The 140,239-nt window shown below is 51.2% G+C and overlaps 3 protein-coding genes and 1 long non-coding RNA gene across 4 annotated transcripts; all 4 read left to right on the forward strand.

Moving 5' to 3' along the window:
• The first annotated feature begins 5,008 nt into the window (after nucleotides 1-5,008).
• LOC139034823 (uncharacterized) lies at nucleotides 5,009-10,687 on the forward strand. Its single transcript, XR_011487400.1, has 2 exons — nucleotides 5,009-5,174; nucleotides 7,378-10,687. It is a non-coding gene; the product is annotated as an uncharacterized lncRNA (long non-coding RNA).
• A 2,282-nt stretch (nucleotides 10,688-12,969) lies between these two features.
• On the forward strand, nucleotides 12,970-87,521 carry TRAPPC10 (trafficking protein particle complex subunit 10). Its single transcript, XM_020883575.2, has 23 exons — nucleotides 12,970-13,205; nucleotides 31,981-32,062; nucleotides 35,855-35,990; nucleotides 43,338-43,534; nucleotides 45,771-45,966; nucleotides 47,730-47,841; nucleotides 50,262-50,509; nucleotides 57,002-57,148; nucleotides 57,716-57,830; nucleotides 58,660-58,736; nucleotides 59,492-59,583; nucleotides 61,578-61,718; nucleotides 62,015-62,127; nucleotides 64,686-65,200; nucleotides 66,013-66,154; nucleotides 67,899-68,057; nucleotides 68,849-69,078; nucleotides 76,372-76,472; nucleotides 77,947-78,073; nucleotides 79,059-79,229; nucleotides 81,405-81,582; nucleotides 83,814-84,008; nucleotides 84,320-87,521. The coding sequence occupies exons 1-23, from the start codon at nucleotides 13,139-13,141 to the stop codon at nucleotides 84,556-84,558; spliced, it is 3,780 nt and encodes a 1,259-aa protein (XP_020739234.2). The 5' UTR covers nucleotides 12,970-13,138; the 3' UTR covers nucleotides 84,559-87,521.
• A 1,260-nt stretch (nucleotides 87,522-88,781) lies between these two features.
• PWP2 (PWP2 small subunit processome component) lies at nucleotides 88,782-102,240 on the forward strand. Its single transcript, XM_020883595.2, has 21 exons — nucleotides 88,782-88,858; nucleotides 90,120-90,232; nucleotides 91,156-91,250; nucleotides 91,512-91,611; nucleotides 92,242-92,385; nucleotides 93,237-93,372; nucleotides 93,547-93,773; nucleotides 93,981-94,124; nucleotides 95,132-95,202; nucleotides 95,521-95,657; nucleotides 95,977-96,125; nucleotides 96,272-96,419; nucleotides 96,680-96,830; nucleotides 97,419-97,599; nucleotides 98,485-98,632; nucleotides 99,161-99,269; nucleotides 99,740-99,805; nucleotides 100,289-100,507; nucleotides 100,652-100,802; nucleotides 100,945-101,019; nucleotides 101,169-102,240. Exons 1-21 carry the CDS (start codon nucleotides 88,841-88,843, stop codon nucleotides 101,344-101,346), a joined length of 2,760 nt encoding a protein of 919 aa, XP_020739254.2. The 5' UTR covers nucleotides 88,782-88,840; the 3' UTR covers nucleotides 101,347-102,240.
• Nucleotides 102,241-106,071: 3,831 nt separating this feature from the next.
• On the forward strand, nucleotides 106,072-114,680 carry GATD3 (glutamine amidotransferase class 1 domain containing 3). Its single transcript, XM_070466858.1, has 7 exons — nucleotides 106,072-106,272; nucleotides 106,502-106,554; nucleotides 107,821-107,934; nucleotides 108,770-108,889; nucleotides 110,903-110,995; nucleotides 113,469-113,624; nucleotides 114,137-114,680. The coding sequence occupies exons 1-7, from the start codon at nucleotides 106,114-106,116 to the stop codon at nucleotides 114,264-114,266; spliced, it is 825 nt and encodes a 274-aa protein (XP_070322959.1). The 5' UTR covers nucleotides 106,072-106,113; the 3' UTR covers nucleotides 114,267-114,680.
• The last annotated feature ends 25,559 nt before the right edge of the window (nucleotides 114,681-140,239 follow it).

Raw genomic sequence — 140,239 nt, forward strand, 5'->3', positions numbered from 1 at the left:
ACTGGAACCATGGTCATTTAATTCAGGGAACTATCTCATAACTAATACTGGGTTCAGTCAAGGGGAATTGAGGACCCCAAGACTAAGCAATAGGTGGTTTCATTTACTTCAAAAATGCAGAATTAAGAATGAACAAATGTAACAATTGTACAGGAAGCGAGACTAGTTAGTTCAGGGACTGAATTCATCTGAGGGACTCAACTGGCCCAGCGCTCCTCTCAGACTTTCCAGCGAAGATTGAGGGGTCGTCTGGGGACATAGCCAGAGCAAGGATGAGAACAGTAGTCAGCTCTTGGTGGGCACGCCAGGACCCTGCCTGCAGGCTTTCGTGGGTGGAGGGGTCACCACCTTCTGCAGCCACCCCAGGGCCTCTCTGCCATCTGGCTGGAGCCTCTGTGGCCACACAACTCACTTAGAGAGTGGCCTAGACTAATGGCCACTTAAAAATGCATGACCTCGGCTCCGGCCAGGTCCTGGGTAGTATTGGGAAGATTGATCCTGAGTCTCTCCCCCAGGGCCCCAGGGGCCCTGGAACCAGCATCAGCTTCACCTCCCGCCCACCTTCCCTTTGACCCCCATTCACCCCTCCTGGGGCAAATACTGCTGCCCCAAGCTTTGTCACCAGCTTCTCTTGTCTCATGGTTGTCTGCCCACCGGGTTCAGAGACTACACGTGTTCACGGCACCAGGACGGACCTCAGGTTGTGAGGGCCGAGGCTGCTGTGTGGCCCATTTCCCACGCAAAGGCACCAGAGCATCAATAACCCCCATGGGTGGGTTTCCCGTCCCCCATCCCCCACGGCTCCCAGCGTGTCCCAGCCTTGCTCAGGCTGCAGGATCTGGTACTGGCACCCCAGCAAGGCACCAGATTATGGATTTGGGCTGCAGCTCCCTGGCCAGGAGGGAGGATCCTCCCAGGAAGTGCTGTCTCTGCCTTCAGATCTGAAGGCCCCTCTGATCTGAGTCCAGCCTCTCTTGCAGGACTTTGCAGTGACCAGCATGGCCTGGAGTGCCCTTTTGTCACCTCGGGGCACCGGTGAGCCAGGCTCTGCACTCAAGCCCAGTGGGTAGCACTTTGTCTGAGTACTTAGTTATCCCTCTCCAGGGTCCGTGACTTGTGGCATTAGCTGCAAGTGATCAGGACCCTGCTAACAGTGCCCTAAAGCAGAGTCAGTTGTTTACCCATACCCATGCCGTGCTGACTGGCTCTGCAGCTTGATGAGGTCAGTGCCAGTACATTGTCTGTGCAGCCAGCCCAGGCTGGAGGGCGGCTGGGCCTGAGCACGCCTGTCCTGGCAGCATCCATGGCAGAGGCCGTGACAGGCCCTGGGGTGTCAGTTGGCTGTCTTCCCAACGTGCACGGCCTCCCAGCACCTGTGTTCTCAGGATGGCTGTCCCGAGGGAGCTTTAAGAGCCCGGCGGCCCAGCGCTGAACCTCCACTTGTGGAAGTGAGTCCTGAGCAAACTGGCTGATGAAGAATTTGGAGAGACAGGCGCCCGTCAGCCCAGGACCCTCCAGGAAGTTACAGCAGTTAGCGACAGCTGCTGGAGAAAGGCTGGTATGCAGCAGTTGCTGTGGTTTCAGTTTCCTTATTTTATCAAATTCTGGTGCATGTATGCTAAGGTGCTTCAGCTATGTCTGACTCTTTGTGACCCCATGGACTGCAGCGCCCCCAGGCTCCTGTGTCCGTGGGATTTCCCAGGCAAGAATACTGGTGTGGGTAGCCATTTCCTCCTCCAGGGGATCTTCCCAACCCAGGGATCAGACTCATGTCTCTTAACGTCTCATGCATTGGCAGGCAGGTTCTTTACCACTAATGCCACCTCTGAAGCCCATCAATCTCTGGTATTATTGCATTATGATCAGAAAATCTCGTCTTTTCCTATAGTTTGGAAATTATTGAATCTCTCTGTGGCTCATCGTGTTGTCATGTCTAAGAATGTTCCAGGGCCACGTGGAGAGGCGGTGCCATCCCTGAGATAGCACCGGCAATGTCTCCCTCAGTTCCACTTTCTGGTCATCTTGTTGGGCTGTGAGTGCAATTTCTTTAGTGCTGGTTCTGCTGTGGATGCAGAGGAGAGTAAAGGCCCCTCTTACCAAAGGGCCAGCTTTCTCTCTGTGTCTCCCGGCGCGAGGCTGTGTCTTAAACAACGTCCATTCCTTTCCTCCACACAGTGGCCTCGAAGAAAACAGGCTCGGTCTGAGCTTTCTGGGAGGATGGCATATCTCGCCCCCACCCTTGCCATCTTGTCAGGCTGTCTGAGTCTGTAGAACTCTCTGTGAAGGGAGGGTAGGGGCAAGATGGAGCCTGGGGCCAGAGCGGGCCACTGGGCCTGGAGAAGAAGCAATGGGGGCCAGGCCAGAGACAGTGGTGAGCCCCTTACTCACCTGGGGCCTCTGTGCCAGCTGCGGCCAGAGCAGGGCAGAGAGATGCTGACAAGCTCACCACCCGCACCAGGTGGGCCCAGCTCGGTTGCTTCCTTCAGTTTTGGTCTGGGGCTCCTGGCCTGGCCAGTCAGTGACAGCTGGCTGAGGCCTTGGGGCAGCCAGGCCTCCTTCAGGGTCATGGTCCTCAAACCTTCATTAAAAGATTCAGGGAGAAAGTGGGTTTCCTATTTAGTAAGTAGAAAGTGAAAGAGAAGAGTGAAAAAGTTGGCTTAAAGCTCAACATTCAGAAAACTAAGATCATGGCATCCGGTCCCATCACTTCATGGCAAATAGATGGGGAAACAGTGGAAACAGTGACAGACTTTATTTTTCTGGGCTCCAAAATCACTGCATATGGTGATTGCAGCCATGAAATTAAAAGACAGTTGCTCCTTGGAAGGAAAGTTATGACCAACCTAGAGAGCATATTAAAAAGCAGAGACATTACTTTGCCATCAAAGGTCCATCTAGTCAAGGCTATGGTTTTTCCAGTAATCATGTATGGATGTGAGAGTTGGACTATAAGGAAAGCTGAGTGCCGAAGAATTGATCCTTTTGAACTGTAGTGTTGGAGAAGACTCTTGAGAGTCCCTTGGACTGCCAGGAGATCCAACCAGTCCATCCTAAAGGAGATCGGTTCTGGGTGTTCATTGGAGGGACTGCTGTTGAAGCTGAAACTTGAATCCTTTGGCTACCTGATGTGGAGAGCTGACTCATTTGAAAAGACCCTGATGCTGGGAAAGACTGAAGGCAGGAGAAGGAGATGACAGAGGATGAGATGGTTGGATGGCATCACCAACACAATGGACATGGGTTTGGGTGGACTCCGGGAGTTGGTGTTGGACAGGGAGGCCTGGCGTGCTGCAGTTCATGGGGTCACAAAGAGTCGGACACGACTGAGCGATTGAACTGACTGACTGACTCAAACACTCTTGATGTTCAAAACAAAGCATTCGGGGACTTCCTTGGCAGTCCAGTAGTTAGGAATCCTCGCTTCCACTGCAGGGGGCCTGGTAGGGGAACTAAGATCTGACTTGCCGCTTGGTATGACCGCCCCCTCCTCCCCCTGGAAAGTAAAGTTCAAAAAGAAAGCATTTACTATGTGTGATTTTCTGAGCTAGCCAAGTTCCTGGTCAGCGTACTAAACATATAGCATTTATGTAATCAGTGAGTCACTGACTTTTAGGGGCCAGGCTGTGGGTGTGTCTTGAGGGCAGCATACCTCCTTTGTGATATCGATCAGGCCGCGTCTTAGGATAGGTGTGTGCAAGACTTGGGTGCAGATGGGATTTTTTCTCGGTCTCAAAAAGGGGAGGAAGGATATGAGGGAGGGTGACGTGGGGGAGGACGAGGAGTGCGACAGTGACCGTCACTGAACTGGTTGTCTCCACGGACCCTCTGTGCATCCCACACTCTGGGGTGTGATCCCACCACTCACTGAGGGAGGGCCCAGTGGGGTCCATGCCCCACCACATCCTACTTGCCTGCTTCGGAGCCCCCAGCGGGTCCTGGAGGTGGGACCCTGCCAGTGCCTGGCCACCCAGCAGCAGCTGATCAGAGCGAACTGCCAGCATGGGGTCTGGGGTACCCTGCGTGTCTGCTGGAGTCTAGGGACCACGGAGGCCACTGTGGCCAGACAGGTGGGCGGAAGAGACATACAAGATCGGGGTTAGCTGACCACCCCACCTTCCCGTTTGTGCCCACGGAACTCTGGGGCCTTTGGAGGTCGGCATTCTGGGCGGCTCAGCCGATACCACTCTCTTCTGCCCCTGAATTGGATATCAGATGTGCCAGGTGCTGACATCAGAGGCACTAGGCCTGCCCTAGCTTCTGCCCCCCAGGGAAGGCGGTCTCTTGGGCTAGAAAGACAGCCCGAGCAGGTGGATGGAGGACATATGAGGGCCGCCGGCAGGGTGGTCGCTTCTGCCCCTGCCCCACCCCCAACCCATCTGGCAGGACCCCAGATGAAGGACAGGCGGTTTGGGCATAGAAATGCCTCTCGGGGGATAACTTCAGCTTGAAAGGGGAGAGCAAGAATCCAGGCTGTCAGAAAGCCAAGGAAAAAGGCAGCAGAGCTAAAAATAGGAGCGCTGAACAGAATGTCCGGAAATGCCAACCACAGCGCCAGGTTTGATTTCATTATTGCTAATTATTTAAGTCACAGTATGCAGAATAAAGCCCTGAGAGAGGATACTGTTTCTGTACAAACAAATGCGGAAACTAGTGCACTGAGATAGTAACGGTGAACGTTACTGAGACCAAGGGGGAGGCAGTCACCGCTAGTCCAAGACAGTCACCCCTGGCATTCTGATGCATTTCCTTCCAATCTCTTTTTTTTTCTTCCAATAGTTTATTGTCTCAAAAAAGCCAAATAACATATATGATAAATCTTGGTTCAGACAGGTTATTCTTCCATCATGTTATATTATCAATTATTATTATTATTGATGAATGGTTGTTTGGGAGTGAAGTATTTCATTGCCATAACTGACAATTTTTAAAATACTTCTTTATTTCTTTTACTTGGCTGCACCTGGTCTTAGTCGTGGCGTGCAGGATAGTGGATCTGTCAGGTGTGGCACTCATAGTTACAGGGTGTGGTATTGTGGGGTCCCTTACATGACTGAACAATGGTGCTGGGGAGGCTGTGAGGGTGGAGATGACCCAGGCCCTGGAGGAGGACTCACCTCATGAGAAATGAGAGGCCCCATCACCTTCTCTTCTGCACTCTTCAACCCAAGCAGCAGGTAACTTCCTTGTACTTTTATCATAAAAAATGGTCTCTATATCTTGTGATTTTGGTTCTGAGAAATAAAAGATGAAGATTCCTTCATGCTTTGAAGGCCCTGTTGTTTAGTCACTAAGTTGTGTCCGCCTAGACTGTGACCTGCCAGGCTCCTCTGTCCATGGGCAAGAATACTGGAGTGGGTTGCGATTTCCTTCTCCAGAGTCACTCTCTTTTAAAATAGTTTTTTTTTTTTTTTAACTTTGATGTAGTTGTGATCACATCACTCCTTCACGTTGATTCATTTTTAAACGCTCAGGGGAGACTTCCCTGGTGGTCCAGTGGTTAAGACTCTGTGCTTCCACTTCATGGGGCCTGGATTCAATCCCTGGCCAGGGAAGTAATATCCTGTATTCCATGTGGTATGGCCAAAAACAATAATAATAAATAAAATGCTTGAGAGACTTTGAAAAGATTCAAAGGCCTAAAGATAGCCAGGGTTCAGATTAGATGACAGGCAGGTCTAACTGTTAGTTTTCCTGTTGTTCAAGCCTCATCGCAACTAGCTCAGTTCTGTACTTCCATGATTCTTCCAGTTAGGGCGTGATGGATTCCTCTGACTTCAGCATACTTCATCAAAGGTACCGCTCCAACAAGGAGGAGAAAAACAGAGCAAGTAGCAACCCCCGTCATGGCAAGGGGGAAAGTTTTATGATCCGGGAATCCACTTTAACAATGAACATTTTAAGACTTTCCAGACTATCACAAACCCTTTCTAAACACTATTTTGATGGTGACCTAATAGTTCATCAATAAACATAGCATAATTGTTACATAAATTATATAACAGCCATTGATGTTTTTGCTGTTTTCAATTTTTGGCCGTCGATGCTGAAACATGAATTTTATCTATAAGGTTCTGGGAGAGGCTGTTTCTTTAAAGAGATCTAAAAGTGGAGTTGTTGCATCAGAGGATGAAAGGGTGTAACTGCTTTTTAAAAAGGTGGCATCTCAGAGAACCCACTGAAGCAGAGCAACCACCATGCAGGTGTGCTGAGCCGCTCACTTCCCCACACCCTCACCTCTCTCATTTCCCACTGCCCGTTTTTTTTTTTTAAATTATTAAGTTAGTTAAAAAAAAAGTTAATATGGCATTTCTTCTCTAACTCACGAGGGAGATTATTTCTCCACATAACTATTCAGTTCAGTCGCTAGGTTGTGTCCAACTCTTTGCGACCCATGGATTGCAGCACATCAGGCTCCCCTGTCCTTCACCATCTCCCGGAGGTTGCTCAAATTCATTTCCATTGAATTGATGATGCCATCCAACCATCTCATCCTCCATCATCCCCTCCTTCTCCTGCCTTCAATCTTTCCCAGCATCAGGGGTTTTTTCCAATGAGTCAGCTCTTCCCATCAGGTGGTCAAAGTACTGGAGCTTCAGCTTCAGCATCAGTCCTTCCAATGAATACTCAGGGTTGATCTCCTTTAGGATTGCCTGGTTTGACCTCCTTGCTGTCCAAGGGACTCTCAAGAGTCTTCTCCAGCACCATCATTCAAAAGCATCCATTCTTTGACACTTGGCCTTCTTTATGATCCGGCTCTCACATCTGTACATGACTACTGGGAAAACCAGAGCTTTGACTCTACAGACCTTTGTTGACAGAGGGATGTCTCTGCATTTTATCATGCTGTCTAGGGTTGTCATAACTTTTCTACTTCTATTGCCCTCTGTGGACCCTGTGCTCCCCTGAGGCTACCTTTCACGGAAGGCTGGATTAAGTACAAGGGAACACTTGCCCTGAGGTCAGGACCACCCTGCCTCGCTCCTCAGAGCGCTCCTGCGACAATGCTCCTGCACACCATGGGAGGGAAGCAAGAGCAGTGAGAAGTGCTGGAGTGCCACGAAATGGCACTGTTCACTGGCTGGGTTCTCTGTAGTGTTATGGCTTCAGAATCAGGTGAGCTGATTAAAATTCCACTTTGAGATCATGTTGACTCATATGTTGTAGACAGGCCCCACACACCCTTTATATAATAGGGAAAACCCAATCTGACTCTGTGCTGGATCTCTTTCTTTTACTTTAACCTGTGTGTTCTATTGCTTTTGCCACAAGTTAGTCACTAAAGGGATGCTGCCTATAGCTTGAAGTACACATAATAGCCCAACTCTAGGAGCCCTGCCTCCCATGCCTGAGGTTAAACTGAAATACCTTTTTTTTCAGCTCACAGGAAACACCCTGACCAGGACCACCTGTAAAAGGCTGCAGGAAAGAAGAAATGAACACATCCCCTCTGGGAGTCTGGCTGGAAGGAGGAAATAGTTGCTACAGCTTAGGGCTTTTTTTTTTTTTTTAAATCTTTTCTTCCCCACCTCCCCATTTTGCTCTGTGAAAGAAACTAGCATCTAAACCTGGGCAATGAGACTTCCCTGGTGGTCCAGTGGCTAGGAAGGACTTCATGCTTCCAATGCGGGTAGGGTGGGGGACAGGGTCAATCCTTGGTCAGGAAACTAGATCCTACATGCTGAAACTACAATCAAAGATCCCGAGTGCCCCAACTAAGACCTGGTGCAGTCAAATAAATAAGTAAATATTAAAAAAAAAAAAGATAAAGCTGGGCAAAATGGTTCCTTGGGACGCTAGTCCACCCTGTCCTCGGTCTGCCGGCTTTCTGCTGGTCTTTCGATTTACTGGCTTGTCGAGTGGTATGTAGTGCAAGCTTGGACTGGGTAAAATTTACCAAGTTTCCGCCAGTGGCAGTGTCTTGAAAACTCTAGCACAACATCACAGCAGGGTGCTCACACCAGTGCTGTCCAGATGCAGGACATTGCGTGCCCATAGGGTCCCACCTGCTGCCTTTCTGTAGCCATATCCTCTCCCTTTTTACCCCACCCCCCTCCTTAACCCTCAGCAGTCACTAAACTCTTCTCCGTGTCTATAATTTTTTCATTTCAAGAGTGTTCCAGAAATGGAATTATATGATATATAACCTTTGGGGAGTTCTTTCATTCAGCATAATTCTGTCAAGATCCATCCAGGTGGTTGTGTATATCAACATTTTAGTCTTTTTGTTGCATAGTCTTCCACGGTGCCAATGGACCACACATTGTTAGACCAGTCACCCATCAAAGGGCACCTGGGTGGTTTCCAGTTTTCAGCTACCAGGAATAAACCTGCTGTGGGCACCTGCTGCCTGGCCTTCGGTTATGGTGCAGCCCTTTGTGGTGAGGACCCGAGTGGTGGGGCAGAGCAAACTCTGTGAGGCCTCCCTTTAGATGAAGCATCTGTAATATCCCAATACATAATTGAACAGGCTCTCTGCAACCTGGAGACGGCATAATGGGCTACCAGGAAAGACTGTTTGGGCTCCAGTTCCAGCAACCTTTGAAAAAGCAAATGCTATCTCAGGAGAAAAGGATCCAGGGAAAAAACAAGAACATTCAGTGGACATCAATTAATAGGAATAGCATCATTTTCACCAGTACTAAAAGGGATCACCAGACCAGAATGTGTGCTAAATTCAAGCGTTCTCTAAATTCCCATGTGAAAAATAAAACCTGTGATAGGTCTGCTTAGGGGAAGAACAGCTCACTTACTGCCCGTGAGCTGGAGTGCTGCCTGATAGAGTTTGGAAGAACTTTGATCTCCCCTTCCCTTTGCCCAGAAAGAAAATTCTTCCAAACAAGGGTTGGCCAGTGAGGCCAGGATACAGCATTGCAATGAAGGAAGAATTTTTAGTGTCTGTCTTTTCAGAGTCTCGGCACTTACTTCTCTGTTAGAATAGATTAAGACATGGAGACCTGACCTTGGTGTCTACATTTGGTATCATTCGTTTCATTTTATTTTTATGTTTGTTATTTGAGTAGATGTGAAGTGAGATGTTGTCACTTTAATTTGCATTTCCCTGATAACTAATGGATGTTGAGCATCTTTTCATGTGATAACTGGCTGTCTGTGTTGAATCTCTTTCATTTTTTTGAAGTTTAGGTCATGCTGCAAGACTTGCAGGATCTCAGTTCCCTGACCAGGCACTGAATGTGGGCCCCAGCAGTGAAAGCACCGCGTCCTAACCCCTAGACCACTAGGGAGCTCCCTGAGTTGGTCTCTGATTTTTCTTCTGCTGCTGTTCCTTTTCTGCCTCCTTTTGGATTGGACAAATATTTTATATTATTCCATTTTACTTCCTCTGGAGAAGGAAATGGCAATCCACTCGAGTATTCTTGCCTGGGAAATCCCATGGACAGAGGAGCCTGGTGGGCTACAGTCCAGGGGGGTGTAAAGAGTCACGCAAGACAGGGCACACACAAACACACACACACACACATGCACATCTCTTCATATACACATTTTTCATCTCCCACTTATCACCTCACACCTGAAATTTCTCACTTCACAATGTAACACACTCACAGACATGTGATGTCCTTTATCCACCCCATCCTTTGTATTGTCATTGTCATATCGTTTACTTTTTAAAAATTTTTTAATTTTTATTATTTTTTTCCATTTATTTTTATTAGTTGGAGGCTAATTACTTTACATCATTGCAGTGGTTTTTGTCATACATAGAAATGAATTAGCCATGGATTACTTTTTTTTTTAAAGTATTTATTTATTTGGCTGTGCCAGATTTTAGTTGTGGCATGTGGGATCTAGCTTCCTGACCAGGGATCGAACCCATGCCCCCTTGCATTGGGAGCACAGAGTCTTAGCCACTGGACCATGAGGGAAGTCCCTCATTTACTTCTATATACACTTTAAAACCACTACATAAAGTTATTAAACATGCTTTATTTTATTTTTTTTCCATTTATTTTTATTAGTTGGAGGCTAATTACTTTACATCATTGCAGTGGTTTTTGTCATACATTGAAATGAATTAGCCATGGATTTACATGTATTCCCCATCCCAGTCCCCCCTCCCACCTCCCTCTCCACCCGATCCCTCTGGGTCTTCCCAGTGCACCAGACCCGAGCACTTGTCTCATGCACCCAACCTGGGCTGGTGATCTGTTTCACCCTAGATAATATACATGTTTCGATGCTGTTCTCTTGAAACATCCCACCCTCGCCTTCTCCCAGAGTCCACAAGTCTGTTCTATACATCTGAGTTAAGCATGCTTTAAACAGTCAGTTGTCTGTTAAGGAACCTATGGGAAGAAGAAAAAAAGTATAATTTATGTTTGTCCATTTGTTGATTATTTCCAGGGCTATCCTTTGCTTCCCATACATCCAAGTTTCCAATGTATTATTGATATATTATTTTTTTTCACCCTCAAGAGCATCCTAAAGTGGGAATTCCAACCCCTCCCCCCGCCAAATAATATCCTAAAGCATTTCTTGTAGTCTCTACCTGCCGGTCACAGATCCTCTCAACTTTATCAGGAAATAGCTTAATCTGTTCTCTTTTTTTAGAGTTTTTTTGTTTTTTTTTTTTTGCTGGACATATAGTTTTTGGCTGAGTTTTTAAAATTCAGCACTTTAAAAAAAATTAAAAAAATAAAATAAAATAAAATTCAGCACTTTAGGGGTTTATACAGTGGTTTTTTGTGTGGTGAAAAGTCAATGGAAATTCTTATCATTTTTCCCCTGAAAGTAACTTGTCTTTCTTGGCTGGATGCTTTCAAGACTTTTTTCTTTATGGTTTTCATCAGTTTAATCGTAGTGTGCCTAGGTATGATTTTGAGACCACTTGGTGTCATTTCAGGGGGTTTCTAAAGAGCTCCGGTACCACAGTCCTTTATGTCTCTGCAGAGAATACAGTGAGAGCAAAGTGGCAGATGAGAAGTGATTTATTAGACTAGGACATTGTGAGGCTTACAAGCAGGCAGACGAGAAATGCCATGACCTGATAACTTAGCGGACAGTTTTCTAAATAAAGGAAAAGTGGGGAGGAGAGGAGAACTCTGTCATTCTCAGCAGCCGTGTTTCTGTCATCAGTTCCTCCCTGGGTGGAGAAGGGGAGTTTACCTGTCCCTCCCTAGATGGTCAGGCCAGGACTGTCACAGCACTTTGGAAAAATATTTTCAGGTCTCAGTACGATGAGGGTCTTTCATTTTGAAGTCACCTTCCCATAAGTGTTTTCTGTGTGCACAGAGCTTGGTTTGGGGTCACTGTCTTGTTGACACCATTGGGCAGGGTGCAGGCCCCATTTTCTGCTGTTGTTTTCTTGTTTTGTGGGCATTGAGTAAAAAACTTGTCCTAGGGACCAAAGAACATGTTTCAGGGGCTACTAACTCACTCAGCTCACTGGGTAGGATGTGGGTCTCATGTCACCATTGTTTTGTTGTTTGGGGGCGTGTCTTGTGTTTCTGTTGCAAGAAATTGTTGTTAAGCAATCTTGCTTGGTTTTGTGGTTAAGCAAACCTGCTTTCTCCAGTAATCATTAACTTACAGGGGTCAACCATATTCTTTTTACTTACAATCTACTAGTGGGATTAACTATTTAATCACCTATTTTGTCTCTGCATTCTGTCCCTATCAACTTTATTTGCAGGTATTCTACTGAAGTCCTGAGTTTCTCAATCTGTAAGTCAACATTTATCATCAAGTTTGTGGACTTCCGCCCTCCTCTCACTCTCTTCTTGGTGGGTCTCTTGGAATTTCACCCAGCAAGTGCTGAGGCCAGCTGGCATGGGGCACGCACAGGGGACCCCCCAACAGACTTCTCATTCCCCATCCTGAGATTGGTGCTCTGCCTCACAGGTTCCAGCTGTCCTGGATTCTGCCTCCTGCCTGCTCACCCAGCCACAGATCACGCACTATGCACACACGTTTAGCAACTGTGTTCACACTCAAACTGTTCCACATACATTTGCTGCTTTTGTAAAAGGTACCCCAAACCTACTTTCCTTTCATAAGAAATGTACATGCAGTTAAAGTAAGGTTTTATTTTGTGCATTCCCCAAAGATGCACAAGCCACAGAAGGCCCTCGTGGGTATGAAGAGTGGAGGGGGTTGGGGACGAAAGTAAAAGGCAACCCCTGCTCCAAGAACTTTTCAGTGCCATGGAGACAGGAAACCAGAGTTGTGGAAATTCAGAGATGGTTGCTTCCAACCAGAGGGAGAGGATTTGGGGGGGTCGACCTCCCAGGGGAACCTTGAGGAGGTGCTGGAGGGTTCAGGTTGTACTGAGAAGGTTTATCATCGTGTTCTACTTCACGGCAGCAATATTACTTCATAAAAGCAGAATAACAAGAAACACAAGACCAAGAGTTTTGCAAGGGGTAACTACCATTTGCTCAGTGGTGGAAATTAACCTGGTGTCTTAACTCATGCCCCCAGGCATCAGATCTTTGGTAAAGATAACAATGCTTGGTTACGGGCGACAGTCCCACACCGGTGAGAAACTGACATGCCCATGTCCACCTGCCGTTCTTGGTGACTCCCGGGTCCATGTGTCAGTGTTAGTGACCCCAGGTGGTTTCCATGTCCGCACGCCGCTGTCAGCGATCCCCGAGTCCGTCCTCAGGGTCGGGTACGCGGCGTGGGGGCAGGGTGGGGACGATATTCCTGGGCGCCCCACCGCGAGTTTGGGCTGCCCTCTCCAGGTCAACTCAGCCTAACGGAGGGTCCCGGCTTGGGAAGGGGGCTCTCGGCCGTCCAGCCTCTACGGTAGAGGCTCAAGCGGGACGCACAGCTGCCCACGGCGGGTTCACGGGTGCTTCGGCCCCCAAAGTGCAGAGTAGAGCTCCACCAAAGCTCGCGCAGGACAAGCGACCTTTCCGTCGGAGGAATGAGCCCGCCCGGCGGAAATGCCTCCCCTTTAAAGCGCGCGCCCCGGAAGCGGTACCCGCCGCGCGCCGGCACCGGAAGTGGATGCGGCCGGCGGGCGGCGGCGGCGGGCGGCCGGCTCTGGAGCTGCTTAGCGCTGCCGGGCGGGTGTCGCTGTGGGGGTTGCGGCGCCGCTCAGGCTTGGGCTGGCCCGGCGCGCCTCCGGCTGCCCATGGGGCGCGAGGGGCCGGGCCGGTGACGCCGGACGCTCATGGACGCCCCTGAGGAGCCGCTGCCTCCGGTGATCTACACCATGGAGAACAAGCCTATCGTCACCTGTGAGTGCCCGGCGGCGCGGGAGGGGGCGGCGGCCGCGGCGGGTAGCGCGGCCCAGGTCGCCGGCTCCTGGGCCCCCGCGCTCCGGCCCGGCCACTTCCTGGAATAGAGGTGTGGTCGGGGCGGCGGCTGCGGCGGGGCTCTGACCCCGCGGGCGACCTCCGACCTTCCCGGGGCCGACCTCCTAGCTCTCTTGGAGGCGACCTCTGACCTCCCTGGGGACGCCCTCCCGGTTGTCCGGCTGCAGTTGATAGCGCCTGGGACGCGGGGCGGCCCGTACCGAGGTGCGCCCCGACGGGCCCCCGCCGTGAGCCCCGTCCGGCCACAGAGTCGGCCGCTTGCCCCTCGCGGCCCGTCCTTCCCGGCGGAGACGGTCTCCTCCGGGCACACTGTTCCTTCCGACCCCGCAGCGGGTCTCCCGGCGCTCGGTCGCGACCGTGGACGAAGTTTGCGTGCGGCTGTGATGTTAGGAGACGGGGGTGTGCACTTCAGGAATGTGTTAAGTGGTGAGACTCAGGGTGCCCGGCAGAGTCGTGCACAGCCGGCCCTGCCTGGCTGGGACCGCGGGCCAGGACTTATCCCCGCCCGCGACGCGGGCACAGAGCAGAGACCCATTTCACAGATGGCGTGTAAAGGTTCGGCGAGCTTTCCGCGCTCTGGACGGAGACTGGTGTCTCGATGTTTTTTGCCGGGTTTTTTTTTTTTTTTTTTTGGTGTCACATTTACGCACCCACAAAGGAACTGTTTTTCTGTTACAAAATTCCTTCTAATATTTACAGTTATGACTTCAGAATTCAATACTTTCAAAAGCACTGAGTTTATGGAAAGTGTTGAAATGTTGGCTGACGTTTTGCTGACTTGCAGAGAGATATTTCAGACTATTAGGAGTTTTGACTTTTGGCAATGCTTTTGTCGTCAGTTAATTTTTTTCAGATGGTCTTCTGTACTTGAAAGGAAGCACTCTTTCTATAGCAACATCCGGGGGCAGTCACTTAGGCCATAGTCGATGGTTCTGTAGGTAGAAGATCCTTTTGAAAGTTTAAGTTTCTCTCATTCTTTTTCACTTTTTTTTTTCTGATTAATGGATACTCTTCTTGTGTGTTTCCTCTTGTCATATCCCTGAGAAACTGTATATTTAAAGTCGAATTTTGTTACTTTATGTTTAGCTGATAAACTTTCTTAGGAAAATGGACTGTGTCACATCTGAATTTAGGCACTTGCATAATTCAGCCAAGTTTTCTCTTTTCACCAGGACACTTAGCAACTGAAAGTCTTACTCAGGAGGGCACTTTCAGTCTGAGAGAGCAGGTGGATGCAGTGGTTATCTGGAGGCCCTGCAGTTAATCCCCAGGTGCTATCTGTATCCTCAGGGAAGAGGAGCCAAATTTGGGTGGTGCTCGTGTTTGGGGTCAGTGTCTCCCAGATCCTGGAGACTTCTCCCCAAGTGCCCTCCATGCTCTGAGTGCTGGATCAATATTACTTGTGGAGGCATCCAGACGTCTCATTATATGTTATGGCCTTTAGCTTCCATTTTCCTAGCAGTGTTTCTGTAGGCATTGTGTAAATACATACCTGAAGAGAAGGTTCCTAAAGCTCTGTTGGTCCAGCCTTGACTCAGTGGCGAGATTGTTATCCTCATGGTGTTAGAGATACGTGTGACATATTTAGTTTCATTTCACGTACATGACAGACAACTCTGAGAAAGTTTCCTTTCCTACAGATTTATTGTAAAAGCTACACTGGTGGAGGTTTTTCCGGTGTTTAAAGCTGTTGTCTGTACTGATGGTATCTCTGTTTTCAGAGGCACAACCGTTCAATTCATTGGCGCCTCAGAGAAGAAAGTGGCTTCCGTAAACTTTCAGAGAAAGTTAGCTTGAAAGATAAAACAGATCCTTTTAAATTGAAAGATTTTTTAACTTTTAGAAGAGCTGACTTCATATTCACACTTGAAATTCCATTTTTTTGCGTCTGGACTGGAGCTCCAGTAAGCACTTGCTGTCCTGGTTTTGTGTCATACTTTCTTTGTTTTGTTCCATTCCTTCTGCGGCACATGTTTGATGGGAGCCCCTAGTCTAAGCAGTGTAGATAAAGGTGGTAGAAAAACTGCTTTAAAAGTCCATCTGAAGGCTTGGCTGTTGTGTCCATAGCCCCCTAGCAGCATTTTAATTTTCAAAAATCTGTTTAATACTTTTTCCAGCCATTGCTCCCTCAGGAAGTCTGTGTTTGTTCATTGTAAAAATGACAGCAGAGTTGATAATTTGTTTTCAGGTTTTTTTTTTCATAGAATTTAGAACATTTTACTTTGAATGAATTGTGTATCAGCCTTTCTGAGAAGAATGTAGAATGTTACTGGTTCAGATAAATTTAAGAACTGTTTATTTGCAACTGTGAGAAGAGGGGAAAGTCCCCAGAGATTAGGGGTAAACAGGATACACCATTACTTGAAAACCTTGTTAAATTATTTTAATAATATTCTGAAGCTGCTTAGAAGTTTTAATTACTTTCAGTTCATAATTAAAATTTTCCAGTGCCACTGCCCAACTACCTCTGGTGCAGAGTGATCACCTTAGTGGAGGATCTGCTTAGACTTCCAGGGTTGGAGAAGCTTCTCAGTTGTTGGGAGATGTGTCTGAAATGCCCGGGGCTGTCTCCAAGCACTCAGTGGCGCTGCTGGTGTGATGACGTTGGGTGATGAGTCACCTGACCCTAGCAATTTGAACACCTATAGTATAATTTACTAATCATGAAAGATGTACCGTGAAACTGAAACTAATTCAGCAGATCCATTCGGTCTAAATTTAAGTTGGAGCTTCGATTTTTTTCTTTCAGCCACCGGATCAGTTCTCTGCTTTGGAATAAAGACTGGGGTTTCTGATCTAAGGATACATTAGGAAAGAGGTTTCCTTTCCAGCTGTCTTGTTTAGCAGGCAAAGCTATGGTAATTCCACTGATTTGTTGGTATCCTACCCAGAATTGTTGTTCAGTTGCTAACTGAACAGTTGTGTCCGACTCTGTGACTCCATGGACTGTGGTACGCCAGGCTCCTCTGTCCTCCACTATCTCCTGGAGTTTGCTCAGATTCATGTCCATTGAGTCAGTGATGCTATCTAACTATCTTATCCTCTGCCACCCCCCTTCTTTTCCAATGAGCCCACTCTTTGAAAAAGGTGGCCAAAATACTGGAGCTTCAGCATCAGTCCTTCCAATGAATATTCAGGGTTGATTTCTGTTAGGATTGACTGGTTGGCTCTCCTTGCAGTCCAAGGGGCTCCCAGGAGTCTTCTCCAGCCCTACAGTTCAAAAGCATCAACACGAGATTGTGTAGTGTCTGAAAAATAGCAGGCTCATCCAAACGATGATCTGTCCTCACCCAGTTGCACTGGATGTTGCAGCTTTAATTTTTCTCAGTCTCTATATTTAGAGTTCTGGATCTGACATTATGAATTTTCATAGTGGGGGAAAAGATAGAAGAAATGAGCAGATCTGTAACACTTTGTACCTGGCTGGAGTTTGTTTTTCTCTTCCTATGGGTTAAAGTTTTTAAATTCACACGTTGTGATTTTCTTCCAAGCATGAAACTGGCACTTGTGATTTAAGCACTTTCAGTTTCATTGTTGGAAAAGTAACTTAAAATGTCCTCTTTTTAAACTGATATGCAGGTGTTGGTCCACAGTGCATTCTTAAGTTGAGAAGAGGGGGGATCGTGTTTCCTTAGGAGACCTCAGTTCCTTGGGCCATGGCTGGAGGTCAGGACTGAGGAATTACTGCCTGTGTCCCCTGGCTTTAGAAGGTGCTGCCACCTGTGCGCAGGTAAAAGCAGGCACGGTTTACTGTGTGATGACTTCCTCACCTGTGACCCAGGGTCAGGGTGGTGCCAGTCGCAGAGAGTTGATAGGGGCTTGAATGAGTATGTGTAAACCGCTCAGAAGAATGATGAATGTGCAAAAAATGTTAGCTTCTCAGCTAAGATTCTTCAGTTTTCTCTCTCCATGGTGGCTTTAGTGTCTTCAGTAATTTTTTCATGGCACTTTTAGACTCAAAAGAATATTTAGTAATTCCATTTATTAAGTAAATTCATTTTATGTAGTAATTTATTTATTTAGTAAATTAATTTTATTAAGTATTATGTCTTAACAGAAGTTATTTGAAAAAAAATACACATAAGTTGGAAGAAAATTTTTTATTTCTTTCTTAGATAACCAGAGTAGCATACTATTGGGATGGTTGCATCTGTTGGGCACTGCACAACTTCTCTAACTAGAGGATCAGATTGGACGCAGTGGCTCGCTTTACTTGGGGTGGGGGTGGAGTGGTACTTGCCTTTCATCACAACAGCTACCCTGTTTTGTGATGATAATGATGTCACTGAAAGAAATACAGCCGATGTAGTATTGAAACTGACTCTCCTGGGGCCTGGGATGGCTTGGTATTGCTGTTCCCCTTGTAGATTTGGGACATCCTTTGGGCAGCTATGGGTTTGCTGCGGTATCCTGGGGTCCCTGGGTAAGTTTGGGGACCCATGTTACTAGTATGTTAGCCCAACTCCAGGGTGGATCTGAACCGATCATTTAGATGTGAAAAACTTCCTTTTCCATTTGAACTTCAGCTCATGGGCTTGATTTGTAAGATGTGTTCCTGAAGAGTTTCCAGTGAAGTTTGGTTTACGCAAATAAGACTCAAGGGTCTGAGTTTTTTTTAAGCTCTTTGAAATAAGCATGGCACACACCACGCAGCAGCCAGTCTTGGCCTGGAAGGGAGCTGACAGCCAGCTGGCTGGTCCACACAAGAGGTAGGAAGGGCCTTGGTCACCTCTTATGGAAAAGGCAAGTGACTTACCTGAGAATTTCTTGTCTCAAACCAGATTTTTGCCAGTTGACGGAGTGCTGGTGCCTTGCCTCCCAGGGCTTCCTGCTGATGCCCCCTCCCTCTGCTCTGGCCTGGGGTTCTGGATGACGGACATGGGCCCCCACAGATCCTCCCTGTCACCCCTTCCTGCTGGGGATTGCCCAGAGAGCCTCCTTGGCTTTCTCCTCCCTTCACCTCACCTTCCCTTCTGTCTTTGCTCCCTTCTGTCCCCACTTTCAATCAGGTCATCCCTGGGGGACTGCACTTAATGTGACTTTTAAGTGTATTCGCAGTATTTTGCTCTTTAAGAGTATAAATTTAAAATTGATAACCTTGTAGTCATTCTTACTTCTCTTTTTCTCTCACAACCAACATTGTCTACTAGCAAATACCATTTTATCTTTGAAATTGATCTAGAATTCAGCCCCTTTTCTCTGCCTTCACTTCTGCTCCCCCAAATCCCGGTTCCCATCATCTCTCCCTGGGACCCCTGCAGCCTTCCAGCTGGCCGACTCGTTTCTGGCCTTACCCTTGAAGCTGATTCTCTCTGGGGTTCGGGGCAGTCCCTCCAAGAGAGAAGTCAGCACATAATTCCTTGGTTTCCGCCTCTCCAGGGGCCGCCCACCTTCTTAGCATGGTATTCTCAGGGCTTCCTGTGGGCTCTGAGACCCTCTGTCCACGTCCCCCATCTCCACCCCAGCTGGCCTCCTGGCCGGGCCTTACACACCACACGGCCCAGCAGCCTCTGTCCTGTCGCTCTCCTGACCCCCTGGGTGTTTCCCTCTCGCACCGGGGCTGCTCATGTGCCACCTTCTGGGCCTGTGAGGGTTTGGCATCTCTTGGACTTTGCTCAGTCTTCTGGCTCAGCATCCCTGACAAATTTTTTTTTCCCCCATGGTTATTTCTCTCCACCACAACCCAGGCTGCTCTGGAATAGAATGTGAGGTTCAGAACTTTATCTGCTATGTTCACTGCTGTATTTGTGGCACCTGGATGGTGCTGGGCACATACTTGGTGCTCAGTAAATATTTGTAGAGGAAATTAATAAGTGAGTAAACATTACTCTAAAGGGGAAACTGTGTTATATGTAAGGTAGGAGCTTTTAATGGTGTAGTTATTTTCTTTTAAATACATGTCTTTGTCAGGATCAGGTAAGTTTGTAGAAAAATGTTTGGAGAATTTGAGTCCTGACCGTTCAGACTTGTTTTTAGGTAAACTACTAGGCACTTAGGTGGTTTTTTGATTTTTGGTACTGGAGCATTTTCTTTTTGGAGTTTTTGAATCGAGGAAATACGTGTTAATCCAGTAGAAGAAAAGTTCCGTGGCCCATCATCTTTGAAATAGTCCTTCTGAGTTGTGTTCAGATATGGTTCCTTTACTTCAAGTCTGTAGAAATGTATGAACAAACCGAAGGGTTCTCAGGTCTGTGATTCAGCTTCTGCTCTGGAGCATTTAAGATTAAGGGACTGTCAACCTGGCATTTGGGTGAAGCCTTTGAAAAAGATACAGCTGTAACTTTTAGAAATGAAACTTTAACTTTAAAATTATATAAATAAAGCAGGAGTACATTTTCATTATGAAGAATGGAATCTAGAAGTATAATTGTTGGGTCAGAAGGGGAGAGCCCGAATCGCCCTGTGAGAAAGCTGCCCTCCGAGTTATACTCTGCCCCGCTGGGTCGGAGATATCTTTTTAATTTTTGCCAGTCTAATGGACAGGTTATAGTTTTTTGTTTTTTCTTTTTCTGAGCAGCTTTATTGAGCTTTAGTCTACATACTATAAAATTAATATCCGTTGTATGTGTACACTTCTCAGACTGTTAGTAAATGTTCACAGTTGTGCAGCCGTCACCATAGTTCAGTTCTAGAACATTTCCATCACCCCAAGAACTTGTTAGCAGTTAATCTCTGCCCCTAGGCGTAGGCACCACTGATCTGCTTTCTGTCTCTATAGATTGGCGTTTTCTACACATTGCACAGAAGTGAGTCATGTAACATGCAGTCTTCTATTTGGCTTCTCTCACTCTGCAGTGTTGCTGAGGTTCGTTCGTGTTGCACCAACTACAATTTGCTCCTCTTCTTGCTGTCTAGTATTCCAGTGTGTGGACCGGAATACCTCCTTTATCAGATATGTGATTTGCAGATATTTTCTCCTATTCTTTGATTGTCTTTTAGTTTGTCTTTAGAAGTGCAAACATTTTAAATGTTAAGTCCAGTTACCCATTTTTTTTCTCTTCTACTTTGAATATCGTATCTAAGAACTCTTTGACCAGCCCAAGGCCATCTTCCATCATAGTTGTTTTGGTGTTACACACCTGATGATTAGTGAGGTTCTTTTTATGTGGTTCTTCGTGCTTGTACCTCTTGAGAATTGCCTGTTCATCTGTGTTTATTTCAACGTATAAGTGGTATGGCCAAAAACATATCTAAAAGATGAATTGGTAGAGCACTAGAGAAGATGTGCATTTGATTCTTGTATTTTACGCCACATGTATTAGTTTTCTAGGATAGCTGTAACAAATTATCAGAAACTGAGTGGCTTAAAACAACTGAAATTTATTTTTTCACAGTTCTGGAGACTAGGAAAAAGTATCAGCAAGGCTGTGCTTCTTCCTGAGGCCTTGGGAGTGGAGCTGGTCCTTTCTCGCCTCTTTCCAGCACCCAGAAATCCTTGCTGTTCCTTGACTTGTAGGCACATCACTCCAGTCTCTGCCTTGTCTTCACACGGCCTTCTCTCTCCCTGTGTTTTCCTTTCTGCCTCTTATCTGATCTGACAAGTGACCTCTTGTCATTGGGTGTAGGGCCCATCTATGTATATGATACGGAATGATCTTATTTGAGAGCTTGAACTTAATCATATCTATAAAGACCCCTTTTCCAAACAGGTTCATTCCCAGGTCCTGGGGCGGGGGCTCAGAATGTGGACAAATCTTCTAGGGCTCCTGGTCACCTCCTTGATTATGGTGTCCGCACTGGCATCCAGGTGCACGTTGGCAGCATCCATCATGTGTCTTTGGTTTTATAGCACTTCCTCTGTCTAGAGGCATGTCCTTACTGTGCTCCTGACCCCTGAGCAAGTCCATGGTATCTGCAATTTTGGGCTTGAGATGTTGACTCAAGGTGGGATGATCTCTTAAGAAAAGATTAATCTATTACACAACCTCTCTTTCCTTTTTTTCTCCCCAAGAAAATAAATGCTTTTATTTGGCTTTCTGCACATGTGTTACATGATGTTTCATTCCTCAAGTTGTGTTAGGCCCTCGTTTGCCAGATTTTGTAAAGAAGTGAGCAGGGAGGGCTTCCCTGTTGGCTCAGTGGTTAAGAATCTGCCTGCCAATGCAGGAGACATGGGTTCAATCCCTAGTCCAGGAAGATCCCGTGTGCCATGAAGTAGCTGAGCCCGTGGGCCACGACTTCTGAGCCTGTGCTCTGGAGCCCGTGAGCTGCGCCTGCTGGGCCCATGTGCCTCTACTGCTGGAGCCCGCGCACCCTGGAGCCTGTGCTCCACAGTAAGAGAAGCCCCCACAGTGAGAAGCCTGCTCTCTGCAGCTGGAGGAAAACCTGTGCAGCAGCGAAGACCCAGCACAGCCAGAAATAAAATAATGAGTGCATCAATAAATAAAATTAGTTTTTAAAAACAGTGAACAGAGAAATTATGAAGAAACTGGCAGCAGGCTTATACCTTGCTTTCACCAGGGAGTGTCATGTCATGTGTTTGGAAATTTTTCCTTTTTTCAACAGATCTGTTTAGTGTTTAGAAGTAGTTGCATGCGTTTCAGAGCTGTGATTTTAGATAGAGTCTTAGAACTAACAGTAACGCCTGTGGTAACAATTTTTACTGCATTCACAGCTCACCATTTGTAGGCACTCTTAGTCTGGCCAGGTCAGCTTGAAAGTGTCTTAAACACTGAGGTGAACTGCGGGAAGGGCCAACAGGTAGGGCATCTTGAGGCTGACGGCCTGAGGGCCAGTTTCTGTGCCTGCCCAAGGCCCCTCAGTGTTTGGTGACGCAGTGAGGACCAGGCCCAGGGTGGCCGACTCCTCGTCCTCCGCAACCTTGCCAAGTGGTCCAGGAGTCAGACACCGTCTGCCCACACAGAAAAGGGGTTGTGCCTCAAGTTATCCCTGAGAGAAGGCCTTTGCCACAGAGCTCAGTAGAATAGAAACATCACTTTCTTTAGTTTAGCAGTCGAAGAACTGAGTAGGGTAGCCGTACTGGCAGTTTTTAGTGTAATCTTCCTGAGTCTAAAGTTAAATTCATCTTTTGACAACTTGACAGCCAGTGCCATCACTCCATCTGCTGTAGGGTATCCTGGCCTTTGGGGGCCCTGCGTTGTTTAGTGAAGAACTGGGCCCTGGATTCAGCATCATCGCATGTCCTTAGCATTTGTTCCTGGCTGTCTTAGAGCTTACGTTCCAGCATAAGTGTAGATTGTGTGCATACAGGGTAAATTATATTATGTAATAGGTGATTCATGTTAGGAAGAAAGGAGAAAGAGAAAAGGGTAAGAGAAATGGGAGAATTGTTAACATCTCAAACGTTTTATTATAGAAACTTGCAAACTTGTATTAAAAAAAAAATAGTATGAAGAACCCCTGCAAGCCTATCACTCAGTTTCAACAACTAAGTGGTCACTCTTGCTTCTTTATACCCCCCGCCCATTTCTTCTAATCCTGTTGTTATTTTGAAGCAAATCTCAGGCATCGAACATTTATCAGTAAGTGTATGTGTTGTGGACTGAATATTTGTATGCCCCACCCAAATTCCTCCATTGAAGCCCAAACCAGTAATGTGGTCCTATTTGTAGATGGGACCTTCTGGGAGATAATTAGGATTGGCTTGGGTCACAAGGGTGGGGACCTCATGGTGGGGTCATTGGCCTCGTAAGAAGAGGAGGAGAGGGTGGGAGAGCAAGTTAGCAAGGGGAGCCCTCACTGGGAAGCCACGAGGAGGCACCTTGGTTTCAGCCTCCAGAACAAGGAGGAAAACAGTTGTATGTATTGTTTAAGCCACTCCATCTGGGGCATTCTGTCATGCAGCCTGAGCTAAGACAGCCTGTATCACTGAAAGATAAGGGCTTTAAAAAATACAACTGCAAAACCTTTATCATGTCTAAAAATACAGTTCCTTAGTATCAAATATTGAGTGTTTACATTTCCAGTGTGTCTTGAAATGTCCTTTTTAAGAAAATGCTTTAAATTATTTAGCGGCAGTAGGTTTTTAGATTAATGTTTTCATTCCCTCTAGAAGTCTTAGTTTCCCTTTCCCCTCTGTGGTTCCTTATCGCTTGCTGAAGAGTCTTGAGGCGGGGCGGGGAGGGGGGGGGGTTGCCTTGTGTCCCGTTTGCCAGCTGGCTTCTGAGGTGTAGGAATCCTTGTTGTAGGAATCTTTAGTTTCTTTGCTCTCTGGTGTAACATGATGTTCCAGACTCACTTTGTGCATTTCCTGCCCTGGCCCTGAAGTCAGCCGTTTAGGGAGCCCCGATTCCTTCTGGTGGGAGATGGTATTTCGTAGTTGCTGCTGGGCCTTTATAGGGGGAAGAGCTGGGCTCTAAAGTCACTCTGATCTTTTCAGCTCAGATTCAGGACTTCAGGGCTTTATTTAACTGCTCTGTCCTCTGTATGTGCTTTCTCCCTGCTCTCTCTCTCTCAGGTATTTTTTCTTCCAGTTTTCAGGCATGCTTGGGGATGATAGAACAAGGCCCTCAGACAGGATCAAAATCCCGTGGAGTGCTCGTAGGGGGCAGAGTTTCTGATGGAGCAGGATAGGGTGGGGCCTGGGCGTGAGGACCTCTCACAGATGCCCAGGTGATCCTGGTGCTGTGGGTCCAGGGCCCTCCTCAGTCTGCCTCACACAGCCTCTGATAGCCCTGTGACCTCCACCAGCAGTGCAACAATCCAGTGTGTAGCCCTGTCCTCTCTGCCCTGTCCCTCCCTGGCCTGAAGCGTCTCCTTCCATAGGAAGGAGTCCCTGTTGTATCGGTATTTCCCTTTCTTAGATAAGAGATCGCAGACCGCACACACCTTCCCCACATTGCCTTCCCCTCAACATTTCTGTTGAGGACGGAGTGTAGAGGTGGTGCCTCTCTTGTTTACAGTCCTCGCAGCCCTGTTACGTGTGTGCCGTGGTTTATTCTGGTCATCCATCAGTGGAATTTGAATGGTTTCATCTTTTGCTCTTTGACACAGTCTTGCAATCAAATATATTTTCCCCATGTATCTGTTGGGGTCTATCACTGTGAGGATTGCTGGGGCTCTGGTAAGCACAGTTTTGCTAGTTCAAATCCCCCTTCAAAACGGTGCTCCTTTTGAAAATCATAGACCCCATTGAGAAAGTGAGTGACCTTTGAACAGACTTTTAAGGAGGTGAGAGGGAAATCCAGGGAAGGAGCGTTTTGTGAGAAACCTCCAGTCCACATGTGCCTAAAGTGAGCAAGATGTCCTCCTGAATTGCAAATGCTGTGATTCAAACAGCTGTAGCTTGACTATATTCCCTGTATTTTATTAAACATACATAAACCTTCAAAGCCTGATTCTTTGGTCTTTTTATATATAGATGCACTTATCCAGTCTTTCTTTTTCTGTTAAATTCCTGAGTTTTGGGTCCAATGTGGTCTCTGAGTGCTAGAGAAGGCCATTACTATCTTGTCCTTCTTCTTAAAAAAGGGAGACTTTGGGACTTTCTGTCTCTTGAGTGGCCTCTGTGTATTGGTTGTAGTTTCTTTTCTGCAAACTCCCACATTATGGAACCCGATGAACCCTCACACATTGTACTTTGTCCCTTTGGTCACGCCTGCAGGCAGGGTGGTGCTGATTGCATAACTGGGTGCGGGAGTGAGGCAGCACCGGGGAGAGCGAGCAGGTGTCTGTCACCGGCAGGCTGGGGATACTGGTGGACCAGACCTGTCATGACAGCTAGCGCTAAGTTGGCAGAATGGGCTGAGATGTGATTTAAGAACACTGGAGTAGGTTGCCATCCCCTCCAGGGGATCCCCCCAACCCAGGGATCAAACCCACATCTCCTGCATTGCAGCCAGATTCTTTACCAGTGAACCACCCGGGAAGCCCAAGAAACAATAAAGTGAGAGAAAGAAGCATCTTGGAGCAGCAGTGCAGAATGCTGAGTCCAGAGTGGGCAGCTTTACCCTGAGGAGCGGCTTGACTCACCTGGGCGGGGAGCCGTGGGTGCCTGGGCTTCCCTGTGTGGGGTGGCCCTCGGGCTGCCGGGAGGACTCAGGGTGACTGAGCATGAGCAACTGCGCAGTAAACGGATGGTCCCTCCTCTGACTTCTGTCGGCCAGTTCTCCTCTGGGGCCAGACCCTCTAGTGCTTATAGCAAGTCCTCCCAGACCATCAGATTGGGAATAGTACACAGATTGGGGGAGGGGGTTGGCAAATCAAATGCTTTTCTTTGTTTTAAATCAGTCCCATGACTTCACTTCTCATGGTTGTGTCAGTTGCTTGTGACTGCTGTAACAAATTAGGTAGACTTTGTGTCTAAAAGTAACAGAGGTATTTTCTCTGAGTGGTGGAAGTCGGCAGTCTGACGTGGTTCTCTCTGGACTGAGATGTGGGCAGGGCTGGTCCTTCTGAGGGCTCCAGGGGAGAATCCCCTTTCCGGCATCTGGAGGCGCCCGCTCCCTTGGCTCTCTGGGCCCCAGTTCGGTCTTTCTCATGACGCCATCTCTCTGGTTGTGGCTCTTTGCCGTGTAAGGACCCTTGGGAGCACAGTGGGCCTGTCCGGATAAGCCAGGATCATCTCTTTATTTTAAGGTCAGCTGACTAGCAGCTTTAATCCACCTGCAACCTTGATTCTTCCTTGCCGCGTAATGTAGCATGTTCACAGGCCCCAGGGGAGCAGGACGATTTTGTCAGTTTCTGAATGCCCTTGACACGTGTCTGAAGCTATAAGTATGAAAGCCCTATGTCCTTCCCAACAAATAGATGACTTTTCTGTTTAACCTTTTGTTCCCCCCGAGGCATGATTGGTAACTTTGGAGCACTAGCATCACTTTTGTTAATTTATGCTACCCTTTCTGTAGGTGGTTTAGTGCTTAATGCAATCTTATGTCATCATCAAATCTTAAATTAAAAAAAAATGATTGCATAAATATTACATATACCCAAATACTGCATATAAATAACCATAAATATTGCAGCTACATTAGCAACAACAAACGTATAGCTTTTTGAACAGAGATACAAATATTTTCTTCTCAATTAAGAGAATTGATGCCTTTATGTTAGCCTAGTGTAGACACCCAGTGTTCCTGAGATGCAGATGGGGATCTCTTTCTAACCTCCACCCCAGACAGAGCCAGTTCACATGGTTTGGTTGGATGTTGATTCCAGCAGGGTTGAGCTTCGTGTGCCTTTCCTCTGCTGGAGGCACTTTCACACAGAACAGGACCGTGGACTCAGCTCTGCTCTTAAAGTATCAACATAAGACTGATTCTGTTCTGGTCGCAGTTGACTGTTAACTGAAGATCAGGATTTAAAAATGCTCTGACACTAAATAACCTTGTGAAAAATAAATGAAAATAAATAAATAAATAAATAACCTTGTGACATTGCAGTTCTAGTGGATCCTAAAATAAAAGTTTTGTGCAGAAAAATGATTGAAAGTGAAAGTTTCCATTGCTGTTTACATTGGTAGGGGGTGAAGCCAATGCTGTGCGACAGACCTCAGCTGTGAGTGGCCCTGAGTGCGGCTGGGCGGGTCTGCCACACCCTCCTGGGCTTGGTCTGGACTTGTTACTCGGCTTAGATTCTGATCTTAGTGATGGTGTTTTGGGTCTAAAAGACTGTCTGGCCTACAGGTTTCTATTTTTAGTTCTAATTGACTTCTTTGAAAATTAGAGTTGTTTCAAAAATAGCCAATTTCTTACCGTCTTTTTTTTGTTGTTCATTTGCTAAGTTGTTTATGACTCTTGGCTACCCCAGGGACACCAGGCTTGCCTGTCCTTCACCATCTCCCAGAGCTTGCTCAATGGACTCCTGTCCACTGAGTCAATGATGCCATCCAACCATCTCATCCTCTGCCCTCCTTCTCCTCCTGCCCTCAGTATTTCCCAGCGTCAGGGTCTTTTCCAATGAGTTGGCTCTTTGCATCAGGTGGCCAAAGTATTGGAGCTTCAGCTTCAGCATCAGTCTTTCCAACAATTCAGAATTGATTTCCTTTAGGATTGACTGGTTTGATCTTCTTACAGTCCATGAGAGTCCAGGGGACTCTCGGGAGTCTTCTCTGGCATCACAATTTGAAAGCATTAATTCTTCAGCACTCAGCCTTTTTTATGGTTCAACTCCCACATCTCTACATGACTATTGAAAAGACCATAGCTTTGACTATACAGACCTTTGTCGGCAAAGTGATATCTCTGCTTTTTAATACACTGCCTAGGTTTGTCATAGCTTTTCTTCCAGTATTCACTTAGTATTCTTGGGCTTCCACTGTGGCTCAGCTGGTTAAGAATCTGCCTGCAATGTGGGAGACCTGGGTTCGATCCCTGGGTTGGGAAGATCCCCTGGAGAAGGGAAAGGCTTACCCACTCCAGCATTCTGGCCTGGAGAGTTCCGTGGACTATAGTCCCTGGGGTCACAAAGAGTCGGACACCACTGAGCGACTTTCACTTTCACTTTTTTTTCCAGGGAGCAGTGTCTTCTGGTTTCATGGCTGCAGTCACTGTCCACACTGATTCTGGAGCCCAGGAAAGAAAAGCTGCCACTCTTTTCAATTTTTCCCCATCTATTTGCCAGGAAGTGATGGAACCAGATGCCATAATCTTAGTTTTTTGAATGTTGAGTTTTAAGCTGGTATTTTCACTCTCCTCTTTTACCCTCATCAAGAGGCTCTTTAGTTCTTTACTTTCTGCCATTGTGGTGGTATCATCCATGTATCTGAGGTTGTTGATATTTCTCCCTGATGTACTCCTTTCCCAGTTTTGATTCCAGCTTATGCTTCATCCAGACTGGCATTTCGCATGATGTACTCTGCATATAAGTTAAATAAGCAGAGTGACAGTATACAGCCTTGATGTACTCCTTTCCCAGTTTTGAACCTGTTCATTGTTCCATGTCTGGTTCTATTTGTTGCTTCTTGTCCTGTATATAGGTTTCTCAGGAGACAGGTAAGTCTCCTATTTGGTATTCCTATCTCTTTAAGAATTTTCCAGTTTGTTGTGATCCACACAATCAAAGGCTTTAGCTTAGTCAGTGAAGCAGAAGTAGATATTTTTTTGGATTCCCTTGCTTCTTCTTTTTTCTTTTTCCCTTGCTTTTTCTGTGATCCAGTGGATGTTGGCAATTTGATCTCTGGTTCCTCTGCCTTTTCTAAATCCAGCTTGTACATCTGGTACTGTTGAAGCCTAGCTTGAAGGATTTTGAGCATTACCTTGCTAGCATGTGAAAATCTAAATGACACATCTTTATCTATATTTATTTATATTCTGTTGGACATGTGTTAGTGTCTTCTCAATGTTGGTAAGAGTTAACTATTTTATAATTGAGTTCCCAAGTCCTTCTGTTTTTAAAATTTTAAGAAAATGTTCAGCTGAGTTTATTGAAATGTGACCCATATATACCTGTCACTGAAATCATCTTTTTTAACCCCCCCGCCATGTTTAATTAGTTCTTACCTGCTTTTAACATAAAAATTTTAAAATTATGTGATTAATGCATAAATATATGCTTCTAAAAATCTCAGAGAATGCAGTCCTAATGCAGAAAATAGTGAAGGTCTGCCTCATATAACTGAGTGCGTTGACCAGAGTCTGATCACAAATGGCAGACATAAGAAGAGAGTCATAGGTGGTCAGGAACCCAGGGCTCCACCTGCCTTTTTCTCAAACATCTCTTGTTGTGGAACATGGGGCTTAGTTGCTTTGCAGCGTGTGTGTGGCATCATAGTTCCATAACCAGGGATCACACCTGTGTCCCCTGCATTGGAAGCGGATTCTTAACTGCTGGACCACCAGGGAAGTCTGAGTGAATCTTAGTAGCCCTCTTGAGTAAGAAAAGTAAACACAGCAGTTATCTGAACAAAGTTCTCCCAACACATCATCTTAAGCCTCATTTTTGCTTCTAGTAGCTGTATTCTAACAGCCGATTCCCTGTTTCTCTCATGCCCCTGTGCAGCCCATGGGATCAAAATGAAGCTGCTCTTATAGTTCACACCTCAGCACTCCAGTAGCTTTTCTACTAACTGGTTGAGCTGTTTTGGGGTACTACAAAGTATTAATACAATTGTTAATTTAATTACCTATCAAGTGAATGGAGATTTTATTCTTCTGAGGTTTTACATATAAGCTCTTTCCTGTCTGTCTTTTATGGCTCTTTCTAGCCCATTTTCAAAGATACCTCCCTCTGTTTTCCATAATACTCAGTATAAAAACTTGAGAGTATTATCATTAATAATAGCCATGTGTTCTGAGAAAATCATGGTGGCTTTTCTTCATGTTAAGTCAACATACGGTTTCAGTGGGTGGGAATGAAAAGTAGGGTGCTGTGTCAGTTTGCTCCGGGTGCTCGGGGTAACAAAATACTCCAGGCTGGGGATGGCGGGGGGGGGGGGAGCTGAAACAGCAGAACTTTATTTCCTCACTGTCCTGGAGGCTGGAGGTCCAAGGTCAAGGTGTCAGCAGGGCTGGCTGTGAGACCTCCCTTGGTGGCTTGTCAGTGGCCATGTCTTCTTGCTGCATCCTAACATGGTCTTTCCCGCCCTGGTGACCGTGTGTACACATTTTCTCTTATAAGGATGCCTAAGGGATTTAATCAACTTCCCTGGTGGCTCAGATGGTAAAGTGTCTGGCTGCAATGCGGGAGACCCGGGTTCGATCCCTGGGTGGGGAAGATCCCCTGGAGAAGGAAATGGCAACCCACTCCAGTACTCTTGCCTGGAAAATTTCATGGATGGAGGAGCCTGGTAGGCTACAGTCCATGGGGTTGCAAAGAGTCAGACACAACTGAACGACTTCACTTTCCTTCTGAAGGGATTTAATCAGGGCCCATTCAAAAGCCCTTGTTCTTACCTAATCACCTCTTTCAGATACAGTCACATAACAGAGGTGCTGAGGGGTTAGGGTTTCAATGTATGAATTTTGCTGAGACACATTTCAGCTCTTTAACAGGGGCTGAGATCAAATGGTCACATGTTCAGTGCCCAGTTATCAGATGATGTCTCTGCCCTTGACAGATGTGTTAATTGACCTGTAATCTTTTAAAATTAAATTTAGGACACAGATTAAAGATTTATTTCATGATTGAATGTAAGAAAAATTGTTACTTTACAGCCTCCAGTTGGACAAGTTTTATATTGTTTAACAGGATTTCCTGCGGGAGACACTTGAGAAGAGGGTGTGTAGGAGGCACTTCATTTGTTTACCCTGTTGCAGAGGTTACTTGTACCTTTATGTGAGGCTTTATTGCAAGGAGCATATATCTAAAAAACCAAGTGAAAGAGGAGAAAGCTTCCCTGTGGTTGCCCTAATTTCTTTTCAGCAGAGAGTAGTCATTTTTTTTTATATGTTAATTCTAGAACCTTTTCAAGGGGCAGCAGGAGTTGGCACTCAAAGATAAGAAATTAGAAGCTAACTAAAGGTTTTCTTACTTTAATGATTTCTAAGACAATTACCAAATACATGAATGCAGTGAAAACTGATGAGTTAAAACCTAAAAGCTGTTTTTATAGCAACAATAAATTATTAATAGTAACCTTATTAACGATTTACTCTGTGCCGGGCCTTGTTCAAGGTTATTGTGTTGACTCAGTCTCAAAATAACCCTGTTAGGAGCTATTCTTATTTTCTTATTTCACATATGGTGCCTGAGGCACAGAAAGGATTCATGGTCTTCCCAAGCGTATTCAGCTAGTAGGTGGTGGAGCTCAGATGGACCCAGGTGGTCAACCTTCCAGCATCTGTGTCCAGTCCCCATGCCCCACTGCCTCTCTGAGGATCAGCTCAGTTGCCCAGAAACATCACTCCTCTCTGTACTGACTTGACATCCTTATGCGGTTTGGGAAAGGTTCCATTTTGTTTGTTTTGTTTTGTTTTTTTTGGTTCCTGGTGACAAAATAAGTATGTTAGTGGCCCACATCGCTTTCCAATGATTTCTTTAAGATCAGTATAAATGCAGTTTGGAAAAAGGTTTTGCTTAACGGTAGAGGATCTTGAGTGTAAGACTGAGCCATTGGTATTGAAAGGTTCTTCCTAGGCTGAAGTAGGATGTGGCTATACTCTCATTTTAGGAGAGCTAAGTGGATTTTTCAGTTCTGTTAAGGCTGGGATGAAATAGCTGAGTTAACAGCTGAGCTGTGAAGTCAGAGACTCCTGAGTTCCTCACTGGTCTCTGTCACCAGCAAGCTGGGTACTCTGAGCGCAGGGCCCTTGCAGCTCCTCTGTCCTCCGTGTGCGGTCGGATCTGCCTCCAGGACTTTCCGTGAGGATGAGTGAGAGCAGGTGTGTGTGGGGTCCTGGGTACTGTGTACACAGAGTAGCCTGTGTGTCTTGGCTCCTGCTGGAATGTGGTGAAGAAACTAGCATCCACTTGTCCTGGCTTCCTTTTCTGCCTGGAGTGTCACGGCTCTTCCATCCAAGTTGAAGAGGTGGCTGTAGGAGCCGACACAGGTGCGCGGCTGGGCAGGGTTGGTCCAGCTCCGCCCTCCTTAGCTGTCAGACCCAGGCTGGTGGCTCCACTTTCCTCCTCTTCCTCCTCCTCTTACACCTGGGGAGAATTTGTCTCCTCAGGGAGGCCAGTGGGGGCGAAGTTAGATCAAGTGCTGACTTTCCTAGAGACCACTTCTTTAAAGATACAAATCATCCTGTTTTGTGATGTCATTTTGCTAAATTATTAAATTGTCTAAAAATACCAATTAATACATTTTAGAGCCCATTTTCCCTATATTTACCTAACAGTGCCATGTTTCTTCCTGTTGTAGGTGCTGGAGATCAGAATTTATTTACCTCCATTTACCCGACACTTTCCCAACAGCTTCCAAGAGAACCGATGGAATGGAGAAGGTATGGCATCTCCCTCCTTGTTTTGTAGGCGTTTGAGTGAGTGAAGCAGTAAAAGTGAGAGCCTGAGTTCTAAGGAGACTGAGAAGAAGGGCCCATAATCTGTGGGCCTTTTTTTAAGGAACGTGTTGTTTTCTGAAGAAGACCTAGGATGATAGAAATGGGGCACGTCTTCGGAGTCACAGGCCCCTTGTATAGAGGTGACTTCTGACTCCTGGTGGCATTTTGTTAAGGAGATGTGCACTTATATTCCTCAGTAGAGCTGGTGCCTCTGTGTCTTAACCAAAAGGACTTTGTCACCCTGAGTGCCTGTGTCCTCTTAAGGATGAGAAAGTGGACAGAAGGATGGTCTTTAAAATTAGGAGTGCAATCAGATCAGTCTTCCCATTGGCCCTGTTGTTAGTAATTGTTCCTCTAACGACTTGTTCTGAGGAAATAATTGACTTTGAATTATTTTACTGAAAAACTAACTTCTGGTAAGATTAGATATTATTTATAGAAAATGTTTGGATTATTAATACTGTTTATTAATAATATTACTATTGTTAATACCTGTTAATACTGGCAATCTGATTTTAACCAAGATAAATGAAAAATTTCTTGTTGTTATTCATGCTCATGTAATTCTGATTCTTGCTACATTATTCCTTTCTGACCACTGGTTTTTACCCTCCTAACATGAAGAATTAACATTCTGGATGACTTTACCAGGCTATTTGTTGAATCTAGTCTAATCTTTGTGCCTGCTTAGTGTTACAAGGAATGTATTTATTTACCAAAATGTAATATAAAGAATGTACAGAACTGGGAGAATTCTCTTACAGAAAAATTATTCAACTATTGAGGAGGCCCAGTGTTGTGAATGAGAGAAAACAATTCAGCAAATGGAAGAATTTAATAATATATGAAGAAATGGAGTGATTGGAAAGGATTTCAAACAAGTGTACATTATTCAAACATTCAGAAAGATAAAAGAAATGAGAAATGGGGTTATGAGAAAAAAATGGAATAGAGACCCTGCATAGATTTAATAGGCACATTCTTTTCTTCACCTCCTTGAAAGCTAAATGAGAGAAGAGGACTAGAAAGGCCTCAGTGTTTAAGGACAGAGAGGCGCAGGTGGCAGCAGCGCAGACGTGGGTATCTTTCTGGGAGCAGAAGGACTGGCAGAGGAGTGGGGGGGAGAGCCCTCTGTGTGTCTGCAGAGGGGACACCCTCAGAAGCAGGCGGGTCCCTGACAGGTGACGGGGCCCAGGACCTTGGGAGACAAGGGCAAGACGGGTTGCAGAGGGGTGTGTGTGTATGTGTGGCTCTTTAGTATTGTTTGACATGTTAAAGGGTGTATATTTCACTTTGCAAAAATGTAATTGATTAGATCTTGGGAAACAAAATTAAAGCAGAAACGTGACTTCATGCACTGAACTTCTGTGTAGCTGAAGAACAGAGTGATGAGTTGGGAGATTGCACTTGAGAACTCCGGAGTTGAGAGCTGAGAGCCAGAGATGGAGGTCCGAGAGGAAAGCTGAGCCGTGAAGGCTGAGTCCATAGGTTTCCATGTCCGTGTAGTAGGTATTTCAGAAGTGACTGTGGAGTGGCTAGAGAGACGGGCCCTGTTTGAAGCACCGGTGTCCAGGCTTTCCCAGAAGTGAGTTCGGAGATTTCAGGGGCTGCTGGATGTCAAGCAGAATGAAAAAACCAAGCGAACAAAAAGCCACATCAGGAAATAGAAAAGAAAAACCGAGTCTACAGTCTCTTACAGCATTTAAAATGCAGCCTAAGATAGAGCATTTAAGAGGAGTACTTTGACTTAAGGGCTGTAACTTGACTCTCAGTTAGTTGTGTCCGACTCTTTGCTACCCCATACAGTCCATGGACTTCTCCAGGCCAGAATACTGGAGTGAGGAGCCTTTCCCTTCTCCAGGGGATCTTCCCAACCCAGAGGTCAAACCCAGGTCTTGCGCATTGTAGGCCGATTCTTTACCAGCTGAGCCACGAGGGAAGCCCCACCTTGACTTGAGTTCTAAGGAGACCGAGAGTTGAGTTCTAAGAAGCCCCACCTTGACTTGAGTTCTAAGGAGACTGAGAGTTGAGTTCTAAGAAGCCCCACCTTGACTCGAGAGCTGTGTGTTACTCACACAGCGGGAGGACTGTCTTCAGCCGCCCCCTGGCCTTGGAGAGACAGGGTACCGGCTGGGCCGGGTGTCCACACGCCACCACATGGTGCTGTCCAGAGCCCTGCTCCCCTCTTATACTTGCTGCCGCCGCAGCATGGAAATAGCTGGAAACATGCCGTCACCAGGAACACCTTCAGAGGTGTATGATCAGAAACTGTGCTACTGCCTCTGAAGTAATTAAGGAATGTGTCTCAAGGAAAACACATGTATCAGGAACATGAACCCTGAATTCACAGGGTGAAGGGAGCAGCTGCCTGAAAGCAAATCATAGCAAATATTTCACTATATTATGGTGTCAGTGCTTTTAAAAATTAAAAATCTAAAATTTCAGAATGTGAAAGAAAGCAGAAAGAAAACAGTGTAGTATCTTTGTCCTGTTCAAGGCGAGATAGACACTGTACTTTTTGAAAGGGAAATTTAAGTTTATGCATATTTAAAATTAAAATGTAAATAACAACAGAAAAGAAATAGAAGATTAAACTTTCAAGCTAATAGAGAAAAAGGATGGAAAAAGAAAAGTTGATTAATTTCACCAAGGACAGAAAAAAACTAGCGTGAAATAGAAAATCCACAAGTTAAAGCATAACAACATTCAGTATGGTTGTTTTCAGTTTATTCATCATGGAGATTCCTTAGGTTAGACAAAAGGAATAAAATCCATCTGTAGATATTTAAGAGACACAGCTCACTAGAGGTGGAAAATGAGGTATGGAAAAGAGATGTATGTAGCCTAATTTATTTTTAGAAGTATAATAAAATAGCGTCCATACTCTGTGATAGCCATCGATTAGATGCATGTAGCTTCTGGGATCTTTGTTCTTGGATTGAGGAAAGTTGGAGGATGGGACTTCCCTGGTGATGCAGTGGGTAAGAATCTGCCTTCCAGTGTAGGTTGATCCCTGTTCCAGGAAGATCCTACATGCCACGGAGCAACTAAGCCTGTGAGCCATAGCTACTGAGCCTGTGCCCTAGAACCCAGTAGCTACTGATCCCACGCACTGCAGCTGCGGAAGCCTGCATGCCTGGAACCCGTGCTCTACAACAAGAAAAGCCCAAGCACTGCGACGAAGAGCAGCCCCACTTGCCGCAACTGGAGAAAGCCCACAAAGAGCAGCAAGGAACCAGAGCAGTCAGAAATAAATTTAAAAATTATTTTAAAAATTTCCTTGAGATGTCCTTTAAAAAAAAATTGGAGGATGGTGGTTACCGCTGTTTATGCTGTGCAAACAGAAACCTGTACTTTTTCACCAGACAGTTCTCTCTTTTGGATAATGCAGTCTGTCGCAAAAATATTAGAGCAGTTTAAAGCTTTGGTAGTTTCAAACTGCACTTTTGACATTTGGGAAACTCTCTGCTTCTTTTATGGTGACTGTACACTGACATTTATTTTTCTCAGAAGTTTGTATTGTTGCAAATGGAATTATGAAGAGCTTTGACACATTAACTGTTTAAAATAATGTATAGCATCTTTTCAAATGGAACATATAATAATTAAAATTCAGGGTTAATATCACCTATGCACTTCTGAATGCATAGATATGATTTGATTGTTGTCTTTTTTCCTTTTCCTTCTGCTGAACTTTCTCATGTTTCTCAGTGACTTGTTTACAATTGTTGATAGGTCCTATGGCCGGGCTCCAAAGATGATTCACCTGGAGTCTAACTTTGTTCAGTTCAAAGAGGAGCTGCTGCCCAAAGAAGGGAACAAAGCTCTGCTGACCTTCCCCTTCCTGCACGTTTACTGGACGGAGTGCTGTGTGAGTATCCATTCAGGGAAGGTCATAATGGGTTGAGGACTCACAGGTCTGGGTTTCGCTGAGACAGCTCTACTTTTTGAAATTTACTGTTTTAATTTTCTTGTATTCTCTTTTCTCCATTCTTCACCCAAGTGTATGACTTTGCCATGGCTCATTTCTGCTCTGGCCCAGTGCAGAATACTCATCGTAATCCCCAAACACAGTCTCCAGATTACTTCCTATGTTTCCGGTTCTTATGGGCCATCTCGCTGTGTCCTGGTGGGCACTGGCTATTTCTAATATTTCCTTTCAGCTTTGTTTTCGTAACACCCTGTACTCACCACATGGCTGTTATTCTCCTTGAGAGTCCTTGTCTGTCTCTGGTACTGGTTGGCAGGCTCCCTGTAGGCAGGGAACTGTCTCCTAACTCACCACCTGAGTCTGGTGCAGGAGGTGCTCTGTGATGCCCATTGAGAGAGCGGACACTCCTGCTGTGGGCACCCTGGCCTTTACTTGTACTTGCCAGTTCTGTTCTCATGAACCTGAATCCTTCTTTCATTAACGAATAGAAAATTCTGTGAGTCATTTGTTCTATCTGTTTCAACTCTAATAAAATAAGCATTTAGGAGTGTATAGAATACATGAATCATTACACATTGTGACGTTTTAACCTGGATCTGAGGATACGGAGTAGTTTTTGTAGTTCTGATGAGAAAGGACTGGACACTCACACCTGGGCTTCCTTCACCCTGGGCTCCCTTCACCCCGTGTACTTTTGACTTTGCTGACTTTGTAGCCTTTCCCTTAGGCTAGCTTATGTGAGGCATTGTCCACTAGGGGGGCTTGTTAGAGATGCGACGCCTGGGGTTTTATTGGACCAGGCACATAGGCAACCTCTGCCTGGCACGTAGCAGTGCTCTGAGCTCTTGGGGAACACAGAGGTCAACACAAGCCATGTGATGGGTGCAGTTGTTGCAGGGAGGCACTCCTACGGCACAGTGACGGGAATCCTCCAACATCCAGGTTGGATTTAGCACCAGGCTGAATCTTCCTGACCCAGACATCACCACAGCCTGCACACACCTCTTCCCAACTTATCAGAAACCTGTGTCTGTTTCTCTTTTAGTGCTTTATAGTTCATTATCCTTATTTTGATGTTCAAGTTGTCTCAGGTTTGGCCAGTGAGAGTCAGTTCAAACTGGCTCCTGTGGCCTTCTGAGCTCTTTCTAACTTTCGACACAACAGGATATTCTGGGTTCTTGTCCCTTTGCTACCCCTGTGTTGGAATCGGGTGTTTTTTCCCAGGGCATTAGTCCCCCTGGCATGGTGGGAGTGGCTCTGCTGTTGTGCCAGTTGACTCCACAGGGCTCTGAAAGCACGTGTCTTAGAAATCATGACTTGATACTGATGCCTCTGATTTTAGCCTTACCCCAGGGCGCTGTCTTGCTTAACCTGTTCTGTGTGTTTATCCACCTTGGTCCTGACAACAGGGGCACATTCACTTACCTGCTCAGGGCTACAGTATGCATAGAATAGTTTCAGAGTTGCTATACCCACAGGACAGCCTGAAACAAGGCTGGCTGAGAAGAGTTCAGAGCTGGTGTGCAGTGTGTACTTTCTCTGGCCTGATAGTCCATGTTCAAACCTTGTTGGGCTGGTCACTCTCAGCGTCATTCTTTTCAGTGTTTGCCTAGTTGCTCTGGCTTGTTTATTTTTTTCATGTGAACCTTAGTATTAAATTCCTTTTCTAAATATTTTACCTTTTTTGTTGCTATTTTCAGTGGGATTTTTTTCTCACATCGTATCTTCCAGTTGGTGATTTTTTGTGTGTATGGAGACTGTTGGGTTTTTTTTTTCCATGTTAACCTTGCTGAATTGTTTTGTTGTTGTTTGAGTTTGTTTTGTCATTGATTCTCAAAACCAGTGTCTCCAGGCCCCAAAGTCTAGGGTTTTCCAATCATCCTGTGATGCCACGTGCAGAGTCTTACTGCTTCCTTTTCAGTTCTTATGTCTCAGATTACTTTCCTGGTCTAGGACATTGTCTGTTAGTGGTAGAGACCGTGGGTATCTTTTCCTTGTTCCTGATTGCTAATGCCTGTGATTGGTGCCTCCCCAATAAGTAGGGTGCTGGCTGTGGGAATCAGGTGAATTTGAATCAGTGTGTGAAGGAACTTCCATCCGTTCCTGTTTTCTTGAGAGTTTTTTTAATTAGGAATACACTGTAGAACTCTGTTAAAGGCTTTGTCATACCTGGTGGAGATAATCATGATTTTTCTCACTTAGGTCTACTAATACGTTGAATTATGTTACTGGTAATGGGTATTTTTTGAACCATACTTGTATTCCTGGTATATTCCACTTGGTCAGAGTATTATTTTCTTAATGTGACATTGGTGTCTGTTCTAATTTATTTAGGATTTTTTGCATCTGCATTCAGAAGTGGTTGGTCTTTAACTTTTTTGTGTATTGTGTTTATAAGGTTTAGCTATCAATGTTATGCTTGATTCATAAAAATAACTTGATAGAGTTCTCCTGAGAAATCATCTTGGCCTGACATTCTCATGGGATAGTTTCTTGATCCTGTTCTGTATTCCTTCCATGAAAGTTGGTCTGTTTTAACCATTTGTCTACTTTGATAAACTGTATTTTTCTTACAAATTTTACATTTCAGTTAAATTTTAAAATCTCTTTCCTTTGAGATGTATGAAGCAGTCTTGTTTTGACTTAAAATGTGCTGTGTGTCAATAGTTATTTCTCAATTGTTATTTCTTGTTTTGTATATTGGTGTTGTTTTTTTTTTTCTTTCTTGATGAAAATAGCTAGTTTGATTTTTTTCCCCCCTCCTCCAGAATCAGGATTTTCATTTGTTAGTCTGATATACTGTTAGTACATTTTCTATCTCATTAATTTCTGCTTTCATTTTTTTACTGTCTCCTCCTTTTTGTTTCCTTATAGTTTACTTTGTTCTTTTCCTAGTTGTTTTGAGTTGGAAGTACATTTATCTTCATTCTTAAATTTTTAGTGAAATAGGTCTTTAAAGATGTGAATTTAAATATATCCCAGGGCCACAGCTGACACCAGGTGGAGCAGACGAGCTGTAGACTTGATAACAGTCTTCTGGGCCGCTCTGTTCTGTAGTGGTTTGTTACAAAGTCATAGATAACTGTTTGAAAAGAAGAAAACCAGAAGACTGGAGGTGTTTTGATTGGGAATGCCTTGAAATTGTTAATACATTCATCTGAGAAGAATTTTAATGATGATGCATCTTCTCCTCTGGGAACCGTTCTTTATGGCTTTTTTGTGTTCTTTTGTAATGTGTTGTAACGTTTTTCATGAAAGTCTTACATTTTTGCTGCAAGATGTATTTAGTGTTTGTGGACATCATGTTGTTGTTCAGTAAATCAGTCATGTCCGACTCCTTGCGACCCCATGGACTATAGCACACCAGGCCTTTTCTGTCCTTCACTGTCACCCAGAGTTTGCTCAAACTCTTGTCAGTTGAGTCGGTGATGCCATCCAACCATCTCATCCTCTCTCGTCCCCTTTTCTTCTTGTCTTCAGTCTTTCCCAGCATCAGGGTCTTTTCCAAGGATTTGGCTCTTTGCATCAGGTGGACATTATAGATGTTTTTTTTCCTCCTTAAACTTACATTTCCTAGTAGGAATCCTGTGGAGTTTTGTTTTTTTTTTTCTGTTTTAGTTTTGGTTATCATCTATTAAGAAAATTTCCGTGGGTGGAGAATCCCACCATGGGATTCCCTGGTGGCTCAGATGGTAGAGTCTGCCCGCAATGTGGGAGACTTGAGTTCAGTCCCTGGGTTGGGAAGATCCCCTGGAGAAGGAAATGGCAACCCACTCCAGTATTCTTGCCTGGAAAATCCCGTGGTCAGAGGAGCCTGGTGGGCTACAAGTCTGTAGGGTCCCAAAGAGTCAGACATGACTGAGTGACTTCACTTTCACTTTTTCTTTTATTAAGAAAATTTCCTGGAGCAAGTTGACAACGTTTAGAATTTTAGATTTACAAGTAAAATTCTGTTGTGTTATTTTAGTGGTTGCTTTAGGGTTTATAGTCCCCACTGTAAGTTACACCTGCTTCCTTCAAGTCTGTTGTGCTGCTTGAGACAGTATACGGATATCACAGCACTGCCTTTCATTCCCCTGCCTCGTGTTACTGTGGCATACATTCAGTCTTACGTGTGTGGTAGACTGCACAGTACATCGTTGTTATTTCTGCTGTAAACCATCAAGCATGTGTTAAAGAAAATAAACCTGGGAAGGTGTGTCTTTCGTATTTGCCTGCCTGTTTACCGTTTCTGGGGCAGCCCCTTCCTTGTGTGGGTCCAGGTTTTCAGTTGGTGTTAATTTCTTTCTGCCTGAAGGACTTCTTTCAACTTCTGTATGGTGCAGGTCCATTGGTGATGAGTTCTTCTCAGCTGTTAAATATTTGAGGAGCTATTTATTTTGCCTTTATTTTTGGAAAATATTTCCCTGATAGAGAGTTCTTGTTTGAAGGTTCTCCCTGCCCCACCTTCACCCACTTTAAGCACCTAGAAGATGTTGCTTCACTGTCTTTTGGTTTCCATTGTTACTCATGAAAAATCTTTCATTTTTTACTGTTATTCTGTACATAAAATGTCTTTCCTTTGGTGTTTTTTCCCCCAAAATTGATTAATTAATTAATCAATGCCCGCACTGGGTCTTGGTTGCTGCCTTTGCGCTTTCTGTAGCTGTGGCAAGTGAGAGCTGCTCTCCAGTTGTGGCACGTGGGTTTCTTATTGTGGTGGCCTCGCTCGTGGAACACAGGCTCCGAGGCGCTCAGGTTCAGTAGCTGAGGCTCGTGGGCTCTAGAGCGCAGCCTTAGTAGTTGTGGTTCACAGGCCCAGTTGCCCCATGCCAGGTGGGATCTTCTCTTAGCAGGGGTGGGACTGGTGTTCCCTGCATTGGCAGGTGGGTTCTTAACCACTGGGCCACCAGAGAAGTCCTCCTCTGTTGTTTTAAGATTCTTTTTTTTTTTTCATTTATTTTTATTCATCGGAGGCTAATTACTTTACAATATTGTAGTGGTTTTTGCCATACATTGATGATTCTTTTTCTTTATCAGTGATTTTAAGCAGTTTGACTATGCTATGCCATGGTGGAGCTTCATTTCTTGTGCTTGAATTTTGGGTTTTTATTTTTGCTTTTTTACTTCCGTGATTGATAATTTTGATAAAATTTGGAACATTTTTGGTCATTATTTCTTCAAATATTTTTTCTGTTCCTCTTCTCTCCTTCGGGGACTCCAGTCACCTCTGTGTGAGGTCACTTGACATCTCCCAAGTCCTTGCATTGTGGACGTTTCATCAGTCTTTTTCTCTGTGTGTTTCATTTGGATAATTTCTGTTCTGGTGCCTTCACGTTAACTGATTGTTTCTTCTACAGTGTCTAATCTGCTCTTAGTCCTACCCAGTGTATTTTTCAGTTTAGACATTGTGGTTTTCATCTCTTTGAGTTCCTCAGGGGTCTTTTCCTTCTTTTAAAATATCTTTCCTGTCTTTGCTAGCATCAGTCTTTCTCTGCCTTCATGAACATGTGAAATATGGCAGCAATAGCTATTTTAATGGCCTTATCTACTAATTCTGTTATCCATATTTACTGAGTCTATTTCTTTTGAGTGATTTTTCTGCTTTTTATAGATCTTAGATTCTTATTTCTTTACCTGCCTGGCAGTTTTTTATTGGATGCTAGACATTGTGAATTTTATCTTGTTCGGTGCTGTTATTTTATATAATCCCAGAAATTTTCTTGTGCTTTATTTAAGTTACTTTTAAATTTGACTGCCACCCACAGTGTCCCCAGGAGAGGGGCTGGTGTCCTCTTGGGGTGTGACGACCCCCCCCCCCGCCCCCCGCTGTGGGTTGTGGAGAAGGGTGCCTGGGAAGACCTCCTTGGAGCTTGTCATGCTGCCTCACCTCTCCCTGTCCAGTGGGCCCTGGGATCTGTGTCTGTGCTTTGATTTTGAAACTGCTGGGTCCAGGGCTGCTGCCCCCTGTCCTTCCGGTTTCACTTTCCAGGTGTCAGGTATCTGGGTTCTGACAGAATACCAGCCCTGTAAAACTTCTGGTCCTAAGCAGTGCCATTGTGTGGAAAATAAGCAGTATGTGAGTGTGTTACTGTTGGATATTAATTCACAGAAATCAGAATTTTGTGGGATGGTTTTCCTTTTAACCAAAAGTTCTTTTTCAGATTGTAGTTGTTTCAGAGTTAAACTGAGGGCGTAGCAGTTTTTAACATTTTTAAGTACTGCCTTTTGGAACTTTTCACTTACTGATTAAATGAAAGGGAGGGACTTGATACAGAATTTGAGATTTAACTCATTCATAGATCAGTCACATGAGTATTATTCAAGAGAGACTAAAGAAATCCGGAGAAAATATGGGCAGGATAATAAGGAATCCTTCTCTTCAAAGAGGGAAAGAATATATTTAGACAGTAGACATTAATTATAGTTTCCAAAGATTTTTAAATACCTGATATTGAAATGAGTTAAGCATCTTGGTTTTGATTTTTGCTCTTTATCTGTTGAGTGGATTCATGGAGCATAAGGTCAGTTGTAAACAGTTACAAAGCAAGGAGAATTTGTGTCTCCCTGCTTCTCTCTGGAGGAGAGCCGAGGCTGGGCTTGTTGATGTCCAGGGTAGAAGGACTACTGTCTCCAGCAGGCTGGTGTTCAGGCCCCAAGTCAGGAGCAGCTTTGATTTCCAGGCCCATGTTGGCTCTCCTGTTGAGGCCATGTGAATGAGAAAAACTTCCAAAAGCCCTGGGTTGTCCGCTTTGTCTGGGTCACCTCTAAAGCTGCCTTGTCTCTGACATGGCCTGCGAGTGGCCTTGAGCTTGGAGTGGTTCTGGGGGCTCCTGGAGTGCCATGGGGCTGTGGAGGAAACCACGGGGAGGCCCCCGCCCCCAGATGGCAGTGGGCCTGCAGCGGGACCGGCCGCTCCCCTTTCCTGTCATGGAGGGGCCGTGACCGGAGGGGACCCTGCCGTGTTTGGGGCCAGGGCCCTAGCCCTGCAGACCTGGGTTTTAAAATCCCAGCCTCCTTAGCAGAGTGTATCTCAGTGGGCAGCATGCTTGGCCCTCTGTCTTTCCAACTCTCCCTCAGAGCGTTGGAGGATCTCCTTGGTGTCCCTGGTCTCAGGGATGACGCGCACCGGGACGTGGTGGGAGCCTGCCCTGGGCGCCCGCAGCTGGGACTGGCCACGGACTCTCCATGGAGCATCCCCGCCCCAGAGCAGGAAAGCGTGCTGCCATCTCTGTTATTAGGCTCCTTTGCTCTGTAAACTACAGAGTGTTGATAAATCTGCGTTCACGGTGACTCATTTATTTTCAGGATACTGAAGTTTATAAAGCTACTGTAAAGGATGACCTCACCAAGTGGCAGAATGTTCTGAAAGCATATAGCTCCGTGGACTGGTTAATTGTGGTGGTTGAAAATGATGCCAAGAAAAAAAACAAAACCAACATACTTCCTCGAACTTCCATTGTGGACAAAATAAGAAATGATTTCTGTAATAAACAGAGTGACAGGTACGTGTGTGTTTGCTGTTAACCTCATGGGGCTGACATTTAGGTGAGATAGTTTACTGGCTTCCGGGTGATCATAAGTATTTGCTCTGTGAGTGCCTGCCCTGTGCCTGAAGCTTGAGCATGTGGTGGATGCAGCAGAGGAGACCAGGCCCCTCCTTAATTGTCTCCTTAACCGATTCCCTAAAAGAAAAATTGGGTAAGAGTTTTAGTGCATTTCCAGGCTATTGGTGAGTATTGCTGACACAGGGTCATGCGTTGTCTTTGCAGCAGCATCCCAGTGACAGGGAGGCCCCTGCCCGGAGCTCCTTGCCACGCCTGTGGCGCTCCACGCCTGCTCTGTGGATGCCGCTCTGCTCAGGGCAGCCCCCACCAGCCCAGACTTCATCAGCTGCTCTGGGTTCTCCTTTTCTCAGTTAACAACGCTTGATGGGGATTTCCAAAGCTTTGTTTGTTGTTTTTATTAATGAGGAGAAGATCTGGAAATAGTAAATGTTGACGGTCTTAACGAGAGATGGAGAGTGTAAAGGATGTATTGTCTGGTTGATAAGCACCAGCTCACTGAGGGAAAATATTGTTTCCGTGGTTGCTGTTTGTGTAGGTTTCTTTTTTCATCCACCCCTGTAGTAGAGAACTCTGCATCTGCTCAGAAATAAACGTGGATGATTGCAATCCTTAAGAATGCCTTAATGAGAAACTGCTGAGCCAGTAGACCCTAGCAGCTCATACAGTAAACAAATACACTTTACTCCCATGGGGCAGGGGGCTTAGGCTGAGCTGCCTGGACCCCTTTATCTTTCAGGGGAAGAAACAGTATCTAATGGGGTAGAGTGTAGGGAGTGGGGTGACTGAATCAAGGCCAGTTACCAGTTTTAAAATTTCCCTCTTGGTACTCATTACTCATCTGGTGGGCTGTCTAGACCGTGGCTGTTTCACCCTTTGTCCTATGGTCGAGGATAATCCTCAGTCCTTCCTCCAGGGGGTATGATGGAGCCCAAAGGAAATGAAACTTAAAATCTGTTCATTTGCCATTTCTCCTCAAATATTTCTAGAGGAGAAATGTTCAAATTCACAGCATCAATATTTAGAAGTTATTTCTGAGTTCAGATTTACTCATCTCTCTAGATTATATTGTTTTCAAGGATAAAGTAAGTTACCTTTTCCAGCCTATTGGATGAACAGGTTAACTTTTCCAGATCCACTGGAAACACTTGTAACTTTTTGCCTGTGAGATTTGTACACCGTGGATACAAAGTTTTTTTGTAGTGAAATTGTATCATACCTTTGTTGTTGTTCAGTCACTCAGTCCTCTCTGAGTCTTTGCAACCCTGTGGTCTGTAGCCCACCAGTCTCCTCTGCCTGGGATTCTCCAGGCAAGAATACTGGAGCAGGCTGCCATTTCCTTCTCCAGGGGATCTTCCTGACCCAGGGATCAGACCTGAGTCTCTAGCATTGCAGGCAGATTCTTTTCTGTAAGAGCCATCAGCAAAGTCCCATAAGTTAAGCCCATCCTTCTAAGCCTTTATTTACTGTTTATTAAGGCTTCTCTTGAGCTCACAGTCCGGTGGGAGAGACAGACTAACAGTGCAGAGTGTTTCCAGGGTGCACTGACTACACTGGTCATGGAGTCGATGGGGCTGAGCTTGGAGCAGCTGGGGCGGGGGCTGAGGAGAGGGTCAGTGAGGATGTGTCAGCTGGGCAGGGTTGTGTGGGGTGAGTAGGAAGGTGTTGGGTAGAAAAGCAGGAATGCCTAAGAAACTGAGCGGGCTTGAACTAGAGAGAATTGGAATCAGAGCTGGACAACTGGGCTAGTCCATGTTGTCACGATCCGCAGGTACCATGTTAAACATCTGCATTTTAGTCTGTCAGTCACAGGGAACCCAAAGAGGCTTTTGAGTGGGCAGGGCACCTGGGGTTTGGGAACTGAGGCGCAGCCATCTTATTTCCCAGTGCACCCTGCAGACAGGGTCTGAGTCTTGTGACTCATCATAACCCCCCCAGCCATCCCACAGTACCCCTCTTGTAACAGCACTGACTGCTCACGTGGCCTTAGACCAGCTCACGATGAAACCATTTCTTCATCTCATGTCTCGTCACCTGCCTGATGTTTTTCACCAGTTACAGAAGGAAGAAAGGGAGAGGAGGGAGGAAGCCGGTTTGCGTCCAAAGCACTGGTCACCGTTGGGCAGTGGTTCTGTGCCTGGAGTGTTTTCTGCACAGTCTGTTCATGTCTTCACAGGTGTGTCGTGCTCTCTGATCCCTTGAAGGACTCCTCCCGAACTCAGGAATCCTGGAATGCCTTCCTGACCAAACTCAGGACATTGCTTCTTATGTCTTTTACAAAAAACCTAGGCAAGTTTGAGGATGATATGAGAACCTTGAGGGAGAAGAGGACGGAGCCAGGCTGGAGCTTCTGTGAATATTTCATGGTGCAGGTACCTGAGTACATAGAGTGAGACTGTCCTTCTCTTTCCCTCCCTCTTCATTCTTGTGAATAGGGCAGCTCTCTTAGGGTCATTCATATGGACATAGCTTATAAGACCAAATGACAGTGTAGTGGCCAGCTTCATTCTCTTGGCTTATTAAGGAGCATTGGAGAGTCTCCTGAGTAATTTCTGTGTCAGCTGCCTCGCTGCTTCAGAGCTTGGCATCTAGCCTTTTGTGAAATGACCTTATCCTCAGAGCAGTTCTGGTTTTGTTAGTGTCTCGGGCCTCCTGGATGTCTACCATGGACCTGGCTTAGGCTGTGGAGCCCAGCATTGGTGATGACCCTGATGATAAGATGTCTACTGCCTGCCTGGCACTGTGGTTAAACTGCTTGAGTCCCAAGTATGTTTCCTCCGTAGTTTTATAACTTTGGGTTCCAATGAAAGATTGTCTTAAGCTGGTTTCTTTACTCTGGCTTACAAAAGTGTTTAGGTTTCCAAAGATTGTGGTCTATAATCAGTTCTCTTGTTTTTTAAGAGGAAGAGTGTGTTAAGTGAACAAAGTGATGTGAAACAGAGGAGCTTGAGGGAGGAGACCCTCCTTGCACTGCAGAGGGTCCTTGTTCTTTGTTCACCATGTTTTGCCTGGAAAAGCATGAGTTTTATATTTTATAATTTTCATATTTAAATATCACTTGTATATTAATTACTGAAGAAATAATGCACCTTGAATAAATAACTCTAATTAGAAATTTTAAAGTTTGTCTCTTATTCTGATGCTTCTATCGTGGTGATATTTGGATGATTTGGGTAACATCAGGGAATTTGAACATGTTCATAATTCCCTGTATGACCGACTATGACAGAACTTTCAGATTACCCTGTCTCTTTACCCTTCAATCTTATTAAACTTATTTCCTAAGAGTAGTGACAAGGAAAGAGAAGAGTCCAAATGAATATAGTGGTATTGGTTTAGAATTAGTGAACTCGTGGTTGGATAACTGGATGGCTGGATAGATAGATTCAGAAATACTGATGTATGTGTAGGTGAGGGTTAATATGTGTGCATGTAAATATTGCTTTGCTGTCTCCTCTGATGGGATCTGGGAAAAAATGACACCTCAGTAGCAGTGAGCAGACTTAGTGCTAAGATCTTGGTTTCTAAACTGCATTCTCCAATAAAAGTTGCCACATCCTTGTGGATGTGATTGGTTCCAGGGCTAATGTAGGGAAAATAGCAATATTTTGTAAAAGCAGAAAGTAAGGAGGTGCTCAGGAAAAAGGTGGAGGTCTGTCAAAGGAGCACACACACCACCTCCAGGGGCCTCCTGACACCCAAAGCAGGAGCAGTGTGTGCAGCAAAATGAGTAATGACAGACCAGAGATTCACCCTGTGGGACAGAATTAGTATCCTTGTGTCTCCATAGATATAAATAAGTAGTTGGTTTAATAAGTAAATGAAGGAGAAGATTCCGCTGTTCCACAGAGCAGAATTCTAATTAAAGAGTGTGTGTCTGGGAAGGCAAGGAAGTACCAAGGACGAGAGGCTGAGCCGTCAGGCCTGGCAGGTCACAGAGAGACTCCAGGAGTCATGCTGGCCTTTTCCTGCTTCTGTCTGTGCACGGTCATTAACTTGATTTTCTTTTTCTTAGCATAAACATTATTCATGATGCTGCTTGCTTTTCTCTCTTGTGATCTTTCGTGGCTTCTTGTTTCAAAACATTGATTTATAATTTTGTGTTTTCTTTTATAAACTTTTTTTGGGTGACTAGGAGGAGCTTGCCTTCGTCTTTGAGATGCTGCAGCAGTTTGAAGATGCCCTGGTGCAGTACGATGAACTGGACGCCTTGTTTTCTCAGTATGTTGTCAACTTTGGTGCTGGGGGTGAGTAGTGAAGTTTTAGAAACAAGTTCTTTTCTCACCGTAGCTTTCCCCACTTTTAACTAGTATGGAAGCTGCTGTTATTTACCTAATGATTAAATCATCTTCTGTGTTTTTTAAAAAACAGATCATGCAGGATATATTCCCATGGTTGCTATAGGGAATGAATTGAGAGTTAGGTGTTAGTCACGCTTGTGGAAAGAATCTTGAGGAGTGAAAGTGTTGAAGGAGTTGTTTTCAGATATAAAGTGTCATTTCTACAGCTTGAGCTGTCTAGGGATGCTCCTGATTCTGTGCCTGCTTGTTAACATAGTGTGGGGATCTTTTTCTTCGGTTAAGAGGTTGTCTGTGTAATATTTGAGTGTTCACTACAGTGAGTCTTACATGACACCGTTGTAAACGGTGTTCATCTTTTTAACGATGTCTTAAAGTTTTCTAAAAATATGAAATTAGCACAGTGACCCATGTACAAAGAAAAAAGTTTGTGCTCACTGTTCTTTGCTTGGTATTTATTTTGGTAGAAATGGTGTCACATTATCATGACGTTTGTCTGTAGCTTGTTCTTACTAGCGGTCCATCACAGGCATCTCTTTAGGCTGACAGATGAGACACTAAGCTGTTTCTGCCAGTGGCTGCAGAGTGCTTCATGGTGTGGATTCCTGAGACTTGATTCAGCCACCCCGGCGCTGGACATTTGGGTTGTTTCTCTCTTGCTCCCACAAGCAGTGCTATAATAGATGTCTTTATCGCGGGTTCTTTTGGGAACCTTTGTCACAGTGTCTGAAGAAAGGCGTGATTTCCAGGAGCCATTGTCGTGTCTGCTAGGAGACCTGTAGGGAGTGAGGTGCAGGGGCCGCCCCCTGGCCTGTGGGCCCCGCCCTGGTTCTCAGAGTAATGTGGTGTCACCCACTGAGGCCCACTTCTGTCAGTTTTCTTGCAGTTCAGCTTTGGATTTCTTACTTTGCTGAGACACAGACAGAAACATATAACTAAAGCAATTTACTAATTAGATTTTGAAAACTTAAAGGGAGTAAAATTACATTTCTTATATCTTACATGCCCATATTATACATATATATATATGTGTGTGTGTATATATATATATATATATATGTATGTGTCTCAAATAGCTTACGTGTTTCTTACATTACATTTCACATAGTTTCTTTGTTCTCTCAGTTTTAAAATAAGCCTGGGGCAATTTAAAATCCAAAAGTAAGCCTGGACCAGCTTTTACAGTGAAGTGATAAGGGGGTTCATTTTTGTTCATTCAGACACATACTTCCCGAGACCCCTCTCGTGCAGGCCCTGTTCTAAACACAGTAGGGAACACAACAGACTTCCTTCTTTGATGGAGTTTACATGAAAGGGAGACATATGGAAACACAAGCATGTCACTCAGTCAGGTAGCGAGGGTAGCAAGTGCAGGCTGGGCAGAAGATGCAGGTGTGGGGGAGGGTGGCGGTATACTGTCAGAGGGGGGCCTAGGAGGCTCTCCGAGAGAGGCCTGACCAAACGTGGGGGGAGCCAGGAGAGTGCTGGGGGTGGGCCCCCAGCGGGGGGATCTGCTGAGGAAAGGCCTGACGGCTGGGGGGACACCTCACTGTATGGGCAGTGAGCCGCTGACTCTCAGCTCAGTTAGTGAGGGACGCTGTAGCCGTTGCTGGCCCTGCAGCCGTGAAACAATGCCACCGTGCCAGTGTAGATGTGGACATCCAAGGAGGTGGCTGTGAGAGAGGAAGGTAGATTAAAAAGTTTTTTTCCATTAGATTGAATGGCCCTGTTATTGTAGACTCTTGTGTTTAATTTAAAACCATATTTGAGTCTTTGAGCTATTAGAATCGGGGAGCCTTGTTGGAAATCTTTGACAGTTAGAGGATGTCCCCTCTGCTTCCCACTACTACATCTTCCTCATGCCTGCGGGCCCTTCCTCTGGGAGCTGGACTCAGGTGTTGACAGGGTTGAGTGGCAGACAGGCAGGAGGCTTAAGTACGTCAGGAAGAGTGTGGACATAAAAAGATAAAGACTGTCCTGTGGCCAGGCTGCTTCCCCGCACACGGTAGGGAGGAACCCCATAGCACACTCCCGCCTGGGCCTCATGCCTCCCCCCGGGTGACTGATTGTGGAGCCTGAGGTGTCCCCGACCCTCAGCCCGGCGGCCCGATCACATCCTGGCTTGTTCACAACCTTCGGGGCCCGGAACAGTGTTGTGCCTTGCAGCCTCCATCCTGTCCCCCGATGCCAGGTGCCGAGTGGGTGTCCCTGTAGTCACCACCATGTCCTATGTCCCTTGTCGGGTCCCCCACAGCCTCGAGGGGGGGCTGGTGCTTCGGGCCGCCCGTCAGTCCCCTAGGGCTCACGGTCCCACGCAGTGAGGTGAAGGAATCTGCAGTCAGCGCCTTTCACGATGTGTGTTTGTCTAGATGGTGCGAACTGGCTGACTTTTTTCTGCCAGCCGGTGAAGAGCTGGAATGGATTGATCCTCCGAAAGCCCATAGATATGGAGAAGCGCGAATTGATACAGAGGCAAGAAGCCACCCTGTTAGATCTGCGCAGTTACCTGTTCTCTCGCCAGTGCACCCTGCTCCTCTTCCTGCAGAGGCCGTGGGAGGTGGCTCAGCGCGCCCTAGCTCTGCTGCACAGCTGTGTGCAGGAGCTGAAGCTCCTGGAAGTGAGTCGTCTCCTTTCCCCGTCACCCGCGTCCCGACTGTCGGCGTAGCAACTGATTGAGTGACTGCTAGAAAGTGCACCTTCTGCCCTCAGCACAGTGCAGTGCACAGTGGCCCACAGCGAGGCTCCCAGATCAGTGTCTCAGTATAATTTTTAAGGTAACCCTGGCTTGTTCTGTGGGAGCTGGGCCTTATTGATGAAGATCACTCACCTGGGGGACACACAGAATCAGGTTTTGCAGGTAGTGTTTGTTTTCTTTCAGAGCTGTCTTTTCAGATACATGAATTTGCACATGAGCATGCCGGTAACAATGTGAGTGACACACAGCAAGCGGTGCACATTAATCAGTAGCACACAGTTTAATGGAGGTATGTTACAAACACATGTGTGCATGCGTGTATGAAAGAACACAGTTAGCTTGAAGGTGTTGGTTTGTAGTGAAACAAGTATTTTTCTAGATTAATATCCCCCAGGGCTCTGGACTCTCTTCCTGCCCGTAGTGTTGTAAACATTTTAGTGAGGTAGGGGAGCTCTAATGACTGTCTATTCTGGGGGTTCTCACCTTTTTTGTTTTAGTGACCTCTTTACATGGAAAAATGCACATATACACACTCCAAATGTTACATACACTTTCAGAGGATTCTTAGGTACCCACCCCTACTCCCCAGTTAAGAACTGAGTGGGTGGTCTAATTCCATTTTATAAAGGAGGAAAGTGGATGTGGAAGTGGTTAGGTGACTTACAGGTAACATAATTAACTTGTCACAGATCCTCCCGGCAGGCTGCAGTCCTCTCTGTTGGGCTCCACACCAGGGCTCTGGGGGCACAGTTAATGAAGACCCAGGGCACTGGCGGTAAGGGTAGTTTTCATATCATAGTCATTTCTGTTTTATGTTCCCTAAAAAGCTAAATAACAGACTCAATAAGATAAATTATTTTGCTAATTTCTAAAGAAGAGATGCCTAGCCTAGCTGAGCTACAAACTTGAGAATTTAGGACTTTTTATCAAATTATTTTTCTTCTTTGCACATCTAATCAAGCATATGAGAAAAAAGAACACTTTCCACCTTGAGGTGATGTTCTTGTGGCCACCTGTCACCGAGTAGGTTGAGATAATCTTCTTTGGCTATTCCACTCTAACTGTACAGACTCCAGGGCTGAGGGGATTGCTTCATTAATGGGACAGGGCTGCCTGTGTTCATGGGGCCTGGAGATTTACTGAGAGATTTTCTCTTGTTAGTGGATCACGGGCAAACATGGGAGTGTATTAAGAGCCCAAGCAGTTCAGCCTTTGCACTTTCAAATTGGGGTCACCCAGGAGGGCGCTTTAGGCCTCAGTGATGGTGTCCTCACTGGAGAGGGCATGTGGGGCGTCAGGCAGAGGACTCCTCTCTCTACTTTCTCATCTGAGATTCTCGCTCTAGGTTGTTGTTGGGCATTGGGGGTGGTCCTTATATCTTAAGGTAGTTTTGCGGTTGGCAATAAAGTGGATAAGTTTATTCTTAGAATTTCTTTAAATTTTATGGAGACAATCAAAATTGTTTATTTTTTTTGCATATTTGATTCCACTCTCAAAACTAGAACTCATTTCCTGTGTCTGCTAGCTTTCTTTCTGGTGATTGTTGTTGACAGTCATGTCCATGGCCAGAGGCCAGCGTAGAGCCTTGGGTTCCCCCAGACAGAGCTGGGCAGAGCCGCAGCTGCAGAGCCAGTCCTCAGGCAGCTTGCAGCTTGGGCCAGCATGTGGTGCTGGGTGGGGTTTGGTCATTTATCCTTTTTAAGCCAAAAGCATATGTACTGCAGCCACTTTGTACATTTCTTATTGTGATGTTTCTTTTGCAGAAAACGCCTGTGTTTGCTCTTTGTGGTTTGTGAAGCAAGTCCTGGTGACTTCCTTGTTGGTGCCTCAGTTGATTTATAGTATCTTCTCTGAGAGCAGGAGACACTGAGGTGGCCAGATGCCACCTCCGTGCTGCGGCCTGGGGTCATCACTCCCGGCGGTGCTTGCTGAGGCCAGGGGCCAGCTCCCGGCTTGGCAGTGTGTGAATGTGGAAAGGGTACCTGCCCACACCACTGCTGGAGTCAGGAGTAATAGCCCTAAGGTTGCATCAGGTCTGTGGGAGCTCAGATGACTCCGTCAACAAAGAGTATCTCTTTGTTGTCTACAACATTTAAACCACCCCCACCCGTTTACCAAAAGTCTAGTGTATTCCCTGCGTAAATTTGGAAAACAGACAGAGCTGCAGAAGAAAGTGTCATTGCTTTTTCTAAAGTAAGAGGTTCTCTTTTTGGTCTGTGGCCTTTCTGTGTGTAGAAGGACTGTTTGGACTTTGAGATTGTTCAGCAGTGTCTGCCGTTGCAGGAGTGTGTATCCTTGTCTGTCACCCTTGTTCAGTGCATTCACACGTAGGATGGCTAGTTCAAGGCTGCACTTGTCTTTAACACTTTTAGTGTACCTCATCAAATTGCCTTCTAGTAAGATCATCCCATTTTTAGTTACAGTAGTAATACTCTTCTCCTGCATCTTTGGTAAGAAAAAAAGTAATAAGTGTATATATTTTCATCTTTACCAGATTGGTAAGTGAGAACTATTTAAGGAAGATATTTTCTAGAATGTCGTTTTATGTTTGTTACAATGACTACCCAAAGGATTTCTCTGTTAATGCGTTTTTCTTGGTATCGGCTTGTCCTTTATCAGCATAGATTCTGATTATGTTCACAGACAGGGCTGGCCAAGAGGATCAGGACTCTTCAGGACCTAGAGACTGGCCAGTGCTGTGCGTGAGATGCCCACGCCCTGCTGGTGTGTGAGCAGGGCTGTGTCTGGGAGAAGCTGCAGGCTGACCAGGGTGGAGAAGGCCCGCCATCCAGACCTGCCAGCTGGCATTGGCATTCCTGGGTTCAGGCCCCACGGAGGACAGAGCAGAGGCTTTACTGAGGAGCGACCCTCTGGGTCATCGAGTACTTGCTCATCATGTGACCTTGAGCCCTGAGGGAGGACCTGAACTGTGAGAGGAGTGGGAGTGGACGGAGCAGGCGGCACCCGGGGAAGGTGTTGATGTTGATAAGAGCCAGTGAGCCTCAGGAAGAGGGAAAGAGGGTTAGAGCAGGAACTGCCCAGCACCATTCAGAGAGCAGCTGACTACACACAGTGGTGAGGGGAGAGAGGACCCGCAGATGAGGAAGAAACGAGTCCTGCTTGACCTCAGGAAACCCACAGTGTGTGCACAGAGCCAGCTGTGTGAGTGGGCTGTCAGAGCCCAGAGCTGCCGGGCCATCAGAGCAAGCTGTTCCCGGGTGGGGTGGGTGGGTCGGGTGGAATTGAGGAGAGGGGGCAGCTTGCATGGGCTCATGGACACTGCCTGACGTGTCCAGGGGTGGGGGTCAAGAGGTGGTCTTGTGTGAGCTGGATTTTAAAGTTTCATCCATTCAGCAGTTACTCGTTGAACACCTGTTTTGTGCGAGCCAAGCACTCACTCTGGGAACTGTTTTTAGCAGCAAGCACCACAGACTAACATCACCCCTCCTCACCCCGTGAGCTGAGTCAGGACCCATCAGGTGGACATGGCTTGGGTGGCGGGCAGAGAGAGTGAGTTTCAGGCAGAGAACTCACTGCTGAGAAAGAACTCTTGAGGAGCTTAGTCTTGGTAGACCTTAGGACTGAGGCAGGGCATGGAGGTGAGGCTCCAGAGTTCTTGGAAGCCAGGTTTGAAAGTGTACATCACCTTGAGAGTTGACTTTTATTCTACAGCTAGTGGGGAGCCACCCTTGGGTTGAAAGCTGGGGTGCTGTGAGAGGTGAGGGCAGAGAGAGGCTCCTGATTAGGAGGAGACGTGGAGAAGAGTTGGAGACTCGGCTGAGACCTGGGGAGAAACGTGAGGTCGGAGCAAAGGCACTGGGGTAGACTTTGAATAAATGGAATATAAATGGACTCAATGAATAAATGGGTCTGAGTCAACTGAATCTTATACCATCCACAAATAATTATTATTTTATGAAAAATAAAGCAAGAAAGCTTCTGGAAGATAATATGGGAGAGTATCTTTATGACCTTGAGATTAGCATATGTTTCTTAAACAGGACAGAAAGGCTTTGGCCAGGAGGGAAGAGTGTGGAAAACGGGCAGCCTGGAAATCAGGGCCTCTCGTCATCAATCAGCACCACGGAGAGGGGTGACAGGGCAGCCAGGAGGAGACAAAGGTCCATAGGCTGTATAGTCAAGAAGGACTCTTAACCCAGAGTATGGGAAGAACCCCTACAAATCAGCTTCAAAGACTGACAAATCAATAGAAAATAGGCAGCTGGCTAGTAAGCAGATGAAAAGGTGCTCAGTCTCATTCATTATAGAGAAATGCAAACTAAAATAACAGTGAAATCTACCTCCCCCCACCCCAAGTGGCTAAAGTAGAAGAGCTTGATAAGTGTTGGTGAGAACAGGGAGCACCTGGAGTTCTTACCTTGACAGGGAGAGAAGGAATGGGCACCCATCTTAGGAAAGCTGTTTGGCAGCCTCTGCTGGAGCCAAACCTGTGCTGCCCGTGAGCTGGTGATTTGTCCCTGCTCTGTCCAGGAGGCAGTGCAGGGACACTCGTGGTGGCCTTACTGTAACTGCAAGACCCTGAAAATAACCCAAATGTCCATCCTGTACAAGGGAAGCGGTCACTGCTGTCTGTGCGGACAGCAGACGGGGATGTGGCGGCAGAAATCAACGAGCTTGGAGTGGATGAGGCTGTGAACGCAGAGTCTGGCTGGAGGAGTCAGACACAAGACATGCCTGCATGTTGATTTTGTGTGCACGAGTTCATGAGGAGGCACCAGTGACGTGTTGGGAGGTGTGTGGCGGGCATGGCCCTGTTGTGGTCCATATAGGACACTGGGGTTTTCAGTATTTGCATTGTTTTAAAATATAGGTTTAGAAAAGACAAAAGAATGTCTTTAATTTTATACTTGGAAAATGGTCAGACAGCTCTTGCCATGACCAACAATACTGATATCAGAAAAGGAGAGAGGCTTGAAGAAAAGCTAAAGAATGTTTATGAAGAAATTAGTTTTAAAAAGTCTGTTGTTCACAAAGGAGTTTATCCAGAGGGCCCCGAAGTCTATGGAAAGGCACTCAGTGTCTTTCTCGTTAGGGTGTGTGAAGTGTCCAGATGCCGAGAGTGCCGCCGGGTTCCAGGTGGACTGGCAGAGCCTTGAGCTTGTCTAGGGCTTGTCCCTTGTGGGAGGCAGGCTTGCTCTTTGTCAGGTGTGATTGACGTGGGGCACTGGGGTGGGTGGCTGTCAGAAAAACTCAAGCCTGCCACCGTCTAAAGATACGTGGCTTTCAGGTGAGACCTCTGTGGGCTATTGGTACCTCTCAGCTTTGCCCCCGGTAGAGTGCCGCAGTTTGACGAGGGGGAGGCATATGCTCTGGACAGGGTCCCTGAGCTGCATCCCACCGGCCAGCTCTCCGCATCCCTTTGAGGTTGGTCCCTTGTCTGGACAAGAGAGTCATACCACTTTTATCACCGTATGAAAGTTGCTTCTGATCATGTCATTATTTTCTGTACTGATTTTTCATTTAAAGGACCTAAGTAGTTTGTCTGCTTTTTCAAAGACTGGGCAATTTAGCACGTATGGGAGCGTTTAATGGCATTCTCTGGGTCTTTCCGGTTGGTGCCGGGTCCTTCTGTTTGTGCTCAGGGTGTGTTGAAGAAGTCTTTCTTACAGGAGTTGATCTTGTTAGCTTGTGCAGCTCCTCCCCTGTCAACTGATGTGGGGTCACTTCTTAGTCCCCGTTGTGACTAGGACCAACTGGCGGGTCTCACCGGAGCTGGGGCCCCAGCTGTGAGACGCCCCATGACGTCAGTGCCCCCGAAAAGGTAGTCTGCACTGCCGGCTGTGGGCGTGAATGTGCTGTCAGTTGTGAGACATTCCTGTTTCAGAGACCCTGAAGTGTAGAGGAAAGTCCACCTTAGAACCCATCACATACAGTAGATACTTCTGAATATCTGACAGTATAGTGTTTATTATATCCCCAAGCAACAGGAGTCCATTTTTACAAATGTAATTACACCTAAAAAATCAATAGCAGTTCCCAAATACCATCAAATATCTACTTAATACTCAGATTGCTGTGTTGCTGTATGATCTGAAATGTGTTCCAGTGGTCATCTGAGGTCTAGCTTCCCACCTTCAGAGTGTGTGCTCTTTAAACTGAGAGGTGACCAGTTTCCAAACCTAGAGTAAGTGCTGACAGTCGGCCTTCTTGTAGGCATCTTTAATAAGCTTTTGAGTACACTGCTGAGATCACACCCCTGCCAAGGCCCTCCGTCTCATTGGGAGTGTGAGCCACTGAGTGCCTTTGGGCACAGGTGGCCCTTCCTCCTGTAGCTCAGCTGCTGCCCTTGTTTTTCTGCCCCTTTCTCTTCCCCGTGGTCATGCAGAGTCTGGGTGGCTGCCGGGAGGGGCTTCCCCGAGTGCCCTCCTCAGCGCCTGCGCCTGTGCCCCACAGGTCTCCGTGCCGCCCGGCGCCCTGGACTGCTGGGTGTTCCTGAGCTGCCTGGAGGTGCTGCAGAGGATAGAAGGGTGCTGTGACCGGGCGCAGATAGACTCGAACGTTGCCCACACCGTGGGCTTGTGGAGCTACGCCACGGAGAAGGTAGCTGCGAGTGCAGAGGGAGCCTGTCTGGGCTGTGCCCCCGGGGCAGGGATGGAGTTCGCTGTTGGGGAAGTGCTGCACATGCGGTCCCTCCTTGGGGGGCGCCGGCTACCTCAGGGGCGTCCGTAGCGACATGGACGTGGTGGGTCCCTGCCAGTGTCTCTGACTCCAGTGGACGTCAGATACTTGCTGTGCTCATGCTAAAGATGGACTTCTGCCCCGGGAATGAGGGTGCTGGAGACAAAGCAGGGTGAGCGTGAAGCCTGTGCAGAAATCAGGTGAGGACAGTGGTCCTGTGTGGGCAGCAGGAAAGCCCGGTGGCAGTGCAAACAGAGTGGGAGACCTTGCTGGTTGCGAGTGACCAGAGTCAGAGGTACTCCCAGGATGATCACGTAAAAGGTTTGAGTTTGAAAGGATCATAGCAAGATGTGTTTTTATATCCAGACAAGAATCTTTTGGGTAGGAAAGCTAAATTTTTTGTGCTTAGATGGATGTTAACTATAAATTAGTAAATTCTCTACTGGTTCTTATAGCAGATTAATTGAAATTTGGTATCTATCTAAACAGCTGAAGTCCCTGGGCTATCTGTGTGGACTTGTGTCAGAAAAGGGACCTGACTCAGAGGACCTCAATAGGACTGTGGATCTTTTGGCAGGTTTGGGAGCCGAGCGGCCTGAGACAGGTACTTTTTGAAATGTTCACAAAATCACCGAGAACGTGGGCTGTGGTTGGCACGTATAATTCAGATTCTGGCAATATAACTGCTCACTATTTGGGAAGTTACACTCATTATCAGCTGACCAGATTAAGACACAGGATATTTTACCCTTTAATCACATAAAGAGATGTCAGAAATAGTTTAAGAAAGTATAAGGGTTCTTAAAACTGTGTCTGAGTTTCTGACAGGCTTACATTGAGCTGGTCAAGACTTTGTACAGCCCTCATGAAGTTTAAATGCACCAATCTCCCCCAGTTACAGGTGATTTATTTTTCTGATAATATGGCCAGACAAGTCCTTTTATTGAGTAAATTGCTCCTAGGTGATAGAGCACTTTGAAAGGAGCATTACTGATTCTTTTAGCATAATGATAAGTGTGAGTTAGCAGGGCTATTGCTGACTAAATCACACCTAGTGACCTGAGAGGACTGCTGCTGACTCGGATCAGTTCATCAGGGAAAGTGTGTGATGTGTGTGTTGCTCTGTTTCAACCTGAGAGCACTTCACAGCATTCTGAAAGTAATTCAGTTTATTGTAGGATTTGTAACACATGCTTAAAGACTTCTAGCCTCAGTTAAAGATAAAAGCATTGCACAAAGTGTTTAGATTACATCATGAGTATGTTAACTGGACAAGAACGTGAGTAGTAGTGTGGTTTCAGCTGACATGGTTGTGTTGGTAGTTTCCACAAGCATCAGACAAAGTCCTGTACCTGTGACATTTGCGGCTGAACATAAAGTCATGACTGGATGTAATGAAGATGAATAAGGACTCTTATTTCTTTCTGTTTAAGCCAACACAGCTCAGAGTCCTTATAAGAAACTCAAAGAAGCATTATCATCAGTAGAAGCTTTTGAAAAGCACTACTTAGTAAGTATTTCAAGTGTTGCCTGTCCACCGGTGGCAGAAAGCCTGTCTCTGTGAGATTTTGCTGCATTTATAGTATTTGGGATTGGGAGTGAGCTGGTGTCTGGGACCTCCTTGCTGGGCTAAGTTCCCTCAGCCCTAGGGAGTTGTGGATGCACCTGAAGTAGTTGGTGGGTTGGTATCCACAGTGCCATAACTAGGCATAAAAGCATCCTTGGATATTTATCGTTCTGTTCCCCATGGGATTGCTCCTTCAGTGGAGCATAAATTGTAAGAAAGGCTAGTGAATGATTTTCTGTATATAGAGGAACAGTTTGAACCTGAACAGGGCTTATTGTACCTGATTTTAAAGGACTTAAATTCGGGCATTCTTAGAAAGCAGTGCAGTAGAAGTTCAGTGGACCACCTGCGTTCCCAAGTCACGGTTAATTGAAGAGCATCTGACAGTTGTCTCTGTTACTCAGAGAGTGAAAAAACACTAAAAATGTTACCTGCATGTGGAAAGTACACTGAAAAAAATTATTCTATCCCTGCTGAGTTCATGTTTCTTTGCTTATTATGTTCATAGTTTATATACAAGTTGATGACTTTGTATAAATCACTGTTTTGTAAAAACTCAAATAATACAGAAAGATCCTGAGTAAAAAATTGTTATATTAATAAGGAAGTCTTTTGCTTTAGCTTTGGGTAAATGAATGTCAGGTCTGTGTAGCATTAAATTTGAAGTACAGAATTACTCGGTCTTTGCTTTTCCACAGGACTTGTCCCATGCCACCATCGAAATGTTCACGAGTATCGGGAGGATTCGATCTGCTAAGCTTGTTGGAAAGGATCTGGCAGAGTTTTACATGTAATTGATTTTGAACTTTTCTCTGAATTTCAGACATCTCCCATGTGTAGTAATAGGTTTGTTATGTAGGAATTAATATGAAGTGTACCTAACTTGGTAGAATAAAAATGTAAATTGTTAACCAACCATCATCATTTTTTCAGAAGATTCCTTCTGAATACCAGAGTTTAGTTTATTAACCATAGTAATTGTTACTAATCTTTGTGTTTCTTTAATCACTTTAGTGAACTTTTGCATAAATGTTACACACATGTAGATAATGTGTGCCCTGTTTTATGCAGTATATGGTGTGTGTTCTACATCATTTTCTCTGGGTGCTCGTAAGTGTCCCCTCGAGGTCAGTGACGTGGAGTACGTGCATGTATCACCTCCAGGAGAGAGGGCTGAGCTCTGAGTGCCTGAGAGCCAGAGCGTACAGAAACATGAACGTTTCTCATCTGGCTCCAGCTTCCGAGTTGGATTCCAGAGAAAAGACTCAAAATGTGGTGTATTTCATATGTAGTTGGTAAATAGCCTGTCAAAGAGAAGAACCCTGGCTGGCAATGCAGCTGCTAATTCAAAGCACTGGAAAAGATACAAGTTATGAGGGAAAAGATGGTTATTTTCTCAAAAGAAATATGTGTTTGAAGTGGTATCTGGATATATACAGTTTGTAATTTTATTAGATGAAACAGGAAAGAATAATTTATTGTAACTGGTTGAGTAGGCAGGGAAGGGATTAGTAGATCATCTAAGTGAACATCCTGCTGTTTTGGTGTGGCTGGAGCAGCCAGCAGTCACAGAGCCAAGGTGGGGTCTCTTGAATCTCCATCTGGTGTACTGAGGACTGAGTTATTATTGTTTAGTGGAATAGAGAAGCCGTGCCCTCAGATGCTATGAGCTCAGCCCCCTGAGGCTGGCACTGCGGTGGGGTGATGCTGGCCTGCTAACGGGAGACTTGGGTCCTGGTTCTGGTGTCACCATGGACTAGCCAGCCGGGTGGCCTTCGGCCTGTGTCTCTGGGGGCTGGGTGGCAGTGATCTCCCATCCTGCACTACAGTGTACAAATCATTGGCTGGAGATACTAACTGAAGAAGGGTGGAAAGTTCTGGCCCCTTTAAATGACAGGATGAGAGAGGACCAGAAAAGTCTGGAAAAACTGGCACATGTAATTTGATAGGCTTGAAATTGAGAATTTGGGAACTCTCACTGTTTCAGAGTAAGGTCCTGAGGGCTAAGATTTTCTCCCAAGATGCCAGGAGAGCAGATGCTTGTTCATTGTTGGCCTTTATCCTGCAAGATCAGCAGTCCCAAGCCCTCTGGGAAAGGCCAGGGCATCCGTGTTGTCACTGAAGCTTGGGCAAGCTTCGTTAATTGTATTTTAAACTTTGGTTTGTTCTGAATATCTTGAAGGTTTAAATTGGGCCTGGGAAGATGTTCTTTTATGTGATATGTGTTGCTATTTAAATCCTTCATAGTTCTCTGTAAATCTTTGAAACCTGCTCAGTGCTTTGGCCTGAGTTTTGGAGTTGGCTCAAGCTCCCATTGGTTGGTCCATGGAAACCACTCTATTTTGGTGTGTCTCCAGGAGCTAGGGTGGGTCCAAGCCCAGGTTTCTAGCTTCCTCCATACCTGCTTCTGTGCTGGTGGGCAGATCCTTCCCCCTCCTTCATGCTTGGCGGCCTAGCAGCAGCTTGAAGTCATAAGTGATGCCCTCACACTCTTATCCAGAGACTGAACTTTGAAGGCCCTTCAGCTAGTGTAGGATGCTGGACAAAGAGCGTGTGTGGGGTTACCAGCCTGGCACGTTTCTTGGGTCCGGTTATGTGTTCCTGATTGTGTGTTCTTTCTCACCTCGGGGGCTGGGCGGGGGGCAGTGGTCAGAGGAGGACTCTGGATGGCACCAGTGTCGTGGTGTCGCCGAGATCACCAAGGGTGGGGAGCAAGCCATGAAAGGTCTGAGTTTGTTGATTATCATGACCCATTATGAAAGCTTCTGTTTGTTGATTTGCAAGGAGAAAGAAGTCTCCTCAGAAGGCAGAGATGTATCTTCAGGGAGCCTTGAAAAATTACCTGGCTGAGGGCTGGGCGCTGCCAATCACACACACAAGGAAGCAGCTCGCTGAATGTCAGAAACGCCTTGGACAGATTGAGAAGTATCCTTTTAAGTCGAGTACATTTGTGAAATAGGAAAATTGCTGTCTGTCTGTATAGCAGCAATGCCCACAGTCGCATGTCCATAGGTGCCTGGAAATTGGGAGAGGGAAGCCTGCCTTGACATGTGCCCCTGTTGGTAGAAGCTGGTCAGGTGTCTGCCTGCCTGCCTTCTGCGTGAGTCCCTAGGACCCTGGAGGAAGGGGCGCACCAGCCGGCTGCACCCCCTGGGACTGGGGCTGTGTGTGTGGCGCGCCCCCCCACGTGGCCCTCTCCGGCCCCTTGACTCTGCACTCAGCTACCTTCAGACCAGCAGCCTCCTGGCCAGCGACCAGCACCTGACCATGGATGAGCGGGAGTACTTCTGCAGAGAGATCCTCAGTTTCGCCAGCCAGCAGACGGACAGCCCAGGTGAGACTCATTTCTGAAACTTTGTTACAGGAACATTCCTGGTGGGCCAGTGGTAAAGACTTCACCTGCCAGTGCAGGGGCTTGGGGTTCAGTCTTGAGATGGGAAATAAGATTTCACATGGCCCTGGACCAGAAAACCCAAACCTTAAAACAGAAGGAATGCTGTGACAGATTCAATAAAGATTTAAAAAACTTTATTATGAAAAATGTCAGATGCCCTAGAAAAGCAAAAAGAATAACACTGTATATACCAGGTGATGTATACTGACTGCCTAGATTCTGCAGTTGCTAGCATTTTGTATAGCACCCGTGTGTCTATATCTTCCTACTTTTTTCTTTCTGCTGAACTTTAGAGCCGCTACAGACCACGAGGAACACTCCACTTTGGAATAGTGTAGCATCTTCTGAAAATAAGAGTGGTCCCCTAAACTCCCTGCCCACAGAAGGACAGTGTTCTGGCTCGGGCTTCCAACTTAGCCCTCTTCAGGTCTACCTCATTGTCTCAAACAGGGTTTTTACGATTATTTTATATTAGAAATCACTGGCCTGTAGTAGTCCAATCAGGGATCACATACTGCATTTGATTGTTACATCTCAATTCTTCTTGACCATCTTCCCATCTTTTTTTTCCAGACACCAACCTTTTAAAATGTCACGGTTTTACTGAGATAGAATTCACATATCGTGTCATCCCCCATTTGCAGTGTGTAGCCTAGTGGTTTTTAGCCTAGTCACAGGTATGTGCAGCCGTCACCACCGTGAAGTTTAGAGCACTTTTACCCCTCAAAAGCAGCCCGCACCCCATACTCATTTCCTCCCAACTTTCTCCCACCCCCACCTTCTCTCCCACCCCCACCCCGCCAGGTTCCTGGGAGTCACTAGCCTGCCTTCCGTCTCTGAGGATACGTGGTACGGGTATTTCATGTAAATGGAATCATACAGGTGTGGTTTTTTGTGACCAGCTTATTTCACACAGCACATTTTCAGGATCCGCCTGTGTTGTAGTGTGTGTCAGCGTCTCATTCCCTTCAGTGGCTGAATAACATTCCGTTGGTTGGAGGGACCGCACTCATCCCCTCAGCAGTTGCGGGTTGTGAGACACTGACTCCTGGAAGTCACTGGGTCAGGTGTCTTATAGACCATCTGACCTTCTGAAATGTGTTTCCTGTGGGCGTGTAGATCTGACAGGACAGTAGATCTGACAGACTTTCCTCCTGAGTGCTTTAGCGAATATACTTGATACGCGTTGCAGTGTGGTGAGATTAGGTTCATGGTGACTTTCAGCTTCTCGCATTCAGTTCATCAGGAGGAGGGTTTATCTTAAACAGTCACTGTCACCATCAGCTTGGCGGCCATGACAGAATGCCACAGTCTGAGTGAGTTCCTTCTGGAAGCTGACTGCCGAGGGCCACACGCCCTCAGGGCTGGTTCCTGATGAGGCCTCCTCTCCTCCTGACTTCTCCTTTTATGACCAGGGGTGCAGGAGGGGAGACAAGCCAGGAGAGAGATGGATAGATTCAGAGACAGACAGGGCTGTCTGGTGCATCCTTCTGTAAGGGCCCGACGGTCCCTGACCTCACCCAACCCTAATTAACTCCCCCCGGGGAACCACTTCCAGTCACCATCGCTCCGTGGAGTAGGGCTTCAGCCGGAGAGCTGGGGGGGCCACATGCTGGCCACAGCCGTTGCTGACTGCTGGGAAGTCAGTGTGCCCAGCGGTCTTGGCCTCCGGTCGACGTGGCCCGTGACTGCTGGGTGTGCCCCTCACACACAGCCCCCTGGAGGGGCTCTCAGGGCCAGCGTGGCACAGGGCTGTGTGCCGCGTCTGCTGTGTGTGAGACCGTGGACTTCCACTTGTCCCCCGCTCCGTGGCCTCTCCGTGAAGAAGCTCTCCTGTGCCCGTCCCTGCTTTCTTGTGATTTTATACCATTGCTCTCAGCACAGCCTTCAGTTACTGGGTGTTTATAAACACCTCCTGGTCAGTCCAGCGGCCTGGTGGGTCCTCTTGACACGGTGCTGGTGGAGGGTGCAGTGGATTTGCCCCTCTGGTGCCCGAGGGCTGGGACTCACTGCCATCCCGACTCGCCGCATCCTTGACTCAGCTCCCAGAGTGGCACACACCGGGGCTCACTTATTCCAGATGTAGGGGGAACTCAGGCGTCTTCACTAGAGAACTTTTTGTGTGGGTGGGAGGGTGGTGGACTTTCTGAAACGGCTCTAGGATTTGGACTTTACAAATCTCATTTTGAAATTGAGGAGTTAGTTGACCTGTATTTCTCTTGGGTTTGCGAAAGCAGGAGTTAGAGACCTTAAATTTCTTCAGGTTTTATGATTTCCAGGAGGTATCTGGGCATGTGTTTCTGTTCTGCTTTTTACAAATAACTGCTTTTGACAGAGTAACTCGTTTTGGTGTGTGAAGATGGCATGGGGTCAGGAAGGTCCAAACTGTCTCTGTCACACGTCACTGCTTCCGGCCGGCGTGACAGTGACTGTGTCCTGCTCTCTCTGAGCCTCTGACAGTGTGACTGGGGAGTGAAACGTGTACTGTGTGTCCACAGGTCACAGGGTTGCCCTCCCTATGCACTCCTTCGCACAGCTGCGCGACCTCCGCTTCACCCCTGCCAACGCCGTGGTCCACGTGGGTGGCGTCCTGTCTGTGGAGGTAACTGTGTGCAGTCAGATGCCCGTGCCCATCCCCGTGGAGCAGATCGCCATCCACGTCCACTTCAGCATCGAGAAGAACAATTACCGGAAGACCGCCGAGTGGCTCACCAAGCACAAGATGGCCAATGGGGTTGTCAGCTTCCCGGCAGAGGCCTCGCCCTTTCCCACATCCCAGAGCAGCCTCCCCGCGCTGGAGCTCTACGAGATGTTTGAGAGGAGTCCTTCCGACAACTCCCTGAACACCACAGGGATCATATGCAAGAACGTCCACATGCTCCTGCGGAGGCAGGAGAGCAGCACGTCCCTGGAGGCGTCCTCGGGCCTGGCTCTGGAGGACGGGGCCCACGTGCTGAGGTGTGCCGGCGTGACCCTGCAGCCGGGGTCCAACACCATCGTGTTCAGGACGCAGGTATGTGCTGAGCAGCAGCTGGCTTTGGGGCGGTCAGAACGGTGGTGCTTGCAAGCACCGTCTGGAGAAGCTGAGCGTCCAGTGGTGGCCTCTGCTCCATTAGCCTGGCTCTGGTTTATCCTTACAGAAAAATAGACTGGTGTTTTGAAAAAAATCTTCTATACTTGCATAGTTGTAAGGCAGTCAATAAGTTGTGCATAAAGTTCTTAACGTAGATAACTATTTGCATTCTCACTGGATTTAGACTTTTTCGCTTTGTATTAAAATGTATCCTCATTTGTTAAAATGAGGATGTTTCAAAGAGGCAGCACTCTCACGTGAAACTTTCTTTTCCTTTTGTGGCCGCTCAGATGGATGTTAGTATCTTCTGCCCACTCGATACAGATCTTCCCCCCACCCCCCCAGCGCAGCATGTTCTGTTAGTTCCTCTGAGCCTGCACAGAGGCTGGGTCAGTGGAACGTATGGCTATTCGCCACATGTGTTTTCAGTCTAGTCCTGGAGCAGGTCTTAAATTTCACGCTCCCTGTCTCCATTGAATACCTTTTCCAGAAGAGAATGCCACAGATAAAGTTAAATTGAGAAAGCACTGTTAGAAGCGTCAGGTCAAACTTAAGCATCAGTTACTCACCCAGATCTCTACTAAGAGATTCTGAGGGATCTTTTGAAGAGCCAGAATGTAGACGTGTTAGCACAGAGCAGCAGGATAAAGAGGGTGAGAACAGCGGTCCCTTCGGGGGCTATGGCTCAGCCTTCCCTTGAGAAGCTCGTTGTCAGGTGGGGACGATGGTGCCAACGCGTGTCTCGCCCGTAGGCCAGGGAGCCGGGAACGTACACGCTGCGGCAGTTGTGTGCCTCGCTGGGTCCCGTGTGGTTTGTGCTTCCTCACATCTACCCTCTGGTGCAGTACGACGTATACTCACAGGAGCCGCAGCTGCTTGTGGAGCCACTGGCCGGTAAGGGGGCCGGGGTGGGAGGGGCGATGTGCAGGTGTCTGAGGGCCTGGGGTGGGCGGGGTGTGGGACCCTGTACATGTGTCTGAGGGCCTGGAGTGGGCGAGGCGCGGGACCCCGTGCAGGTGTCTGAGGGCCCGGGATGGGCAGGGCATGGGGCACTGTGCAGGTGTCTGAGGGCCCGGGGTGGGTGGGGCATGGGACCCTGTACAGGTGTCTGAGGGTTGGGGTGGGGGTAGGCAGGGCGAGGGACCCCATGCAGGTGTCTGAGGGCCCGGGGTGGGCGGGGCGCGGGACCCTGTGCAGGTGTCTGAGGGCTGGGGTGGGCGGGGCACTGTGCAGGTGTCTGGGGTGGGCTTTGCTCCTTTACTGAAGGGAGTCACATAAGAGGAGGCTTTCTCCTGCATTGCACTCTGGCCCTCTGCGACCGTGTCCTCTATAGGTGACACTGTGGGGAGCATCATGGAGATTTTGCCTGGGACCTGTGGCTATTTTGTTCATCTGAATATTTGCTTCTCTGTAATTGCTACTTTAATGTTTACTAAACATTCCATATCAGAAAATACGAAAAATAAGAAAAATTTGGCTAAATCAGCTGATGTCTGCTGCAGAGAGTTTAATCAGTAAATATTACAGTTTCCTGCTTAGAATTCCAAAGCTAAATGCTAGATTTAGTTATGACCTATGCTGTGATCAAAAGTCTTCTCCATTGAAAGTGTTGATTAACCTTGACCCCTGGCATGGCATTTGAGAATTCAGTGCTGCTGTCCTTTTTGTTAAGTTCTCAAACTAGGAGGACTTGGTATAAACGAATTATTGAAGACGACATGGCACTTCAGTAAAACACTAATGATTAAGTGTCTCAGTTAATGGCTGGGAGCAGTGTATTTATTTGCTCATTTCTTCCATTTGTGGAAAAAAATCAAGGAAAGCTTTTTTGCTGTTTAATCTCTCCAAACTCCCCGTTTTTACGCTTTTAAACTACTCCCTTGACTTCCTGGAAAGGCGCTCAGATGTGGAGCACAGTCTCACAGATGACTGCTCATCAGAGACCCTTTTGTGAGAAAGGCTGGGCCGTGTGGCTGGGAGGTGCTGGCGTGCGCCTCCACGCTCCTCTGGGCCCTCGCTCCCTTACCACCTCTCACCTCCCCTCCCTGGTTCTTGTCGGCCGTTCCTCCTCCTTGTGTCTTGTCTCTTGCTTCTTCCTTCGGCCTTCCCTGGAGCCGATTCTCAGAAACCTCAGCCCATTCCCTCCCCTCCATTTCCATCCAGGAGAAAATGTAGCTGTATCTTCTGCCAAGCTGCTGCTGAACCAAAGATCTGGAAGAGGCCTGACCTGAAAAAGCCAGAGGAAAATCTGAATAGCAGCAGCACATGCGATTTCATTAGTTTTTTTCTCTAGTGTGGCTATTATCTGATTCTCTCTTAGTAACTGACAACAGGTACATTTTGAGACCCTCATAGACATGGTTGCCACCATGACCCCTAGCTTTCTGAACTGAGGTGGTGATGAGGTTCCCCCACGCTCACAGATTCTCTTATTCCAGGCAGGGGCCCCTCAGCTCTGCAGTCTGTGTAATTGAGATGAAAAGTGAGGGTGGACGGATAGACGCTGAGTGAATGGATGGAGTATTTAGAATGAACAGATCTTTTCTAGTAGAGAAAACACACTGGTCTAACTTACAGTAGGCCTTCCATTGGTCATCTTGGTTGATAGCAATGCTAATTGCCGTCTTTTTCCCTTTAGATAGCCTTTTGGCTGGCATTCCTCAGAAGGTCAAGTTCACTGTCACTACTGGCCATTATACAGTAAAAAATGGGGACAGCCTCCAGCTCAGCAACATAGACGCTATGCTTATCCTGTGTCCTGAGGAGAACAAAGCTGTGATCTATTCTAACACAAGAGGTAACGGGCGCTCACAGGTGGAGGTGGGCCTTTGGCCTTGTTGCATACCATCAGGCTCTAAGGCATTGTCATCTGTGCATCCTCAGGTGGCATCCAAGGACCTGTCTCCTTGCAGCTCTCTCCTAGCAGCGTTCCACCTGTAGGTGGACAGTAACCCTGCCCCTAGACGTGGCGTGACATTTGAGGGGATAGACATAGAACTGTGCAGTGCCCTTCGCCCAGGCGGTGTGTACCTTGCTATAGTCTGTGATGGAGCATTACCGCCTGGCTTGTGCTCCCTGGTGATGCCTTGGTGGCCTCCAGCCTCCTTCCACACCCCTCAACTTTCCTCTGCAAAAAGCAAAAACAAATCAATCTTTGAAGGCACTGGTTGGAAGCCCTAAAAAAATCCCATCTCCCACAGTCCCCAGCCTTGAGGTTGGGAGACGGAAGGATTCAACACTCTTCCTGAGTGGGGGTTGGTCTGGTGGTGGGATGGGGTGGGGCCACCTCACACTGGGACACAGGCCATCTCAGGTGTCTCTTTTCTGTCTTCAGACTGACCATAGTGACAATTCTTTGAGCCCAGCTCGACCAGACAGCTTTCATGCAGTGCTGCTTCGTATCAGGGGATTTTGTTCCTGATTTTCCTGTCTCCCTCCCTCTGTAATCCTTCCTGGTTACACCCTTGCAAGTGTGTACGCGCAGCAGGAGCTGGGCTGGAACTTCACTACGGGGCCGTGATCTACGAGAGGAGAAAGGAGCAAGGAAACGGAGGCACTGTGTTAAAGGTGACTTTTTCCTTTTCCTAGAAAAGGTTTCTGACGCGCTGCTCCGGGTTCAGTCATCCGACAAGGTCACCAGCATCAGTTTGCCGGCTGCACCCACGTACCACCTGATCGAATTTGAACTGGAAGTTCTCTCTTTACCTTCGGCTCCAGCAGCAGGAGGGGAGAGCACCCTGCTGGGGGTGACAGAGCCCCATGGAAAGCATAAGGACTCGCAGAAGACTGGCTACTGCATGGCTACCACGGACCACAAAGTAAGGAGGGGCTGGAGCTGTGCGGCCTATGGGGGGCAGCTTCTGCCTGTCCTTGATTTGAAGACAGCACATTCGAAATGGCTTCTGTTGAGGGGGCAGATTTCCCAGTTCCTAACACCACAGGTTCTGGTGGGGTTTAGCGTCTATATCTGTGAATCACCCCTCCTTAGATAAGGGGTACATATTGCAAAGACAGAGGCAAACAGGCTGTTAACTTTTCTGTCCCACCTTGAGGAAGGACAATTTACTGTGAGAGATACAGGTTTTGTTTAGAAGGTAGTAGGTTTGCCTCTGTGGTCCGTTTGTCCTGGTGATTAGGCTAGATGGCGTTCTGTGTCTTGGTGTGCTTCACTTTTTGTTCCCTGAAACATCACATCGTACTTAGCAAGGAAGACGTGCTGTCATTTTATCCTTTGCTATGGGTATCTATTGATAGTTATTTGAGAGATTCATAGCTTTAGTCCTAAGTCCACAGTCCCTCAGCCCACAGAACCTGCACTAGCATTATGCTTACTCTGATTTTGTCCATGTCTCGTAACACAGATATCTGTTCTGAGGGCTTTTGAACAACCCAAGGGTTGAAGTGTGTACTTGTGGTCCCACGGGACTGTCTTTCTGTCATACTTTTAAAAGCTGCTTGCTGCCTGAGGGTCTAGCTTCCAAACAGCCTGAAGGTAGTTGCTGAGATCCTCCCTTTGGGACATTGACAGGTCTTGGCACATCCTTAGCTTGTGGAGCCATTGAAAATATAATAGGCTGCTTGAGCAAGCACAGAGATAACCAAGAGCTGGGGCAAAGTGGAACGTTTATCTCCTACATGAGGCTTCTCTGTCAAGACTGGGAGAGGTGCCTGCTTCATCAACTGGGTAGAAACTGACACAAAGTCAGGCAAAACAGTGGAGCAGAGGAGTATGTTCCAAAATGAAAGAGCAAGATAAGACCTCAGCAAAAAACCTTAATGAAACAGAGATAAGTAATTCATCTGATAAAGAATTCAAAGTAATGGTCATAAATGCTCATTAACCTGGGAGGAAAATGGATGAAAACAGCAAGAACTTTAATAAAGAGAGAGAAGGCATAAAAACGTACCAAATAAAAGTCTCAGAGCTGAAGGGTACAATAGATGAACTGAAAAATACACTAGAGGGGTTCAGCAGCAAACTAGATGTCAGAAAGGAGTGGCACAATATATTAAAATGCTGGGGGGAAAAGACTTCCAACCAAGAATATGTGGCAAAGTTTTTATTCAGAATTGAAGGAAAGATAAGAGTTTTCCAGACAAGTAAAAATTAAAGGAGTTTATCACCACTAAACTGGCCGTGTAAGAAATGTTAAAGAGATTTCTTTAAGATGAAAAGATACTGTTAATTATAGTAACAGAAACACAATGGAAAGGTAATGGATTTGATAAAGGTAATGGATTAGTCACATAAAGCTAGTGTGAAGGGTTTTTTAAAAAGTGAAAATAGCTATGATTACAATTATTAGTTAAGAGGGATGGATACACAAGATAAAAAGATGTAAAATGTAATTATCTCAAAAGCAAACATTGGAGGAGGGAGTTAAAATGTTGAGTTTTAGAATGAGATCAAACTTCAGTTGTTAATCAACTTAAAATAGACTATTATAAATATAATTTGTTATATATAAGCCTCATGATAATCACAAAGCAAAAACCTATAGTTAAGTATACAAGAGATAAAGGAATATAAATATACTATTAAAGAAAGGCATCAAACCACAAAGGAAGTGAGCAAGAGAAGAAGATAGGAACAAAGACGAACTTTAAAAACAGCCAGAAAAGAATTAACAAAATGACGATAAGCATCACCTATCAATAATTACTTTAAATATAAATGGACTGAGTTCTCCACTTAGAAGACAGAGTAGCTGTATGAATTATAAACCAAGATCTGGGGCTTCCCTGGTGATCCAGTGGTGAGGACTCTGCGCTCCAAACACAGGGGGCCCGGGTTTGATCCCTGGTCAGGGAGCTGGAGCCCACGTGCCACAGCTAAGAATTCCTGTGCTGCAAATGAAAACCCCACGTAACCGCAACGGAGACCACACAGCCAAGTAAACAATAAATTAATAAATATTTTTTAAAAAGGCCCATCTTTAAGTTGCCTACAGGAGACTCACTTTAGCTGTAAGGATACACAAGCTGAGAGTAAAGGGATGGAAAAGCTGCTCCGTGCCAGTGAGAAGGAGCAGCTACACGCTTTTCAGACAAAGGGGGCTTTAGGACTGTTAGTAAGAGACAAGGCCGGGAGTTCGGTGACGGTAAAGGGGTCAGTCCATTCAGAAGGTGCCATTTGTAAGTACTTAGGCACCCAACATAGGAGCACCTAAAATATAAAGCAAATATTAACATATTTAAACAAAGAAATAGCAATATAGTAATAGTAGGGGGCTTTAATGCTCCACTCATATAAATGGATAGATCCCTCAGACAGAAAATGAATAAGGACGCATTGGCCTTAATCATGTTAGACTAGGTGGATTTAACAGACATTTACAGAATATACCATCAAGAAACAACAAAATACACATTTTTCTGAATTACACATGAAGTATTTTCCAAGATAGAGTATATGTTGGGCTGCAACACAAGCCAGTAAACTTAATTGGATGGAAATCATATCAAGCATCTTTTCTAGCCACGATGGTATAAAACTGGAAATTAATTACATGAAGACAACTGCAAAATGCACACATATCTAGAGATTAAACAACGTGCTATTGAACAGCCAGTGAGTCAAAGAAGAAACCAAAAGAGAAATAAAGACCTACCTTGAGACAAATAGACATGGAAATGTAACATATCTGAATTTCTGAGATTCATTGTGAACAGTTCTGAGAGGGAGAGTCATAGCAATACATGCTTTCCTCAAGAAATAAAGTCTCAAACAACTTTAGACCTCATGGAACTAGAAAGAGAAGAGCAACGCCCAGATTTAATAGAAGGAAGGAAATTACAGATGATCAGAGGAGAAACAAATAAAATAGAAACCAAAAAGACAATAGAAAAGATCAGTGAAACTAAGAGCTGGTTCTTTGACAAGATAAAATTGACCAACCTTTAGCCAGACTCGCCAAGAACAAAAGAGAGAACTCAAAATCAGAAAGGAAAGAGGTGTTAAAGCTGACCTCACAGAAATACAGTGTCGTAAGAGACTACTATGAATGCAGAGTTCCAAAGAATAGCAAGGAGAGATAAGATAGCCTTCTTCATGATCAGTGCAAAGAAATAGAGGAAAGCAATAGAATGGGAAAGACCAGAGATCTGTTCAAGAAAATTAAGAGATACTAAGGGAACATTTCATGCCAAGATGGGCACAAGAAAGGACAGAAACGGTATGGATGTAATAGAAGCAGAAGATATTAAGAAGAGGTGGCAAGAATACACAGAAGGACTGTACAAAAAAGATCTTCATGACCCAGATAACCACTCAGATGGTGTGATCACTCACCTAGAGCCAGACATCCTGGAACACAAAGTCAAGTGGATCTTAGGAAGCATCACTATGAACAAAGCTAGTGGAGGTGATGGAATTCCTGTTGAGCTATTTCAGATCCTAAAAGATGATGGTGTGAAAGTGCTGCACTCAATATGCCAGCAAATTTGGAAAACTCAGCAGTGGCCACAGGACTGGAAAAGGTCAGTTTTCCCAATTCCAAAGGAAGACAGTGCCAGAGAATGTTCAAACTACTGCACAGTTGCACCCATCTCACACACTAGCAAAGTAATGCTCAAAATTCTCCAAGCCAGGCTTCAACAGTACGTGAACTAAGAGCTTCCAGATGTTCAAACTGGACTTAGAAAAAGCAGAGGAACCAGAGATCAAATTGCCAACATCTGTTGGGTCATACAACCTACCAAGACTGAATTATGATGAAATAGAAAATCTGAATGGACTGATTACTAATAAGGAAATTGAATCAGAAATTAGAAAACCCCCAACAAAAGTCCCAAAACCAGATGTCTTAACTGGTGATTCTACTAAACATTCAAGTACCAGTCCTCTCAACCTCTTCCCAGAAATAGAAGAGGAGGGAACTCTTCCAAACTCATTTTATGAGGCCAGCATTACCCAGATACCAAAACCAGATAAGGACACCACAAGAAAAGAAAATTACAGACCAATATCTCTGACAAACATAGGTACAAAAATCCTGCACCAAATACTAGCAAACCAAATTCAACATATATTATGCACCATGATCAAGTGGGATTATGTGATCTTGTTGATAGATACAGAAAAGGCATATCAAAATTCAGCATCCATTTATGATAAAAAATTATCAACAAAGTCAGAATAAAGGGAATGTACCTCAACATAATAAAGGCTGTATATGATGGGCCTTCAGCCAATATTGTACTCAATGGTGAAAAGCTGAAAGCTCTTCTTCTGAGATTAGGAAAAAGACAGGGACACTCGCCACTTTTACTTAATATAGTATTGGAAATTAGAGCAATTAGGCAAGAAAAAGAAAAGTCATCCCTGTTGGAAAGGAAGAAATAAAACTCACTATTTGAAGATGACATGATATTATATATATTGAAAAATCTAAAGATTCCAACAAAAAACTATTGTTTGCTTAGTCTTAGTTGTGTCCAACTCTTTGTGACACCATAGACTGTAGCCTGTCAGGCTTCTCTGTCCATGGGGATTCTCCAGGCAAGAATACTGAAGTGGGTTGCCATGCCCTCCTCCAGGGAATCTTCCCAACCCAGGGATCAAACCCAGGTCTCCTGTATTGCGGGTGCATCCTTTACCAGCTGAGCTACCAGGAAGCCCCTTTTTATATATAGAAAAATCTAAAGATTGCAACAAAAAACTATTAGAACTAGTAAACAAATTTCATGAAGTTGCAGGATACAAAATCAATGTGCAGAAATCTGTTGCATTTCTTTACACTAATAAAGAGCTGTCAGAAACATTAAGAAAATCCTGTTTTCAATTGCATCAAAGAATAAAACACCTAGGAATAAATTTGACAAAGAAGGTAAGAGACTTGTGTATTGAAACTGAAAAGACATTAATGAAAGAAATGGAAGAAGACACAAATAAATGTAAAGATATTGCATGCTTATGTTTTGGAAAAATTACTACTGTTCAAGTGTCCATACTACCCAAGGCGATGTACAGATTCAGTGCAGCCTTTCTCAAAATTCCAATGGCAATTTTCACAGGAATAGAAGAAATAATCCTAAAGTTTGTGCAGAACCACAAAAGTCCCCAAATAGCAAAAACAGTCTTGAGAAAGAGGTACAAAGCTGGGAATAACATGCTCTCTGATTTCAAATTACATTACCAAGCTATAGTAATTCAGTGTTTATGATACTGGCATGAAAATAGACACATAGATCAGTGGAACAGAATAGAGAGCCTTTAAATAAGTCTTTGCTTATATGGTCAATTAATTTATAATAAAGGATACAAGAATATATGTTGGAGAAAGGACATTCAGTAAAAGATATTGGTAAAACTGGAGAGCCACATGCACTGTACACAAAATGAACTCAGAATGAATTAAAGACTTGAAAGTAAGGCCTGAAACAGTAAAACTCCTGGAAGAAAGCGCAGGTTCTTGACATAGGCCTCGGTGATGATTTTTTCAATCTGACACCAAAAGCAGTAAAAGCAAAACTAAACAAATGGGGCTCCATCAAACTAAGACGCCTCTACCCAGCAAAGAAACTGTCAGTGAGGTGAAAAGGCAGCCTGCTGAGTGGAGGACAGTATTCCTAGATCATATATGTGATACGTGTCTATATATAAAGAACTCATACAACTTAATTACAAAAAAAAAAAAATCCCAATTTTAAAATGGGCAGAAGATCTGAACAGACATTTTTCCAAAGAAGACATACAGAAGGCCAACAAATTCATGAAAGAAATGCTCAACATCTCTGATCATCAGGAAAGTTTAATCAAAGCCACAATGAGATCACGTCTTATACCTGTCGGAAGGGCTGTTCTCAGGAAGACAGCAGATAGCAAGTGTTGGCGGAAAGATACCCCTCCTGTATTATTGGTGGGGGATGTAAAGTGGTGCAGCCACTGTAGAAAACAGTATGGAATTTCCTCAAAAAATTAAAAATCGACCTGCCATACAGTCTCGCAATTCTACTCCTTGGCATTTTTCTGAAGACAACAGAAACACTAACTCAAAAAGATATCTATACCCCCATATTCATTGCAGCATTGCTAATAGTAGCCAAGATATGGAAGCAAACTAAAGTGCCCACCAATGAATGAATTAAAGATGAACACACACACAAGAATATTGTTCAGCCATAAAGAAGAATGAAGTCTCACCATTTGTGACAGCATGGGTGGAGGATGGATCTAGGGCATTCTGCTGAGTGAGATAAGTCAAAGATATACAGTATGTGATCTAACATATGTGGAATCGAAAATAAAAATGTAACAAGCTCATAGATTGAGAATAGGTTGGTGGCTGCATGAGGTATGGAGAAGGGATTGAGAAAAAGGGCTGAATTTTTTTTGTTACTTATTTTTGTTTTTTGTTACTTGTGCAAAAAGAAGTATATGCACAAAAGCAGTAAGATAAAAGGCTAATAAATGCAGTCATTTCAAAAGGATTATGGCATCAAATATCAGACAGGGCAGCACCTGAAGAATAATGTTTTAATTTTCAGTCCTTGGAATTTCTTCCCTCCTTACCTGATACAGAGTTCAGAAAGTAGAGACACGACTTATGTATATCAATATGTGCACGCTCTTTACTCAGTATATGCATTTGTTCCATGAGGGAAATAAATAGAACTTTGAGACCTGGTTTCTGCCCTTAAGAAAGTTAGTATCTTGGTCTCCACGATGTCCTCAGATTGATTGGTTTTCAGTTATGTGGTTAGTGTCAAGTGGATTAAGAGTTCGGATAATTCGTTTAATTTTATAATAGTCAATGATTGATTAACATCTGCACATATGTGACTAAAAGCACTTTGTCATAACCTCCTGCATGTTAACGCATTTAGTGTTGTGGCCACGTGTATGTGAGAATAGTGTGTGTACGTTTGGGGGGGTGGTATCTGCACTTTCAGCTGTGGTGTCTGCTTGGGAGCCATTGAAACTGCCAGTGACTCACTTTTCTCTCCTTCCTTTGTGGTATGTTCAGTGGAGTTTTTCTTTCTGAATAAGGAATGGTAAATGCATTAAACGTCTAGGAAATTGGCAGCCACCACAGATCTGGATGGCTAGGGGTGGCAGTGGCTGTCCCTGTGACAAGTGGTCTGGAGACCTGTTCCGTGTTTCTCCTCAGGTGTCCATCGATTGCCCATGGTCCATCTACTCCACCGTCATCGCGCTCACATTCAGCGTGCCCTTCAAGACCACGCACTCCCTGCTGTCAGCTGGGACACGGTAAAGGACGGCGGGCCCTGCTCCTTTCCCAGTCTCCCCCACACACAGGCCCTGTTGCTCAGAGCTTGACTTTGGTGACACTGACCATGTTTTATCACAGCCATAATGCTGCAGTCCACCTGTCAAATTCACAGTCATTCCCTGGATCCTAAGTGCCCAGGCCCTATTCAGGTTTCCCCAGCTGTCTCAGGAGTGAGTTTGTACAGCTGGTTTGTAGGATGTGGGATCCAGACAAAGTCCCCTCTGTTTCTGAGATCCCTTTTTATCCCTCCTTCCCTGTTTTCAAGACACTGGCCCATCGACAGACCTGGGTCAGCTGCCATCCTGGATTCCACTGATCACATCCTCATGGGTTTGTGCAACTAGTTCCCTGGCAGCTGCCATCTCTTACCTCAGAGGTGGGCTTTTCAACTTCAGCTCTTCCGATGCTCCCTTAGGTAACCCCACGTGGTGGGTGTTTGGCAGCACCCCTGGCTCCCCCACTTTTTGCCAGGGGCACTCCTCACCCTCCCCACCCCCAGTGTGAGAACCACAGATGTCTCCAGACATTGCCCCCGGTTAAGAGGCGCCGCTTTGGAGGCTTGACCGCGTTCAGATTCAGTGTCTGAACAAGGAAGTCTGCGGGTGTCGTTCCGCACTTCGTCTGTCTGGGCATCGGGAGACGTGGTGTCTGGTGCTTGGAAATACCAGCAGTGGACTTTGCAGGTGGTGCCAGTGTAGGGGACACAGGCTTCATCGTGGTCTGGGAAGATCCCACATGCCACGAAGCAACTCAGCCTGTGCGCCTCCACCACTGAGCCCGTGCCCTGGAGCCAGGGAACCACAACTGCTGAGCGCACGTGCCCTAAAGCCCGTGCTCTGCGACAAGAGAAGCCTGTGCACCGCAGCTGGAGAGAGCGGCCCCTGCTCTCCACAACTCGAGAAAGCCTGAACAAAGCACTGAAGACCCAGTGCGGCCAAAAGCTAATTAGGAAAAAACAAAAAAACACCAACAGTTCTACAGATATTAATGATTCAACAATACTGTAGATATTAATGGTTAAAAACACCAATGACTCTACAGAGAATCTGAGTTGTTGGCGTTTGAGACTGATTTTTCAATATTTCTCTTATGTGTAACAAATTCGAGTTAGCTCTACTTACCTAGTTGAGTTTGTTACAGTTATGCTTCTGTTTTATGCTTTGGTTTTTTGGCATAAGGCGTGTGGGATCGTAGCCTTCCCCACCCCACCCCCCGCCCCAGCATTAGAAGGTAGAGTCTTAACCACTGGACCACCAGGAAAGTGCCCGTGTCGTCTTAACACAGGTAAAGTGCATTTGATAAAGTTCTCAGGCTGATTCATGTCAATGTATGGCAAAACCACTACAGTATTGTAAAGTAATCAGCCTCCGATTAAAATAAATAAATTAAAGGGAAAAAAGGCAGAAAAAAAAATAAAGTTCTCAAACATCAGAATCTTTCTTTCTTCTTTAGGAAATACGTTCAAGTATGTGTCCAGAATTTGTCAGAACTTGACTTTCAACTGTCAGATAGTCATCTTGTAGACACCCATGATAGTACTGACCTGCAACTAATACCGCTAAACACGGAATCTGAACAGGTAAGCTCTCAGCAGAATGCAGAGCGAGAATAAGAGTGTGCTGTCATTGATGGAGCTGACCATGTGCAGGGAGGGGCCACGCAGGTGGTAGTGGGACGCGCACGCCCAGGAGGAGCACCCTGACACGCACGCTCAGGGTTCTCTGTGGGCCAAGGGGCACAGCTCACAGAGGAGGAAACATATTGTGTTTTTAGCAAAATTAAATCTTCCTCTTGTCAGACTCCACGCACAGATTTACTCTAAGCTCTTCCTTGAGTCTCATGGTGATGCATGGACGCCATCACCCAGCAACAGTGGCTGCTGCGTCCTGCCCACAATCACAGGCTGCCTTGCCCAGTGACGGGCTCTTGGGTGTCAGGGTAGCTTCGTAAAGGAGTCATGTTCGTGTTCATGCTGCCTGGCTGAATCCTGGCCCCGCCTTTCTGTTCATTTGTTGTGTATGTTTTTAGACAGTCAGCGCTGAGTGTTTAGAAGATCAAAGGTTTTCTTACCTGATGTCTAGCATTTTCAAAGGGCTTTCCCCACATTTGGCCCACTTCAGTGCTTCCTGAGTCTGTCCACACTTACAGATATGGACTTGATGCCAGAGGTGGCGTCAGTTCTTTTCCCCACTTCACTTAGTGGTAGATCATAGCGATTGTCATGGTGTAAAGGTGTCCCTGTAATTGTTTGATGACGTTTCCCACTTTGGAAACATATGGGATACTGTGTACCAAGAGATATTCTTTACCCCTGTGCTGTGGAGCTTATGGAATCATAAGAAGTCAAACCCTTTGACCAGTTCCGGACAGTCTGCGGGCAGGGCCTCGGGAGGTGCTGGGAGGCGGGGCTGCGGCAGCACACCAGGTGTGCCTGGGGACAGCCTCCCTGCTCCCTCCCCCTGGCCTGGTGGGGGCACACACATGCTTGCCCTGAGCGTCTGCGGAGTGTGTGTATCTGCGTGTGCATGTGTGCGTGCACACAGTGACAGCTGACTCTCTTGCAGTGCATCCACAGCAGGCAGGCCGTGTTCTTTGTCTGGGAGCTGAAGTGGACACAGGAGCCTCCCCCGTCTCTGCACTGCTGCTTCTCCATCGGATTCTCCCCAGCTTCCGAAGAACAGCTGTCTATCTCCTTAAAGCCCTATACCTACGAATTTCAAGTGGAAAATTTTTTTGTATGTATTGCCTAATTTTTTTGGTGGGGTTCTGGGGTGGAAGCATGGAAGGTGATGTCATATTCTTTACCTTCTAAAAATCAAACAGACAAACTCTTCCAATATAATGAAGCAACCTGTCATGAAAAAGAGCTAGCATTCAGGGCATGGAGGCAGTAGCCAGCTGTGGTTAGAGCCCTGGTCCTCTCAGGTGGCTTGTCTGCCCTTGGGGCCCTCCTGCATGACCCCCGCAGGGCGTGACCATCTCCAGAGAAAGGACTCCAGCCTCTCCTCCCTGTTGTCTCCCTTAGTTTTTTAAAAGAAAGCAGGTTTTCTTTAACCTGCACATTAGGTGTGGAGCTAAAAGCAGCCTGGAGTTAGGTGAGTCAGGGCCATCGCGTGATGTTTGTTTAGTGAGATGATTGGGTTTGGCGTTAGGTAACCAGAATGTGGATACACAACTTTGTGGTGTTTTCTTCTCTTAATGATGGAGATTGTCAAGCAACACTTTATTTGAGGAGGTGTTTGTGCGTATAGCTCTTGATATTAGCAGTTTTTTTAATACCTCCTTCTGACCAAAAGACTATCTAAACCCACCTGTTTTCTTGAGTGTTCCATATTGGCCTTAGAATTAAACATAGCCCCTAGCGTAGTTCATCATTTTGTTGGACAAGCAGATGCCCCTTTGATGTGGTGATAGCTGTTGAACATTAGATTATTCACATGGTGAAGAGTCTGCAGAAACTTAATGTGGTTTGCTTACTGCCAGTGACGATGAACTCGTTAGCAGATTCCACTGGTACTTTTTCGCCTTTTTTGCTTCCTTTTCAAATTGAGCATAGGAAAAATTTTCCCTTAGAACTGTACAAACTTAGTAAAAAAGCCAGAGAAAAATACCTGGTGGATTGCTCTCTTCAAAACTGGTGTTCTGAGAATCAGAAATACAGAATTATTATTTTCTTTTTTTAAAGTTTCATTTCTGTACCATGAAGTTCCCTGGTGGTACAGATGGTAAACAGTCTTGCCTGCAATGTGGGAGACCTGGGTTTGATCCCTGGGTCAGGAAGACCCTCTGGAGAAGGAAATGGCAACCCACTCTAGTGTTCTTGCCTGGGCCATACTGTAGATGGAGAAGCCTGGCAGGCTACAGTCCATGGAGTCACAAAGGGTCAGACCCGACTGAGCGACTAGCACTTTCACTTTCACCATGAAGTTCACCATTTGGGGTGTTTGCTTCACTGAAGTTAGTATCTTGAAAGAGCTGGGCCACCAGCACCACGATCGTATTCATTCTTCCGAGAAGAAAGTCTGTGCCCATTCACACGCCCCCTTCCTCCTCTTCTCAGCCCTGAGCTACCCCTCTCTAGAGCAGGGTGCCTGAGCCTCGCCTGTGCAAGGACAGTCACATTCAATGTGATCTTCTCGAGAGTGACTGTTTTCACGTGACATGATGTGCCCGTTCATTTTGGAGAGTGTGTTAGTACCCCATCCTTTGTTACGGCTGGGCTCCAGCCATGGGCTTCCCAGGCCGGGCCTCTTCCCTCCGCCCCGCTGGTGTGGCCGTTCTCTCCCGTGGCAGTGGGACTGCCAGCACGTGGAGGGCAGGCCCTCGTCCCGTGTGCAGGTTTGGGGCCTTTGTCCTGGGTGGTGGGCAAGTGTGAGCAGGTGTGACTGTCAGGTAGGAAGGTCACAGAGAAGGGAACATCGTGGAGAAGGTTCAGGATGGACTTAATATGGGGTAGTTCCAAGGAACTCTGTTCATTTTGCTGGTTGTGATAATGGCGTTGTGTCTTTTAGTGACACATCTGAAGTGTCCAGGGAGACGTGGCAGGTCTGGAACCTGCTTTACAGTAGCCCTGGCAGATACGTTAGTGTGTTTTGGTGGGGAGAAGAGGCTCATGAAGCACCACGCTGGTCCGGGACCTGGTGACAGGCCTGTGCAGAGTCACCGGGCCAGCCTCTCTCCTCCTGAGAGGCTTGACCATGTTCACATTAGGAAGATTTTAAGGCTCTTGGGGTGGGACTTCCTGAGGACAGGTCTCCACAGGGACTCAGTCAGTCAGAGGGAGCGAATGCACAGCTGCTCCTCTGGTCCATTCTTGAAATTTCAAGTCTGCAGGCAGCACCGTGACGGCCTCAGAGAGCCGTCGTTCAGATTGTTGACTGTCTCTTTGCCCTCTCTCCTTTCTGGGCCAGACCTTGTACAACGTGAGAGCGGAGATATCCCCGCCTCCGGGCATGGAGCACTGTAGGACGGGCTCACTCTGCTCCCTGGACGTGTCCATCACGCGGCTCTCGGACCTCCTAGAGGTGGATAAGGATGAAGCCCTGACGGAATCTGACGAGTATTTTTCAACAAAGTTGATGTATGAAGGTGGGTCCGGAGGCTTCTTTCCCTTGACTTGTGTTCGGCCCTGTTGTTCACCACGTGCAGTGCTCCTCATCTGAAGGGAGAAATTCTAGAATTGAAAGAGCACGTTTGAATGTCCCAGTGTACGATGTGGCCCTGGGCTCCCAGGGTGTGGAACCTGGTTCCTGCAGAGCTGTTCCCCTGAGAGGTGTTGGAGCAGCTGTGGGCTCGGGGCTGAGCGCGCAGCGGTGCCTGGAGCTGCTCTGTCCTCTGCCCGTGAGTCAGGCCCCCCTCGCTCAGCAGGCCGGGTGTCCTGTGCTCATCTCCCGCCCTGTCCCTCCAGCCTCCTTTCACCCCTCTGCCCCGCCCCGCCTCCCAGACGCCCCTCTACAGCCCTCCTCCTCGCGGGCCTGGGCTGCTGCTGTAGGATTCTCAGGTTTTGGTGTCAGGCCCTTTATGCTCTAAAAATGGTTAGGGAGGCAAGTCTTCATTTACTTTCTTTAAGATATTAGGAGAGCCATTACATGATAGTACTCCTGAGAAATAACTTTTTTCCAAAACAATAAACACAGCAAGAAGAACGATGTTTTGCTGTCTTCACATCTCTCCGGTGTCTGCCTCCCGGAAGGTGCCTGAGTTTTTCCCATGTGCTGCGTTCAGTCTGGTGGAGGCCATGGGAGCCTCCTGTCCCGCGTAGATTCGTAGTTGGTAAAGGAGGACTCTTGTTACAGCCTTCAGAGGACTGGGCCACTCCTCTGAGCTTCCGCTGACGCTTGCCACGGGCCGGTTTCTCACAGGCCAGCTGCGGCTGGACTCTGAGATGTGTGAGCAGCTCACCTGGTGCTTTCCCCCCGTCCTGCATGTGGAAAGGCTCTCAGCTGGGCACCGTTCCTCCCCTCACACCCCGGGCGTTTGTGAAACATGATTGCTGAGTTGTGTGGATCCACTGCACGTCGGCCCTTCTTGCTGTTGACAGTCGCGCGTTCACACTGGTTCTGGGCTCATCACGGCACTCTGAGTTGGGACACTCCCACGCTCACAGTGGCAAATGCACATTTCGCAGGATGCTGAGTTTCGGTCAGTTTCGAACTGTACCACGGGCAGCCTCTTCCATGCACCAGGCTTGTGCTGTTGATTTTTAAGAAGGCCTCTGCCAAATTCCTGAGACTGAGAAGCTCGCTGCCGAGGGCTGCCAGCCAAGTGCCCAGTGACCTGTGCTGGGCCTGGGCCTGTGTCCCCTGGCACAGGAGGCGGGGTGGTGGGTGCACGGACCTCTCACTACTGTTTTGCAACTTCTTGTGAGTGTGTGATCATCACAGGGTTAATGTTAAAAAAAAGATGTGTACGAAATGGTTGAATGAATTAGATTTTGACTGGTGCGTGAAGAACATCCTTACTGGAAGCAGCAGTTTTTTCCCCTTGAGTTTGTAGTGGTGCTCCGAGTGCCAGTGGGACCCCGGCTAACACTCAGGCCTGTGGGTTTCCCACCAGAGGGCATGCCAGCACAGTGAGGACGGGACACGTGCCCTCATGGGTGCCCTGAGGACCAGCTCCAAGAGCCGCTGCTCCAGTGTGTCCCTCCCGGATGCCGCTTTGGCCTCTGCACGTCCTCAAAGCTCCCGCGGCCTCAGCGGCAGGAAGCTCGCCCTGCTGCCCCTCCTTCCTCGTCGGCCTTTGCTGAGCTGATGAGGGTCCTGCCCTACGTGCCCGTGGGTGGCTGCTCGTCCAGCGTTTGACTTGCACTGAGTTACATCAGTCACGGTCTCGCAGCGACCCTAGCAGCGCCTGCCGTATGTGCAGCCTCCCTGTGGTTCCCGAAGAGTAGCTCTGTGCTTCACATGTACCTTTTCTTCCCCAACCATTGGGGGCTGAAGCGAGCGGCAGCGCTGGGATCAGATGTGCTGGTCAGTACCATGTGTGACGGAGGAGCCAGCGCCCAACCCCATCCTCACTCCTGATGCTGCCTCTACAGTGCTGGTGGGAGGTTACACTGCACTTTCAAGGGGATATCAAGGCAGCATTGACTCTGCTTACTCACGAATGTGAGGAGAAAGAAGCCATCTTCCCCCGTGTAGCCAGCCTGTACCTTCCTTTCTCAGAGGTGTTCTTTGAGATGCAGCTCCAGGGCACCAAGCTATGGGACAGACCCCCACTTCTGGACTTCACTCTGGAGCGTGGACTGACTGCCTCTTCCTTTGGTGTGAAACCTGGAGGCCCTTTCTGGGTAAACACGCTGCTTTCCCTCTTTGTTTCAGTTGTAGACAACAGCAGCAACTGGGCAGTGTGCGGGAAGAGCTCTGGAGTCATCTCCATGCCCGTGACGGCTCAGGCCACGCACCGTGTCCACATGGAGGTGATGCCGCTCTTTGCGGGCTACCTGCCGCTCCCCGACGTCAGGCTATTCAAGTACCTCCCCCACCACTCTGCGCAGTCCTCACAGCTGGATGCAGGTAGGGACCCTGTTTGGTAACGGACGCAGCATGCCCTCGGTGCAGGATGTGTGGCAGCTGCATGCTGTTCAGCAGCCCCACACTCGCAACCCGGGTGCTCTAATGCCAAATACTTGGTCAGGGTCACTCGTCCTGGGCCCCTGCTCCTGAGGGTGACCCACCCGGGACCCGTGTGCTGGGATCTCACCAAAGGCGTGGTGGCTTTTGACATCCTTGTGCCCTGAAGGGCAGCTTGGGAGGCGGGTAGCTCCCCGGGGTGGGGAGAGGCCGCTGCAGAGCAGCCTCTGTCTCACTTACTGTTTGTTTTGCAGACAGCTGGATAGAAAATGACAGCCTGTCGGTGGACAAGCACGTGGACGACCAGCTGGACAGCGGCAGTGTCAAGAGCAGGGGCAGTGTGCACTCAGCTGCCAGCAGCGAGCACAAAGGCCTGCCCATGCCCCGGCTCCGAGCACTGCCCCCCGGCCAGGCCTTCAACTCGAGCGCCGGCACGCAGGTCCTGGTCATCCCCAGCAAAGACGACCACGTTCTTGAAGTCAGCGTCACATGACGCACAGGGCTCACACAGTCCCCGGGCCGGGTGTGAGTGCGCCGGAAGGACCCTGACTCGATGGCGGCCTTCTTGCTCTATCTGCCTTGTGTGACTCTGCCTGGTCCTGGGAGCGTCAGAGAAGTCCCCGTGCTCAGCTGGCGGTTTCCTGTCACCCAGGGTGTCAGAGGCCGCTGACTTTCTCACCCCTGCCCCGTGATGTCCTCCAGGTTTGCCCAGAGCCCTGCCCCCTCCCTCCTCGTCCCTGCTCCCTGAAGAGCTTTCTAGAGCCCACTCGCCTGAGCAGCCTGTCATCTGCCAGTTCCTCACCTGAAGCCCAGGTGTCTTTCAGATGGACACACACAGGCCCTGTGGACTTGTCAGTGACACGTATGCCTTTCTGGCTGCTCAGTTTCTGGACCAGGTGGGCTTGTATGTCTCCTCAGGAGGAAAGCACAGCCTTTTACCCCAGATCATCTGGTTGTGCTTTCCTAGAATAACTCCCTTTCTAGGCAGGGGGTTGGGGTGAGGAGGGAATAAAACCCCTTCTGTGCCTTGGGACGTTAGACTGGGAGGGCCTGGAGCATCCAACAGCTGGAGCCATTTTAAAGGTACTTAAAGACTAGACCAGGGCATAAGAAACAACTCGGCACTGAAATAATTTAGGAATAAACATTTCTGTAACCCTTTCTCCCCTTTCCCCCCATGTGGATTAGGTATCATAGGCACTTGGAATTAAATATATATTTATTTTAATTATCATTTTATATGTGGGGGTTAATATGTTGTGTTTTTCTCTCACCTTTCAAGTCTTTACATGTAATTGTTACTGTATAATCAGTATTTTTCTTTTGCACCTTAAGTCTCAGAAATTAAGAGGTTCCAGTTAAATGACAATTAGAGGGGTCTTCTCAGCGTATTTCTAGTCTGGTTGTATGAGGGCAAGAGTCTTGGACTATTACTCTACTGCCTACTACGTGGCAGTCATACCATACAAATGGGTTAATCTGCTTTAGGTTGTACATTTAATTGTACATATGGTTGATTTATTATTTTTAAAAATACATACTAACTGATGTTTATGTATAAGTTGCACCAAAAATCAAGGACAAAATAAATGTGTGTTTGTTTTTATTGGTGTGAAAGTCACAGCTTGTAAATAAGTGTTGTATGTATTAAACCTTTTCCAGCTCTCCAAAGCGATGTATTTTTGTACATATGAAATAGAGAACTCTTAATTCATTGGGAAAGTGTGCTTGGAATTGAACCTGACCAGATTAATGCAATGAGTGTAGTCAGTCCAGCAGAGGGTGGGACCTCATGAATAACCTCAAAGGTGTGAGCCTAAAGGAGGCTTCTGCAGCCACCACTGTCCCTGGCTATCACCTCCTGGTGGCCTGGGGGCTGGAAGGCACAGGGCAAAATGAACAGAGAACAGAGCATCACAGTCTCTTTAGTACGTGGTCTTCCGGCTTGTTTAACAAATGAAGGTGGTGATCCTTGCTCCCCTTGTTTTCATTTACAGAAACTGCAGAAATGTACAAAGAAGATAAATACCGGTACATTTAATTAAATTTTTCAGAAATTTACCTTCCTTATGTGCAGTTTAAAGCTAATAAACTAAGCAAATTAGAAGTTCAGAATCCAATGGTAGTTTACAGTTTCTAACATGAGTTTGTTTTATTGTAAAAATCGATGATTATCCTACAGATCCGCCAAGCCCAGTGAATGAAGAGATCTTTGAGATTTTATTGTGTCGGAAAAGCCTCTCACCCATCTGCATGGTGAGCCTCAAGAGTCCAGGACGGCACCTCCTCCATGTATGACCTTCCGGAGGGGGATGTGGGTCTGTGCTTCCCGATACCCAGTTGACTTTTGTGCTGGGTTCTGATTCCACTATGAAATTCTCTAATTACATACATATTCAGAAGGGAAAAAATGAAGTGGAAGTACAAAATAAATATTCATGGTGGTTTCTTACGTCTGAAAATTGAATGACAGGAAATTTATCACAGGTTTATATTTCTCCTTGTTGATTACCCGGAAGATCTTTTGCAGTCTAAGTTACATGGGTACCTCTGTTGTTAGTTTTTTAACATAAATGAAGAATGTCACCTAAAACTTTTTATTTTAGTCTAAAAGGCTGTAACTGAATTTTTGTTGTGTTTAAAATAAGGTTTATGTGTTTGAGACAAGCTGGTTTTGTAGGTAAAAATGTAAAGCCAGGTATCGAATGTGCATCCTAAGAAACAGTATGCAGCCATTTTACAGATATCTGTGGAAGATGTAAATATTAGCAAGTGGAAAAGAAAATAAGTTATAATTTTGGTGAATTTCATAGGGTCTCCTATGACTGGAAAAATTATAACTCTTGTTTTAATGTGAAAATTCTTGTATTTAATCTGAAAATGATTTCTACCTGCAACTCCATCATCAGCTCAGCCTCTCGTGGGCTGGGTTCTCATACTGGTCTTAGGTGATGGGGCTGGGTATCCCAGAGTTGGCAGAGAAAAGACACACAGGCTTCTAGTCAGTTCTGTAGTGTTTAAAATAAAACTGAGTTACAAAATGAAGTTAAACACTCCAGGTGTGTATATGAAATGAAAACTTGTACTACTTTTTATAAAACAACAAACTAACCTGATCTAAATGTTTTATTGTCAACTGTAATCTTTAAAATAAATCCTATGTGATTTTAAAATTTGATTTTTCATGAAAATGCCCCTTTCTCTAAATGTATTCACCCTGTGCACCAGGCTGTAAGACCTGAGAGTGTGGTCAAGATGGTTTGCTGGCGTTCAGCGGCTGGAAAAGGTGACAAGTTGGTGACTTTGATACTGCAGGTATTAACTCCATTTTCATAGTTTACTATGAAAGTCATTTTTCACATTATTCTGTAATATATTGTTAGACTAAAGCCATTGTACTACGACTGTTTAAAATGTAAGCATTATAATTCTGAAAATACACATTTTAAGAAGAAACCTGCTGTTTTGGACTTCATTCTTATCCTGTGGCATATGAAAATTGAGTATGTAAAAAAGAATATTCTTGTCTTCTTTCCCTAATCCTTGTTCCTGACTACTAAACATTAATTATTTTGGGATAGCATTAAGGGTCCTTTCTCACAACTTACTGCCCAGTTGTTGTTTGGTTGCTAGGTCGTTTCTGACTCTTGCGACCCCGTGGACTGGATAACCTGACAGGCCCCTCTGTCTATGGGATTTTTCAGGCAGGAATACTGGGGCAGGTTACCATTTCCTCCTCTAGGAGATCTTCCCGACTCAGGGATGGAAGCTGTGTCTCCTGCAGTGGCAGGTAGAGTCTTTACTGCTGAGCCACCAGGGAAGCCCCTCACTGCCCAATAGCACACTAGAAGTAAGACATCTGGGTCTAGAGCGTTTTTGAGGTTTTTTGTAGACATATTTGCCATCCTACAGTTTGACTTCTTAGACGGCAAGGACATCAATGCAGTCAATCCTTAAGGAAAACAACCCTGAATATTCATTGGAAGGACTGATGCTGAAGCTGAAGCTCCAGTGTTTTGGCCTCCTTTGGCGAAGAGCTGACTCATGGAAAAGACCCTGATGCTGGGAAAGGTTGAGGGCAGGAGAAGGGGTGGCGGAGGAAGAGACGGTTAGATAGCATCACCAACTCAGTTGACATGAATTTGAACAATTTTTGGGAGATGGTGGAGGACAGAGGAGTCTAGTGGGCTACAGTCCATTGAGTCACATTTGGACACGACTTATCCTCTGAACAACAGTCTGACAAGGTAACTGCCTCTGTCATATTTGGAGCCTTCACTAATACAATTTCTTTTCTTCGGAAAACGTTTTCCATTTACTTAGTCTTGCTGCTTTGGCCCCTCCTTAATGACCTAGAGCTTTTAAACAAATAAGCGTAGGATCGGACGATCGGATCGGATCTCGCCCTCCATGGTGCTGGAATGGTTTGTCAAAGCAGCCGGGCAACCCACCCCAAGCCGAAGAGGACCCGAGCCTGACCTGCGGGGTGCGGAGCCCCGGGCTGGGACTCCGCCTTGGGATCCTGCTGGCTGCAAAGAACCCGCGCTTGGGGGCGGGGTCGGTGGGTGGGGCTTCACCTCCGGGGCTGGACCTGCAGCCAGGAAGCCACCCTTGGGGCGGGGCCGGCTGGCTGGGACCCAAGCTCGGGCGGCGCCGCTCCTCCAGGCCTCGAGGGGGCGCTGTGGCGTGCGACCGCGCTCCCATCCCGGAAGTGCTTGCTGCGGGCCGAGGGGCGGGGCACAGAGACTGCAAGCAACACACGTGTGGCAGCCGGGATGAAGTTCGCATACAGGGTGAGCGCGGGCCAGGGGTGGTGAGGGGTTCTTAACTCGGGGTCCGGATAGAGTCACTCCTCGAGACTGCTCCCTCGGGGCCAGGGAGCTGGGCCTGGGTTGACTGGGTCAGGCACCACCGACCTGCTCCTCACCCGGCAGCCTGAGAGAGGCCCGGCCTGGGGCCGCAGAGCCCCGGACTGGGACGGAGCGGCGCGCGCAGACGAAAAGAGCGGAGCGCTGAGGGAGGGTCACTCCGAGATCCGAGCGGGGCAGCGGAAGCCAGCCCGGACGGAAGTCCTGGTTCCCAGGCTCCGCAGCTCGCGCTGTGGGGAGGACGCGGGGGCAGAGGGCAGGAGCCGGGTGCCGAGCTCACCGGACACGCTTCTGTATCTTCCCCGCGTCTCGGGCCCCTTGGCACAGCGGGCCACCTGTGTGTCTGGAGCCGTGAGCGCTTGCGTGGCCCTGCCCGCTGCTGCCACTGCCCTGAAGGCTGTTCCTCCGCAGGTTTGTCGTTTCCAGCCTTTCTCTCTCTGTCAGGTCCCAGCTCCTCACGTCCCAGGCTTGGCCTGGCCCTAGCCTCAGGGGGAACTTCCTCAGGTCCACCTCACACACACGCTGCCCCTACCCAATCTGGTTTTCCTGCTCAGAATGCTCCCCCACTGTGACTCCAACCTCCCCCACCCAGCTCCTCTCGGGGTGCCTTCCATCCCCAGCTCTTCAGGCCCCGTCGCCTCCTGGAGTACCCAGGGCCTTGCCAGCCTGCAGCTCCAGATGCTCCTTGGAGATTCCTCCTGTCTCAGTGGCCCACACACAGGGCGTGGGACCTGCAGGTGGTTGATGGTTGAATGAATGATTGAATGGATGGGCTGCCAGCAGGCTAGGAAGCTTTCTGCCAGCTGTTCAGGAAGCCTTGAACCCCACATGGAATTGGAAGGCTGTTCCGTCAGCAGTTCTCTTCCTGCAGCACAGGTCCTGTCCTCCCCGCCCTCCAGCAGACACCTCCTATCTGGAGGCTTCCCTGCGCTGACCCTGCCCTTTGTCCACGCCAGTGGAAGCTCAGAGACCCTGGGGACTGGGCTTATGTATTCTTTCTTGCTCAGGGCCGGATTGAGAGGTGCCCAGGAACTGTCCTGGGAGGAGAGGGGTGGCTGGAGGGACCCCGGGAATAATGAGGGAGCCTGGAGAGTCTGCACCAACTCCTTGACCAGAAGTCTCGCTTCATCGTTTCCAAGAGTTGTATTTTCTTTACATAATAAAGACAGTTTTGTTTTCTTTTCAGTTTTCAAATTTGCTGGGGACAGTCTATCGGTGTGGAAACTTAAATTTTACCTGTGATGGGAATTCAGTTATCAGCCCTGTGGGAAACAGAGTTACTGTGTTTGACTTGAAAAAGTAAGTATGCTAAAATGATCTTAGCGATAGTGATCCTTGTGGTTTGCAGGTAAAAACAACGTTTTCCTCACCTGTCTAAAGCACACCTTTTACTTAAGACAGCCCAAGAGGGGCCTGCGGATTCACATAGTGCCGATGGTTCAGCAGTGGGACTGGCTGTAGGGATCCTGGTTTCTCCCTTCTAACCTCTCCACTGGGCCCTGTGTATTGAGGTTGCACCACTTGGCTGAAATATCTGGTAGAGGATGCCTGGGCATGGGACCAGCCCTGGACTGCTGCCTGGCCATCACGCTTAGGTTCACTCTGTCTCCACTGAGCACGCACGTGACTCTGTTCCTATCTTCTCAGATGTGTGTGGCCTGGGTGAGACCCTCCTGTTGCAGAGGCTGCCTGGATCTCTGCAGCGCTCAGTTTTTGCATCTATAAAATGGGGCCATAGTACTTGCTTGTGAGTTGTTTCCTGAAGTGCAGGGCCAGTTCCTCGCAAGTCATTGCTGGTGTCAGCTGTTTAAGTGACATGTGGCAGGTGCACTCCAAGGTCAAGGCCTCATGGCTGCTAAAGAAGAACTGGAAAGTGATACGATAAAGGACAGAATTAGAGTGTGATCCAGTGATTATTTATCTTTACTTAGTTTTCCACGACTCCACATTTTTACTTTCCTGCAGAAGGCCTTACTGGGCGTGCTGTCCCTGAGCTTACCCTCCTACTGGGCAGCTCGGTCGTTTCCAGTTTCCTGACTGTTTACATACAGTCATTTTGGGAGGCCCTAGAAGCAGAACTGACATGTTCAAAACCTATTTTAAGCTTTTTATGTGTTCTGTGCAGGGGTGAGGGCCGCTGGTCCAGGCTGGCCTGCCCCCGCCCCCTGTCCCTTGCCCGATGTCACAAGCATAGTGGCTCAGCTCTGGTTTTTGTCTCCCAGCAACAAGTCCAGCACCCTACCCCTGGCCACTCGCTACAACATCAAGTGTGTGGGGCTGTCCCCAGACGGCCGCTTGGCCATCATTGTTGACGAAGGTAACTGCCTTGACTGGGGGGCAGGTGTGGGGGTGTCCAGATGACTAGAGGCCACCACTGAGACCCTTGGGGGTCGAGGCCCACACAGTCCCTGCACTGCCTCAGCGGCCTCTGTGTCTGGGCCTGGGTGGGTCTTGGGTTAGGCATGTGGGGCATCCTCCCTGGCGGTGTGCTGCCCACACCGCAGGGCCCAGGGCCCGCCTTCAAGGCCTGGTGCTGCATGCCGGGTGCGGAGCCTCACTCTGCTCTCCCTTCCCTCAGGGGGCGATGCGCTGCTGCTCAGCCTGGTCTGCCGGTCTGTGCTGCACCACTTCCACTTCAAGGGTGCTGTGCACAGCGTCTCCTTCTCCCCCGATGGCAGGTGCGCGTCTGCGGGCGGGCTGGGAGCCGTGGAGCTGCATTACTCATGTGCTGGGCTCGGATGGCCCACCATCCGAGCCGCAGGCGGCCCCTGAGCTGTGAAGGAGCCATGGTGTTGGGTGGCACTGGCCCCCGGCCCCGACGTCCACCATGAGGACGATGTGGCCAGACCTGGCCTGTTCCTGGACTGCAGGAAAGGGGGCTCGATCTCGGGCTGCTCACACCTGGGCCAACCTGGCTGTGTTGGGGAGGAGGCGCTCCAGTGGTCGGCTGTGAGCCCCAGCTCCGTGTCCACACCCTGAAACCCAGTAGAGGGCGTCCTGGCCTGGGGCCGTCCGAGTTTGTCCTGACCTTGGCGCCCACCTCCGAGGCTGGTGGGAGGGCCTGAAGGGGCGTCTGCTCCAGGGCAGAAGTGTGGTGTGACCTAGAGTCTGTCCACTTCTTCCCCGAGTGTCCACTCAGAGCAGAGGGGACTCGGGGCCGGTGAGAGGCAGGGTGAGGGTTAGGGCCCCAGGTTTGCCTCCCGTGGGAAGCTGGCTTCGGGGCAGGAGACATGCCGTCTCCAGATCTCTGAACTGCGCTCAGGACCTGCCCTGGTGTCGGGTGTTGACGATACCCGTTTCCACGGCAGGAAATTCGTCGTCACGAAAGGCAACCTTGCTCAGATGTACCACGCCCCTGGGAGGAAGCGGGAATTCAACGCATTCGTCCTGGACAAAACCTACTTTGGGCCGTATGACGAGACCACATGCATTGACTGGACAGACGACTCCCGGTGAGGCAGGGGTGCTGGACACAGGTGGGGCCTGAGGGGGTACCTGTGAACAGTGTCTCATCACGTGGGGTGACTTGTCACGTCCCCGGCTCTCTTTCACATGGCCTCTCACAAGCCTCACGGGTGGGTTGGATGCAGGCCTGGCTCTTGAGTCTGAGTCAGCTCTGCCTGGCCCTGGTCACTGGAGAGCAGAGCGAAGCATGACCCAGAGTGAGGACTGCCTGAGCCAGCGTGCCCAGCTTCCAGAGCAGCCGTGGGCGGTGGGAGCGCTGGCAGCATCTCGTAGTCTGGCTGCCCGGGCAGTGCTCTCCCCAAGCTGTCCCCAAAGGTGTCTCAGGGGCTGTGTCTGCTGCCCTGTGTTTGGTGACGGGGAGGGAACGGGGGACACTGCTGGAGGTGGCTGCCACTTTGTAGGCCAGGCCAACTATTCCCATGTTCTCTGGGCCGCAGTGCAGGAACACAGCCTCAGGCTCACTGTGGGCTGCCACAGCCGAGAGGTCGTGCCGTTCTGTATGGCCTGGGCCCACTTCTGGCTCTCCTCCTGCCAAGAGCACAGTTGGTTCCGACTGGGGTCAGGGAGATGGGAGGCACAGGGTCCCCCAGGCAACCCTCCATTGGGCTCAGTGGTCGGTCCTTGGGCTCCCCTGGGCCATCCCCACGAGAGACTTTTGCAATGAGGGGCAGCAACACAGGTGCAGTGAGGCTCCTGGCCCTGGGAGAAGCACAGGTGGACCCAGCCCAGGGCAGATGCAGACCCAGGCTGACCTCGGGTGTTGCCCCTGTGCCCTGGGGACACTGTGGAAGGTGAACACCCGCGAACCCAGGCCGAGCTGTGACCCCCTGTCCCCCAGGTGCTTTGCAGTCGGGAGCAGAGACATGTCCACATGGGTGTTTGGGGCTGAGCGCTGGGACAATCTCATCTACTACGCGCTGGGGGGACACAAGGATGCCATCGTGGCCTGCTTCTTCGAGGCCAGCAGCCTGGACGTACGTCCCCATCGCAGCCTTGAGTGGGGTGCTGGGCCCTCCCCTTGGACGTGGGGGGCCATGGCAGTCAGACAGGCTTCGGCAGCACGGGGCCACGTTCTTGTCCCCGTGGCCCGGGTGGGTGTGGGCTGGAGGCTGGGGAACCCACCCAGGCTCACACGTCTTCCTCTGCAGCTGTACACGCTCAGCCAGGACGGCGCCCTGTGCGTGTGGCAATGCGACACCCTTCCTGAGGACCTGAGGCTGAAGGCCCCCACAGGCTGGAAGGCAGATCTGCTGCAGAGGGAGGAGGGGGAGGGGGAGGAGGAGGAGGAGGAGGAAAGGGAGACCACCGTCCGCGGGAAGGCCACACCGGCCGCGGAGGAGCAGCAGGGGAAAGTGAAGTACTCGCGGCTGGCCAAGTAGGTGCCCGTCCTGCACCGGGGCGGGGGGTGAGGACCGGGGGCACTGCAGCGCAGCACCAACCTCCGCCTGCTGTCCTCTGCCTGCCGCGGGGAGCTGGGGTCTCTGCCTGCCCTGGGGGTCCGGGGCGGAGGCTGGGGTGAGGGTGTGGGACCAGCCAGGCTCTCTGGTCCTTCTCCCACAGTTCTGTGTCCCTATCTGTTTAGGTACTTTTTCAACAAAGAAGGAGATTTTAACAATCTGACGGCTGCTGCATATCACAAGAAGGTCCACCTCTTGGTCACTGGTTTTGCTTCTGGAATCTTCCACCTTCATGAGCTCCCAGAGTTCAACCTCATCCACTCTCTGAGGTCAGCGCCTCTGCTGTGTGTGCGCAGTTGTGTACACGTGTGTGTGCGGTCGTCTACCTGTGTGTCTGTGCAGTTGTGTACGTGTGTGTGTGTGGTTGTGTACCTATGTGTGTGTGGTCATGTACCTGTGTGTATATGCGATCGTGTACCTGTGCGTGTGCAGTCATGTACCTGTGTGTGTGTGTGCAGTTGTGTACACGTGTGTGTGCGGTCGTCTACCTGTGTGTGTGTGGTCGTGTACCTGTGTGTGTGTGCAGTTGTGTACACGTGTGTGTGTGGCCGTGTACCTGTGTGTGTGCAGTTGTGTACCTGTGTGTGGTCATGTACCTGTGTGTATATGCGGTCGTGTACCTGTGTGTGCAGTTGTATACACGTGTGTGTGCGGTCATCTACCTGTGTGTGTATGCGATCGTGTACCTGTGTGTGCTATTGTGTACACATGTGTGTATAGTCATGTACCTGTGTATGCAGTCATATACTTGTGTGTGCAGTCGTGTGTACACATGTGCTCTCCGTCTGCCAGGTGGGCAGGGTGGGTGGAAGCCACACCACGCCTGCCAGGACCGAGGGCTATGGAAGGACCGGGAGGCCTGACCAGCTGCTTGGTTGGCTTCCCAGAACACCCATCTCCCCCTCCATCCTGGGTTGGAGGGGTTTGGGGTGCTGTGCCACCCTCCATCTCAGACGTGCCGCTCCCACCCTGAGTCACGGGGAGGTGTGTGTGGGTCATGTCGTTCTTATCTTGTTTTCATTTTCCCTCCTGTATCTTTGGAATGTGGAGGAAACTGAAGTGTTGGTTTCACGAAGCCACAAAGCTTCGAGTGTTTGAACATAGGGTACAGAAGCTTCGAGTTTTCTGTTGTTCTGAGTGAAGTAAACACAGTACCCGGCTGGGGAGGAGGTGGGTGCCGCCAGCCAGGAGACCTGGCCCCGTCCTGGCTCGAGCAGCCACCCTGGGGTGGGACGGAGGCCTCGCTGTGTTGACTGGGTCCCTTGTGTCTTCCCAGCATCTCGGATCAGAGGGTTGCGTCCGTCGCCATCAACAGCTCTGGGGACTGGATCGCCTTCGGGTGCTCAGGTTGGTGCCTGGGTGTGTGCAGTCCCGAGTGGAGCTCCTCCTCCCCGGGAGAGGCAGGAGCTGCCTCTCCTGCCCTGCCCTGCCCCACCCACTCCTGAGGCTCCGGGGCCAGGCTGGCAGGCCGCTGGCTCACTGTGAAGAAGCAGCCGATGAAACCTTGAGAACAGAGGTTTCTCTGAGTCCTGAGTCCCGTTGCCGCCTGGAACTCTTAGCCTGTGGCCCCAGCCTCTGGAGGCGACGTGGGAGGCTGGCTCTGGGTCCCCGTGTCCAGGCCCAGATGGGAAACGGGGGTCACGAGTGGTCTTGTGCGCCCCGCAGGCCTGGGCCAGCTGCTGGTGTGGGAGTGGCAGAGCGAGTCCTACGTGCTCAAGCAGCAGGGCCACTTCAACAGCATGGTGTCCCTGGCCTACTCCCCCGACGGGCAGTACATCGTGACTGGCGGGGACGATGGCAAGGTGCGCTGGCTGCATCCCGTCTGGGTGGGGGTCCCCCTCCTGTGTCTGTTCTGCTGACCGGCTGAGGGGGCGCCGCACTGATGGCCTGGCCCCAATAGCAGGGCCCCACCCGCGCTCCTGAGAAGCCATTCACAGGCTCTCCGGGGTCAGAACCAAGAGCCTTACAGCATCTGTTTCCCTTCCTGACTTAATTTTCTGTACATGGCTTGGGTCTGTGCTGCCAGCAGCTGCTCTGACGCAGGAGGCCCCCTGCATCCCCCAGTCCTCACTCACCGGGGCACCCACGTGGGCTGTCCTGAGCCGTGGCCTCCCTGCACAGGTCAAGGTGTGGAACACCCTCAGTGGCTTCTGCTTTGTCACTTTCACGGAGCACTCAAGTGGAGTCACCGGCGTGGCCTTCACCACCACTGGCTACGTCATCGTGACCTCCTCCATGGACGGGACTGTGCGCGCCTTTGATCTTCACAGGTGACTTCCTTTGGGGACCTTGGCTCTGTAGAGTCCCCCTGAGCTCTGGGCTGTGAGAGTAAGGTCAAGGGGTCGGAGCTTGTCAGGAAGACATGGATGAGGGCATGTGGCCCCGGAACTGTCCCAACTGGCCTGTCCTCCCACAGGTACCGGAACTTCCGCACCTTCACATCCCCGCGCCCCACCCAGTTCTCCTGCGTGGCTGTGGACTCAAGCGGGGAGATCGTCTCTGCTGGGGCACAGGACTCTTTCGAGGTCTTCATCTGGTCCATGCAGACGGGCCGGCTCCTTGATGTAAGGGCCACAAGTCTGGGAGGGGCCAGGGTGTGGGGAGGGGGCCTTGCTGACGCGAGACGGGTGGGGGACAGGGGTCACATCCGGCACAGGTGGCACTGTTTACATGCATTCCCTGGCCCTACCAAGGTGGGGTTCCCTCAACCCCAGCCCAAGGGCTGCGGCCTCTGCACACCAGCATCCAGCAGGCGAGTCTGGCCCCAGGGTGGAAGGCCCCCGAGGGTCTCAGGTCCTCAGAGCTCTCTTCTGATTGGCCACAGGTTTTGTCCGGCCACGAGGGGCCCATCAGTGGACTGTGTTTTAACCCCATGAAGTCGGTCCTGGCCAGCGCCTCCTGGGACAGGACGGTGCGTCTGTGGGACATGGCGGACAGCTGGAGGACCACAGAGACGCTGGCCCTCACCTCTGACGGTGAGTGGCACCCAGGGGAAGGCCCAGTTTCAGTCATGTACTTGGATAAACCCAGGGTCCCGAGCGCATGGGCTGTCAGGACTGGCGGACCCAGAGTTTTGTGGGCTGTCACGGTTGGCAGCCCAGTCGTGTGGCTTGGCATCAGGCACCCCAGCAGAGTGAGCGAGCGAGCGCGGGCCCTACTGTAGCTGGCTTCCCTCCCATTCCCAGGAGCGAGGCCTGACCCCACTGCGTGCCCGTGCCCAGCCTTCACAGAACCCAGTCGTCGGCCCCGGGGCCCTCAGTCTGCGGTGGTCTAGGCTTCCTGCTACCCCACACGGCTCTCATTCAGGCTTGAGCCGTTGGGTCCTGCATCTTCTCGGGGCCCCTGTACTGAGCCTGCCTCCAGCTAGTCTGTTTCTAGCCTGCCCGTGGCCTCCACGTGGCGCCTCCTGCCCGGACTCCGTCACCACGCTGCCTGGCTCGGTCATGCTTATGTGGGTCCTGCAGCCCTCAGACCCTCAGGGTGCCAGGCTAAGCGCAGGGCAGAGTGGCCCAAGGGCTGGAGCCCAGGGTTTTCCCTGGCTCTGATTACACATCTCCTCTTAGCTCTGGCCGTGACCTTTCGCCCTGACGGTGCCGAGCTGGCCGTGGCCACACTGAACTCACAGATCACCTTCTGGGACCCCGAGAATGCAGTGCAGACGGGCTCCATCGAGGGCAGGCACGACCTCAAGACGGGCAGGAAGGAGCTGGACAAGATCACTGCCAAGCACTCAGCCAAGGGGAAGTGAGTGCCCGGTGGAGCGTGTCCCAGAGCCTGGGGGCTCCCTGGCTGGGACCCCAGAGGGAGCAGGTTGTCCTGGGGTCCATGTGGGTTGACAGGTGTCCATGTTCTCACACCCTGAGGATGAGTGTTTGTGGGTCCTGTTATCAGGTTCAGGGGTGCATCCCTGGCAGTCTACTGCCCAGCAGGCCATTTTTCAATGAGCCTGCACCATTCACACCCACTCGGGGCAGGGGCTTCGGGTCTCCCCACATCATGAGCAGAGCTCTACACTGTGTTTTACAGTCGCAGTTGCGCTGAGGGGTGGGCGGGGCGGGGTAGCCATGCCTGGGGCTTGGTGTCCTCCGCGCACTGGTCTTTCTGGGCAGCTGCTTGTCAGCTGATGGGCCATCCCCGTGTGTGGGCTGTCTGCAGACTCAAGATACGAGGCCTCATCAAATACACAATCTGCAGATACCTCCTCCCCCTGTGGCTTCTCTCCACTTTCTCTCGGGGACATTAATGTGAAGCACAAACAATTTTAATTGTGACGAAGGCCCACTTGTTTGTTTTTTTTTGGTCACTGGAGCTCTTTATGTCATATCTAAGAATTCTTGGCCAAACCCCAGGTTGCCATGTCAAGTCCTGGGAGCCAGCCAGGGCAGTGCAGGCCTGAGCTCTGGTCCTCTATGTAGCCGCTTTGGGGGTGGTGGCCGGACTGACCCGTCTCCGTGCTGACTTGAGGTGGAAGTGCCCTGACGCAGCCCCTCGGTCCTTGACCTCCTCCAGGGGTCATGCTGCCCGCAGGGAGCCGGGTGACGGGGCCGCAGGGTTTGGGCAGGAGCCCTGGAGGGGGTGGGGGCCATTTGCCCTCTGGGTAGTGACTAAGCCTGCACGTCCTCTGCCCAGGGCCTTCACCACTCTGTGCTACTCCGCGGACGGCCAGAGCATCCTGGCGGGAGGGATGTCCAAGTTCGTGTGCATCTATCACGTCAGGGAGCAGATTCTCAGGAAGAAGTTCGAGATCTCCTGCAACCTGTCTCTGGACGCCATGGAGGTGAGTGAGCTCCGGGGGTGCTGCAGGGCCCCGGGGATCCCCGGGTGGGATCCCCCGGCTCCGTGGTTCCCAGAGATGTCCGGCTTCACCTGGAGGTCTCCTCACACCCTGGCCCCACAGGCAACCTGGGGACCCTCCAGAAAGGTGTGCTTGCCTGGGTTCATGCGTCCTGGCCCTTGTGCCGGGTGAGGGGCTTCTCCGTGCGGCCGCAGCCCACCCCTCCGAGGTGTCGGGGCTGGGGTGTCCTCATCATGTCCCCAGGACAGGCCGAGGCCGGTGGTGGCAGAGGCTCCCCACGTGCAGCTCCCTTGCAGGCTCGTGTGCACCCTCTGTTCAGACATTGAGTTACGAGAACCTGCCTTCCACAGGCCTGACTATGGGCCCCGGGCTGTCTTGTCTCGGGCTCCCTGTGTCCCGTGTGGGTTCCAGGCAGGACTGGGCCCCGTGTTGGTGGCGCAGGGGAAGGTAGGGCACATGAGTGCACCCTCCCCACCTCCCACAGTGGGACGTCTGGGTTTCACCCTTCAGGAATTTTTGAACCGAAGGAAAATGACGGAGTTCGGCAACCTGGCCCTCATTGACCAAGACGCTGCGGAGGAGGGCGGGGTCGCCATCCCACTGCCGGGCGTGAAGAAAGGTGAGCAGGGGGTTCTCTCATGTCCCGCAGTCAAGCCATGGCGGGCCATTCTCTCCCCGGCTGCTCTCCTGGCTGACAGCCGCGTTGCTCTCTTGTCGAGCCTATAGTGATTGACGTCCAGGAGCCTGGCCTGGGTGCCCCTGTGAGCAGCTGGACGTCTGGCTGGTGCCCAGCCTTGTGCCTTGCTCCTAGTGCCTGCCCCCAGGTGGCCAGAGAGGAAGCCTTGTGTCAGGAGTGCGGGGCCCGAAACCACCTGCCTGGCAGCCCTGGGCTGGCCGGGGCTTTCCCTAGGAGCAGGGGGGCTGCTCTAGGCTGGGCCCGAGCCCACAGGAGCGTCCACACTGAGGGCTTGCCTGTGGAGGCCGTCGGCAGCCTGTGAAGCAGTACCCGAGGCTGTCAGTGTGGGCCTCCCTTTGTGGGGGGTGGTGAGGCATGTGCAGCACTGTCAGTAGAGGGATCTCTGTTCCCAGGTGACATGAGCTCCCGGCACTTCAAACCTGAGATCAGGGTGACTTCACTCCGCTTCTCCCCCACCGGTGAGCCCTGGGCATCGGGTCATCAGGGTGGGAGAGGTGGGCTTGGTCCCGAAGGGCTTCTGGGCCTGTCACCCTGCTCCTGGGGCTGGCTCTGGGCACCGTAGTCCCCCTGGGGTCAGATGTCATCTGTGTCCTTGCTGGAGGGTAGCTGTGGCTGCAGACATGCCTTGTGTGGGGGCACAGAGGCAGGCGGCTCCCCCGCCCCCCAAGGTGGTGTCCCTCTCGGGCCTCGCCCCCTGCCCGCCACCCCTCCCCGCGCCTGCTGTCTAGCAGGGGCGGAACAGGACAGGGTCTCAGGGGCTGGGGTTCGCAGAGGCCATAACAGAGGCCCAGGCACCCCTTCCTGAGGGGCCAGCATCCCCAGGCTCCCTCCACACTTGCACTCGGGGTCCCAGATGTGTTCAGGACCTGTTCTTCAAAAAAAAGGGGGAAAGTGGAAATAAATGTTCAGGAAGCCTTTCTCAAGTCTGCTTATTGTTCCAGGGCGCTGCTGGGCGGCCACTACCACCGAGGGGCTCCTCATTTACTCCCTGGACGCCCAGATGCTCTTTGACCCATTCGAGCTAGATACCAGCGTCACCCCTGCGCGGATACGGGCGGCACTGCGCCAGCGGGACTTCACCAGGGCCATCCTCCTGGCCTTCCGGCTCAATGAGAGGAAGCTGCTGCAGGAGACCCTGGAGGCGGTGCCCTGGGACGAGAGTGAGCCTGGGCTGGAGGAGCGGGGGGGGGGGGCCTGCGTTCACACGTGCCGGCCGGTTCTGCATGTGCAGAGGCCACGAGCTGTGAGAGCGTCTCTCCTGACGGGGTCTTCGCAGTCTGAGTGCAGCTGTCCTTCCCTCACAGTCGAGGTCATAAGCTCCTCCCTGCCCGACTTGTACGTGGAGAAGGTGCTGGAATTTTTAGCTTCATCCTTTGAAGTATCTCGCCATCTAGAGTTCTACCTCATATGGACTCAGAAACTGCTCATGGTGCACGGACAGAAGCTGAAGTCCAGGTACACCCTGCCTGCTCACCGTGGAGTCTGGTCACTGGGTCCGCTGGTTGGGGTGTGGATGGCAGCCTTTACCCGGGGACAGCGTGGAGCGAGTCCCAGGGGCCTTGGGCAGCGGCCCGCACTGAGGATCTTCTCTTTCCAGAGTGGGGACGCTGCTGCCGGCGGTCCAGTTCCTTCAGAAGAGCATCCAGCGCCACTTGGACGATGTCTCCAAACTGTATGTGATGTCTCCTGGGGGGCGGGGGCAGGGGGGCTTTCACTGTTGACGGCTGGTCCAGCCAGGGCTGCTCCCCATGTTGTCAGACCTGGGCACAAAGGGCCCCCGAATCGGTCTCACTGACATATGAGTCCCATGTGTCCTCACAGCTGTGACTGGAACCGCTACAACCTGCAGTACGCGCTGGCCGTCTCGAAGCAGCGGGGCCTGAAGCGGCCGTCAGAGCCGCCGGGCAGCGAGGAGGAGGCAGACGCGTCCGAGGATGACGACGACAGTCTGCATCTGCTCGGGGGAGGGCCTGGGCACGTGGATGGGCCACTGGCCTAGGGCCACACCCCACGGCTCTGGTTGGGATGCTGGGTGAGGAGGGACCGCCACCGCGGGGGCAGCCACCCAGAGAGCCGGAGCCCCAGCACCGGGGCTTGCTCCGCGGCAGGCACCAAACACCGCCATGGGGTCGGCACTCTAGCTGACGGGTTCCCGGCGGGCACGGCTCAGCACTCAGGACCCGGGAGCGTCTGCTGTTGAAAACACCTTGCAGAGAGGCTGATGGGCCAACGTGTGTAGATGCAAACTTTGTATGAGGATTTTTATATTTTTAATATAAAGTTTTGATAATTTTAGGGATGAAAAAGACATGTATTTCTTATGTATTAACGCTGATCTCTGAATTTGAAGTGTTTGTAACGTATCCTGGGTATGACTGTTGTGCTGGCACCTCCATGCCAGCGAACAGGTGAGCTGGGCAGGTAGCCTGCCCACCAGCCCCATCTCTCTGCACAGGGTTGGGGCAGGGAGCATCCGCTGGACTCTGAGGTTGGAGATGGCCTGGAAGGGCTTCCCAGGGAGACTTGTCGGACCTGCTTGCCAGCTCCAAGGAGGACTCCATCCCGCAAGGCTCCTCAGGAAGGGTCACCATGAGGGCAGTCCAGACCACAGCCAGGCGCCTGGTCTCTCAGCAGTGACAGCCTCCAGGGTCAGGACACAGGCCCCAGCCTGCAGGTCTCCAGAGGTGTGGCCAGGAGTCACTGGACTGTTACTGGGAAGAGAAGCAGGCAGGTTCTTGCATGTCGGGTGGGACCGTGTGTCACCTTGCTGTGCTCTATGTGCTTGTGAAACGTGTGTGCTACCTCCAGAGGAGTCATTTCTTTTGTAAATATATCAGATCCTCTTCCATGATTGGGTCTTAAGCTATAAAATAAATACATGGATGGTTATGTATGTTCAGACACAGATAACTCATCTGTAAGCTATCCCCGTGGTCCTGAAAAGAATTCGGCCAGACCATTTTCTCCCCTCTCCCTGCTGGTGGTTGTCACCCACCAAGATTCAGACACAATCACTCTGAATCTTGTCAAAAGCCGCTACAGCAGCAGGTGGTGAAGAGCTGTGTAGGGTCTGTCTTCCCACCCCCATCTAGGCATCAGGCTCCCCCACTAATAATAAAAAGAGGACCGAGTAATGTAACCTTGACCTTCGTCTAGAGGCTCCCCTAAACATCACTCCTGAAACAAAATTCCGGTGTTAATTTGACTTTCCCTTACAGGCGGCTATACAGTTTTAAAAATATTTTACGTACTTATTTTGGTGGTGCTGGGTCTTCTCTGCGTATGTGGGCTTTCTCTACTTGTGGCAAGTGAGGCTACTCTCCTCGCGTGCAGGCTTCTCACCGCGGTGGCTTGTCTTACTAGAGCACGAGCTCTAGGCAGGCAGGCTCGGTAGTTTGGGCACGTGGCTTACTTTCCCCCCGACAAGTGGGATCCTTCCAGACCAGTGATTGAACCTGTCTCCCTCATTGTCAGGCAGATTCTGCACCACTGAGCCCCTAGGAAAGCCCACACGCCACCAGACAGTTCCCTTAACGATGTACTTAAATGCCTCCCTACAGAGCTCGGACTTGCTGTTATCCGCAACCCAGGACATCCTAGCAAGTGGGTGCCAGCCAAAAGCTAACCTTACAGCTTGTCACCTGTTCCACAGAGGGGGGTCCAAAATGAGTCAGCAAAGGAACTGACCCAAACCAAAGATGGTCAAGCCTTCCAGGGTGCTCCCAACTTGCCTGGGCAGCCTCAGAACATGCTGGCTACCAAGAGCCCATCGAGTGTCAAGCATGGGTTCAAGTAAGATAAGTGTAACAGGTCCCCAGACAGGAATTACTTAGAGTTCCCAGTGTACAGTCACTGTGCCTGACAGCTCGACCAGCGGGACCCACGACTCCAACCCTCCCTCTGGGAGCAGCCTGCAAAGCAGCGTCACCTACAGCCTTTCAGGACAGAGCCTGCGCTCCCTGGTGTGAGCTCACACCGCTCACTCTTTCATTACAGAATAGTTTCCCTTTGCTTCTGAACTGAACTTGGTCTCCATCCACTGGCATGAGTGACAGCGAGCAGAAGGTGGCGCCTGACTCACAAGGGTCGTAACGTGTCACCCTGAGACAAGTATTTTTCATCCAGGAGAGCAGATAAAAAGAGAGCAGACCTCAGGGTTGATGATCACGGGCGCCGGCTTAGCCCGGGACGAGCTCACCCGGGAAGGGGGGCCTATTGGAGATCTACCTGCCTCTGTGGAGGAACTGGCTGAAACACCAGCCTCCGGTTAGACTACAAACCGTGGGGAGTTGTGTAGACAGCGTGGTGATGGATAACAGAACAACCGTCAGTTCTCCTGGCAGAACAAGGTGTCTGTGGCTGTCACACCTGCTGCTACAGGTGGACACTGCCCGACGAGTGGCCACGATAGAAAGGAACTACAACAACTGGGCAGCTGGGGACACCGCCCTGGAGGCATGGAGTTCTATAAGGACCTTCCTGTAAGTTTGAGTGAAATTGGCTTTATCCGCTGGTACTTCTTTAGTCACAGCACTATTGATTCCTCTGTTTGGGCCTGTAATTCTTAACTTTCATATCAAGTTTGTCTCTGTAGGGCCACAGGCAACCAAGTTATTCCTCTTTGTCAACCCCTGTGTCAACCCTGAGCCGGTAGATAACCAATCCCTCCAACAATCCAGTTTGAATACCCGAGAATGTGTACAGCTCCATTGTCAAACTGTTTTATTTCCCAAGCCCTTGCTAGGCCTACACCCCTTAGCAACAGGAGGCAGCTAGAGCGGTAGTTGCCTCCATCCCTGAAGACAGGAATGACCCAAAGACAGGTATGGACTAAAACCACCCCCTGTAAGTTACAAGGCCCACGACGTAGAAAATGATACAGAGAAAACCAAGCCTGTTTACAGGGGTGACTGTGTGGATCACAACAAACTGGAAAATTCTTAAGGAGATGGGAATACCAGGCCACCTTACCTGCCTCCTGAGAAACCTGTGTGCAGGTCAAGAAGCAACAATTAGAATCGGACATGGAATAATAGACTGGTTCCATATTGAGAAAGGAGTACATCAAGGCTGTATAGTGTCACCCTGTTTATTTAACTTATATGCAGAGTATATCATGAGAAATCCTAGGCTGGATGAAGCACAAGCTGGAATCAAGATTGCCAGGAGAAATATCAATAACCTCAGATATGCAGATGACACCACCCTTATGGCAGAGACTGAAGAAGAACTAAAGAGCCTCTTGATGAAAGTGGAAGAATGAAAAAAAAGCTGGCTTAAAATTCAACATTCAAAAAATGAAGATGATGGCATCCAGTCCCCTCACTTCATGGCAAATAGATGGGGAAACAATGGAAACAGCGACAGACTTAATTTTCTTGGACTCCAAAACCACTGCAGATGGTGACTGCAGCCATGAAATTAAAAGATGTTTGCTCCTTGGAAAGAAATGCTATGACCAACCTAGACAGCATATCAAAAAGCGGAGACATTACTTTGCCAACAAAGGGGCATCTAGTCAAAGCTGTGGTTTTTCCAGTAGTCATGTATGGAAGTGAGAGTTGGACCATAAAGAAGGCTGAGGATCGAAGAATTGATGTTTTTGAACTGTGGTGTTGGAGAAGGCTCTGGAGCATCCCTTGGACTGCAAGACGATCAAACCAGTCAATCCTAAAGGAAGTCAGTCCTGAATGTTCACTGGAAGGACTGATGCTGAAGCTGAAGCTCCAATACTTTGGCCACCTGATGCGAAGAGCTGACGTATTGGTAAAGACCCTGATGCTGGGAAAGATTGAGGGCAGGAGGAGAAGGGGATGACAGAGGGTGAAGTGGTTGGGTGGCATCACTAACTCGATGGACATGAGTTTGAGCAAACTCCAGGGATGGTGAAGCACAGGGAAGCCTGATATGCTGCAGTCCATGGGGTCACAAAGAGTCAGACACAACGGAACAGGGAAACAGCTTGCTGACAGCCCCTCTGACCAAGAATCATGCAGGCACATGAAAGACCAGAATGAAGGATAGTGAACTTTAGTCGTCAAGGGCCGAAGACCCACCGTGTCTTATTCCCAGTCTGCACATGGACCTGGGAAGAGGCATGAAGTGCCGCCACTGCCCCAGCGCAGAGCTCTCCATAAGGCTACACAGACACTTTCCATCAATCCTACCCTTCCCTTCTTGCTTCTTCCGCATCAACAGCCCCTTGGAAGCCCTGAGGTACACACATCTGAGCTTCACCCCCTGGTCCTTACCTGGCCCCGTGGGATAAAGCCCTATCTCCGCAAAGACCTGGCCTCTACCTGACCTTCCCCTTGCACAACCGGGTCAACGGAAACGCGAAGAGCGGCGGGGGTGGGGGTTGGGGAAAGGGGGGTGGGGAGCTTGGCGGGGTAAGGTCGCCAGGCAGCTGAAGTCGGGACCCTCACTCCGTCCCAACTCAGCGAACCGGAAAGGGGGGCGTGGATGAGAGTTGGATAAGCGGGCACCGGCCATTCGGTGTCGCCAGTGTCGCCAGCCACGTTGAGGCCTTGTGGCGACACTGAAGTTAATTTTCCGGAACCGTTATTTCCGCACGATGCTTCTCGGGGACTGCGACCCTACGTCGTCCCGTCCGCCCCGGGGACACCGGCGCGGAGCGAAGAGCGCGCGAGGCCACGCAGACCACTGTGGGAACACTGTCGCTCTCGGGGCGGAGCCCGACTAATGGGCTACTGCGCAGGCGCGGCCCCGCCCACCGTGACCTGTGACCCTGCTCTCCTCGCGCAGCATGGCGGCACTCAGGGCTCTGGCGGCGTCCAGGCTGTTGGTGACCCCGGGGTTCGCGCCGCGTCCCGGTCTATGGCCGCTGCCCTTCGGGGGACCGGCGCCCTCCTCGCGTTCGGCCCTCCATGCCTCCGCGCCGCGTCCCGGGCCCAGGGTTGCAGTGGTGAGCGGTCGCGGGCACCTGGGGAGATGGGAACCTGGGGCAGTGGGAGCCGAGGGCCGAGGCCCGCCTTCTCACCCAGTCTCTGCCCGCGATCGGCTCCTCTGCATCCACGCCCTCCCTCGGCTCCCCAGCCCTCTCCCGCCCCCGAAATCGGCCTCTCCCCCCGTTGGAGGCGGTCGGCCGCCCTGCTGATCCCTTGACCCTGGTGACCTGCCCTCCATCCCCGCAGGTGCTGTCTGGATGCGGGGTCTACGATGGAACCGAGCTCCACGAGGCCTCATCGTAAGCCCCCGGGCGGCTCACTCTCAGGAGGGCCGGTCCCCCGTTTCCTGAACCGTCTGGAGAAATGTTCCTTCTGGTTAGATAGGCAGCGACCATGGTGGACGTGAAGGAAAACGTTTGAAATCATGCGTGTGAAATACAGGGAGGCACAAAATAAGCATTTTAGCGTCACCTGTGATGTTGTCACCCAGCATTAAACACCCTCTCCCCTCCTGTTTTTCCACACCCCTGTGTTACACACGTTGGAATCACAAGATCCTGTGTTTTGGAGATAGAGCTCTATCCCATGTTTACAGCGTGATTGTGAAGGGTGGTGCAATGACCTTGCTGTAGACAGGTGTCATTGGTGTAGCCTGTCAGTTGTTACCAAGTAGTTTATATTTTGGCTTTTCATTTATTTGAGAAGTTACTGTGAGCAGGACTGAAGAGGCTGTGAGATTCAAAGTTAGTTGGACTGGAGAGTTAGGTGGTGGTTAGGGAACACCCCCCCCCCACCCAAGCCTGGGACCTCACTGGCCCCAGAGGACCCTGAAGCTGGTGTGTCCGCTGAGCCCTCCCATTGGGAGTGGCCAGCGTGTGCTGATGTTGGCTGGACAGGGGGTGAATTTCATGGGTTGAATGTACATGAGGTCCAGGGAGTGGAGACCAGATCCAGTGGTTCCCAGCCCTGTCAGGAGATGGCTGTGATCTCTCTTGGGGTCATGCTCTCATGCCACCTTCTTGCCTGGAAGGAGATAGTGACAGCCCTGCCAGGGATGGACCACACGCCAATGTTTGGACTTGGGCTGGCACCAAGCAGCCCTGGGCAACGCTGCTATCATCAGCAGCCCCCAGGATGCCTGAGTGTCTTCCTGCCTCCCACCCCCATGAGGGGAAGGTTGAGGGGACCAGGAGGACCGGGAGTCCCCCTCAAACCCTCAAGGCCATTGTCAGCTGGCCTGTGGGAGGACGAGTGCCCAGAGGCCGCCTGGGAACCCAGACATCCAGGCTGTGACCGCAGGTGCCTGCCCATCCCCACACCCTGATTTGTAGAAGGAGCTTGGGCACTGGCTGGTCTCCTCAGGCCAGGTCAGTGACAGCGACTCAAATGGAGGGCATTTGGGTTGTTAGCGAGCCAGCTATAACTATTTTCAGAGCAAGGAGTCTTAACCTGGGTGAGGAGTGTGCACCTGTCGGTCAGGTGAAACCCTGTGTTTATAAACCCCTGTGGGCAGGTGAAGTTGGGCTGGGCTCAGGTCAGTCTGGTCTGATTCCCCCCCCATGCAGGATCCTGGTCCACCTGAGCCGCGGGGGGGCCGAAGTCCAGATCTTCGCCCCGGATGTCCCTCAGATGCACGTGATTGACCACATCAAGGGACAGCCTTCCGAGGGCGAGACCAGGTACGAGCCCTCTGCCTCATGCCTCGGTGTGGATGGGGCGGGTTGAGATGCCCTGAGAGCCCGCCCACAGTTGCTTCATCTTAGCTGTGAGCCAAGTCCATGTTCAGGTGGGCATCACAGCCGTGGTCCTGGGCTTGTCCTGGGTCTTGGGGTGTTCTCACTTCCCACGCTACAGGAACAGTGAAGGCGGGTCTCCCTGCGGGTCTCTTATACGTGCCTTCTGACCTAAGGCGTGTGCGTTCCTTTGGCCTTGAACCTCATCCACCCGCCTGGGCCCCAGATATCTGTGAGCAGCTCCCACCAGCATTTCTGTTCTGAGGGTATGCAGCCCTGGTCTCAGATTCCGTCCTGCCTGGGTTGTGGGGTATTGGCCCCTGGAGGCTGTGTTTCCCAGGTGCCCTCAGGCCAGGGTGCAGACAGTGAGGGACGGGGTGGTGGGAAGGAGGCGTGGTGCCCTCTCCTGGGACTGAGGGCCCCCAATCAGGACCCTGGCCCTGGGCTGCCCACAGGGCGGGGAGAAGTTCCCGCTGCGGCTGGTCCCTCAAAGTCCCCTCTTAAGGCTCTGCTCACAGTTCCGTCCCCATCTTTTCTGCTCGCTGAATGCCACCTGGTGGCCCTGCCTGACGCTGGCATCTGAGTGACCGGGTGTGGTGGTTCTGAAGCGCCATTTGACAGGGTCTGGAGACTGAGTGTAGACCCGCGGCGGTCCCTGTCACCGTGTGGCCTGTGAGCTGGGAGGATGGGTCCTCTTGTGTCATGGCAGCTCCACTCCGCCCCCGTCCATGCTGAGGGAGGGAGTCCGCACTGACCCTTTGGGGCCTCTGCTCATCCCCAGGAACGTTCTGACTGAGTCGGCGAGGATTGCACGAGGCAAGATCACCGACCTGGCCAAGCTCACTGCTGTCAGCCACGACGCGGCCATCTTCCCCGGGGGCTTCGGGGCTGCCAAGAACCTGTATGTGTCGCTGCTCGGGCTCTCCTTCTTTCCCCCAGGGCGCTGGGTGGGGACACGATGGTGACAGGAGCAGCTGTGGGGGGACAGTGACGATGTAGTTGCCCCAGGACAGGGGACCCTAGAGGGAGGAGGCTCCCAGACCAGGCCATCAGGTGTGGAGTTGGGGGCCCACTCCCCAGAGCTGTTCCCTGCAGACACCCACCCTCCTGTGGAGCTTACAGTGGGGAAACGGCCCTTCCTTCCCAGTGGGGCCATTTGGAGGATGGTCCTGATGAGGCCGCGCTCCCTGTTCTTTCTGCCCTGTGGGGCACAGGAGGGTAACTGGACCTCGAGCCGGGAGGCCGTCATGACCGCAGCCGTGACGTGTTTTGGCTTTCAGGTCCTCTTTCTGTTCTCCGTTCCTTTAAGTCTCTTCTCCACGTTTCATGGAAGTCCTCTTAGGCTGGCCTCACGGGCCCAGCACATCCCTTCCGCCTTGTGCAGGGCTGCTGCTCCCATGACGCAGGGGCTCGCTGCAGCTGGGGCTGTGCCAGGAGGCCCCAGACAGCTGCGCCCATGGCTCTGGGGCTCCAGCGCAGTGCGTTGTGCCTAACACCACCATTCTCCTCAGCTGAGCCGTTCACTTGTGGTGGTTCTGCTGCAGCACGATTGCCTCCCAGCTGGCGCTTTGTCTGCCCGGGTGCCGTGCCCCCAGGAGCAAGGGCAGAGGTGCTTCCATTCCCTGAGTCCATCCCTGCCCTCGGCCCTTCACCTCCAGGCTCCTCTGCTCGTGGACATCCCCAGAGAGCCCCCTCTCTCCACATTCCCAGCGGTTTCCACAGTCCTTCCCCTGCATTCCTGCCATGCCTTGTGTCCAGTGCCTCTCACAGCCAGCCTTGGGGTGCTCTCCACCGTCTCTCTGCTCCCCACCGTCTCTGTGCTCCCGAGCCTCGTCGCAGGAGGCAGCAGGTCTCGTCTGCGTCGACTGGGCTTGTCCCTCTGGCGGGACCAGGCTTCCGTCTCTGAAGGATGAGCTGGATTCACAGAGCCTGCCCCATCCCTAGACCCTGCCCAGTCTGAGGGCAGCGGCACCAGTGTGTCCTTGTGTGTGTGGCGGGGACGGGGTTGGGGTTGTGTCCCTGGTGTGGCTCATGGCCCGCCTTGGGTGACTTCGCGGTCGTGAGGAAGCATCCTTGTCTGTGAGCTCACAGGCCCCCAGGAAGCTCTCTGTGACCTTTCCAGAAGAAAGGCCAGCTCCTTGCCAGTGGTCTCTGTGGTGCACGTGGGGCAGCAGGCGAGCTCAGTGTGATCTGTTCCCTGTGGACCCCCATTTCTTCCTGCAGGGGACCCCAGCACCCCTCTCCAGCACCGTTGCCAACTCTTATGTTCTGCGAGGTTCACACACTTGTCTTAAAAATCCCATAAGATGGTAGCCTCTTGTTCTGCACTTTGTATTTTTCAGTTAAAGCTGTGACTGTGTGTTAACGGGCAGCCGCACATGCAGATGCCATCATGTAGTGACGTGGGGCTGACGAGACTCCAGGACTCTTCATCACTCGTGGGGTTTAGCTGAAGTGTGTGTGGTCAGAATGTAAAGTCTGACCCGTTTTGAGGCTCTCACACAGCCTGAGAACCTACCAGGGCAGAGGCCTTGACCACGTGAGCCTGGCAGGGGAGCCAGGAGGGGGCTCGTGGCAGAGAGTGCTGTGGCACTGCTGGGTCTGAGCCCACCCGCTGGAGGGGGACTATCTACACCCTCGGTGCTCTTGTTCTGTGAAGAAGACGGGTCTTGTTTGACTTGACCCTCATCTCTGTTAGTGCCGTGCAGGCTCCGTCACAGGTTTCAGGCCAACGGCACGTCCTGCTGCTCCGGGGCTGACCGAGCAGACGGCTGAGCACCCACACGTGTTTGCACACGTGTCATTTCCTTCAGCTGCTGACAAGCTGACGGAGCACTCGGGATCCAGGAGGGGGTGCTCCCCGGGCAGGCGGAGGTGGAGCCCCAAGGTCTGAGGAGCCCTCTTCTCGTGGCAGGAGCACATTTGCCGTGGATGGGGGCACCTGCAAGGTCAACAGAGACGTGGAGCGCGTGCTGAAGGAGTTCCACCAGGCCGGAAAGCCCATTGGGTAGGTGTGGTGGGAGGGCCGTGGTGGAGCCTGCGGTGTGGCCACGCTGGGTCCCCCGGCCAGGCGCTGGGCTTGGAGCTGTGTGCATTTGGAAACTCTCGGCCCTTTCCTCAGTGTAGCTTGGGGTTTTGTGTGAGTTCACAAAGCTTTCCAGCCCTGAGAATTCTGAAGTTGTGTGGTTACATTAATGTTTCTGGGTGACATAACAGGGAGGGGAGAGGGTGAGTCTGCCCTTGTCTAGAAGGTTCCCTGGTCCTGCTCTGGCCCCAGCCTTTGCCAGGCCTCTCCTCGCTCCTGGCTCAGGCAGCCCCTCAGCTAGCTGGCCTGTCCTTCCTGGAGCCACAGCCGCCGTGAGCACCATGCCGGCCCCTGTGACACAGCTGAGCTTCCTTGGGGACTAGATCCTGTGGCGGTCGCACACTGGGCCCACACTCAGGGCACAGCCACTCCTCACTGCCCGGTCCTTGGTCCTCGGTCCTGGTCCCAACAGACCGCGAGGCCGGCTATAACTCACACCAGGAGGCTCTCAGAGACAAGAAATGGCCATGCCATCATCAGACCTGCTCGTCAGGCTGTCCTGTCCACAAGCATCCCCAGGGGGCTCCTCGGTTCTGCTTTACTGAGACAGCGATGCTGGAGCGTGTGTGTCGCGTGCTCCGGGGTCATCCCTGACTGGGGAAGTCCTCCCAGGTGCACAGACGCACCGAAAGCAAAACTTGCCAGGCCTCCGTCACAGCTGCTTACTGCTTTCTCCTGACCAACTGCATAAGGAGGTTGTTAGAGTGCTCAGTCTGGAGGCGGCACAGACGCTGGAGAGGACAGCCTGCCAAGGGTTCAACGTCCAGGACACACATCCTCCTGTGCCAGCGGCCACAGCCCAGGACGGCATGTGCCCAGACAACACCTCGACCCCAGACCCTGGATGCTCCGACTGCCTGCGGGAGGCGGTGCTGAGCAACTGCAGAGCCCAGCTGATCAGCCCTGGCGCCTCGCCGAGGCGGGGCCTGCGCATGCGGACAAGCGCCTCGCGCTCTTCCTCTAACAATTCGACGACACGATGAACAGGACGGGTGCCCAGGAGACCGACCCCCTCCCGGCGGGCGCTCCACTTCCCAGCGGACACTCCTGCTCCATTGAGCGGACGCCTCAGCCGAGCTGCACGGGAGCCGGGGGGAGGGCGTGGGGCGGGGACGTCACCCTGTGCTGGCTGCCAGGTCACTCTGGGCAGCTCTGCTCAGTGCCTCCTACAGCAGCTCGCCTGTTTCTTTCTAAAAGTGGCAGTGTCATTCGACCACGAGCAAAATGCCCTTGTCAGGTCAGGGCCCCTCACATCCTCCTTCCAAGGCGACCGACCGCCCATCACTCCTTGGCCTGCTCGTCAGGAGCACGGACAGTGTCAGGGTCCAGCCAGCTTTGTGCCAGGCCTCTGCGTTCGTCCCCGCACTGCAGGAGCCCCTGGCAGCCTGCGGTGGTGACCACAGCCCAGCGTGCACCTCTGGGCATCGCCCACTGAGTTAGGTGCCTGTGACCTGGTGACATGACAGACCCCCAAGACATTGGTTTCGATGACGCTCACCTGGTCCAGGCAGCAGGGCTTTATCTTGTCCCCAGATGCTGTGGTACCAACTAGTGTGAAGGTAACATTCTTATGACGTTTTATTATAGGGGGTGCACACTTGGGCTTTAAGGTCAGCTTAGGACCAGATGAACAGGTGGAGGAGGTGGGGCGCAGCTCCTTGGGGGCATTTGGGGCCAGGGGAGTGGGACTGGCCAGGCCTGGAGCTGCTGTGGTGGGTGTCACACGTGCTTTCTTGGGGAGCAGGGCACTAGTGCAGCCCTGGCTCCCGTGGGCCTCAGTGTTTGCTGATCCAGGGGCCCAGGGGCTGCCGGTTGGGAGCCCCCCAATAAAGAGCAGGACCTTGGAGCAGGCACCCACGTGGCAGGTGTCCCCATGAACCTGCTGGGTGCCTCTGGGGACAGCCTGTTGTGGGGGGCGGGGGTGGGCTCAGCCCGCTGCCAGGACAGGGCCCTTGCCTCCACTCGACAGGCCAGGGGAAGCTGCTGGTCGGACCGCGTCCCCTAGCCCCTTGCTCTCCCTCCAGAGAAGGTGGTCGGGTTGGAGCCGGTCAGTACCGTTCAGCTTCTCTGTCGTGTGACAAACCGGCTGAAAGCCTCAGTCAGAGACAGTGCTGCCGTGTACAGACTCCCCAGGACACAGGACACTGCGGGCGCCTGGTGCACACGTGGCAGCCGGGGCCTCCGCTGACGGCCCCCCGAGGCTCCCCAGCCTGGCGCCGGTCACCGTCACCGCGGGCAGCCCGGGGTTGCGGCCAGACTGCGCCCTCGGAGCTGGCAGAGCCCACGCATGGGTTCACGCTCCTTTCGGAGGCGTATGTTCCCCAGGGGCCTTGCTGTGCCCCCGGCCGGGCGGCTGCCTGTGGTCCTGAGCTGACCCCTTCTCGTCCCCTTTCAGCTTGTGCTGCATCGCTCCCGTGCTCGCGGCCAAAGTGCTCAGAGGTGTCGAGGTCACTGTGGGCCACGAGCAGGAGGAAGGCGGCAAGTGGCCACACGCCGGGACCGCGGAGGTCATCAAAGCTCTGGGCGCCAAGCACTGTGTCATGGACGTGACCATATCCTTCCAACAGCTGGGGCGGCGTGGGGACTCCCTCCGGCCCCTCGGGGCCGCCCTGGGGCACTGCAGGTGCCCAGGGCACCTGAGTGATGGGTGGGCAGCGAGGCTAATGCCGCCCCTGCCCAGTGGCTTCGTTCCCACATCCCCTCAGTGGTGCCCGCTGAGCTCAGCGCACCCCAGACTCGGGCTCCGTGGGTGGGGCGAAGAGACGGTCTTGGGCTCATTTCAGGGATTGGGGGGTGGCAGCTGTGTGGTGTGGAGATGCCCTGCAGCTGGCCGCCCAATGGCTTCCCATGGGATGCAGGTCAGGAAGCGGCGCTCTGTTCATGGGGTCTCAGCAGCTCGCTGGCTGGTCTCGAGTCTGCTGAAGCAGCGCAGTCAGTGCCGGAAGCCCCTTCCAGGTGCCGTTGCAGCGCAGGAGGGGGAGGCACTTCTGGGGGTGTGGGTTGGCCCTGGACGCCAGACCGTCCTGGTCCTGGCTGCGGGTGTTTTTCCGTAACCTGTGTGCACGAGGCTCACGTGGACCAGAAGAACAAGGTGGTCACGACCCCGGCCTTCATGTGCGACACCGCCCTCCACCACATCCACGACGGCATCGGCGCCATGGTGCAGAAAGTGCTGGAGCTCGCTGGCCGCTGAGGCCTCAGCACAGGCCCGCCCGGCTCCCTGCAAAGCCACCCTCCCGTCGGCCTGGGACCCTGCAGGGGCTGACTCTTTGCTTAAACGTGTAGGCATCGTCTTTGTAAGGAGGCCACTTCTCACACACTCAGGGCCGAGGGGCTGCTGACGTGAGATGGTCCCCCAGCAAGGAGGGAGGAGGCGGCGGGGCCCACCCTCTGAGGAGCGCTGGCTACTTGCTCTGCCGGCTCAGGCTTCAGCTTGAGTCTGCTCTTCAGCACACGCCGCAGGTTGAGGCGACGCCAGGCCGAGGTCGGGCTTGCTTCGGGGCACCTAATGTAGTGTTTGGAAGGAAACGTTCTCGAAGCTCACAGATCTCATAGTTAGGAGACCAAAATACCATCTCATCGGTAATTAAAGATTCTCTCACCTGGAGTAGACGTGTCCTGATTAGAACGACCTGTGGCTTTTCTAGAGCGGCAGGCCCTCAGTTGGGAGGGTAAGCTCGTGTCCAAAACAGACAAGGGTGCCCCGTCCAGGCCTCTTGAGCCCGCACATGAGGGGCGGGCCCACGTGAGCTCCTCACCTTGGGCTCAGGTCTGCTTGTGTCAGGAAGGGAGGGTGGGCCCTGGGGGTCAGGCCCTGAGCAGGGAGGCAAGGGGACTGAGGCGTGAGGGAGGAGCCGTGAAGTGTGAGCCATGCTGGCTGGCGCCCTCCTCTTGAGCGGGAGTGGTGTCTGTCCCCGGACAGCCCAGGGCTTCGCGCGTCACAGCACAGCCCTGCCCGCCTGTCGTCACGCATCCGCCGTTCAGTGCCACTCCGTCCACAGCTGGGCCCGAGAAGGCTGCTGGACCGGCACAGCTGGGCCCAGTCCACACAGCTGTGTCTAGGTGGCTTGGGCAGGGGCCTGGACAGGTCCCCCACAGTGCCCCCCGCCCCATATCAGGTACTACAACGACGCCCCTTTAGCAGCTGTCTGGGTTCTCGGATAGCGTGGCTGGGGCAGGGGCTTGGGGAAGGCTCGGTAGAGCCTGAGTCCATGCCCGCCCAGTCCCCTCAGCGCCCCGGTGTCTTGTGTCTGCCGTTCTTTCCTCCCCAAGAACTCGTCTCTGGTGACCTGTCGCCCTCCCACGAGGCTGGGTCCCCTGGGACACAGGCCCCTGGGCCCCCTTGGGGGCACCAGCCTGGCTGGCCAGGACCGTCCTGCCCCGGGCGGCCGCAGAGGGCTCGCAGGGCCTGCGGAGGTCAGGGAGCTGAGGGCGACAGCTCCTCCTAAGGAGCTTGTTCACCGACAAGTCTGCTGCAAATGTGTGTGTGCCCGTGAGTGCCTGCATGTGCACGTAGGAGAGTGCAGAGTCACAGGCATGCAGCTCCCCTTGCTGCCTGTGTTTCTGTCCTGGAAGAGCTTCCTCTCCTGGAAGGAAGTTGCGTTCTCCCGTGCTTGCTCTGAAACCTGGATCCGCTGTTACTCTGCCTCCATGTTAGGTCAGCAGTTGGTCTGGAACCCTCTGCATTCCATCCTTGTCTTCCAGAAATCCCGGGACCAGGCCTGCGGAGCAGAGCGTGGTGTGGCGGCCTGAGAACCATCACCACGAGGCCACCAGGGACCCCGCTCACTTGGGTTCATCCCACGACTGTGGGGGCGAGGCCTGTGGGCTGTGGGGCTTCGGTGTCCAAGGGGTGGGGCCCCTGGATTTCACCTCGTCGGCTGCCACCTGCTATGAACTGGCCAGAGTGCAGGTGACCAGAGAGGGCAGGGAGAGCTCATGAGAAAGCCCCCCAAGGACGTTGGTGTGGTCACTGGGGTCGTCACATGGTTCCCTGTTGTCTGCCCTGGACTCTTCCACACAAAGCACCTGGGTGTCAGGGCTAGGTGCCAGCCGTCATGCTGTCCTGTGGACTGTGCATCTGCCTGCTTAGCCCTGGTGCCAGCCCTAGCAGGGGTCCTCAACTAGGGGCCCAGGTCAGGCAGCAAAACCGGCAAAGGACACGGCTCTGGAAACACCTCTAAGGTGTTTGGAAGCCCGGGAGGGACCAGCAGACCAGAGCCAGAGGGAGTCCAGGCACAAGTCCAGTTGACAAGGACTGAGTGCCTGCCTCACGCCAGGCAGTGTCCCCGGGCTGGGGTGCGAGGGGCAGGGACACGCAGCGCGAGAGGGCCGTCGGGGAGGGGACGGTCACCGTCTGAGCAGGGTCGACAGCAGAGCGAGCAGGTGGCTGTGTGTGAAGAGCGGTCCCGGCCGGGGTGGCGGTGCAGAGGCCCAGCAGGGGCTGGGCTCAGCATGGCACCGATGGTGGGAGGCACTGGTGCCTCAGGGCTGTGGGTCCCTGGAGGCTTCTTGACAGGCGGCCCGGCCACCAGGGGCGCTGCAGAGCCACCCCCAGGCCTGCTGCAGGCTCCAGGGTTGACCCCCCCGGGTAGGGCAGCCTCCCCAAGCCGCCTCCTCCCGCACCCCGGGGGCCAGGGCTTGTCATTTCTGCCCAAGGCCCTCCTGGCCCCCACCGCCCCTCCCTGTCCCCCTGTCTGGGCCCCTTCATGGGCACCTCCTCGTCACCCCTCCAGTCCCTTCCACCTGGAGAGCCTGCTTCTGGACTCCCAGCGCCCTCGGCCCTCAGCTCCCTGCCCCGGCGTCACCCTGCTGACGACTTGCCATGCTGTCTGGCTGAGGCGGTGCCCCCTGGTTTTCCGCCTTCAACTCGGTTTGTGACCTATGTGTGTGTGTGTGCACGCCCACGTGTGCATGCCTGTGCACATGCATCTGCATGTTCTCATCACTGGCTTGTCACTGGTCCCGTCCACAAGGACCGAGAGCTCCGAGAGAGAAGGCACTAGACAGCTCCTCCGTCTCCCCAGGACCAGGCTGTGAACTTACCAGTGGGCACCGGAAGCTGCGCAGCTTGCTGGCCAGGGTGGGGCTCACACGGAGGCCCTGGTGCTGCCCTCCGCCTGCCCTGGGCCTGCCCCATGGCCCCTCGGCTTGATGGCCCTGCTTTTCCGCAGCTTCCTTTTCCTGCCGGACTTCCTGTGATAACATAGTTCTCTGTCGTACACAGACTTTATTTCTTAGCGTGGTCTTAGGTTTGCAGGAAAGTTGATGGGAAGGTACAGGGTTCCCACCTCCCATGCACACAACCTCCCCCTCTGTCAGCAACCCCAGCAGAAGCCTGCATGGCTGCCTCACCCCCGCCCGAGTCCACAGTGTACCCGGGGTCACTCCTGGTGTTGCACAGCCTGTGTGTTGAGATGCACGTGTAATGACGTGTGATACCATGACGTGTGTAGTGACAGTGATACCATGGTGGTATCATACAGACGGGTTTGCTCTAAAACAGCTCCACCTGGGCAGCCCTCCCAGCCCTTCTCCTGGCAGCCTCTGATCTTACTGTCTCCAAAGTTGGGCCTTTCCCAGAATGCTGTGTAGTTGGAAGCAGTCTGTAGCCTTTTCAGACTGGCTTCTTTCACTTACTGTATTCGTTAAGGTTCCTCCAGCTCTTGACTTGATGGCTCATTTCTTCTTGGTGCTGAAACGATATTCCGTAGTCAGATTGGACCCGTCATTTATCCCTTTACCTACTGAAGGGCGTCTTGCTTGCTCCCAAGTTTTGGCAGTTGTGGAGAAAAAGCTGCCGTAGACGTGTGTGTGCAGGTTTTTGTGTGGACATAAGTTTTTAGCTCCTTTGGGTAACCACCCCACCCCCAGGAGCACAACTTCTGGGTTGTATGGTGGGAGTATGTTCAGTCTGAAAGAGACCGCAGTGCATCCCTCACAATGGCTGTACCGTTCTGCGCTCCCTCCAGCAGTGAGGGAGGGCACCGCGTCCTCCCTGGCCTTGGGTGTGTCAGGTGTGGAGTTTTGGCCTTGCAAGAAGTGCTTAGGGGTAGCTCATTGCTGTTTGCATTTTCCTCCTGATAACGTGTGACATGGTGAATCATTTCACAGGCTCGTTTGCCATCTGTGTATCTTCAGTGAGGTCTGTTTTCAGATCTTTTGTCCACTTTAAAATCTTGTTCATTTACTTTTTGTTGTGTTTTAAGAATTCTTGGTATGTTTTGGATAACAGCCCTTTCTCAGATATGTCTTCTGTAATTATCTCAATCTGTGGCTTTTCTCATTCTCCTGATCATGTCTTTGTAGAGCAGAAATGTTTGTGCTGTACATTGTGTATACAGCTGAGCTATCTCAAATCCTAAAAGGCGATGCTGTTCAAGTGCTGCACTCATAATGCCAGCAAATTCGGAAAACTCAGCAGTGGCTACAGGACTGGAAAAGGTCAGTTTTCAATCCAATCCCAAAGAAAGGCAATGCCAAAGAATGTTCAAACTATTGCACAGTTACACTCATCTCACACACTAGCAAAGTAATGTCCAAAATTCTCCAAGCTCGATTTCAACAGTACATGAACTGATAACTTCCAGATGTTCAAGCTGGATTGAGAAAAGACAGAGGAACCAGAAATCAAATTGCCAGTATTTGTTGGATAATACAAAAAGCCAGAGAGTTCCAGAAAAACAGCTTCTGCTTTATTGACTATGCTAAAGCCTTTGACTGTAGATCACAGCAAACTGGAAAATTTTTCATGAGATGGAATACCAGACAACCTTACCTGCCTCCTGAGAAATCTGTGTGCATGTCAAGAAGCAACAGTTAGAACTGGACATGGAACAACGGACTGGTTCCATATTGGGAAGAGAGTACATCAAGGCTGTACATTGTCACCCTGCTTGTTTAATTTATATGCAGAGTACATCATGAGAAATGCTGGGCTGGATGAAGCACAGGCTGGAATCAAGATTGCCAAGAGAAACATCGATAACCTCAGATATGCAGATGACCACCCTCATGGCAGAAAGTGAAGAAGAACTAGAGAGCCTCTTGAAAGTGAAAGAGGAGAGTGAAAAACCTGGCTTGAAACTCAGCATTCAAAAAACGAAGATCATGGCATCTGGTCCCATCACTTCATGGCAAATAGATGGGGAAACAATGGAAACAGTGTCAGACTTTATTTTCTTGGGCTCCAAAATCACTGCAGATGGTGACTGCAGCCATGAAATTAAAAGACGCTTGCTCCCTGGAGGAAAAGTATGACCAACCTAGACAGCATATTAAAAAGCAGAGCCATTACTTTGCTGACAGAGTATGGTCAGCAAAGTCAAAGCTATGGTTTTTCCAGTAGTCATGTATGAATGTGAGAGTTGGACCATAAAGAAAGCTGAGTGCTGAAGAATTGATGCTTTTGAACTGTGGTGTTGGAGAAGACCCTTGAGAGTCCCTTGGACTGCAAGGAGGTCAAACCAGTCAATCCTAAAGGAAGTCAGTCCTGAATATTCATTGGAAGTACTGCTGCTGAAGCTGAAGCTCCAATACTTTGTTCACCTGATGTGAAGAACTGACTAATTGGAAAAGACCCTGATGCTGGGAAAGATTAAAAGCAGGAGAAGGGGATGACGGAGGATGAGGTGGTTAGATTGCATTACTGACATGATGGACATGAGTTTGAGCAAGCTCTAGGAGTTCGTGATGGACAGGGAAGCCTGGCGTGCTTCAGTCCAAGGGGTTGCAAAGAGTCAGACATGACAGAGCAACTGAACTGAACTGAACGAACCACTGGACCACCAGGGAAGCCCCCCCCCCGGCCTTTTAATAGCTAAGTAAATTCTGCCTTCATGGGAATTGAAGATGAATTTCAAAAGTGGGGGCATTTGGATTCAGAAGGCGTCAATTCCAAAACCGAGACCCACACACACAGGCTTACACAGGGGAGGGGTTCCTGAGCTTGCCCCGGAGAATTCTGGGAGTGAGCTGGCCTCAGGTGAGGTCGCCAATGGTCAAGTCCCTTTTCCTCATCAGCCCTGTGTGGCTGGTGTCTCCTGATACCAGGGACTCCCATGCCCTCGACTGCCCCCACTGGGGAGGGTCTTGAGTTAGCAGCTTTAAGTACTGAGGCTCACGCTGACCCAGCGCTGGCCCAGCTCACCAGAGTCCCCTAGCCAGCTATGCCATGTGCGTGCCCGCAGGCCTGGGCTCTGAGGATCCGGAGAAGGGCGCTGACCAGGCAGAGGGCCCTGCAGCCAGGTTGCTTGGTGAGTCCACAGTGAGAGGAGTGGTGAGGGGCTTCAGGGGTCACAGATGTGGTAAAAATCCACAACCATTGTTCATCCAAGAGAGAAACAAAACAGTCTCACAGGGAAGAAATGCCCGAGGTGTTGTGTGTGCTGGGGGCTCATCCATGTGTGGACCGGAGCTCCCCAGTGGGCACCATGTGTTTCTAGAACAGGCCTTCCCAGCAAGGCAGGCCCAGCTCCTCGGATTCTCTGTAGTCAGGTCCAGTGACCCCACGCCAGTCCTAGGGGAACAGAGGTTGGGTGTTTTGGATTTCCAGAAGGGTAGATGTTTGGCATGAGCTTGAGTGCTGGAGGAGTCCAGGTGCTTCAAGTCCACTGAAGCTGCCAGAGGGAGGTCTTTGCCAGCCTCTCTGTGCTGTGGGCACGTGAGCCCTGTGACCACCAGCAGCACCACCCCTCCCCTGCCCACCACTGCTGGGCAAAGAGCAGTGTTTGTTCTGCACCTTGATCCCTTCGGCATGACCACAGGCAAATCTCGTGACTGCTGAGGCCACAGATAAATGGAAGTGACAGCACCTGCTCACGGGGGCTTTTGAGGACTTGGGCTGTGTGTGGTTGAGTGTGTACATATATGTGCACAAGTGTGTGCATGCACGTATAGGGTATGTGTGTACAAGTATGTGCCTGCGTGTACAGGGTATATGCATACAAGTGTGTGCAGATAGGTGTGTACATGCACGTTGGTGTGTCATGTGAGTGTGCACAGATGAATAGGCATGTGTGCTTCTGTGTGTGGTGCTGGTACATGTACGTGTGTAGGTGTGTGTGCACATGTGTGTATGTGCACATGTGTGTGTTGTGCGCATTAATGTGTGCATGTATGCCAGCATCTGGAGTAGTCAGGGAGATGCCAGTTTGCATAAACAGTAATTATTTTTGTTATTATTACATAGTATGAGTTACCTTCTTAGAAAACCACTGCAGCCGTAAGAAAACAGCCACCACTCAGTCACTTGGGCCCTGGACTTGACTGCCAGGGGCAGCAGAACCTTGTGTGGGGAGCCGGTGGGATGTCACTTCTGACCTCAGGACCCAGCTGCCACTGTTGCTATGACAACAGCAGTCCAGAAAGGCTTTCGTAGCTCCTGAGGGCCTGGCTGCGTGGGTCCCCACCTCTGCCTGGAGGGGAGGGGGACTCGGGGGGCTGGTGTGCTGAAACAGGAAGCCAGGAGTGTCCTGACCCCACAGGGTTTTGGGGGCTGCTTTTAAAGGCAGGGGTCAGTGATTTACTCCTGCTGTGGGGCCTGACCCAGCCCACAGGGCCCAGCCTCCTGCCTTGGCCTGGGGACCGTGGGCCTTGCTCGGTTTGGAGCCCCACTGCTAATCCCTGCCCACGGTTCCCACGTGGAGACAGCGGCTGGCCCTGGCCTTTCTGGCAACGCTGCAGCCCCTCAGGCCCCACCCCCAGCCCCCCCACATGTGCAGACTGACTTCTTGGCTCCAGAAGGGCGTTCCCAAAGGGGCTGAGGCCCAGGAACACACTGGGGGACTCAGGAAGAATTTATGGAATTCAGACGTCATAACCCGTGGCTCCTTTTGAAAATGTTATCTTTACTTTCTGTCTCTGTGGCATGCCTCCCTGCACTTCCTGGTTTGGTCTGAGGTCAAATAGCAGAAGTACTAAAATATTTCTCATCAAATGTCTCATGGTTCTCTGATCTGGCCCCAAACAGCAAGTTCCCTGAGACTTGTCGCCGGAAGTCTCCACGTCCACCGTGGGTCCGGTGGCCCTGGCTGAGGTCCTGCAGGGATGCGGGGCCCTCAGCCCGAAAGGCCTGTTCCTGACCTGGGGATGACGCCAGAGCCTTACAGGGACTGAGGTCATTTGAGGAAGCTTGGGACCCAGTCCTCTCAGGCTGTCGTATCCGACACTATGGACGGGGCGGCTTTCACAGCAGAAGTTTGTTCTTCAGTCGAGCCTGGAGGCCTGAGACCGAGGAGTCGGCCCCCTCCTGGGCGTGTGACAGCCGTCCCCGCCCTGTGTCTCCTATGCTCGTCCCTTGTCTACAGCTGACCTTCCCTGGTCACAAGGACCCCGGCCAGGTTGAACTGCACCCGCTCCGGTGCCCTCCCTATAACCTAGTCACGTCTCTGGAGGCCTCACCTCCACATGCTGTCACATTTCCAGTGCTGGGGGCCGGGGCTCCAACATACAGATTTTGTAAGACACCAGTCAACATGTAAAGCCATCTTTTTTAAAAGTTAGCACAGAGGCTGAAGGCGAGGCTGTTGGCTACCTGGGGCCAGGCAGTGTCCGTCTGACTGCAGAGCTCGTCCTGGGTGGCCCCTCTTGGACAAGGTGGACAAGCTGGCAGGGCCCCTGCCCACAGCTGGCCCCGACACAGCCCGGGATGAGGGCACTGGTCCCCATGCCCCCACCCCACTCCTGGCCCGTGGACTTTCCGGGGTGAGCACAGGTTGTTTTAGCTGCTACCATTTTAACTGTATTAAAGCAGATGGTTCTGTGGTTGACAAGGACAGTCCTGATGCCATAAGGCCACCAGCAGAGTCAGTTCCAGGTACCCTCCCTCGTCACCCCGGACGCCACCAGACAGCCGCCCGTCCACCTGCCTGGGAGACTTGTCAACTCCAGGTGGACATGGGCTTTGGATCTGGACACGCTCAGAGGAAAAATTAAGAGGCCACTCGGGTGTCAGACCCCAGCTCTTCCGGCAGTGCTGAAGCCTTGGCCGCGCCCCGAGCCCGTTTGCCTCCCTCTGCCGGTCCGTGAGCAGAGCAGCGGGGCCCCAGCACCATGGGGGCCCGAGAAAGTCCTGACGGCTGCTTTCTTCCCAGGGCCCGCCCTCTCCTGGCCTCCCCGGGGCTGGGACATGACCCCACGGTGCCCAGAGGGACTCGCTCTGCTGAGCCGGGGCTCCCACGGGCTGCCTCAGACCAGCGCTCCAGAAGCCGCCTGGGGTGGGGGCCAAGGGGTTTATGGAGGAGGGGCGTGAACACGGGCAGAAGCCTGGGGGGCAAGCATGGCAGGTTCAAGGCAGATCCTGGTCCCTGGAGAGTGAGTTAGCTTCGAGATTCCAGCCGGCAAGGTGGGCAGGGCTCCCGTACCCCTGCCCCGTCCATCAGCCCAGGACACAGGTTCCCAGGTGCCTCTGCCTGGGTGGGGACTTCAGTGCTGGCTCTGGGAACCCACTGCCCCGAGTGCCTTCCGTGGGCGGGCTGGGATGGGGGCACAGGACGGAGGATCTGGGAAAGGATCTGTGAGAGCGTTGTCCCCCACCAGCTCTGGGCCCGTGATGTCCTGGGTGGGACCTACTTGTCCCCTCACCTGCCTGACTGCTCCTGCAGGGTGGGGCCGGCACGGGTCTGGAGCTGGGCAGGTGGCAGCCAGTGGCAGGGCCCTGGGCTCTGTCCGGAGGAGGATGTTGGTCTCTGGAGCCCATGGGGGTTTTGTGGGGGTGGTGGTGTTCTCTTCAGGCACCAGCTTTCACGAAGGCGCTAGATGACTCTTAAAGGTCAGTCCTTACCACCTTAGAGCTTAGAGCCCAGCCCCTCAGGTCCGTGCTGTGCCCACTGGGGCTCAGTCCCATGGGTTCCTGAGCAAGGGCGGGCGGCAGGGCCTCCCAGCCTGGCCCTTGGTCCCAGCAGGCCGATGCCCAGTTCATGCTTTGTGTTACCTGCATCTTGGGGTGCTTCTGAGTGGGTCTGACTCAGTGGACTCTGCCTTCCTCCCCAGCAATGCCAGTAAAGCCAACAGGAAACCAGAGCAAACACCAGGACCCTGTGAGCCCCCAGCCCAGACCTGGGCTGTCCAGGGGCTCCTCTGGCTGCTGAGTTGCCTCCACGGTGGTGTCCTGTGGGGGAGGGGCCCGAAGCACCCGCATGTCGTGTTTGGTGTGTTTCGGGCATGCACACTCATGTGCACCCTGCAGCCTGTTTGATAAGCCCTGGGTCTCACGGCCTCTCCCAACATCCCTGCCGGGACCTGGGGCCTCCAAGTGGCCGTGGTGTTTTCTCCACAGGGCCTTTACATAAAACTCCCTCCTCTCCCCATTACTGTGACCCACGTTGGGGCTGTTTGTGATTTTTCCTGATGAAAATAACATTGGCAAGAACAGTTTGGCCTCTAAGGCTTTTCCCTCAGAGTATTTTCTCAGAAGCGGGTTACAGGATCAAGGTTGTGAACATTCACAGCTGAGCTTCATGGGGGGAGGTTCCCACGGCGGCAGCCACTCTTCAAGGGACGTTCCCAACGTGACAGGCCAGGGCCGGGCCGCCGGGGTCCTGGTGGGGGTGCTGGGTGTCCTCGGGCTGGCAGGAGGGTCCCCAGGGCTCCCCTGGGGCTGCTGCAGAGATGCCCTTCTCCCAGGAATCCCGTGTTAGGTCCCTCTGCTATGCTCGTGGTCCTGGCTTGCGCTGGGCATCCCCACAGGCTTCCCTGGTGGTTCAGACGGTAAAGAATCCGCCTGCAACACAGGAGGCCTTGATTGATTCCTGCATCGGGAAGATCCCCTAGAGAAGGGATAGGCAACCCCCTCCAATATTCTTGGGCTTCCCTGGTGGTTCAGATGGTAAAGAATCTGCCTGCAACGCGGGAGACCTTGATTTGATTCCTGTTGGGAAGATCCCCTGGAGGAGGGAATGGCAACCCCACAGCCTGGTCCGGGGCTCACAGGGTCGCTGGCTGTCAGGTGGAAGGCCCCGCTGTCTGTGTAGTTAGTCTGTGAGAGGAGCTGTGTTCTGACACATTGTCTGCACACGCAGGTGGACTGGCAGTGGATCAGGAGGTGAAGGCTGAGCTTCCGGGCAGGATCCAAGGGCAGGTGGGGCTGCTCAGCCCCGCTCCTGGCCCCCTGGCCCACTGTCACCGCAGGCTCCAGGCAGGCGAGAGCACATGTGGCACTTGGGGCTCTGGGGGTCCCCTGGCTGCCCCCTTCCTGGCCCTCAAGGTCACCGCCTCCCCTGAGACTTTCTACTGGAACCTTCGGCAAATCGTGGGAAGGACATGGAAAGGAAGGCTCGGCCCCCTGCCCCCCCACCGTGCTCCCCCCTCACCCTCTCTCCTCTCCTGGTGTCGCCCCTCCTGTCTCCCCCTCCACCACCACCATCCAGCCACAGCCTTTGCTCCGGGCCAGACGTGTTCCTCCTCTTCATGCTGACCTAGAGCCTGGGGCAGACACACCAGCCAGGCACTTCTGTGCACCTCCCTCCCCACTGGGACCCCCCCCAGCCCCACCCTCTGCATGTGACACATCACCCTCTTGTCCCCCGAGCCATCTGATCACCCACTCACCCCCAGCAGGAGTCCTGTCAGCCCCGGGATCTCTGAGAGTTGTCACATGACTTTCTTCCTCCGAGGCTCCCTTCAGACTGGGCCGGGGCTCTGGGTTTAAGTAACCACTGCCCAGCCTGGGTTCCTGGGTGCCCCCGACCCCGAGTCTTTTCCTAGGCTTCTGTCCTGAGCCCAGCAGCTGGCCCTGGTTTCCAGCTCACTCCCTCGGGCCTCCTGGAGCCCCAGGGGTGGCGGAGGATGAGGGAGAGCCTGTGGAGGGGGCGCAGCGAGGGCAGGACCCCCCGTATGGGCACCATCCCAGGTCGTGGGAGGACCAGGTCCATGGCCCAACCTCCTTTGGAGGGGGAGGGGGCCTGGTGTCCAGCACACATCTGAGCGGGTGGCCTTTCCTGTTCGGGAAAGCAGCAGGTTAAATGGAACTGAACCAAACTGGCGTCTTTAAGGGAGATCTTGGGTCCTGCACATGCCTCCCAGGGGTTCACCTCACAGCATCATGGACCCTGCTGACCCCACCGACCCCGCCAACCTTCTTTGCTCGTATCTTGCTCCAGTCATGCTTGTGGAGCACTGCCCTGAGGAACTCCTTCCTGGGACCTGGACTAAAGGCGTTGGCATCATAAACAACCCCCCCGCCCCTTGTCTGTGATCCCACTGGGGGCGCTGTCCAGGACCCTGCGTCCCCAAGCTGCTGGTCTGCAGAGCACACATGGGTATGGTCTGGACACGGCTGCTTTTCTGGGAAGGAGTATACTTGTCCAGATCCTATAGAGGGTTGAATCGTGCCTGCCCCAAAGATGCTTCCCCCTGGACCCCTTTCTTGGAAGCGAGGTCTTTGCAAAGATGATAACATTGAGGATCCTGAGATGAGATGGTCCTGGTTACAAGGGTCAGCCCTAAGTCCAAGGACAGGTGTCCCTGCAGGAAACACAGCAAGAGAGGAGGCTGTGTAGTGATGGCGTGACGTGGCCGCGAGCGGACGATGCGCGGGGTCCCTGGAGCTGGAGGCAAGGCTGGAGCAGGGCCTCCCTGAGTCTCCAGGAGGGAACAACCCTGAAGACACCTGGGTTCCCAACCCTGGCCTCAGGAACGTGAGGGGCTGGATCTCTGTTGCCTGAAGCCCCATGTCTGTGCTTATGGCAGCTCCAGAGAGCTGATACTGAAAGCTTGCTGCTAAATCACGCAAAGACGTCGGGATTCATGGCCTCCGGAGGAGTAGAATTCGATCCAGGGCCAGAGACGAGGCTGGATCGCCCAGAGCTTTTGTGTAATAAAGTTTTATTAAAGTATAAAGGAGATAGAGAAAGCTTCTGACATAGACATCAGAAGAGGGTAGAAAGGGTTAGCACTAACATTGCTAGTGTTAGCAATGGAGTTATATACTCTCCAATGAATCTAAAGAATGTCTGGAGGTTGTAAAAACCTCACCAGACCTACTCCCATAGTTTACATTTTAAGTTAACAGAATTAGCCAGAAGGTTTAATCCAGAGACTGTCCTCAGGCAGGATACATTATTGTTATATAATCCTAAGGAATGTAGAGGAAAAAAAAAAGTGAGAAGTTTGTCCTTTCTTCCTCCTTGAGTATTCCAGACCTCTCTCCTTGGGGACCCCTAGACTTCTTATCAACCTGCCTAGGAAATGACTCTCTCAATACGATAGAGAATGGAGGGTGGGGGCTGCCCCTCTTAGAGTGGATGTGGCCACTCCTTCAAGTCATCCCCAGGTTCTCACCAAGCATCCCACCGCACCCGTGGCTGGGTGTGGAATCCTTGGCCTCCTGCTGAAAAGCAGACTCTGACTCAGCATCAGGGCAGCCAGACTGGGCTTCCCACTGGTTCTGGGTGTCTGCCCTCATGCTGGTGGGCCCTGGACCATGAGTGACCAGAAACAAAACCAGAGGCCCCCTTCCCCTCCCCCAGCAGCACCTCTGATGCCTCTGGGAGCTTCCCCATGCCCTGGGGGATCCGTGCTCACCGCCCCGGTTGGATTGATGGAGTGTGTGCTGGGCAGCAGATGTTAACAGCTCCCTGGGACGCCCCCCTTCACAGCCCAGCTGGGAACCCCGTGCCCAGCAGCCTCCAGTCCTGACACTGAGGATGAGGCACCTGGAGGGCAGTGTCCCCGGAGGAGCCGTGAGCATTCACAGGGTCAGGCACCCCAACGTGTTCTAGCACCAGCCAAAGGGACGTGACTCTGGGCGGAGCACAGCCCAGGGCACAGGAGGGCCAGGACCTGACCTGGAGACCGAGACTCAGGTCGGAGAAGGAGGTGGGTGTTCACGGTGGCCGGCAAGGTGGGCGGCTCCCAAGTCAGCTTCCTCTCCTGGGGTCCATGGGGTCCTAGGTCAGGAGAGGCCCGAGTAAGAGCGGGGGCGCCGTGTGGGGGCGGGGCTGGGGTGTCAGCTGAGGTTTGCAGTGCGATCACTGCCTGTGTGGGGACAGACCCTGTCTGACCCGGGAGGGCCTCTGCCTCGGACCCCACCGCCCAGGGAGCCATCCCCTCCCCTCCTGGTTGGCTCCTCTCACTGACTTCAGTATAGATCTCCCGCCTGCCTGGGCTGTTGAACTTGGACCTCAGGCTGTCCTCCATTGTGAAACAGACGCCTGACCGAGTGCCTCAACCCTCCAGGGCCAGACCCTGGGGGAGCCCAGCTGGTGAGAGCAGTGACCCGACCCTGACCCTCAGTGCAGCCATCATGGAGCTTCAGGTGTGGGTCATGAGCGTCCGCATTCCAGCCTGGAGTCACCAGCGCGGAGGAGACCCTCGTGGTGCAGGGAGGCGGCACCACCCCCCGGCATGTCCCCCAATCTGACCCCCGCCCCGGGCTCAGAGCCGTGGCCTTAGGCACCCACTCAGCACCGGGGTGGCCGCTGCTCCATCTGTCCACCTGCCCGCAGTGACCTGAGGAGACCCAGAGGCAGGGGAAGGGTTTCGGAAGGACCCCGGGGGTCACTCCAATGCCGTCTCTGTGGTGTGACACCTGACCAAGGACAGCCCTCCGAGCCATGCGTCACCATGCGGTGACTCACTAGGAAGCTGGTGGCCAGACTGCCCTGCAGCACCAGGCTCAGGGCTGCCCCCTCCCAGGACCCCTGGCCTCCCTGTAGTGGGGCCCCGGGCTGAGGCCATGGGGCTTGGAGCATGGCCCCCACCAGCCATGGGGGAGGGGAGGCCAGGACCCCCAGTTCCCAGGTCCAGCACTGTGTTGGCCTCTTCTGATAATCCGCTCCCCCATACCCAACTGCCCCAGGTCCCTGTGTATCTGGGCACCCTCCTTGGCACGGGGTGCCCTCTGACCCCTGACCCCTAGCCTCCAGCCAACACCAGCCCAGCCACAGCCTGACTCCTCCCTGTCCACCTCCAGCCCCAGGAGTGTCATTTGGTCATCTGCAGGGGTCACCTCCAGAGGGGAGGGGATGTCCCTCTGAAACAGGGATGAGGTCGGTAGGACAAGTGGGTGGGGTGGAGGGCCCCTGGCCAAACTGCTTTATGGAAACTTCTCCCCAACCTCAGGAGGGTACCCCCACTTCCAGGAGGAGGCCAGCCTGTGCCAAGAGAGCAGCCGCGTGGGGGGCTCGACTGGAGGCTGGGGGGCCATGATGCCGATTAGAGTGTCTGCCCCGGTGATCCCCCCACCTTCTCCCCGGGTACCCAGGGGTGGCTGCAGATGGGAGCCAGTTCCTGGTCCCACGGCTGCCACCTGCCCAGCCCCGCAGGCCCCTCCAGGTTTGGGACAAGTGAAGGGTGAACAGCGTGGGCTATAGGACAGGGGTAGACGAGGAAGCTGTCCCTGAAGGAAGTGGGGAGAAACCCCAGAACCGCCTGGTGGGGGCGGCCAGCTGCGCGTGTTCTGGCCACAGTGCCGGCTTCCCTCAGAGCAGCGCGTCAGGCCGCAGTCTCAGGAAATATTGGGGAAGTGCTGGAGGTTGGTGGGCGGTGGGGAGGCCTGGATTTCAGGATCACTGAGTGGGCAGTTGTCAGACTCAGGAAGATAGAGCGGAAGTGCACACCCCCCTCCCGGTGGTGGCCCAGCAACTGGAGCCACCAGGACCCCGTTCCCCTCCGTCCCAGCCCCCGCGTCCCACTCACCAGCTGCCGCCACCGAGCAGGGCTGACATGAGCAGGCCTTCTCTCCAGAAAGGACCCCGGGGTCTGAGGGAGGTTTCTCCAGCGCTTTGTTGTGAAAACTTTTTTTTAAACCAGCATTTCCTTCTTTAAGATTGTAAGAAAATACTTAAAATGTAAAACTTGCCACCGTATCCATTTTTAAGTGCACAGCTCAGTGGCATTAAGGACACTCGTGTTGTGCAAGCATTCCCACCGTCATCTTCAGGACTTCCCATCTTCCAAACTGAACCTCTGTCCCCAGGAAACGTTCACTCCCCACCCCCCACCCCAGCCCCTGGCCCCCACCATCTACTTCCTGTCGCTATGGATCTGACCCCTCCAGGAACCTCACATAAGTGGATCACACAGTATTCGTCTTGTGTCTGGCTGGTGTCACTGAGCATCATATCCTCAAGGTTCATCCGTGTGTAGCAGGTGTCAGAACCTCCTTCCAAGGCTGGAAGATGGACCTTGTGTGGATGGACCACATTTTTTCTGTCCATCCATCCATCCATCCATCCACCCAAGGGCCCTTGAATTGTGTCCACCCCTTAGCTATTGTGAGTAATGCTGCTATGAACACAGATGTACTAATACATCTCAAAATACCTGTTTGAGGCCCTGCTTTCAATTCCTTGGGGTCTATACCTAGAAGTGAGTCATATGGAAATTCTATTTTTCACTTTTTGAGGAACCACCATCCTGTGGCAGTTGCACCACTTTACACGCTCATCGTCACCAACACTTGTGTTCCTGTTTCTTTGTTTCTACGTCACTGTCATCTCAACGGGGGTGTGTTGTGAAAACTGCTAAGTGTCTAGGAAGTCTGAGGACCCCACCCACATCCTCTATCCCAGGAAAGCAGTTAGCAAGTTCACTCCACCTCTTCTGATATCAGCATATATGTTGTTTTCGGATGTTCCACTTAAAGTGAGTTGTAGACATTTGGACCCTGGATCCCTGAGCCAACTTCTGGGATAAGAAGTCACCACAATGACATCTCTGCTCTCAGGACATCCGTAGCTCCTCACCGCCCACCCCCATCGCCCTTCCTGCCCCTGTCTCCCAGATGCCCACCAGCCTGCGCTCCGGGTCACAGCCAGCCTCGGGCCACACTTTCTTGTTGATGACACTCCCTTGGCTGCAGTCGGTCCACACTCTGGGTCCGTCTCACTGTCCCCTGGAGTCTCTGGCTTGCCCACCATCCCCTGCCTTGTTTCCTGTAACCTGGAGGAAACCAGGGTCCAGAGTGGTCATCCTTAACTTTGCACCCAAGAGATAGTCACCAACACCCAGAGACGTCCGGGGCTGTCACTCCCAGGGATGGCAGCATGGTTCAGCACCCTGCACCGTGCGGGGCAGTCGCCACCCCACAGAGCTGTCCCCCCGGAGCTCAGCAGCCCCGGAGTGAGGACCCCCAGTCTACACAGATCTGTCCCCCTGGAGCTCAGTAGCCCCGGGGTGAGGACCCCCAGTCTACACAGATCTGTCCCCCTGGAGCTCAGTAGCCCCGGGGTGAGGACCCCCAGTCTACACAGATCTGTCCCCCTGGAGCTCAGCAGCCCCGGGGTGAGGACCCCCAGTCTACACGGAGCTGTCCCCCCGGAGCTCAGCAGCCCCGGGGTGAGGACCCCCAGTCTACACAGATCTGTTCCCCTGGAGCTCAGCAGCCCCGGGGTGAGGACCCCCGGTCTGCACGGAGCTGTCCCCCTGGAGCTCAGCAGCCCTGGGGTGAGGACCCCTGGTCTGGAAGCTGCTGAGCTCCAGCTCAGACACCTCTGGCCAGGTCCTTGCAGCGAGCGCTGCCAAGAGCTTGCTCTTCTGCCAGGGCAGCCGACAAGGGGCGCCTGTGACCTCTCTGCGGGCAAGCCCACACCTCGGGCAATTCCTAAGTCACTGGGGACCCCACTTCACCCCCAGAGATACCTGGTCCCCAGGGACCCTTCACCTGGTGGCCTCCGCCTCTGCCTCTGTCCCAGGAGGTGGGGGTGGTCGTCACCTCCCCACTGTCAAGCCTCCTTTCCCTCTGTCTCCAGTCTCTTGCTTTTTTCGTTTAGATTAGCCTTAGAGTTTTTAAAAGTATCTCTCTGGATTAATGGCTTTTTACTCATTCACAGTGTTACAGTGGATCACAGCTGTTATTCTGTGTCCATAGTGTGGCTGCTGGCCTTCCCCCAACCCACGGTCCCAGGTGGCAAATGCCTTCTAGCCACACCTGTACCCCCACACCCCCTTCGCGGGTTCCCACCCACCTCCTTCCTGGTTCCTTTCCGAAGGGAGGGGCATTTGAGACCGAGGCCCAGGCGCAATCAGTGGCCTCAGGTGTCCCTGTCTCTAGATCATTCCTTCGAGCTAGCTCAGATACAGAGTTCAGAGTAAGCACACACACAGGCGGACACACGCACGGCAGCGCTGCCGCTCATGCGACGTCAGGAGGCTCGGCCGTGTGTGGTTGTTCGTCTGTGCTACCTCCTCCTCGCCCTGAAACTCTCGGTTTCTAAGAACTTCGTGATATTACTCAGTTGCATTATCTCACGGGACCCAGGTTTCACATCTCAGCCTCGATCTCCGGCCCCGAGGAAAGTGCGGGTTTCCTCGTGAGGAAAGCGCAGGCCCTGATGAGCAGCTTCCTGAGGCCAGGGCTCCGAGCTGCCTGCACTGACTTCCCCAACGGAGGTGCCGCTGATCTGGAGAAAGTGTGACATTCAACCCCGTTTCCTCAAATACCCAAAGCAGTGCTCTGCACACAGACTTCTTCCACTCTCGAAACTGTTTTGAAGTGTGAAGTGTTTTAGGATGTCAGCAGGGGCAGGCTGGTGCTAGAGCCCTGTCCTTGCAGCTGCATGCTACCTCCAGGGGCTTCCCCGCCGGTCAGGCCGTCAGGCGCTGCAGGACTGAGGTGCAGCGGGCGTGGGCGTGGGCAGGGCCCCTTCTCTCTGAACAAGCTCCGTCCTCCATCTTTGTGGCCTGGGGTGAGCTGCCCAGCTCTGGGCCTCAACTTCCTCACCTGTGAAATGGGGAGAATAAGGAGCTGCTTCCTGAGGTGCTTGGGGGTTGTGGGGGGCCAGGTGAGCGCTGCAGGCGGGGGGCACGGACGCGTCCAGCTGTGGACCCTGGCACGTGAGGACGTGGCCAGGCCAGCAGGGAGCGGACTCCGTGGGGGTGGGTCAGGGTTTGCTCACATCCAAACGTGGCTGGTATCTCCCACCACCGCCCACAAGAGGACGCCAGCCTGGCGGCAAGGGCGCACCCAGCGGTGTGCAGATGGATCCAAGGACACAGGCTGGAGGGACAACGGGGTGAGGGCCGTCCTGGGCTGGGTGCGTGTTCAGGCAGCAGCACAGGACTGTCAACAGACTTGAACGGGCTGACCGGTGCCTTTGGCATGCCCCCGGGAGTCAGCGGAGAGGTATGCCGGGAATGACTTCTAGAGGGTCACCTGGCTGCCTTAGGAGGGCCTGGACGGTCAAGATAAGGAGCGGAGAGTGGGCCAGTGGTGGCCAGTGGGGCCAAGAAGTCCAATCAGTGGAAGTCGGGACTCAGGGGGGGCACTGGTTCTAGGGTGACAGGGGCTGGGTTCTCGCCAAGGCACAGCCAAGACGACGTCAGGGCGCAGGGAGACTCACAGCCCATCCGTCCACAGACATGACCCCAGGCTTGGAGTTTTTCCTGGAGAAGGATTAGGAGATAGCTGGCCGCCGTGGGGGAGGGGCCGGCCCGAGCCGGCAGGGGCGCGGACCCTGGAGGCACAGGGCAGGGGGTCAGATAGGACGCCAGCTGTCCCAGGACCGGGAGGAGAGGGTGCTGGGACTGGCAGGGTGGAGCGAGGTCCATCATTGAGAGGACTCTGGTTAGTGGGGTCCCTTTGGGAGAACCCATGTGTGCTCCCCCTGGGCTGTACACTCTAAGGGGACCCTGGTCCCCAGAGCAGGGACAGAGGAGGACGGGTGAGAAGGAGAGGGACTCAGCTCAGTGTACATGCTGACCATAGCATTTAGGGGTGATCGTGAGGCCTGGGCTATCTCCCTCAGCGGGAGGGGGCCTCTCCTCCATACCTTCAGGACTGTGACCTCCACCGGCCACCTGCTTCTCAGGAACCCCAGTGGGAACACAGTACCTCTGGGGTCCCCCTCACTGTCTGCGCGTGCTCTTGCACCCTGGGAGGAGGCAGACAGCTCAGGCCCAGGACACCCCCACTGTCCCTCTCTATTGGGGCATGACCCCTACTGTGCCCCATTATTGCAGCCCTGGAATCCTCCCTCACAGCCCAGCCACTGTCCACGTGCCTGAACTCTGACCTCTCGGGCTGCACTGGATGGGGCAGGACCTCCTGGAACGAGAGCACTTCTGCACATCCCCGGCCGCCCCTCCACCCTGCCGTGTCCTCTCGGGGCTCCTTCCACTCCGGATTCTCAGATCTCCTCCACCACGTCCCCCACTGAACTGAGAGCCCCACCCTGTGGCCGCCCAGCCCTGAGCATTTGAATCTGCCCCCTCTACCTGAGGTTGGGGTCCTCATCCTCCAGGCCCCACACCCACCGCACCCCTGCTCTTGGCTACCCCCTCTCCCCAGCATCAGGGTCACTTCCCAGAGGGCAAGCAGCTCTCAGGCCCTGATACCCAGGACCATGCCCACATCTGGCTGTGGCCTAAGGGCTGAGGGCAGAGTGGAGATCGAGAGGCCGGCGCGGGCACAGGCCGAGGCCTGACAGGGGTCTCCTTGCAGGCTCTCTGGGGTCTCCACAGCCTCACGCCCTCTGCCCTTGGAGGAACTGGAACCTGAATTCTGGCCCTCGGGAGTCCTACAGGCAGCACTGGCCTGGCCTGGCCTGGTTTGGCCTAGAGCCTATTTTCTCTTGTCGCCTGTGGTCTGGGAATTTCCTGGCCAGGCTCCCTGCCACGGAGACACTCGCGGGGAAACCCCAGGTGAAAGTGAAGTCACCAGGTCAGCTGGCGGCGTGAGAGAGGGCTGGCTGGCCAATATCCTGGGGGAGCCCCGCCCGGGTCAGAGGGGTGGGAGTCGGCGCCCTCTCCCCCAGCCCACACCCCGAGTGCCAGCTCACCAGGCTGCACCCAGGCCCGCCCTGCCCCCCGGCCTCTCTGAGCTCAGCCCCTCTGCTCTCTCCAGGCACCTCTGCCCCGGGGCCTTTGCACAGGCTATTCCTCTCACTTCGGGGACTCCTTTCCAAGTTGCACTCACCCCAGGCCCAGGGAGGAGCTGGCAGAGAGTGGACACGTGTCCGGGCTCGGGTGAAAGTCAGTGATCATCAGTACAGACCCCTCGGGTTTGCGGGGAGAGAACAAAGACCAGAGGGGCCTTTGTCAGGACTGCGGCAAGTGTGGGTGGTCCCAGCTCCTGGAAGGCTAGAATAAGGGCTGGGGCCAGGCGCTCAAGGGGGCACGCTGAGGCCCAGGAAGCCCTGTGAGGTCAAGGTCACCGGTGGGTGAGAGGGGGCAGGGCCTCAGCACATCTCCTGTGGCTGCGAACTCCTCCTCCAGGCCACGGTCCCCCACCAGGGTCCCCAGGGCGTGTCAGGTGCTGGCGTGGGGGTGTGGTCTGTCCCCAGTCCTGGGGGCTGTGTTGGGTACTGGCCTAGGGGGGTGGTCTGACCCCAGTCCTGGGGGGTGGGATGGGTGCTGGCCTGGGGGGTAGTGTGTCCCCAGTCCTGGGGGCTGTGTTGGGTGCTGGCCTGGGGGTGTGGTCTGTCCCCAGTCCTGGGGGCTGTGTTGGGTACTGGCCTAGGGGGGTGGTCTGACCCCAGTCCTGGGGGTGCTGTGGGTGCTGGCCTGGGGGGGGTAGTGTGTCCCCAGTCCTGGGGGCTGTGATGGGTACTGGCCTAGGGGGGTGGTCTGACCCCAGTCTTGGGGGTGCTGTGGGTGCTGGACTGGGGAGTAGTCTGTCCCCAGTCTGGGGGTGCTGTGGGTCCTGGCTTGGGGGAGAGGTCTGTTCTCCAATCCTGGGGATTGTGATAGGCACTGGCCTGGGGGTATGTCTGTCCCCAGTCATGGGGTAATGTGGTGGGCACTAGCCTGGGGGATGATCTGTTCCCCAATCGTTTGGGTGCAATAGGCGCTGGTCTGGGGGATGATCTGTTCCCCAATCCTTTGGGTACAATGGGCGCTGGCCTGGGAGTTCCTCACCGCCTGTGTGGGTGCAGCCTTGTCAGCCTCCCAGAAGCTTTGGGGCCCGTGGCTACAGTAGGAGCTGGTGACTGTCAGGGCCAGGTTGGGACATATGAGGGGCCCAGGGTGCCTGTCAGACACAGGAGAGAGAAATCCCCTTTCCTCCTGGGCTAAAATAAGCCCTGAAAGTGTCGAGGGAGCAGGACTCGGTTGGGACTTTCCTGGGAAGCAGCCGGGGGACTTGCCCTGACGTTTGTTCCTTCACGTGGGAGCCAGACCCTGAGACAGGCAGTGGGAGGAAGTGAGCCCTCTCCCAGAGCCTCAGGCGGCCATGGCACTGGGCGGGCAGGGCGGGAACTCCTGACAGCTATGTGCCCTGGCACCCTGCCTGCCTCCTCAGCTTCCAGCTCTCTGGCAGCCCATATGCTGAGTGTGATGTCCCTGCAGGACTGGGGAGTCCCTGAACTGGGGCTTGGAGTCAGTGAAGTTGAAAGGCAGCTGTTAAAAGGGGGACATGTTCAGAGGCCAAGCTGGCAGCCTGGTCTCCCCTCTCCTGACACCAGGGAACAGGATGGCCCCTCCATCTGGCCAGGCCTCCATTTCCTCCAGTAGAAACTGCAGCCTTCAGTCTCTCAGGGCTGCCTCCATACGGGCCCCCACGGCTCCTGTGCCCAGGGCCCCTGGCACTTCCCTGCTGTGGGGAGTGCCTGCTGCTCCCCACTCGCCCAGCAGCAGGGTGCCCAGTGTCCACACCACATCTTGCAGCTGGAAAGGTGGGAGTAGACTGGCAGGCAGGTTGGATGCCCTGGCCCCGGGGGAGCAGGCATCATGTCCCTGGATGAAGGCAGCCGGGCAGCAGTGCTGTACAAGCCTGGGACCTTGGGCAAGGAAGGGGTGGGTCCAGGGGACAGTGGGCATGACTTACTGGGACAGCCAGCCTCCTCGGGGGCCGCATTCCTGCAGGGCCAGAACAGGGGCGTTGTTCCTAGGGCAGCATCTGCCTGATTTCTGTAAAAGGACCAATCTGCCGAGGAACTGGGACAGAAGACAGGCCATCTGGGGACCCCCATGTACCCCAAAGGTGGCTGGAGGTCGAGTTCTTGCCTGCGTCCCCCTGCTCATTCCTGACCCCACAGGGCCTCAGGCCTATCTCTCCAGGTGGTTCAGTCCTGAAATCTGTGTCCAACTCAGCTTTATAGGATGTGTATATTACACACACACCCAGCCTCACTGAGAAGCATCAGGTATTTCCACCTCCTTACTCGCACATGCCGTGGGCTCAGGATGGGTCTCACTGTCACTTGTAGTCGACAGGACCTGGGAACTGGGTGGTTCGGCAGGTTAAGGTTCCTGCCGCGCACCTGGCTGCCCGTGAGCCAGAGCCAGTGCTGTGGGTCCATGGCTGGTGTGGTCCACAGGCTGCTTTCTGGGCCAGAGGTCCTGCCCTCCTTTCTGACAAGAAGCATACCAAAGCTGCCCACAGCATCGAGCTCTTCACCCGGAGACGGCTTGGATGCGATGGAAGCTGGCAGCTGACTTCCCTGTGACAGTCCCTGAAAGAGGGTGTGCCTGGGCCTGCAGCCAGGACAGGAAGCTAGATGTCATCTATGTTCTAGTGCAGGCTTACTCCCAGATCAAGCACTCTGTGGTGCATTAAACGTGTTGTCACTCAGAAAAATGTGTGTTCTTCTTACAAAGGTGATACAGATGACTGGATGAGTGGAGGCTGACATTGATCTTTTCTATATTTAGTTTTAATTTTATTGGGGCTCCCCTGGTGGCTTGGATAGTCAAGAATCTGCCTGCAAAGCAGGAGATCCATGTTCAATCCCTGGGTCAGGAAGATCCCCTGGAGAAATAAATGACAGCCCACTCCAGCATCCTTGCCTGGAGAATCCCATGGACAGAGGAATCTGGTGGGCTATGGTCCATGCCAAGCAAAGAGCTGGACATGACGAGCGACTATCACTTTCACTTTCAATCTATTAAATAAATCTGTAATGAGCTACAGATAGAAAATTAACTCTTTTTAACCCTAAACTCTTGTCTTTATTAAAAGTGGCAAAATAGTGAAGGGAGTTGTGAGTCAGAAAGCCTGGGACATAGGACCTGGATGCGGGACTCCTGGGGGCTGCTGGTGGGCCAGGAGCATGGAGGCTGCCTTGCAGGCAAGTGCAGTCCTGGGGTCACAGTCTGATGGAGAGAGCTGCTAGGTGACCAGGCTAGGGAGGCAGAGGGTTCTGACTGGCGGGGAGCCCTTTCCACCGGGTCTCCATGCTGCCTGGTGCCCAGGTCTGAGTGAGAGGGTGGTTTCGGGGAATGCTGTCTCATTCCTGCTCCGGGGCAGTCAGTGAGGGGACAAGCCTCTAGGGGATTGGCCAGCTGTCCTGGCGGAGCCCCACCCAAGAGTCCTGAAGGCGCATCCTGGGGTCTGGGAAGCTGCTCCTGGGGCAGCAGGACCCTGGAATGAGGATGGGGGGCCAGGACTTCAGGAGGGACCTTCCTTTAGAGCAGGCAACTGAACTGCCAGCTGCCACCCCCAGCCTATCCCCATTGTCAGCCATGAGAGGGCTACCAGCCACGATCCTACACCTGTCCCCACCCTCCAGGGACTTCGCCTGCCCCACTCCTCAGTCAGGGACCCCCACCCATGCTGGCTCTGTGCCTGCTCTGCTGCTGGGGCAGATCAGGGGCCGGATGTGAGCACGGATGTCCTGTTGTATTAAACAGGCTTCTGTTCTCACTGGCACTGTGGGCAACTTGGTCATGTCGTATGATATGACCGCCCCCCCCACCCCCCCCCACCCCCCGTTACTTAAACATCTCTCTGAGCCTGGGTGGGAACGCTGATAGCTGGCGGTGGCTGGCCACAAATTGGGTGATTTTCAGGTTCTTCTCTGAGTTCTTCTGTACTTTCCAAATTCCCCACAAAGTGCATCAGAAAGCATGCCATGCATCCCAACAGCTGTGGGAAGGTGTGTCCTGAAGCTGCACATGTCTGTGTTTGTCACATGACCTCACAGAAGTAGGCATGTCTCTGTACATGGGACCTGGTTCCTGCATCGTGTGCTCATGTCCAGTGTGTTTACCATGCTGGGCACATGGGCCTCTCTGCAGGTGTGTGAGTGGCAAGCAGTTTCCTAAGCCCTGGCAGAGTGGCTGGGCATCTCTCCGCTCACAGTATCCTCTGTGGAAACTACCAGAAGAGGTGCCCACACTCAGCTAGGCCCATCCTGCCTACGTGCAGGCTTCCAGCAAAAAGGAAAACTTTTAAATAAAAAAGCTGAAGCTGGGGGACTGGAGGGAGAGTTATTCCAAAGTAATTTCCAATTACTTTGCTGAGCAGAAAGAAGACATGAGGACAGGAATCTCAGCTCCTCTTTTGACGTGCCATGTTTGGGTCAAAAGAGGAACTGAGACGCCTTGTCCACCCGATGCCCGTCTGCTCCTGGGGAGGAAGCTGGCCTCCGAAAAGTGCCTGGGCCCTGCTGACCCCTGGACTCTGAGGCCCGTGTGCATTTACACGTAGGAGCCTGTACACTTGCGTGTGTATGTGTTCACGTCCACTCAGGGAGGTGCTACATTTGGAACTTGTTGTGGAACAAGGAGACCAGACATAACTGAGGCAGTGGGGCTGAGGAAGGATGGGGAGGCAGCCTCTCAGATTTCGTGCCTTGAACAAACCTGCAGTGGTTGCTTAGAGGGGCTGCCTAGGGGGCCACGGGCAAATCAGCCCCTCCCCCCACTCCCTCGCAGAAATCCCAGGCTGCAGGTGCCAGCGGGGGGCCAGGAAGTCCGGGGGAAGGGGGCCCACTGTCCCGGAGCCCAAGGTCAACAGTGGGCAGATGCCTTCCTCTCTCCCACCAGGTAGCACATGGAAGAGTGCTCGCCCACTCCCTCGCTTCCCCCCAGCTTGCAGGGGGTGGAATGTTCTCCTGGAAGCTGGTCTCCATGTGCTGGGCATGGAGTTTCCCCAGTGGGCAGGCAGCTCAGAGAAAGTAAACAGAGCGGGGCTTGCCAGGAGGAAACGAGCCGCCCCAGGGGCCAGGCTGGGGCTTCCCGTGGCTCTTCTGGCTTCTGACCAAGGCCCACACTTTCTCCAAGCACGTCTTCAGAGACTTGAACTTGGGGTCTGTCCACCCGGTATGCCTGGGCAGGTGAGGTTCTGGGACAGAAACAATGTTCGCGCAGTTCTGCGAAGTACTTAGTGCTGCTGGATGTAGAGATAAAACTGTAAATTTCTTGTGGTGTGTACTTTACCACAATAAAAGTAAGTACATGGGAGATCCCGTCAGCACTTGTCAGCCCGGTCTGTAGCTTGGAAGTGCAGCTGGTGGGCCTGGGTCCTGCTCAAGGTCACCATCAAGGTCCGTGCTTGACAAGGCAGAG

Source organism: Odocoileus virginianus, chromosome 4, assembly GCF_023699985.2.
Source record: "Odocoileus virginianus isolate 20LAN1187 ecotype Illinois chromosome 4, Ovbor_1.2, whole genome shotgun sequence".
In the NCBI taxonomy this organism is placed as follows: domain Eukaryota; kingdom Metazoa; phylum Chordata; class Mammalia; order Artiodactyla; family Cervidae; genus Odocoileus; species Odocoileus virginianus.

Excerpts from the sequence above, each read along its gene's own strand:
- TRAPPC10 (XM_020883575.2), top strand. The coding sequence starts at position 13,139 with ATGGACGCCCCTGAGGAGCCGCTGCCTCCGGTGATCTACACCATGGAG. Across the intron at positions 43,535-45,770 it reads TGTAATAAACAGAGTGACAG|GTGTGTCGTGCTCTCTGATC; the intron begins GTACGTGTGTGT and ends ATGTCTTCACAG. Across the intron at positions 45,967-47,729 it reads GTGAATATTTCATGGTGCAG|GAGGAGCTTGCCTTCGTCTT; the intron begins GTACCTGAGTAC and ends TTGGGTGACTAG.
- PWP2 (XM_020883595.2), top strand. Across the intron at positions 93,373-93,546 it reads TCGAGGCCAGCAGCCTGGAC|CTGTACACGCTCAGCCAGGA; the intron begins GTACGTCCCCAT and ends CTTCCTCTGCAG. Across the intron at positions 98,633-99,160 it reads TGTCTCTGGACGCCATGGAG|GAATTTTTGAACCGAAGGAA; the intron begins GTGAGTGAGCTC and ends TTCACCCTTCAG.
- GATD3 (XM_070466858.1), top strand. The coding sequence starts at position 106,114 with ATGGCGGCACTCAGGGCTCTGGCGGCGTCCAGGCTGTTGGTGACCCCG. Across the intron at positions 106,555-107,820 it reads GAGCTCCACGAGGCCTCATC|GATCCTGGTCCACCTGAGCC; the intron begins GTAAGCCCCCGG and ends CCCCCCATGCAG. Across the intron at positions 108,890-110,902 it reads TTCGGGGCTGCCAAGAACCT|GAGCACATTTGCCGTGGATG; the intron begins GTATGTGTCGCT and ends TTCTCGTGGCAG.